Genomic DNA, 135,551 nt, shown 5'->3' with positions numbered 1-135,551 from the left:
CTCATCTTCAGGAGAATGAGAAGTCAATAGTTGTCTGTCAGCAAAGGAAATAAATTGCTCACAAGGGAGGAGGGAAAGCTGCAGGACTGCTGGGCCCCAGAGAGCAGCAGTGCCTGTGACAGACTGTGAGATACCCTCTGAATTCACAAACCCCACAGCTCGGAGCTGCCACTCACCACCTCTGTCATTGCCATGCAGGTCACAGCCCAGGAGTGCTCCAGGGAGGCACACAGACATGGAGGGAGGCTGGGGACACACAATGCCAACCTGGGGGGGCTGCAGAGCAGCCTGGGGCTGGTCTGGGGTGCACCAAGCAACGGCAATGGAGAGCTCCTTGCATTTCCAATGGCAATGGAGAGCTCCTTGCATTTCCAGCACAGCACAGAGTTCACCATCGGCTGCAGAGGAGCCTGCAGGAGCAGCTATACCTGCCCTGCCAGAGCCCAACCACTGCCAGTTTCAGAAAGGAGTGAACTGTAGAACTGGTTTTAGAAGTGGAAAACAGTTTTGAAAGCTCTTTATGTTGCATTAAATCCCAGAGCTCTGTGCAAAGAGCTGGCTTCAGAAATGGTGATGAAAAACTGCTGAAGGAAAACTCGCAGGACCCTCAGCCCACAACAGTCCCAGAGCAGGGAGGAGGAGGAGGCCTGGGGGACTGGGCTGGCAGGCACATGGAGCCTGTCTGCTGAAGTGAAAAGCCACAAGAAAAGAGGAGGAAAGCATTTCCCCTGGCACAGGCTGGCAGGCTGCTGGCATCACTCAGAGGCAATGCCTTGTCACCTGCCACCCCCTCAGCAGAGCAAGCTCCAGCTGACCTAAAGCAAACTGTGCTTACAGGCTTCCATCAGGGAAAACATCCATCCTTCCCTCCACCAGCACCATGACATGCAGAGGGAACACAGACTGCAGAGCTCGAGGGCTTCTGGGGGAGGACATGACACACCATGGCCAGCTCTGGCACTGGGAAAAGCCTGACTGCTCTGCCCAAGCTGCTCCAAAAGTTTGGAGAAGGGAGCAAATTTGGGCAGGAGAGTGTAGGCAGTGATTGGACTCAATTTTGAGGCTGTCCTTAGGCCAATAAAAGCCAGTGCTGAGCAGGGAACAGGGGCTGTGAGCACCTGCTGCTCTCTGTCCCTCCACTCCCTGAGCACAGCCAAGACCTGAGGACAAGCAAGTTTGTCCTCTGATGGGGGCCAGGGGAACAAACAGGCTCTTGTTCTCCCTGACAGTGACCTTTCTGCCAGGTGAAGCTATTTGTGTGTGCCGGTGATGTCCAGCCTCACCCACACCCTGCCAGCAGAGAGGAAAGTGCAGGCTGTGATTTACGAAATTCCGGTGTCAGGAGACACCCTCAGGCCACGGCTTTTGGAAAGTAAATGTCATCCCAGCACTTCAGGTCTGTACTGGGAAACCTGATCTGCCAAAAGCCTCCTTAGGTGTTTGCCCATGGGCGTAACTGGGGCAGGACTGACTGTAAGGGCACAGCTTCGACCTGCAGAAGGCACAGGTGTACATCAGGGAGATGGGAGGTCTGGGAGGGTTCAGGTTCTCATCCCTGCTCAGGGTGGGAACAGAAACGTGCAAGAACACAAAGGAGGTAGGAGTCCAGCTTTCCCAACAGCTACATTTAGGCAGCAAACTTGAAAAGTGACACAGAACCCGCATCCCACCTCCAGGCCTCAAGAAAAACAACACATTCCTTCTTCCACGCAGTGCCAAAGGACTGACTCAGCCTCCAAGGTCACCGTAAGCACTTCCTAATGGATGCTTTGCTGCCTTAAAACCTCGGTCTTCATTCCCGAGGCCTATAAAAACTAAGGAGGCGAAGCAAATGGTGAGTGCTATGGCTCCCCGGGGAGCCCGTGCAGTGAGCATTATCACCTCCTCATCAAAATGTAAAACCCAGCTCTCCTCCTCATTAGTCTCCCACTCTTAAAATAATGATTGTAAAACGGCCACAGCTGGCCTCAAAGCAGGATGGAGGGGGGAGGGCACACTGTGGTCTGCATTTCCTATTTGGAATAGATGCTCCTTGGGAGGTCAAAATGAGCAGGGAAAGGTGGGTGTCAGCCCTTTTTCCAGGGTGCTGGCTTGGGCCCTAGTCCCAGAATGCCTGGGAATGATGAGCTGAAAGATTTGCCACAGGGCAGTTAAATCTGGAGACGGCTCAGTGGGCTTGATGAGCCAAGCACGTTGGCCTCAGTGCCCATCTCCTCTGAGGGCTGTTGGCTTATACACGCTGCTGCTTCCTTTGGGATTTCACCCAAACTGCTGCCTCTTCCTGAAACCCCCCTGGACCACAGGCTCATGCTCACTGAGCAGCACAGATTCAGGCCCTGGTTTGTGAACTTGGGCCAAATACACATTCCCATGTGGAAGCAGGAGGGCAGATCAGCCCTGTGTGCCTGTCAGCCCCTCAGAGCCCACATGGACTGTGCTGTCTGTGCAGATTCACTTCCTGAGAAGGGACTCAGCTCTGATAATAAACAAAATGTATTTGTTTCTTGAAGCCTAATGAATATTCAGTGAACCATGCTGTTTTCAAAGAGAAACAATTATAGCCCAGAAAGAGCTGAGCAGGAGAGGCAGCTTTTGAGCAAAACCCTTTCACATTTATTTTAAAATTCTGCAAATTCATGTCGTGACTGCCCTGCTACCAGCTGTTCCTTCAAAACTGGTCACTGGCTTGAGCCTTTTACAAGGATTTATTTTAATGACATGATTATCTGTATGAAAAGGGGTGATCCTTTCTCACATCTCAGTTTACTCACAAGTGCAGGTCACAGGTCCTTGTTTGAATTTCACAGAGCAGGCTGGAATGTGACACTGCGTAGCCAGGGTCAGCTGCAGGCTGATGAAAACAAGGAACTGTCAGATGCACTTGAAGAACTTACTGGCCATTTAAATCAGTACAACCACTTCTCTTGGTAAGCAAAGGGAAGGATATCCATAGCTGTCTGGATAAAAACTGGACAAAACTGCACCCCATGTTTTAAGCAGCCATCTCTTCCCTCGCATTCGCCAGGCCTGGAAACAAGGAAATCTTCTCCAGACAAGATCCAATCCTCCCCAGTACAAGAGGATTGTGTCTGGGGCTGCATTCCTTCAGCCCCAGACACAACAGATTCACTGGAGCACGTTAAACACCATTTTTCATTCCACAGTCCAGTGCCACATTCCAAAACACAAGTGTGGTGTGGGTTCTTGCATCTCCTTTCCAAGCATTTTGCCAATATTTGGAAAGAATGAATTAATCTTCTCTTATTTCAGGTCTTTCTAGCCTTTGACAGTATTCTTGCCATTCTCCAGCAGCTACTGGGGCTGTGTTTTGTAGGTACTACCAGCTTTTGCAGCTCCTAAATTCAGCTGAGTTCATAGGAAGCAACTGCTCTGCACATCCATCTCAGGCTGGGCTGTGTCAGAGGACGTGATCACAGTCAGAGGACAGACCTGCAGCACTCTGAGGGTGGGACAAGCCTCAGGGCAAGTTAAAATACACAATCTCACAGTATGCAAGTTCACACACAGCTTCTACCCCTTTGAACCTGCACACACTATGACAGATAACTTGGCACCAAAGCAAAAATATATATGTATTTTATTATTTCATAAATAAATTTTAATATACATATATATCTTCCTGGTTCTACCATATCTCTCCACCTGACCACACTTCTTATTTCTTCATGGAGAACATGTGCTGCTTCCATCCAGGGCAGCAGGGATCCCTCAGTGAGAAGCAGCAGCACGGGACAGGGTGGTCCGGCAGAGTGGAACTCCCCGCAGGGTCTGTGAGCTGGCAGAGGTTACCTGAAAGAAACAGCACAGGCCTTCAGGCACTGGGGAGGATCCATTCTAATTTTAGGCTCTTCTGGCAGCAGCTGCCCTAGAGAACAGCACTGTGCAAGGAAATGAGCACTGCAGGTAGGTCACCTTCACCATCACATAGTCCCCGGGCTGGGCTCTGCCTGGAGCCCCGGGCTCAGCAGCATCCTCCAGCTCGGCGTCGGGGAAGATCACCTTGATGTTGCCATCGTTCCTCCCACACAGCTCCAAGGCAGAGCGTTTGCTGGGCTGGAAAGAGGACAGGGAACATTACCTGCATGGCAATTGCTCTGATTCACTGCTGGGCTTTATTGCCTCAGGAATTAATTGAGCACTATTGATGGTATTAAACCCACATTAACCAAGCCCTGGAACACAGCACTGTGTCCAGAGCTGCTGAGTGACACTCACACACCAAAGCACAAATTCTGTGCTTGGCCAGAGATGCATCCCTAACTGATCCCATTCCCTGTGCTCAGCTCAGTGCTCTGGCAAAGTCAGGCTGTCTGCTTAAGTGTGAAGAAATGGTCTTGGGAGTCCTGGGATTACAAGGGGAAAGTGAGAAGGGAAGGCAGAAGTAGTGACTGCTGTGCACAGCCTCAGATCCAGCAAGAAAGGAGGAAGACAATTCCATTCGAGGCCCACTCACCCCTTCCACCAGCACCAGCTGGGCCTGTCCCACCAGTGCTGCGTTGGCCCTCGCAGCCTCCTCCCGGAAGGTGGCAATGAGCTGCTCCAGCCGCCGCTTCTTCACATCTGCGGGGACATCGTCCTGCAGCCGGTGATGTGCCCGTGTCTTCTGCACACACAGAGCCAGAGCAGCCCCTCAGCACCCAGCCTGAGCCCAGAGCCTTGTCTGACCCACTGCTCCTACAGCAACAGCTTCCCACATTCCAACAGCATTTCAGTTTGTATCACAAAGGAACTATTCAAGTGCCAGCCATGCCCTCATGCTCCTCACATCTTTCTCTTCCACCTTTTAGGCAGAAGGTCTGATGCAGGGCACTGAGTATCAGTGGCTGTGAAACAGTTTTGCAGTTCCTGTGTGGGATGTGCCTGTGCCTGTCCATCCATAGACAGGCAACAGATTCTACTACTTCTAATCTATATACTGAATGGTGTTCCAAATCCCTTTGCTTCCTTAAGTTTCCCAACCTTTTGTCCTCTTCCCCAACAGTATCATACATTCTGGAGAGCATTCTAATGGAGACTTACCAACTACCCACTCTTCTCATGGAAACACCTTCTCAAAAATTCACCACTTCCCTCCAGAGTTGACTGACAGACCCTCATAGCTGGGCTCCAGCCCAACTCCATTAGCACATTCCTCATCAGCAAATAATGGATTCACAGCCTCTGCTGACACAGTTACTTCCCTGCAATGACCCTGGAGCATCTGCAGAGCCGGGTCACCAAGCAGTTACCAATCCTGACACTCCTACAGAGAAGGTGGAAGCCTCCCAGGCACAACAACAGCCCTTGCAGAACCACATACCCTATAAGTGCTACCTGGGACAAATGACATCTACCAGTATACCAAATCTTTGGGTATGATTTTCATCAGCTTTTTAAAAAATGTGTTATTATGAGAAAGAGTACTGAGGAGTTTAGGGGACACAGCCAGAGATAACAGCCTTCTCCACGAGGGCCTGTGCTCACCTGTCTCATGCTGTAGGCAAACAGGAAGCCAACGTTGTAGCGGACTTCCCGCAGCAAGGACACCGTCTGCAGGTGATCCTCCTCTGTCTCTCCACAGAACCCAGCAATGAAATCACTGCTCAGGCTCACTCCTGTAACAGAGACACAGCTGTACACTTCCCTCATGGAAGACAGGAATGCTGCACTCAGGAAAGGACAGTGAGATACAGTCATGCTGAATTCAGACCAAGCCAAAGGAACACACACCTGGAATAGAATCACGCACGTGGTGCACGAGCTCTAAATATGCTTCTCTTGTGTATCTGCAATGAACAGCACATGGATTTGCTAACTGGAAACCCACAACATCAGTGAGGAGAAACCAGCAGGCAAATCAAAGGGCAGGACACAGGGCTCCTCATGGGTGACCCACCCTCGCCGCATGGCCTCCAGGACTCGTGTGCTCCCACTCTGGGCTGGGAGGTGCAGCTGCTTGCAGATGTTGTGTCGCTCCTGGATGAGCTGCAGGACCTGCGGTAAGTGATCAGGAGATGTCTCAGACAGCTTAACTGTACCTGGGTGCCAAAGGAAAAGTCTTCCCTGGTTAAAAGCCAGCAAACTGCAAACCTGCCAGCTTTAGCCCCAACATCCAACTCCCAGGAGCTGCTGTTCCCAGTTTGGGAATCCACATTGTCTTTGTTTGGGAAGGCAGCACAGCCCATACCTCACATTTCAGAGCTGCCTTGCTGCCTCCAAGCAGAGGCCAAGGTGTTTATTTTACACTTGCCTCATCAGGAAAATCCTTGGGGTGTGGAGAGGTGAAACGGATCCTCATTTCTGGATCAATCCTAGAGACCTGGTCCAGCAGGTGTGAGAAGCGCAAACCTCCCGCTTTGGCTTTGTAGACTGTGCTAAAGCCACGGCTGAGGCCTGGGGCAGCCACTGACTGAAACTGCACCTCAGACAGGTCTCGAAAGCTGTTGACATTCTGACCCAAGAGGGTCACTTCTTTCACTCCCTACAAAATAGAGAGGAAGAAATATAATCTGGGCAGGATGGCTGAGCTGCAAGGTCAGCCATAGTTTTTACTGCAAGGAGTTTACAACAGAAGCCCTCCCATCCCTGTCAGGGCGTATTACAAGGGGAATCCAAAAGCCACTGGTGGAACCCCACCACAACCTCATCTCTGCAGATAAAGGCAGTGACACTGGTTACAAGTAGCACTGAAAACATTGTTACCAGGAACTACCCTTCCTCCCATGGCTTGGGACAGGCGGGAGGAGGCTCTGCCTCACCTGATCCGAGAGCATCCTCACTTCCTGCAGGATGGAGGCGATGGGGCGGCTCCTTTCCCGGCCTCGGGTGAAGGGCACGATGCAGTAACTGCACATGTTGTCACAGCCCCGCATGATGGACCTGCCCAGAGGTAAAGCATGGGTCACCTCCCTCCTGCAGAACCATCCACGCTGCATCCTGCCCAGGATGAGCCCAGAACTGCTCCCTGCAGCCAGCTCCACACACACACCATCCACACTGGATTCAGCTTGCCCTGAGCTAACACCTCCTGATTTTTTATGCACATTTTTAAGAAAGCTGGAAAGAGCTACTGAAGCACAGACAGCCACTGCAGCCTGGCAGTGATCAAAGATCCTTCTACATCCCACTCCTGCAGAGTGACACTGTCCTTCCATACGCTATGGCCACACTGAGAAGAGTCTGATTTCATGTCTGACAATGCTACCACCAAAACTAAACAATCAGAAGGTATAATATGTTTCTCTCAGCAGAGAACAAGAAATAGCAGAACCTGGGGCAGGGGACCACAGAAGGAAGGGGATGAGAAAAGCATGGACTTCAGGAAGGGACAGTGGCACAGAAATCACTCAATGCAGCATCAGGCTGAAAGTCAGCATTCCCAAAGCAGAGGGAGAGAAGTCCACAACAGCCAGAGTTCAGGGCATGCTCTCCAGGGCTCAGTCACACAGCAAAGCAACAGCAAAAACACACACACACACACACACACACACACACACAGACACACACACACACTCTGGGAGAGACAGTGCAGCCAGGCACTGCATCTCCTGGGCAGCTGTTGTCACTGACACATCTACTCTGCACAGATTTCCAAATCAGAGCCACGGAAACAAGCACTGGGAAAAGGTACTCACACAAATGCTGTTGTGCCACCTGCACTAGTCTGGACAGGCAGAATGTCAGCATAGGTCTCATCTAGGGACAGCAGGACGTTGGCAGCTTGCTGGCCAGACTCTGCCACTGCCAGCAGCCGGGGAAGATCACGGTAGGCATCAGGGCCTGCCACGACATCGACTAGCTTCTCCCTGTGCAGAATCTCCTCCTTAAGCCTCTCAGCCATGCATCCTGCCACCAAAGGAGAAGGCTCCTTGTGAGGCAGTGCCTGCCCTCTGTTACTCCCCTGCAGCCCCTTCCAGCTGCTTTCACCCCAGGCCAAGGTGGCTGCTGCCAGCGGGACTCAGGCCATGCAGCCCGGCCGTACCCAGGATCCCGACGCGGAGCGGAGCTCGAGCCTGGGGCCGCCGGGCCTTCAGCGCCTTGAGGTGCTGCAGACGGTTCCAGATGGCCTGCTCTGCCTTCTCCCTGGGGAGCCAGCACAACGGGCTACTGCAGCTGCTGCTCCTGCACTGAGCCCCAGCCTGAGCGCCCCAAGTGCTCTGTGAGGAGAATTCAGCTAAAGCAGGGAACCTAATGGCACCTGAGAGTGCGTTTGTGGTGTGCGGATTACGTCTTGTCTCTGTCTATCTGCTATCACTTTGCTTGCCTCAGAGCATCTCCCCTGCAGAAATACTTTAGGGACTAAGCTCTTGGGGAGAAAAAGTGCCTTGGCCACACTGCAAAGTACCCTGCAATAAGCATTTGGTGTCTTCTGCATTCAGAAAAAACAAGGAAAAGTTCTCTTTATATCAAGTTGCCCCTAAACATATTTCTTACACTTTTTAAGTACAGACACTGTACTAGAGAGTTACTTCAAGAGAAGATAGACTATTTTAAAATAAAATCATTAATTGTGCAGGTCTCTCACTGCCCATGGCATATACACAGAGATTACACTACCAAAGAACTTCTCACCACCCAGAGAAGCAATTCACAGCACAATTAATGTTGTAAATCATAGCACCAGCCAGCCCTACCCTCAACTAAATAGCCAGTATCACACCTGCACACTCCTTTCCTCATGCAACATCTTTATTGCCTTGGTTTTCAAATGGTAATTCCTTAAAAAGTGTCCCAAACCAGCGAGAAACATCTCCTTACCTCACGGAACAGGTGACAAGAAGAACCACATCTGCCTAAATCGAAAGCAACAAAAAGAGAAGAATCTATAAAAATCAAACAATAAGTTCTCATGCCCTGCCCAGGTAACCTGAAGAGGTAGACTATAAAACTCACTAAACTCAGGAAAAAAGACCTACCTGAGTACACAGTAGGTTTCAGCAAAAAGAGTTGCAAGAAAGAAACAGAAGACAAGCAGAGTCTTCACTAAATGGTAAAAGTAAACTCAAAGATGAGACAGGAGGATCCCGCTGTGTCCAATCCCTCTCCAACTGAGACAGAGCCCAGTAGTTTAAAGAAAAAAGACAACCCACAGCTTTCTAGCACACTTGTTAAGCAGTTTCCTTCATTTCACAGAACTCAGACTGCAAAACTCGTAACATCCCACAGGGTTGCAATCCAGGGAAAAGCTGGGACTTGCAGGCACAGCCAGGGCATGAGTGCTGTGCTCCAGGAGAGCTGCCAAGGTGCTGCCTTACCTCACCCAGCTCCTTTGTCCTGGCATAGCCATTCTTCTGCAGGATGGCCCAGACGATCTCGGTGTCACTGACATTCATCTGGCAGCCGTAGGTCTCCAGGTACACTGCAACAAAGGCCATGTGACACAGGAGCCTGCTCAGCTCCCATCCACAACCTGTCCTAGCCCCTGCTCTGCGGGAACAAGCCCTCAACCCCACCACTGGAGCCAGGCAAGCAGCACAAAAGCTGCCTGCACCTGCAGCCCACAAGGGATAAACCGAAGGGCAGGCTCTGGGAAAACTGTGTGCTCTGCAACATGGCAGGGCTGGGCTGTGACTGCAGAGCAGCAGCAGCTGTGTCCTTACTGAGATACAACACTCAGGGCACTGAACACCATCCTCAACGGGGCACCACAGCCCCACAAGGGCTGCCACAGCCCCACTGACAGCCAGCACACAATGCGGGCAGGTGCCAGAGCAAGCTGCTCTCTGCTCAACTCCGTGGTGGAAAAACACGACTTTGTAGCCAAGAACTAAACTCCTTCTAGAGTCAAAACCCCCTCAGAGCCCCAAAAGCAACCAAACAACCCATTTTCCCACTCTGCTCTGACTGGGAAGCACCATTGTCTGCGCCGGCATTACGGCTGCCCGCAGCAAGGCCAGAGCAGGGGGGTTCGGCTGACTCCAACAGCTCCGACCCCGAAGACCCACAGACCTTTCGGGGTGCCGGGGGTAGAGCCCGGCTCAGGCGCCAGCTCTGGCGACGGCCCCGGCTGTCCCGCGGCAGCTGCCCTCAGGAAGTGCCGCAGGTCGGGCCCCGCGGGCAGCGCAAAGCCGCGCCACGCCGGCCACGGTCCCGGTCCGCAGCGCGCCCTGCGGGCGGCCCCAGTACGAGCAGCGGCCCCGGGCGGGCGGAGCAGCCCCGCCGCCCGCAGCGCTCGGGCCCCGGGCAGCATGGCCGCGGCCGGGGGGGAGCTTTGGGGGACGGACCGACCGGCCAGGGACGGAGCCGCCCCGCCGTGCGCCGACAATGCGGCTCCGCCGCCGCCTCCGCCCCTCGGCGCAGCGTTCCGCCCCGCCGCCATTCCGGGCCCGCCCCGCTGCTGGGCGGCGCCGCCGCGGGAATCCCAAAATCACAGAATCAATTAGGTTGGAAAAGAACTCCGAGGTCATCGAGTTCAGCCTGTGACCCAGAAACACCATTTCAGCCAAAACAGGGCACTGAGCGCAATGTCCAGTCTTCCCTTAAACACCTCCAGAGACGGTGACTCTACCACCTCCCTGGGCTGCCCATTCCAAGGCCTGACAACCCTTAATGTGAAGGAATTTTTCCTAATATCCAAAGTAAAAGTCCCCTGGTGCAGCTTAATGTGAAGGAATTTTTCCTAATATCCAAAGTAAAAGTCCCCTGGTGCAGCTTAAGACCACGTCCTCTCAACCTGTCCCTTTTTCCCTGGGAGCAGAGCCTGACCCCCACATGGCTGCTCCCTCCTGTCAGGGGATTGTGAGGGTGAAAAGGTCCCCTCTGAGCCTCCCTTCTTCCAGGCTGAATCCCTCCAGCTCCCTCAGCCTCTCTGATGCTGCAGCCCCTTCACCAGCTCCATTGCCCTTCTCTAGACATGCTCTGAACCTCCATGTGCATTTTGAAGTGAGAGACCCATAACTGGAGAAAGGACTTGAGGTGTGGGCCTCACAAACGCCAGGGGGACAATCCCTTCCCTGGTCTGGCTGCCCTACTGGTTACAGGCCATGTTGATAGAGGCCAGGATGTCCTTGACATTCCTGGCCACCTGGTGCTTATGTTCAGCTGCTGTTGACAGCAACCCCAGGGCCATTTCCACTGTGCTTTTTTCAACCACTCTACCCCAAGGCTGAAGTGAAGGCACAGGAGAGCAGGACACAGGTGATCCATGGTGCCTCGCTATGGCCATGGAAACAGACCAACGAAGTGGCCCTGATCCAGCTCCAGCTCCTACCTGGCCCAGTGCAGCCCCAAGCACAGACAGTGACACCAAGAGCAGAGCCGAAGCAACACCTTTATTGCTGCTCAGAGGGAGGAGGGGAGCAGGTGGCCCAGGGCAGGGGACCCCCAGCTCATGGTAGCACTGGGTGAGGCCCCAGCAGGAGGATGGAGGGTCTGGGCCAAGGCAGCAGTGCAGGACAGTGGCAGGACTGGTGGTCTTCAGCTCAGGCAGGGAAGGGCAAAGTGGTGAATGGAGCAGATTTAGTGCTGAAGGGCTCTCATCACCCTGTCTTCATCCCCGGGGCTGGAAGCGAACGTCTGCTCCAAGCAGCAGGAAATTCTGGGAGAAAGAGAGAAAGCGCTGGGCTGCTATGGGCCCTGGCAGCTGCCCTGCCCAGAGCCCACCACATCCCTGAAGGCAGAATGGATTGGGACCTGTGCTCTGGTTTGCTGCTGGGCCATTGGGATCTCAGTGAAGAGCACCCTCCCATTTGTCACTTTCCAGCACAGCTGAGGAAACTGGATTTGGAGGCTGTGCTGGTAAGCAGGGCTTTGTGGGCAGCAGGATGGGCCCCAGCTGGGGCCAGCTGCTCCCTCTCACTCACCTGGTGGAACCTCACAAGGATCTTGGAGAGCTGAATCCTGTCCAGAAGTGGCAGAGGGAAGCCCTCATCTAAGCGGGCTGGAAAAGACAACACATGTGTCTGCACTGGCATGGGAATGGGAGTCAAGGGAGCACGGAGCACTCAGAGAAGGTGGCCACCTCCTTCCCCCAGCCCTTTCCTCTCCTCCACTGCTCCTGGGGCAGGCAGAGGAAACTCCTGCCAAGCTCCACAGAAGGGCTGCCTGTTGTGCCATGACAGCCCCCTTGGCCACTCCTGCCACCAGCCCCACTCTGGTCTGAGCTGCTGGTGAGGCAGGAGATGCAGGGATTCGGGGAGAGGGTCTGGAAAGCATTAGGATCTGCACAGGGCTCATATTTTCCATTGCGTTTGCTGCTGGGAGCCTGTCAGAGCAGCAAGAGGCTCCCTCCGCTTCACAGCCGCCTCCTGCGCGCACTTTGCCCTGCATCAGCCTTGGCAATGAGGATTTAATTAGTGAGCTGGGACCCCTTGGATGGAGCAACCTGAGTCAGGGGTGCTCCAGCAACACCATTCCCTCTGTAGGTTCTCACCATTAAGATGTGGCAGGAGAACATTGGAAGTCAGGATGTTCATTATGGACTGCAGAAATTGCACCTGGCGAGTGGGGAGAGAGGGAGGAAAAGCTTTAGTCTGCAGGACAGGAGACATGCGGGCACTGCAGGATAATTCTAAAAAGAGACAAGAAGCTGGGCTGTGCACAACACTTTGCAGAGACCAGCAGCTTTGTCTGTTCACACTGGCAGTGTAGGAAATGTTTGGGGTGAGAGCAGCAATGGATCAGGCTCCGCATCCTTTCCCAGCCTTGCAGGCTGAGGCAGGAGGTGGCTGCAGGGTCAGTGTGGGGTCCCATGTTGGGAGGCAGCGAGGAATGAGTCCCTGTCCTGGCCCCCAGCAGGCTGCCAGCTCCATGCTGGGGGCTCTGGTTGTGGTCAAGGATAGCTTACCTGGAAAGTGCCAACAGCTGAATCCTTCAGAGAGAGCCTGATCCTGCACAGGGACAGAAGTGGTGCTGTGGAGGATGTGCCAAGGGAGGGAGCCATTCCACCCATCCATGGCCATGCAGATCCCACTCCCTCCAGCTCCAGCTCATTCCTTCCCTCCACAGCAAGCCCACGTCCCAGGGACCTTCCCATCCCCTCTCTGTCCCTGGGCACCCAAAACAGAAAGACCTCCAGCCACCCCCTGCCCAGTCAGTGGCTGCTCCCCTCTGTACCTGCCCACATCCAGGCTCCCAACTATGCGGCCGGATCTCACGTTGATGACAGCGGACACGTTCCCTGTCTGGGGAGAGAGCACAGAGCTCTGGCAGTGCTCACCCCACCTCAGCCCAAAGCAGACACCCAGGGGAACAGCCCTGACCAGCTGAAACACACCACTGCCCATCCAGGGGTGTGTCTGCATCCAGCATTAAACCTGGCATTTGTCAGCTCAGGAATTGTTCAGTTGGGGACACCCTCACTGTGCCTGGACAGCACCTGGGAGCGCCCCTGGCAGGATCTGGGCAACAGGACAGGGCACAGCTCAAACTCCCTTCTGCCCCATCACCGCAGGCCGTGTCTGAACTCACCAGGCTGAGGAGGAAGAGAGGAGCCAGGCTGGAGTTGGGAAGGATGGCATAAGCCTGGGCATCCACAATGGGCTGGAATGAGATTCCTCCTGGTCCAATAGTCAGGAATGGAGCAGTGGGAGTGGACAGCCTGAACTTCATTGGCATGTTTGGATACTTCTCCTCCAGCTGTGTGGGAGTAGGGAGAGGATGGGAATGATGGCACAAACCCCCAGTCCTGAGGGAGAACACCTGGCACAGAGCAAAGCCTGTGTGTGCAGGAGCTCTGGGCAGGCAGGGCCAGACTGCTCACCTGGGGAATGAAGGCTGAGAAGACAGAGGTGTCCAAACTGAATCTCGCTTCCTTTGGGATCTGCAGGGAGATGATTGTCACACTGAGGCAATGTGGCACAGAGGAGCCCATGGCGAGCCCATTGCATCCCCAAATGCTGCCATGTGTGACAGCCCGGCGTCATCCCACAGCCCCCAGCTCTCTCACTGGGGCTTCTCCAGGATTGCTGGCTGCTCCTGGAGCTCCTCAGCAAATGGAACCTCTTTCCCTGCCCTGTCCCACTCATGCCACTCACCTTGGCCTTTGTGATTTCAAAGACCAGTGCCCCAGCCTCGTGGTAGGCAATGCCGGCTGTGTTGAAGAAGTAGCTGGAGGCTCCAAAGTAAACCATGCGCTCGTGATCCGAGGGGAAGGCCAGCGGCAGCGGTGAGAAGGGGATGGGGGAGCGGTGGGCCAGGGAGTAGAATTCACCCTGGGAAGAGGGAGAGACGTGGAGAAGGGCTGCAAATAGCAGTGGGTCTCACCTGCTGACTCACGCTGGCAAACAGCATTTGCAGCAGGTTCCAAAACCTTGGCTCCCACCTGCCTTTGGCAATGGCATTGGCCAAATCAAGTCTTCCCAGGGCTGCTTCTCACCTTCAGGTCTGCATCCAGAGACTGGGCAGTTGCTCTTGGGGGTGCCACCAAGGAGTAATTGATCCCAATCTTGTCATCTATCCTGACTGTGACTGCAAACCCATGGAAGAGAGATGAGTATGAATGACACGGTTGGCAGCAGATGGCCTGCAATGGCATCTGGGCAGTGCTGTGATTGGGCTTCCTGGTGCACCAGCTCACTACCCACTGCTCCTCTGCTTGCTTTTGCTAGGAAGCAAAAACCTCCACTTTTCTCCTGTCTTTTTCACAGCCATTTCCTGGACCTGAGAAGTGGCCATCACCCCCAGTTAAGGTAACCTACGCTCCCACCAGCCCATGGGCACAGATTCTGCAGGTATTCCCACAGCCAGACAGGACACACAGTGATTTCTCTCTGCTGAGAAGGTGCTCCCCATCTCCCAGCTTGGGTGCCAGAACACCCGGAGATGGAGAGTGGACATAAAGTAAAACTTTCCTCATGGCTGGGAAAAACCAGGAAGAGCTGCTTCTAAGCCCACTTAAAGCCCCCCAGTACCTGGCATCGTCTGGACCTGCTTCTGGAGCTTGTTTTTTACAGACTTGGCCACATTGTCACACACCTGTGGGACAGAAAGGCCACAGAGCTCAGCAGGGGCAGCTGGGTCACAGCTCCATGACAAAGCTTGCTTAAGTAAATGAGCACACAGTGATGATTGCCTCCATTCATCAGGCAGCACATTAAGTGTCCAAGACACAAGCAGGATTTATACCTACAAGCATCTGCCTGCAGCAATTTCCCTCAGCACAGTTCAGCTCTGGGGAGACCCTTGGAAGGGAAATCTCATGTGGCCCATGCAGGAATGAACCGTGCTGAGCAGCCAGGGAATGGCTGAGGAAGAGCAACAGAGAGGATTAACCTACCCACAGGGGTGTGCTCTGGCTATATTTGGATCCCTATACTTGATCCTTTGAGCACATTACCTACAAGTGAGGACTAAAGACAATCAGGAATCCCAGGGCTCTGCCTTTCACTGCTAACATACCGTGGTCCCTAAATGCTTCTGCAACAGGGATGTAGCAGTCTTCTTGAATGTGTTGTAAAGCCACCTACAGAGAAACACAGAGAGAAGCCCAGCCTAGCTCAGATCCTTTCTGCAGAAGTATGTGCCCAGGAAAGGGAGACGATATAGAACATCATTCTCAAGCAAGACCCGGGAACATCATTCCTACACTAAACTGGCATCTGGCTTTGCCCCAGGGTTTACATTTGAAAACAGACTCACTTGTAAACCCCACTCACCACTTTAAATGTCCAGCCACAGCAGGAGAAATTCAGGCCAGATTTAAGACCAGGCAACATCAGATTTGCCAACAAGATACTCACACGAGGTCCCCATTCTAATGGCAAAGCATCATTCCCATGGCATTCCCATATGGGCTAACACAGAGCATTTCCAGACCTTCCAGTGAAGTCACATACCCAAGCTTGCCAGAAAAGCGCAACCCGACTTTGGAGGCGCGGGCACTGCAGTCTGAGGTGCTGATGGTGGGCCTCCCAGTGGTGTCACTGCCCAGCCTCAGGATGAATTTGATTGAGATATTTTCCACCTTCAGGTCAAAAGATCCGGGCCCACGGCTGCAGGGAGAAGGGGGAATAAGAAAGAGATATTTGTCAATGCCAAGACCTGGTGAAGAGACCTAAAATCTGTTGAGGATGCATCAATCTGGATCAGTCTCCCCCTTGTATGGTGCATCCAGAGGAGATTTGGAAAGTGTTTAAATTCAAGGGGAGCAAATTTTACTGGCACATAAACTAGGAGAGGTAACTTTTACACAGAGAGGAGTGAGAGTAATTAGGGGTGGTGGAAGAGAGACCTGAGGGTCCATGTATACCTCCCCTTTCATGTGCCTTGTTCCTGCCTCCCACCCTGTTTTATCCGGGGGATCAAAGTGACAGCTGCCCAAAACAGAAGGGAGAGGAGAAAAAACCTGTCAAATTCAAGAGTGGGAGACACAGAGTAGGTGCCTGAATAGGGAGAGGAAGAGCTGGCCACTCACATAAAGAGAAACTTCACCCAGCAGTCCCCATTCAGCTCAACAGAGGCGTTGGAGATGGAGACCTGCAGGCCCACATTGGGGACCGGGGTAATCCGTGAGTGAGGCAAGCGGAAAGTGGGAATGTGCAGCCTAAAATATAGAAATAAAATGAAAAATCATGTTACAGTGGTTCCACACTCCCAAGCACAAGGCAAAGGAGGGATGGAGGGAGGGAGACAATCAGGGAGGGAAGAAGGGTGAGCAGGATGGAGTCACTGCACTGGCAGCATTTCCAGCTGCAGTTCTGCTGCTGCAAAGCTATGCCTGGCAGGGTCACACAGTGTAGAGTGGCACCTTTGGGAATGGGGCCCTTGCAGCCACCCAAGGCGGCTCCAAACACTGCGCTGCAGGAGAAGAGAGGCACCCGGGCAGCAGGGAGCTGGCAATTCCACAGGGACTGGGCTCCTGCTTCACATGCCTTGTCCCACAGGCAAGGCCATCTCCACTACCCAGGCTGTGATTGCACACAGTCCACCCATGCCCACACTGCTGTGACCCTCATTCCAATTTTCGCCTTGGGCAAGGAGAAAAACAGGAACATGCACCAAGGACACGGCCAACATCTCAGGGAGCTGTGGAGGGGACAGGATGCTCCGCAGTGCTCAGGGGGCTCTCCATCATCGCCACTCCTCCTGCCCCTCGCCGTGGTCAGGAGGGCAGTGGGTGGCTCCAGGCCACTGGCGAGGCTCACAGGGCTTACCTGGAGAGTGAATAGTGCAACTCCCCCGATTTACCCGAGATGTTTGGCAGCTTCAGCTGGGCCAGCTCCTTCTCCAGGATCGCAATCCCCTGCTCTTGGGCTACAGGGACACAGGGACAGCGTCACTCCACCATTCCACCACTCCATCATTGCAGCCACAGGAGCTGCAGCACACACTGGGCATGCAGCAGAAGGATCAAAGGAAAGATCCAGGTGATGCTGCCTCCCAGGCTGGCTTTAAAGCAAACCTCTGTGCACACAGCCCTGAGAGCACACAGGCAATGCTGCCTGGAGCCCTGCTTGCAGCCCCAGGGGAAGGTGGTGGCTGCAGAAAGGAGAGAAGTGTCCCAGCCTCACTCTCCAGGCAGTGCACTGGGGGAGATCTGCATGAGGTCTGAGGCCCTGGGATGCTGTGTGTTTCTCACACAGTGTATTTCAATCCATAACTGTGCTCTGCTGGAGCCAGGGCTCTGCCTGCCTCGATAAAACCAGCACGGGGCCCATCCATCTCTGTCACTGCCCCTCCCTAAACTCCCCAGCTCCTCTCTCCTCTGCAGCTCCCTCCTCCAGGGCTCACGGCTCAGCTGCCTGGATGTGCTGTGGGAGCAGCACCCTCCTGCTGTGCCAGCCTCCCACACTGCCTGGCTGCAGCTCCCTGAGACCCCACAGGGCTGGGCCCCTCTGCAGGGGCTCCATCAAGCTGTGGTGTAGGGGGCAGGCAGGTGCAGCAGGGGAAGCCCTGGCCGATGGTGCATTTGGCACCCCTGGCCAAGGATTTCCCCACCCTGTCCCTGTGCTCCTCACATGGGCACCCATGGCCAAGGATCTCCCATTCTGCCCCAGGACCCTGCACTTCTCACAGGGTACTTGGCTCCACACCTCTGCCACCAGCACATCTGTCAGGAGAGAAATCAGAAGCAAACCCACCGTAGTCCAAGCCTGCCTGGGTGATCCTCACCACAAAGCCGGGGTTGGTGGCTGTGCTGAGTGCCAGGCACAAGGCCAGTGCCCCACAAGCCACAGCCACGCTCTGCATTCCCATCCTGGCTGCCCACATGCCACGTTGTGCAGGGCTCTCCCTGCCCACACCACCTTTATATCCCAGCCAAAACAGGAACCTTGGGCAAAGGTGGTGTTAGGAACCATGGGGGCCTCTCTGGGACTTCCTGCTTGGCCACCACCCTGCTCCACTGTGCTGCTGGCACCGTGGCTGCATGGCCCAGCACAGAGGCACACCTGGTGGCTCCCACCCAAAGCAGGGAAGGAGCAGTGGAAACTGGGAGGCAACAGCCTAGTTTCCAGCTCTCTGTCACTGCCAGCCTGGGAATTCCCCGGGCAGCTTGTACCAGTGCCAGAGGCAGGACTGCTGCTGCTCTCCAGCCTCACACTGGCAGGTGTATGTCGGCTGGGAACCAGATGGAAAACCCGTGGACACAGGAAGAAAAATGAGACCACCCTGCCTCAGTTTGGAGAGAACTTGGAAAGAGAAGTCATCAGCCCAAAATAAGGCCTCTCTTAGCCATATCCAGGAGAAGTTCATTGTTACCCATAGGATTGGTCAATGGTCAGGATCAGTGACAACTGAGGTTGTCCCTAGACCTACAGGAACTTCAGCACAGAGAGGTCATGGGAGGCATCAGGGCCTGCCACAACATCAAGCAGCTTCTCCTGTGCAGAATCTCCCCCTTAAGCCACTGTGCTTTTTCCAATCACTCTGTCCCAAGGCTGGAGTGAAGGCACAGGAGAGCAGGACACAGGTGTTCCATGGTGCCTTGGAATGACCATGGAAACAGCCAAACCAGGTGGTCCCAATCCAGCTCCCATCTGTCCCTGTGTGGCCCGAGGTGCAGACAGTGACACCAAGAGCACAGCCCCAGCACCGACGCCTTTATTGCTGCTCAGAGGGAGGAGGGGAGCAGGTGGCCCAGGGCAGGGGACCCCCAGCTCATGGTAGCACCGGGTGAGGCCCCAGCAGGAGGATGGAGGGTCTGGGCCAAGGCAGCAGTGCAGGACAGTGGCAGGACTGGTGGTCTTCAGCTCAGGCAGGGAAGGGCAAAGTGGTGAATGGAGCAGATTTAGTGCTGAAGGGCTCTCATCACCCTGTCTTCATCCCCGGGGCTGGAAGCGAACGTCTGCTCCAAGCAGCAGGAAATTCTGGGAGAAAGAGAGAAAGCGCTGGGCTGCTATGGGCCCTGGCAGCTGCCCTGCCCAGCACCCACCACATCCCTGAAGGCAGAATGGATTGGGATCTATGGCTCTGGTAACCCCTGTGCCAGTTTTTCCCCCCGGCAGGCTCTGGAGGCATTTCACAGCCACACCTCACTGCAGATTTTCAGCATCCTCATTGTGACCTTGCTTTGGGGTTTCCCCAAGGCACGCCACAACAGGGGCTCTCTCTGCTCCTCTGGACCTGGTACAGCTGCTTACAGCAGAGGAGGCAGGGGCTGCATCCTACCAGGCATCACAGCATCCATCCAGGCACTGCCAGTCAGGGAGAGCAGGGATTTGGGGCTGACACTGCTATAAAAAGCAGCATTGGAAACTCAGACCCCAGGCTTAAGAACTGGAGAATGATGTGGTGCCATCCCAGACACCCAAAATGCAGCCAAGAAAAGCAGAGAACTGGTTTGTGCTGAAAGCTCCCATCGATCACCTCATGGCACAGCTGAGGGAACGAGATTTGGAGGCTGTGCTGGTAAGCAGGGCTTTGTGGGCAGCAGGATGGGCCCCAGCTGGGGCCAGCTGCTCCCTCTCACTCACCTGGTGGAACCTCACAAGGATATTGGAGAGCTGAATCCTGTCCGGCAGTGGCAGACGGAAACCCTCATCTAAGCGGGCTGGAAAAGACAACACATGTGTCTGCACTGGCATGGGAATGGGAGTCAAGGGAGCACGGAGCACTCAGAGAAGGTGGCCACCTCCTTCCCCCAGCCCTTTCCTCTCCTCCACTGCTCCTGGGGCAGGCAGAGGAAACTCCTGCCAAGCTCCACAGAAGGGCTGCCTGTTGTGCCATGACAGCCCCCTTGGCCACTCCTGCCACCAGCCCCACTCTGGTCTGAGCTGCTGGCGAGGCAGGAGATGCAGGGATTCGGGGAGAGGGTCTGGAAAGCATTAGGATCTGCACAGGGCTCATATTTTCCATTGCGTTTGCTGCTGGGAGCCTGTCAGAGCAGCAAGAGGCTCCCTCCGCTTCACTGCCGCCTCCTGCGCGCACTTTGCCCTGCATCAGCCTTGGCAATGAGGATTTAATTAGTGAGCTGGGACCCCTTGGATGGAGCAACCTGAGTCGGGGGTGCTCCAGCAACACCATTCCCTCTGTAGGTTCTCACCATTAAGATGTGGCAGGAGAACATTGGAAGTCAGGATGTTCATTATGGACTGCAGAAATTGCACCTGGCGAGTGGGGAGAGAGGGAGGAAAAGCTTTAGTCTGCAGGACAGGAGACATGCGGGCACTGCAGGATAATTCTAAAAAGAGACAAGATGCTGGGCTGTGCACAACACTTTGCAGAGACCAGCAGCTTTGTCTGTTCACACTGGCAGTGTAGGAAATGTTTGGGGTGAGAGCAGCAATGGATCAGGCTCTGCATCCTTTCCCAGCCTTGCAGGCTGAGGCAGGAGGTGGCTGCACGGTCAGTGTGGGGTCCCATGTTGGGAGGCAGCGAGGAATGAGTCCCTGTCCTGGCCCCCAGCAGGCTGCCAGCTCCATGCTGGGGGCTCTGGTTGTGGTCAAGGATAGCTTACCTGGAAAGTGCCAACAGCTGAATCCTTCAGAGAGAGCCTGATCCTGCACAGGGACAGAAGTGGTGCTGTGGAGGATGTGCCAAGGGAGGGAGCAATCCCACCCATCCATGGCCATGCAGATCCCACTCCCTCCAGCTCCAGCTCATTCCTTCCCTCCACAGCAAGCCCACGTCCCAGGGACCTTCCCATCCCCTCTCTGTCCCTGGGCACCCAAAACAGAAAGACCTCCAGCCACCCCCTGCCCAGTCAGTGGCTGCTCCCCTCTGTACCTGCCCACATCCAGGCTCCCAACTATGCGGCCGGATCTCACGTTGATGACAGCGGACACGTTCCCTGTCTGGGGAGAGAGCACAGAGCTCTGGCAGTGCTCACCCCACCTCAGTCCAAAGCAGACACCCAGGGGAACAGCCCTGACCAGCTGAAACACACCACTGCCCATCCAGGGGTGTGTCTGCATCCAGCATTAAACCTGGCATTTGTCAGCTCAGGAATTGTTCAGTTGGGGACACCCTCACTGTGCCTGGACAGCACCTGGGAGCGCCCCTGGCAGGATCTGGGCAACAGGACAGGGCACAGCTCAAACTCCCTTCTGCCCCATCACCACAGGCCATTTCTGAACTTACCAGGCTGAGGAGGAAGAGAGGAGCCAGTTTGGAGTTGGGAAGGATGGCATAAGCCTGGATATCCACAATGGGCTGGAATGAGATTCCTCCTGGTCCAATAGTCAGGAATGGAGCAGTGGGAGTGGACAGCCTGAACTTCATTGGCATGTTTGGATACTTCTCCTCCAGCTGTGTGGGAGTAGGGAGAGGATGGGAATGATGGCACAAACCCCCAGTCCTCAGGGGAGAACACCTGGCACAGAGCAAAGCCTGTGTGTGCAGGAGCTCTGGGCAGGCAGGGCCAGACTGCTCACCTGGGGAATGAAGGCTGAGAAGATAGAGGTGTCCAAACTGAATCTCGCTTCCTTTGGGATCTGCAGGGAGACGATTGTCACACTGGGGCAATGTGGCACAGAGGAGCCCATGGTGAGCCCATTGCATCCCCAAATGCTGCCATGTGTGACAGCCCGGCGTCATCCCACAGCCTCCAGCTCTCTCTCTGTGGCTTCTCCAGGACTGCTGGCTGTTCCTGGAGCTCCTCAGCAAATGGAACCTCTTTCCCTGCCCTGTCCCACTCATGCCACTCACCATGGCCTCTGTGATTTCAAAGACCAGTGCCCCAGCCTCGTGGTAGGCAATGCCGGCTGTGTTGAAGAAGTAGCTGGAGGCTCCAAAGTAAACCATGCGCTCGTGATCCGAGGGGAAGGCCAGCGGCAGCGGTGAGAAGGGGATGGGGGAGCGGTGGGCCAGGGAGTAGAATTCACCCTGGGAGGAGGGAGAGACGTGGAGAAGGGCTGCAAATAGCAGTGGGTCTCACCTGCTGACTCACGCTGGCAAACAGCATTTGCAGCAGGTTCCAAAACCTTGGCTCCCACCTGCCTTTGGCAATGGCATTGGCCAAATCAAGTGTTCCCAGGGGCTGCTTCTCACCTTCAGGTCCAGGTCCAAGGACTTGGGTGTAGCTCTTGGGGGTGCCACCAAGGAATAATCAATACCAAAGTTGTTATCTATCTTGGCTGTGACTGCAAACACAAGGGAGATGAGTAAGGAGATGGTCAGGAAAGCTGGCAGCAGATGGCCTCCGCTGGCATCTGGACCGTGCCGTGATTGGGCTTCCTGGTGCATCAACTCACTACCAACTGCTCCTCTGCTTGCTTTTGCTAGGAAGCAAAAATCCCCACTTTTCTCCTGACTTTTTCACAGCCATCTCCTGGACCTGAGAAGTGGCCAGGGTCCCCCCGCTAAAGTAGCCAAAGTCCCTGACATTCCGTGGGCACAGATTCTGAAGGAATTCCCACAGCCTGACAGGACACACAGTGATTTCTCTCTGCTGAGAAGGTGCTCCCCAGCTCCCAGCTTGGGTGCCAGAACACCAGGACATGGGGAAGGGACACAAAGTAAAACTTTCCTCACGGCTGGGAAAAACCAGGAAGAGCAGCTCCTAAACCCACTTAAAGCCCCCCAATACCTGGCAGCGTCTGGATGTACTTCTGTAGCTCATTGTGCACAGACTTGGCCACATTGTCACACACCTGTGGGACAGAAAGGCCACAGAGCTCAGCAGGGGCAGCTGGGTCACAGCTCCATGACAAAGTTTGCTTAAGTAAATGAGCACACAGTGATGATTGCTTCCATTCATCAGGCAGCACATTAAGTGTCCAAGACACAAGCAGGATTTATACCTACAAGCATCTGCCTGCAGCAATTTCCCTCAGCACAGTTCAGCTCTGGGGAGACCCTTGGAAGGGAAATCTCATGTGGCCCATGCAGGAATGAACCGTGCTGAGCAGCTCCCCGGGGGGGGGGGGCAAGGGCGTGGCCAAGAAAGAGCAACAGAAAGGATTAACCCACCTACAGGGGTGTGCTCTTGCTCTCCTTACATCCCTACTTCTGAGCCTTCTGGACGTTACCAACAAGAGGGGGCTTAAACACAACCAGTAAACACAGGACCCTGCCTTCCACTGCGCACATACCTTGCTCTCTAAATTCTTTCGCAACTTCCTTTCAATAACGCGGTGGAAGAGGTTGTAAAGCCACCTACAGAGAAACACAGAGAGAAGCCCTGCCTAGCTCAGTTCCATACTGCAGAACTATGTGCCCAGGAAAGGTTGATGATAGAGAACATCATTCTCAAGCAAGCCCCTGGGAACATCATTCCCACACCCATTTGGCATCTGGCTTTGCCCCAGAGTTTACATTTGAAAACAGACTCACTGGTAAACCCCACCCACCCCCTTAAATGTGCAGCAACAGCAGGAGAAATTCAGGCCAGATTTAAGAGCAGGCAACATCAGAATTGCCAGCAGGCTACACGCTTAACAAGGCCACATTCTAGTGACAGGTGGGCTAATACACAGCATTTCCAGACCTTCCAGTGAAGTCACATACCCAAGCTTGCCAGAAAAGCGCACCCGGACATTGGAAATGCGGGCACTGCAGTCTGAGGTGCTGATGGTGGGCCTCCCAGTGGTGTCACTGCCCAGCCTCAGGATGATTTTCAAGTTGACATTTTCTACCTTCAGGTTGAAAGATCCATGTCCCTTGCTGCAGGGAGAAAGGGGAATAAGAAAGAGATATTTGTCAATTCCAAGGCCTGGTGAAGAGACATCTCATTTGGTTCAGGATACAGCAGTCTGGATCAGTCTCCCCCTTGTATGGTGCATCCAGAGTAGATTGGGAAAGTGTTTAGATTCAGGGGAAGCAAATTTCACTGGCACATAAATTAGGAGAGGTAACTTTTACACAGAGGGGAGTGAGAGCAAGTAGGGGTGGTGGAAGAGAGACCTGAGGGTGCATGTATACCTCCCCTTTCATGTGCCTTTTACGTGCCTCCCACCCTGTTTTATCCATCATATCTGGGAGAGCAAAGTGACAGCTGCCCAAAACAGAAGGGAGAGGGAGAGGGAGAGGGAGAGGGAGAGGGAGAGGGAGAGGGAGAGGAGAAAAAACCTGTCCAGTTCAAGAGCGGGAGACACAGAGTAGGTGCCTGAATAGGGAGAGGAAGAGCTGGCCACTCACATAAAGAGAAACTTCACCCGCCAGTCCCCATTCAGCTCAGCAAAGGCGTTGGAGATGGAGACCTGCAGGCCCACATTGGGGACCGGGGTAATCCGTGAGTGTGGCAAGCGGAAAGTGGGAATGTGCAGCCTAAAATATACAAATAAAATGAAAAATCATGTTACAGTGGTTCCACACTCCCAAGCACAAGGCAAAGGAGGGATGGAGGGAGGGAAACAATCAGGGAGGGAAGAAGGGTGAGCAGGATGGAGTCACTGCACTGGCAGCATTTCCAGCTGCAGTTCTGCTGCTGCAAAGCTATGCCTGGCAGGGTCACACAGTGTAGAGTGGCACCTTTGGGAATGGGGCCCTTGCAGCCACCCAAGGCAGCTCCAAACACTGCGCTGCAGGAGAAGAGAGGCACCCGGGCAGCAGGGAGCTGGCATTTCCACAGGGACTGGGCTCCTGCTTCACATGCCTTGTCCCACAGGCAAGGCCATCTCCACTACCCAGGCTGTGATTGCACACAGTCCACCCATGCCCACACTGCTGTGACCCTCATTCCAATTTTCGCCTTGGGCAAGGAGAAAAACAGGAACATGCACCAAGGACACGGCCAACATCTCAGGGAGCTGTGGAGGGGACAGGATGCTCCTCAGTGCTCAGGGGGCTCTCCATCATCCCCACTCCTCCTGCCCCTCGCCGTGGTCAGGAGGGCAGTGGGTGGCTCCAGGCCACTGGCGAGGCTCACAGGGCTTACCTGGAGAATGAATAATGCACCTTCCCCGATTTACCCGAGAAGTCTTGCAGCTTCAGCTGGGCCAGCTCCTTCTGCAGGATCGCAATCCCCTGCTCTTGGGCTACAGGGACACAGGGATAGCGTCACTCCACCATTCCACCACTCCATCATTCCAGCCACAGGAGCTGCAGCACACACTGGGCATGCAGCAGAAGGATCAGAGGAGAGATCCAGGTGATGCTGCCTCCCAGGCTGGCTTTAAAGCAAACCTCTGTGCACACAGCCCTGAGAGCACACAGGCAATGCTGCCTGGAGCCCTGCTTGCAGCCCCAGGGGAAGGTGGTGGCTGCAGAAAGGAGAGAGGTGTCCCAGCCTCACTCTCCAGGCAGTGCACTGGGGGAGATCTGCATGAGGTCTGAGGCCCTGGGATGCTGTGTGTTTCTCACACAGTGTATTTCAGTGCATAACTGTGCTCTGCTGGAGCCAGGGCCCTGCCTGCCTCGATAAAACCAGCACGGGGCCCATCCATCTCTGTCACTGCCCCTCCCTAAACTCCCCAGCTCCTCTCTCCTCTGCAGCTCCCTCCTCCAGGGCTCACGGCTCAGCTGCCTGGATGTGCTGTGGGAGCAGCACCCTCCTGCTGTGCCAGCCTCCCACACTGCCTGGCTGCAGCTCCCTGAGACCCCACAGGGCTGGGCCCCTCTGCAGGGGCTCCATCAAGCTCTGCTGTAGGGGGCAGGCAGGTGCAGCAGGGGAAGGCCTGGCTGATGGTGCATTTGGCACCCCTGGCCAAGGATTTCCCCACCCTGTCCCTGTGCTCCTCACATGGGCACCCATGGCCAAGGATCTCCCATTCTGCCCCAGGACCCTGCACTTCTCACAGGGTACTTGGCTCCACACCTCTGCCACCAGCACATCTGTCAGGAGAGAAATCAGAAGCAGAACCCACCGTAGTCCAAGCCTGCCTGGGTGATCCTCACCACGAAGCCGGGGTTGGTGGCTGTGCTGAGTGCCAGGCACAAGGCCAGTGCCCCACAAGCCACAGCCACGCTCTGCATTCCCATCCTGGCTTCCTGCAAGCCTGCACTATGCTGGGCTCTCCCAGCTCACACCACCTTTATATCCCTGCCAAAACAGGAACCTTGGGCAAAGGTGGTGTCAGGAGCCACGGGGGGCGTCCCCAGGATTTCCTGCTTGGCCACCACCCTGCTCCACTGTGCTGCTGGCATCGTGGGCACATGGCCCAGCACAGAGGCACACCTGGTACCTCTCACTGAAGGCAGGGAAGGAGCAGTGGAAACTGGGAGGCAACAGCCTAGTTTCCAACTCTCTGTCACTGCCAGCAATCCCTGCCTGTGGCAGCAGTGGATGTTCAGTGGGGCAGAGCTGGGTTTGGCACTGGCAGCTGAGCCTGACAGAGCCACATGTCTGCAGCCTGCCCCCAGAAAAAGCTGGGAACAGCCTGGGCTGCCCAGGAGCAGGGTCCCAGCCCTGCTGCTCTCCATCTCTGTCCCTGTCCCATGGCTCTCCTGGCTACTCTGTGAGCTGCTTCTGTCACACCATGGACCTGCCAAGGGCACCAGAGCAGCCATGGGCCACCAGAGCAGCCATGGGGCACAGCAGTGGCTAAGAAGGCAGATCACAGCTTCTCACCTCATGTGAGCAGATCACAGGGACCCCCACACCCAGCAGGGCTGGCAAAGGGGCATTTGCCTGGGCTGGGCAGCTGCACCAAGGCAACTACCTCAGTGCAGTGCCCTGCAACTCCAGATCCTATCATGGGTTCCTGCACAGAGCAGCCACACAGGAAGAGACATCCATCACCCCAGGATCAAGCTCCAAAGACATCACTTCTGAGGCCTGATATGTCCCAGCTCTTGTCATGATGGCTGGAGACAGGGGCAGGAGCTGGGTGCAGCCAGGCAGGTGTGAGGGAGGAACACCCCTGTGCCCGCCCAGGCAGGAGAGCTCGGCTGGCTGGTCTCTCCTTGCAAGATAAAGGTGATGGAGGAAGAAATATTTCAGTCAATTTCATTTCCTGTGCCTGGTGTCCAGGCAAAGGAAACCCATGGCTGCTGATGCAGGCAGATCTCATGCTGGATCCAGGGAAGTCCTGGCTGCCAGAGGCAACATCCTTGAGCCTGTGAGCAGAGCTCCTTGTGCCCAGAGCTCCTTTTGCCCAGAAAGAAACATGCAAGAACAGAGGAGAAAGGCAAAAGCCAAATCCTCACTCACAGCCTCCCTGGCATCATGACCCTCCCTGTCACCCATCATCAGCTCTTATCTGGGTCTGGCTCAGTTCAGAGCAGGAGATCCCAAACCTGCCATGGTGACAAGCCCATTTTGTCACTGAAGGGCTGTGACAAAACAACATTCAAGATGTTCAGGAGGAGCATGGAGGAAGCAGAACTCTTCCATAAGGAGAAATGAAATTTTATAAGGAATAGCATAGAGAGGAAGCAAAACCAGGAAGTCTTCCCCCAGGCTTTGAGCAAATTTTGAAGCTGAACTGAAAAACAAGCCTTCAAAGAGCCGAACTCTGACCAAACACTGCTGTGTTTGGCAAGGAGCAGCCAAAACCACATCTAAAGCTCAACATATGTGCCGGTCCTGGTAGTGCTTCCTGCAAGTGGTGACAGAGGGAATGGAACATGAGATCCTGCCCTGCTGGCCCCAACCCTTTGGACAGGTAAAGGCTTCTCCTGCTGAGCTGCTCTGCCTGTCCTGGGAGTGTGGGGTCTGCTCCACTGGGGAAAGGCTGGCTCCCCCAGGCTGCTGGAGAAGGAATGGGAATGGTCACATGGGAACCAGGAGCCCAGGAGGAGTCCTGTGCTGCTGCTGTCCTTTGCCCAGGACTGCAGGTCAACACCCCCTCTCCACTGTCCATAGGCTCCCCCCCTGCTCCCCAGGTCAGAAGTCCCTCTGGCCCCACACGCTCCTCAGCACGTGTGGGCAGTTCCCCATCCTGTCCCAGCTCTTTCCACATCTTTCTTGTGGTGCTGTGGCTCAAGACCCCCTGCAGCCACGTGCTGGGGCTAACCAAGTACTACAAACCAGCCAGGGGTTTGCTCTTTGGGCTCTGAGCAGTGCAGGCACATTTGCCATCTGCAAGAAAATCTGAATACATCTTTGTTCTGTGGTGCCATAACCTGCTCGTTTGCCATCTGCAAGGAAATCCAGACACATCTGTGTTCCCTGGTGCCATTACCAGTGGGGAATTCCCCGGGCAGCTTGTACCAGTGCCAGAAGCAGGACTGCTGCTGTTCTCCAGCCTTCCACTGGCAGGTGTATGTCGGCTGGGGAACCATAATGAAAAACCTGTGGGCACAGGAAAAAAAGTGAGAGCAGCGTGCCTGGGTTTGGAGAGAACATGGAAAGAGAAGTCATTAGCCCAAAATAAAACCTCCCTTACCCGTTTCCAGACAGTACAAGTTCATTGTCACCCACAGGACTGGGCAGTGGTCAGAACCAGTGGCAACTGAAGTTGTCCCTGGACCTACAGGAACTTCAGCACAGAGAGGTCACGCTAAGCATCAGGGCCTGCCATGACATCAACCAGCTTTTCCCTGTGCAGAATCTCCCCCTTAAGCTTCTTGGCCATGCATCCTGCCACCAAAGGATCCAGCTGCTTTCACCCCAGGCCAAGGTGGCTGCTGCCTGCGGGACTCAGGCCATGCAGCCCGGCCGTACCCAGGATCCCGATGCGGAGCGGAGCTCGAGCCTGGGGCCGCCGGGCCTTCAGCGCCTTGAGGTGCTGCAGACGGTTCCAGATGGCCTGCTCTGCCTTCTCCCTGGGGAGCCAGCACAACGGGCTACTGCAGCTGCTGCTCCTGCACTGAGCCCCAGCCTGAGCGCCCCAAGTGCTCTGTAAGGAGAATTCAGCTAAAGCAGGGAACCTAATGGCACCCGAGAGTGCGTTTGTGGTGTGCGGATTATGTCTTGTCTCTGTCTTAACTGCTATCACTTTGCTTGACCGAGATCATCTCCCTTGCAGAAACACTTTAGGGACTAATCTCTTGGGGAGAAAAAGTGCCTTGGCCACAGCACACAGGGGAGCGTCGGGAACGAAGCGGCCGGCGAGGGACGGGGAGACGCCGCCGCCGCCTCCGCCCCTCGGCGCCGCGTTCTGCCCCGCCGCCATTCGGGGCCGCCCCGCTGCTGGGCGGTGCCGCCGCGGGAATCACAAAACCACAGAATCAATTAGGTTGGAAAAGAACTCCGAGGTCATCGAGTTCAGCCTGTGACCCAGAAACAACATTTCAGCCAAAACAGGGCACTGAAATCCTGGCCATGTCCAGCCTTCCCTTAAACACCTTCAGGGACGGTGACTCCACCACCTTCCTGGGCTGCCCATTCTAAGGTCTAACGACCCTTAATGTGATGGAATTTTTCCTAATATCCAACGTAAAAGGCCCCTGGTGCAGCTTAAGACCATCTCCTCTTATCCTGCCCCTTGTTCCCTGGGAGCAGACCCTGACACCCACATGGGTGCTCCCTCCTGTCAGGGAGTTGTGAGGCCTCACCCTGAACCTCCCTTCTTCCAGGCTGAGGCCCCTCAGCCTCTTTGGTGCTCCACCATCTCCCCTGATTCCATTGCCCTTCTCTGGACATGATCCAGCACCTCCATGTCCTTCTTGAAGTGTGGGACCCAGAACTGGACACAACACAAAACCTTCCGTGGTCCTGTTTCCCCACTATGGCTGGTACAGGCCAGGATGCCCCTGGCCTTGTTGGCCACCTGGTGCTCATGTTCAGCTGCTGTTGACAGCACCCCAAGGGCCTTTTCCACTGTGCTTTTTTCAACCACTGCCCCAAGGCTGAAGTGAAGGCACAAGACAGCAGGACACAGGTGTTTCATGGTGCCTTGGAATGACCATGGAAACAGCCAAACCAGGTGGTCCCAATCCAGCTCCCATCTGTCCCTGTGTGGCCCGAGGTGCAGACAGTGACACCAAGAGCACAGCCCCAGCACCGACGCCTTTATTGCTGCTCAGAGGGAGGAGGGGAGCAGGTGGCCCAGGGCAGGGGACCCCCAGCTAATGGGTAGCACCGGGTGAGGCCCCAGCAGGAGGATGGAGGGTCTGGGCCAAGGCAGCAATGCAGGACAGTGGCAGGACTGGGGGTCTTCAGCTCAGGCAGGGAAGGGCAAAGTGGTGAATGGAGCAGATTTAGTGCTGAAGGGCTCTCATCACCCTGTCTTCATCCCCGGGGCTGGAAGCGAACGTCTGCTCCAAGCAGCAGGAAATTCTGGGAGAAAGAGAGAAAGCGCTGGGCTGCTATGGGCCCTGGCAGCTGCCCTGCCCAGCGCCCACCACATCCCTCAAGGCAGAACGGATTGGGACCTGTGCTCTGGTTTGCTGCTGGGCCATTGGGATCTCAGTGAAGAGCACCCTCCCATTTGTCACTTTCCAGCACAGCTGAGGAAACTGGATTTGGAGGCTGTGCTGGTAAGCAGGGCTTTGTGGGCAGCAGGATGGGCCCCAGCTGGGGCCAGCTGCTCCCTCTCACTCACCTGGTGGAACCTCACAAGGATATTGGAGAGCTGAATCCTGTCCAGAAGTGGCAGAGGGAAGCCCTCATCTAAGCGGGCTGGAAAAGACAACACATGTGTCTGCACTGGCATGGGAATGGGAGTCAAGGGAGCACGGAGCACTCAGAGAAGGTGGCCACCTCCTTCCCCCAGCCCTTTCCTCTCCTCCACTGCTCCTGGGGCAGGCAGAGGAAACTCCTGCCAAGCTCCACAGAAGGGCTGCCTGTTGTGCCATGACAGCCCCCTTGGCCACTCCTGCCACCAGCCCCACTCTGGTCTAAGCTGCTGGCGAGGCAGGAGATGCAGGGATTCGGGGAGAGGGTCTGGAAAGCATTAGGATCTGCACAGGGCTCATATTTTCCATTGCGTTTGCTGCTGGGAGCCTGTCAGAGCAGCAAGAGGCTCCCTCCGCTTCACTGCCGCCTCCTGCGCGCACTTTGCCCTGCATCAGCCTTGGCAATGAGGATTTAATTAGTGAGCTGGGACCCCTTGGATGGAGTAACCTGAGTGGAGGGTGCTCCAGCAACCTCGTTCCCCCCATTGAGTTCTCACCATTGAGACGTGGGAGCAGGGTACTGGAAGTCAGGATGTTCATTAAGGACTGCATCATTCGTACCTGGGGAGTGGGGAGAGAGGGAGAAAAAGCTTTAGTCTGCAGGACAGGAGACATGCGGGCACTGCAGGATAATTCTAAAAAGAGACAAGAAGCTGGGCTGTGCACAACACTTTGCAGAGACCAGCAGCTTTGTCTGTTCACACTGGCAGTGTAGGAAATGTTTGGGGTGAGAGCAGCAATGGATCAGGCTCTGCATCCTTTCCCAGCCTTGCAGGCTGAGGCAGGAGGTGGCTGCACGGTCAGTGTGGGGTCCCATGTTGGGAGGCAGCGAGGAATGAGTCCCTGTCCTGGCCCCCGGCAGGCTGCCAGCTCCATGCTGGGGGCTCTGCTTGTGGTCAAGGATAGCTTACCTGGAAAGTGCCAACAGCTGAATCCTTCAGAGAGAGCCTGATCCTGCACAGGGACAGAAGTGGTGCTGTGGAGGATGTGCCAAGGGAGGGAGCCATTCCACCCATCCATGGCCATGCAGATCCCACTCCCTCCAGCTCCAGCTCATTCCTTCCCTCCACAGCAAGCCCACGTCCCAGGGACCTTCCCATCCCCTCTCTGTCCCTGGGCACCCAAAACAGAAAGACCTCCAGCCACCCCCTGCCCAGTCAGTGGCTGCTCCCCTCTGTACCTGCCCACATCCAGGCTCCCAACTATGCGGCCGGATCTCACGTTGATGACAGCGGACACGTTCCCTGTCTGGGGAGAGAGCACAGAGCTCTGGCAGTGCTCACCCCACCTCAGCCCAAAGCAGACACCCAGGGGAACAGCCCTGACCAGCTGAAACACACCACTGCCCATCCAGGGGTGTGTCTGCATCCAGCATTAAACCTGGCATTTGTCAGCTCAGGAATTGTTCAGTTGGGGACACCCTCACTGTGCCTGGACAGCACCTGGGAGTGCCCCTGGCAGGATCTGGGCAACAGGACAGGGCACAGCTCAAACTCCCTTCTGCCCCATCACCACAGGCTGTGTCTGAACTCACCAGGCTGAGGAGGAAGAGAGGAGCCAGGCTGGAGTTGGGAAGGATGGCATAAGCCTGGGCATCCACAATGGGCTGGAATGAGATTCCTCCTGGTCCAATAGTCAGGAATGGAGCAGTGGGAGCGGACAGCCTGAACTTCATTGGCATATTGGGGTACATCTCCTCCAGCTGTGTGGGGGTAAGGAGAGGATGGGAATGATGGCACAAACCCCCAGTCCTGAGGGAGAACACCTGGCACAGAGCGAAGCCTGTGTGTGCAGGAGCTCTGGGCAGGCAGGGCCAGACTGCTCACCTGGGGAATGAAGGCTGAGAAGACAGAGGTCTCCAACTTGAATTCTACATCCTTTGGGATCTGCAAGGAGACGATTGTCACACTGGGGCAATGTGGCACAGAGCAGCCCATTGCATCCCCACATCCTGCCACGTCTGACAGCCTCATCCCACAGCCCCCAGCTCTCTCACTGGGGCTTCTCCAGGACTGCTGGCTGTTCCTGGAGCTCCTCAGCAAATGGAACCTCTTTCCCTGCCCTGTCCCACTCATGCCACTCACCATGGCCTCTGTGATTTCAAAGACCAGTGCCCCAGCCTTGTGGTAGGCAATGCCGGCTGTGTTGAAGAAGTAGCTGGAGGCTCCAAAGTAAACCATGCGCTCGTGATCCGAGGGGAAGGCCAGCGGCAGCGGTGAGAAGGGGATGGGGGAGCGGTGGGCCAGGGAGTAGAATTCACCCTGGGAGGAGGGAGAGACGTGGAGAAGGGCTGCAAATAGCAGTGGGTCTCACCTGCTGACTCACCCTGGCAAACAGCATTTGCAGCAGGTTCCAAAACCTTGGCTCCCACCTGCCTTTGGCAATGGCATTGGCCAAATCAAGTGTTCCCAGGGCTGCTTCTCACCTTCAGGTCTGCATCCAGAGACTGGGCAGTTGCTCTTGGGGGTGCCACCAAGGAATAAGCTATCCCAAACTTGTTATCTATCTTGGCTGTGACTGCAAACACAAGGAAGAGAGATGAGTAAGGAGATGGTCAGGAAAGCTGGCAGCAGATGGCCTCCGCTGGCATCTGGACCGTGCCATGATTGCGCTTCCTGGTGCATCAACTCACTACCAACTGCCCCCTCTGCTTGCTTCTCTTTAGAAGAGGAAAAAACATTTTCTTCCTCAATGTTTCTCAGCAATACAAACCATCTCCTGGACCTGAGAAGTGGCTAGGGTCCCCCAGGTAAAGCAGCCCAATCCCCCCAAGTCCATGGGCACAGATTCTGAAGGAATTCCCACAGCCTGACAGGACACACAGTGATTTCTCTCTGCTGAGAAGGTGCTCCCCAGCTCCCAGCTTGGGTGCCAGAACACCAGGCATGGGGAGGGGACACAAAGTAAAACTTTCCTCACGGCTGGGAAAAGCCAGGAAGAGCAGCTCCTAAACCCACTTAAAGCCCCCCAGTACCTGGCAGCGTCCGGATGTACATCTGTAGGTCATTGTGCACAGACTTGGCCACATTGTCACACACCTGTGGGACAGAAAGGCCACAGAGCTCAGCAGGGGCAGCTGGGTCACAGCCACACTCCCAGCTCCATGACAAAGTATGCTTAAGTAAATGAGCACACAGTGATGATTGCCTCCATTCATCAGGCAGCACATTAAGTGTCCAAGACTCAAGCAGGATTTATACCTACAAGCATCTGCCTGCAGCAATTTCCCTCAGCACAGTTCAGCTCTGGGGAGACCCTTGGAAGGGAAATCTCCTGTGGCCCATGCAGGAATGAACCGTGCTGAGCAGCCAGGGCGTGGCCGAGAAAGAACAACATAAAGGATTATCCCACCCACAGGGGCAGGAGCACCGACTGCCCTGAAGCTGAGCTTTGCTCAGTTCCTACAGTTCTGTGTGCCAGGACAGGAGAGTGCATCCCTCTGCCTCTGTCATGCACAAGTGAAGCCCTGGCATTTGTGGGGATTTTATTGCTGGCTCATCACTACCCTGGGAAATTTATTGCAGGGCACTGTCCTGCAGATGGCTGAGGAAATCCACACAAGCTCTTTTCAATGTTTTCACTGTAACATCACAGCAACCACGGGCAGGATCTGTCTGTCATCTGTCTGACTGGGCATGCAGCCCACAGAGCTGATGGTCAGATGCAGCGCTGCGGAGGGGCAGCGACCACACTGACAGAGATGAGGAGGAGGAGGCGACACAGCTTTGGGCATGGCCTTAGTGACAGCAGGTTGCAGCTCTTCCCTGTCCCCAGTGATATTTTTCTGTCTGTGCTGGAAATGCTCCATTGCTGCCTGTGAGGATGTCGCTGCAGGCAGAAGAATGCAGTCCCAGTGACTGGGATTTCCCCATGACCCTCATTTCCCTGTGACCTGGATTTCCCTGTGACAGGGATCTCCCTGTGAATGGACTCCCAGAACTGGGAATACTAGAACTGCCCAAGCATTGCAGCAACAGCAGGAGGCAGACACAGGCTGCCTGGCCTGGGTCGAGGCCCAGCTGTGCCCAGGGTGCAGCTCAGTCCCTGCTCCTGCCCTCTCCTGCCCATTGCCCCTCACACCATGACTCCACAAAGACAATGAAGAATGTGTGTGGGGCAGAGGGAGTTTGGAGGAGGAGCAGAGGGCAGTGGGGTCCCTTTGCAGTCCCAGAGCTGTCCTCCTTCCAGGTTACAAAACAGCAGAAAAGGCCTCTGAGCCCTGGTGTTGTTCCTGCTGCCAGACCATCTGCTGCCACACACCCCAGGGGACTTGGGAACGGTGTTGCATGGAATTGGGAATAGAGCCTGGGCAGGATGGGATCTGATGCAGGAATGGGATTTGCCTGTTCTCCAAATGCCTCCTTCCCAAGCAAGGTTCACATCCAGAGAGGCTGTAACTCATGCCAGTTATCCTTGTAGTAATTATTGCTAACAGCTTGTTTCCGTGTCTTGTTGCAGGTCTCCTGCACGTCAGTGTCTGTAGTAGGCAGCGGTACCAGAACTCCCTGACCCCCTCAGTAAAACAAAACACCAAATGTCTCAAATCCAGGAATGAGAGTTTCCCCTCAAGTGCTCCCCAAAGCCCTCCAGAATATGGCTGGTTAAAGGACAGCTCTGATCAGGTTACAATGAATTTGGCTGAGACATAAGATCAAATTAACTGACCACATGGAAAGAAAAGTCTTTGTTAATTAGGAACCAATTATGCTGGGCTTTGGCAAAGTCTCCAGGTTTCAAATTCAGCCTGAGTCACTCTATCCTATGGAGCCTGCGACGCCCATTCCTTTGGTTTTACTGAATTGGCAACACAGTCATGTGCTCTGGCTATAGTTACATCCCTACCTCTGATCCTTCCAGCACATTACCCACAAGTGAGGGTTAAAGACCACCAGAAAACCCAGGGCCCTGCCCTCCACTGCTCACATACCTTGCTCTCTAAATTCTTTCGCAACCTGGACTCAATAACGCGGTGGAACAGGTTGTAAAGCCACCTGCAGAGAAACACAGAGAGAAGCCCTGCCTAGCTCAGTTCCATACTGCAGAACTATATGCCCAGGAAAGGGAGACCCTAGAGATGCAAGCCCCTGGGAACATCATTCCCACACCCATCTGGCATGTGGCTTTGCCCCAGGGTTTACATTTGAAAACAGACTCACTGGTAAACCCAACCCACCCCCTTAAATGTGCAGCCACAGCAGAAGAAATTTAGGCCAGATTTAAGACCAGGCAACCTCAAATTTGCCAACAACATACTCCTCACACGAGGCCCACATTCCAATGGCAGAACCACATTCCCATAGCAGGTGGGCTAACACACAGTGTTTCCAGACCTTCCAGTAAAATCACATACGCAAGCTTGCCAGAAAAGAGCACCCGGACTTTGGAGATGTGGGCACTGCAGTCTGAGGTGCTGATGGTGGGCCTCCCAGTGGTGTCACTGCCCAGCCTCAGGAGAATTTTGATGTAGATATTTTCCACCTTCAGGTCAAAAGATCCATGGTCCCGGCTGCTGGTAGAGGGGGATGAGAAAGGGAAGTTTGTCAAAGCCAAGGCCTGGTGAAGAGACCTCAAATCTGCTTGAGGATGAATCAGTCTGGATCAGTCTCCCCCTTGTATGGTGCATCCAGAGGAGATTGGGAAAGTGTTTAGATTCAGGGGAAGCAAATTTCAATGGCACATAAACTAGGAGAGGTAACCTTTAAATAGAGGGGAGAGAGAGCAAGTAGGGGTGGTGGAAGAGAGACCTGAGGGTCCACGTATAGCTCTACCTTCACGTGCCTTTTACCTGCCTCCCACCCTGTTTTATCCATCATATCTGGGAGAGCAAAGTTACAGCTGCCCAAAACAGAAGGGAGAGGGGGAGGAGAAAAAACTTGTCCAGATCCAGAGTGGGAGACACAGAGTGGGTGCCTGAATAGGGAGAGGAAGAGCTGGCCACTCACATAAAGAGAAACTTCACCCGCCAGTCCCCGTCCAGCTCAGCAAAGGCGTTGGAGATGGAGACCTGCAGGCCCACGTTGGAGATCGGGGTAATCCGTGAGTACGGCAACTGGAAATCACGAAGGCGCAGCCTAAAAATATACAAATAAAAAGGAAAGTCATGTTACAGTGGTTCCACAGTCCCAAGCACAAGTCTAGGGAGGGAGGGAGAAAATCAGGGAGGGAAAGAGGGCAAGCAGGATGGACAGGGCCAACATGTCAGGGATCTGTGGAGGGGACAGGATGGTCCTCACTGTTCCAGGGGCCCCACCCTCCCCACTCCTCCTGTCCCTCGCCTGGGTCAGGGGGCAGTGGGTGGCTCCAGACCACTGGCAGGGCTCACCTGGAGAGCTCATAGTGTACCTTCCCCACACGCAAGACACGAGAGTCCCCTGAGATATCTGGCAGCTTCAGCTGGGCCAGCTCCTTCTCCAGGATCGCAATCCCCTGCTCTTGGGCTGCAGGGACACAGGGACAGCGTCACTCCACCACTGCCACAGGAGCTGCAGCACACACTGGGCATGCAGCAGGAGGATCAGAGGAGAGATCCAGGTGATGCTGCCTCCCAGGCTGGCTTTAAAGCAAACCTCTGTGCACACAGCCCTAAGAGCACACAGGCAATGCTGCCTGGAGCCCTGCTTGCAGCCCCAGGGGAAGGTGGTGGCTGCAGAAATGAAAGAGGTGTCCCAGCCTCACTTTCCAGGCTGCCAACCAGGCGAGGTGTGTGGGAGGTCGGAGGCACTGGGCTGCTCCATGCCCATTGCCAGCAGGTGAAGATGGATGGAGGTTATGTCCTAGGGAGCAGCACAGCATCAGTGGGTGCTGCACCCCAGCCACCGTCTGAGAGGGGGAGTCACGTTCTCTCTCACACGGCTGGCAGAGCTGCCTGGTAAATGAGCTGTTTCTCACACAGTGTATTTCAATCCATAACTGTGCTCTGCTGGAGCCAGGGCTCTGCCTGCCTCAATAAAACCAGCACAGGGCCCATCCATCTCTGTCACTGCCCCTCCCTAAACTCCCCAGCTCCTCTCTCCTCTGCAACTCCCCCCTCCAGGGCTCACGGCTCAGCTGCCTGGATGTGCTGTGGGAGCAGCACCCTCCTGCTGTGCCAGCCTCCCACACTGCCTGGCTGCAGCTCCCTGAGACCCCACAGGGCTGGGCCCCTCTGCAGGGGCTCCATCAAGCTCTGCTGTAGGGGGCAGGCAGGTGCAGCAGGGGAAGCCCTGGCTGATGGTGCATTTGGCACCCCTGGCCAAGGATTTCCTCACCCAGTCCCTGTGCTCCTCACATGGGCACCCATGGCCAAGGATCTCCCATTCTGCCCCAGGACCCTGCACTTCTCACAGGGTACCTGGCTCCACAGCTCTGCCACCAGCACATCTGTCAGGAGAGAAATCAGAAGCAAACCCACCGTAGTCCAAGCCTGCCTGGGTGATCCTCACCACAAAGCCGGGGTTGGTGGCTGTGCTGAGTGCCAGGCACAAGGCCAGTGCCCCACAAGCCACAGCCACGCTCTGCATTCCCATCCTGGCTTCCTGCAAGCCTGCACTATGCTGGGCTCTCCCAGCTCACACCACCTTTATATCCCTGCCAAAAAGGGAACTGCTTGTCACGGTGGTGTGCGGAGCCACGGGGGGCGTCCCCAGGATTTCCTGCTTGGCCACCACCCTGCTCTGCTGTGCTGCTGGCACCATGGGCACATGGCCCAGCACAGAGGCACACCTGGTACCTCTCACTGAAGGCAGGGAAGGAGCAGTGGAAACTGGGAGGCAACAGCCCAGTTTCCAACTCTCTGTCACTGCCAGCAATCCCTGCCTGTGGCAGCAGTGGATGTTCAGTGGGGCAGAGCTGGTTTTGGCACTGGCAACTGAGCCTGACAGAGCCACATGTCTGCAGCCTGCTCCCAGAAAAAGCTGGGAACAGCCTGGGCTGCCCAGGAGCAGGGTCCCAGCCCTGCTGCTCTCCATCTCTGTCCCTGTCCCATGGCTCTCCTGGCTACTCTGTGAGCTGCTTCTGTCACACCATGGACCTGCCAAGGGCACCAGAGCAGCCATGGGCCACCAGAGCAGCCATGGGGCACAGCATTGGCTAAGAAGGCAGATCACAGCTTCTCACCTCATGTGAGCAGATCACAGGGACCCCCACACCCAGCAGGGCTGGCAAAGGGGCACCTGCCTGGGCTGGACAGCTGCACCACTACTTCAGTGAAGTGCCCTGCGGTAGTCACTTCCAGACCCTGTCACAGGGCTCCTGCACAGAGCAGCCATAGAGATGAGGAAACATCCATCACCCCAGGATCAAACTCCAAAGACATCACTTCTAAGGCCTGATATGTCCCAGCTCTTGTCATGATGGCTAGAGACAAGGGCAGGAGCTGGGTGCAGCCAGGCAGGTGTGAGGGAGGAACACCCCTGTGCTCCCCCAGCCAGGAGAGCTGGGCTGGCTGGTCTCTCTTTGCAGGACAAAAGTGAGGGAAGAAGAAATGATTCAGTTACTTTCATTTCCTGTTGGGGTCCAGGCACAGGAAACCCATGGCTGCTGATGCAGGCAGATCTCAAGCTGGATCCAGGGAAGTCCTGGCTGCCAGAGGCAACATCCTTGAGCCAATTAAGGATGTTGTGAAACGCAGCTGTTGCTCAAGCGCAGCAATCCCTTGGGGCTGCAGCCTCAGGAGACCCCAAGGGATGAGGCCATGTAGTTCCTGCTACAGGAACTCGGCACGTGAAGATTGAGGATAGAGAGACCAAAGCATTCTGTTCCCCTTTGCCTTTCGTCCCACAAGTTTTCAGCAGGGTCACTTGCAGGCTGCCTGTCAGACAACCAGTAAATTCCCACCAGGCTTGTATGAGTGGCTACAGCTTTTAAAAGGGGCACAGCAGTCACTGCCAGTTCTGGGACCTGGGAAACAGTGACATGGCAAGGATGGTGCCTGCAGAGAGGGACAAACCACCCAAGGAAGAGCTGTGTCCCACAGGCACCCACCATCACCACCCACAGTGACTCTCCATCAGTGCCAGCTCAATCCATCGCGGGGAGCCAGGAGCCTGTGAGCAGAGCTCCTTGTGCCCAGAGCTCCTTTTGCCCAGAAAGAAACATGCAAGAACAAAGGAGAAAGGCAAAAGCCAAATCCTCACTCACAGCCTCCTTGGCATTGTGACCCTCCCTGTCACCCATCATCAGCTCTTATCTGGGTCTAGTTCAGTTCAGAGCAGGAGATCCCAAACCTGCCATGGTGACAAGCCCATCTCACTGAAGGGCTGTGACAAAACAACATTCAAGATGTTCAGGAAGAGCATGGAGGAAGCAGAACTCTTCCATAAGGAGAAATGAAATTTTATAAGGAATAGCATAGAGAGGAAGCAAAACCAGGAAGTCTTCCCCCAGGCCTTGAGCAAATTTTGAAGCTGAACTGAAAAACAAGCCTTCAAAGAGCTGAACTCTGACCAAACACTGCTGTGTTTGGCAAGGAGCAGCCAAAACCACATCTAAAGCTCAACATATGTGCCGGTCCCGGTAGTGCTTCCTGCAAGTGGTGACAGAGGGAATGGAACATGAGATCCTGCCCTGCTGGCCCCAACCCTTTGGACAGGTAAAGGCTTCTCCTGCTGAGCTGCTCTGCCTGTCCTGGGAGTGTGGGGTCTGCTCCACTGGGGAAAGGCTGGCTCCCCCAGGCTGCTGGAGAAGGAATGGGAATGGTCACATGGGAACCAGGAGCCCAGGAGGAGTCCTGTGCTGCTGCTGTCCTTTGCCCAGGACTGCAGGTCAACACCCCCTCTCCACTGTCCATAGGCTTCCCCCCTGCTCCCCAGGTCAGAAGTCCCTCTGGCCCCACACGCTCCTCAGCACGTGTGGGCAGTTCCCCATCCTGTCCCAGCTCTTTCCACATCTCTCTCGTGTGTCATGGCTCAAGACCCCCTGCAGCCACGTGCTGGGGCTACCCAGGGCTGACAGGAGCTGGGTTGTGGCTGTGGCAAGGACACCAGCCATTTTTGCCATCTGCAAGGAAATCCAGACACATCTGTGTTCCCCGGTGCCATTACCAGCCCGGGAATTCCCCGGGCAGCTTGTACCAGTGCCAGAGGCAGAACTGCTGCTGCTCTCCAGCCTCACACTGGCAGGTGTATGTGGGCTGGGGAAGCACCAGGGAAAACCCACGGTCTCAGCAAGAAAAGTGAGAGCAGCCTGCCTGGGTTTGAAGAGAACTTGGAAAGAGAAGTCATTAGCCCAAAATAAAACTTCCCTTACCCATTTCCAGCCAGGACAAGTTCATTGTCACCCACAGAACTGGGCTGTGGTCAGGACCTGTGGCAACTGTGGTTGTCCCTAGACCAACAGGGACTTCACCAGAGCTAGGAGAAACCCTGTCATCGAGGTGTGGGGAGCTGTGGCTCCTGCCCACTGCACCGCATGTGGTGCCAAAGCTGGTGCTGTCCACTGTCACCTGCACATCTCTGACAGCCTCTGACCCAGCAGCAACTAAAAATACAGCTGAGGAACATGTGGGGGCTCCTCCATGGTTGTTTTCCCAGCTGCAGGCTCAGCATGACCCAGCCTCATCTGTTCTTGGAGCTCGAAGAGCTCTGGGCCACCGTGAGGTCACTGCTGACGCCAGCCCTGACCACTTGATCCAACACAGACAGGAGGGACACCCAGAGACCCCAGAGCTCACAGACTCAGAGCCCCATGGGGCACAGCCAGCAGCAGATGTGGGGATGGCCCCTGGATGTGGGCAGGAGCCACCAGGGTCCCACCAGCAGCCAACCCCAGAGACCAGCCCTGATGCTGGGCTCAGCATTCTCACCCTCCCTCCACCCCAGCATCCAGTGGCAGCCCAGGGGACCCTTGGGACCAGCACTGCACTCAGTGTGTCTCCCCCTGCCAAGGGCTGCATTCCCCCAGACAGGCGGGCTCCTCTCGCAGCACGCCAGCTTGTGACAGTCTGGGAGCCTCATGGGAGACAAAAGGGGACACAGAGAGCCAAAGGGGTTGATTTTGCAGAAAAGTAAAAATAAAAATGCAAGAATGGTGACCTCGAGCAGAGCCTAGGGGGATCTGAATGGTGGCTCTGTGCCGGCAGAGGGGCAGGGCAAGAGGCCATATGCAGCCTGTCCCAGCAGCTGCTGAGGACAAACAGGACATGGAGAATGGGAGCAGCAGAGGAGGGTGAGCTCATGGGGTGAGGGGCCCCGGGGGCACCCGGATGGCCCCCAGAAGCTCTGCCTTTTGCTGGACTTGCTCCCCAGCACCCTGACTCTCAGCCTTGCTGTCTGAGGCTGGCCAGAGGGCATGGGGAACTGCTCTGGGGGATGTGGGGATGCAAAGCTAGACCTGCTGGTTACCTCTGCAGGTTGTCCTGACTGAGCACAGGTGGCAAGAGACACCTCAAGGTGCAGGTGGGGAGCTGCTGCTCTGGGTGCAGGGTGTGGGGTCCCTCTGGGCTCAGCTCCGCATCTCTCTCTTCCTGCTTACCAGTACCACAGAGGGATCCATCCGTTGTGCTGGTCCAGGACACAGTCACACTGTCTTCCTCCCTGCCCTCAACGCCCTCTCCTGGCCCTGTTATCCATTAAGAGATGCAAGAGCCACAGCTCTTGGGTCCATTTCAGAGGTGACCATGCAATTCAAAAAGGTCACAGCCTTGAGTTCACCTTCCCCTGCACTCAGAGGAACTATGAAAAACCTGAAGCTGGTAAGTGAACTAGCGCAATTACAGGAGCAATTGGCTGCTGATGGGGATGTATAGCTGCCCAGCTGGTCCCAGCTGGCACTGGGGATGCTGGCTTGGAGCCAAGGGCCAGTCCTGCGGTGGGCTCAGCTGGGCACCCCAGCCTGGTACCCATGGCCAAGCCTCTGCCCACCCCCAGGACCAGCACTCGTGATCCACACGGGCAGCGGGAGGCTCTCAGCAGCTCCCAAGGAAATGGGAAGCGAACGCGAAGGCCTCACTGGCGCCGTCCTCCCTCCCACACGCCAGCAGCCCAGCTGCACCTCCTCCCGTCTCGGCTTGTTTTCACAGCGTGTCCTTTGGCCGCTCGCTGATCCCTGGACAAATGTTCACTAGCGAGACAGCCCCGGCAGGCTGCAGCCCACGCTGAGGCCGTCCCACCCGCCCCGGTGCTTTCCCAGCCCCAGTCCCGGCCTTGAGCCCATTCCCACGAATGCAACAGTGGAAATGATTGCAGCCTGAGCAAGGCACAAAGAGGCTGAGAGTGCTGGGTGTTGTGCAGGGCTGGCAGAGCTGGTGATGCTGTGCCCACAGTGCATGGGGCTGGGAGAGCTGTGCCCAGCATGCCTGGGGTTGGGAGAGGTGTCTGTGCCCAGGACTGGCAGGGCTGTGTGGAGCAGCATTTTGCCTTAGGAAAGAACAAATCTGTGGCTTTGGCTCTTATGCTGGTTGTTTTTGTACAGTTCTGGTTGCCGAATCCCATGATCCTGCCCCTCAGTAGGTCCTTCCCATCCTTGGAACAGTTCAAAGTCCCAAGAGCAGCACTCACTGTCCTGATGCTGCGCTTTTGGGGCAACTCAGGAATGGGAACTGGGAGCCACAGGATCCATCCAGGACACAGACCACTGCCGAGGAATCACACTGACCCCGGATGGATTGGAAAAGAGGGACACCCCCGTACAAAACTCCTGTATGCGCACATCTGCACACATGTACAAACACATGTATGCACACATGCACACCTACACACACATGCCCATACAGCTCTGCGTGTTCCCGGTGTGTTCCAGGACCCTTCGCCTGCAGCTGCTCCGGGGGGACGGCGGGGGCTGGGGGAGGACCCCCGGTACAGTCTCCTCCTGCACCCGCTCGGGGTCTCTTTCTCCCTCCACTCCGATCCCATCCCATCCTGCCGGGGGCCGCCCCCCGCCCGCGGGGACACACAGGGGACTGTCCCCGAGGGCCGGGTCTCGGGAGCGTGCGGGGGGCTCCCGCCGGCGGGCACAGGAAAGCGGCCCGCCGCCCCCCCGGCTCCGTCCGGGCCACCCCCGCCAGCCCCCTCCCTCCCCTCCCCCGCCCCGCCCCGCTCCCGCTTTCTTCGCCTTTTCTTTTCTTTCTTTTCCTTCTTTTTTTTTTTTTTTTTTTTTTTTTTGTTTCTTCTTTTTTTCCCCCAGAAGAGGCGCGGCGGGCGGAGGGGACCGGGGGGGCCGGGGCTGCCCGCCCCCGCCCGCGGCTCCGGAGGCGGCGGCGCCGGGAAGAGCCGCCGGCGGAACGGGGACCGGCCGGGAGCCCCGGGCCGGGGAGAGCCGGCGAGGAGGAGGAGGAGGGACGGGACGGTCTGTGCCGCGGCCCCCGGCCCCTCTGCCACTTCCTGGGAAACATGGTAATCCCTGGGGTAAAAATCCCTGTCCCTGCCGCTGCCCCTCCCCGTGGCTGCCGATCCCGCGGGCACCGGGTGGGTACGGGGTGGGCAGCGGGAACGACAGCGCAGAGAGGCCGGGAGCGAAGGGGGAAGGAGGTGCAAAAGCAGAGGTGGGTGTGGAGGTGGGTGTCAGGGCAGAGGTGGGTGGGAAGGCAGAGACAGATGTGAAGGTGGAGGCTGGGTGTGCAAGTTTGGGAATCAGGTGTGGAGGAGGCCGTGGCCGCTTGGGCAGGTGTGTGCGGGGCTGCATCCTGCGATGCTTAAACTTCCCTGCAAAGTTAGCGAGGGGGACGGCGTGCCGCGGCCGGGAGCTGCCGTGCGAGCCGTGCCAGCGCCGGGGACGCTCGCAGAGCGATTGGGGCGCTGCTCACCGCAGCCGGCACGTGCCGTTGCCCCGGGCTCTGCGCTGAGCGCGGGCCCCGCTCTGGGCCGGGCTGAGCGCTTGCATCGTGCCCTGCCAAAGCTGGTGACAGACAGAGGAATTGGTATTCAGGACTGGTCCCAGGCTCAAACCTCTCCTTCCTGAGCAGCGGGGAGAAAGGAGCTGGAGCTGAGTCACCCTGTGGCTTCGGGCATGGGTTAAACAACTTTACCACACCAAAACCCCAAAGCCCAGCCCGTCTTGTTGATGTAAACCAGTTTAAAAATATGGGTATTTGGGGAGAAATATCAATCTCTATTTAACAGCGCTTTGGCTTATTAAAATGGAAATAGCTTTGCAAATGTAAATCTCCTTATGCTCCCTAATGCCTTTGTTCCAGCTCCCTCCCAGCGGGTGGAGGGGCTGCTTTTGGATTCCTATGGGCTCCTGGCTGGCCCGGATGCAGCTTCGCTGAAAAACTTGGAGCTGCTGCACCATGGTTACCCCAAAGAGCCTCCCCCAGTGATGAAGTGCTTTGTCACACTCCATGAAAACATTTTTAGTTGGTCATTCCAGGCCAAAATATTCCCCAGCACAACTCAGGCTGTGTCTGGTGCCTCTATCAGTCCCTGGTTCTCTACTGACACTGGCTCACACAGTCCCTGCCACTGGATGAAGTCCTGGGTGATAAGACAACAGGAAACAGCCTCAAGTGGTGCCAGGGGAGGGTTAGACTGGATACTAGAGAAAAATTTCTTCACTGAATAAGTTGCCAAGCACTGGCACGGGCTGCCCAGGCAATGGTGGAGTCACCACCCGTGGGAGGATTTAAAAGACTGTTGGAGGCAAGGCAGGCAGTTCTGGCTCATCTCTCATGGCAGCATTCAGAGCTGGATAGATCCTCCTGTGCTGTTGTGGCTCCTCGCCTCAGTGTTGGGACGGGGAGGAAATCCAGCTGGGTAGTGCTGGGCATGGAGGTGGTGGGCACCCGGATAAGTTCAGCACTGGGGACCAGGTGGCTGCACCAGGGCCCCACTGGAGCAATATGGAATGGGGTGCTGGGCTTTGCCCTTCATCAGGGATTTTCCAGAGTAAGGTCTCCAGTCCATTCTAGGAACTGTACACAATAAGACAAAGCTTGAGGAGAAAGGTCCAGGGGCAGAAAGCCTGGACAGGAAACACAGTGGCAGATCAGGGCCCTGAGAAGGGACTGGCTTGCCTCATCTTCTGCCCAGCTCTCTGGCTTCTCCTGTCAGGTGTAGGGGCAGGAGATTCCTGTGTCAAGACACGGAAAAAAAGTCATTAAGAATTAACCAGAGCATGACTGCAAAGTGCTTTAGCTAAAGCACATTAAAACTAATTAAGCTGAATTAACCATGGCCCTTTTGTCTCTGTATGGGCTCCTGGACCAGGGATTAGCTGCCTGAAAGTAATGCTCACCTTGAGCTAATCCCACCAGACTTCCTGGGTGCTCTTACAGGAGGGAGCACAACCCGGCTGCTTGGAGGATGCTCCTCTTCCCCACTCACCAATGGGGTCCCCTTGATAGGTGTGCCAGACTCATCTCTGAGCTGCCAGGAGCGCAGCCCGGGCATCACAGGAGCTGTGGGGTGGGTTCTCTCCATGTACCAGCCATGCCACACAGCCTCCAGCTCCTGCAGCACTGAGAGAATGAACTGGGAACGGCTGGTCCACAGGTGGCACAGCCCCAGTGTCCTCACCCTGCTCTGGGGCAGTGCGGGGGGATGCAACACAGCAGAACGCTTCCCAGAAAATACAGGAATAATTCAGAGTTTGGCGAATTCAGCAATGAGTCTGGACCAAAACACCCTATCCATCTTCAGATGTTTGTCCTTCCTCCCATCTGCTGCATTCCTGCAGCGAGCTGCGGAGCCCGGCACAGCCCCACGATCTGTCTGGTCTGACTCCTCTTAACCCCTCGGCTGCTGCGGCTCCTCCGCCTCCTCATGGCTGGCGGCCGAGCAAGGCGGCTGCTGCCTCGGGGCTTATCCCAGGCTCCTTAACCACAGCCCGGCTCTGGGAACCGGACCCGCCCCGCCTGCGCTGTGCTTGCTGTGCTCCATCCCGGCTCCTCCCGTTTCCAGCCCAGGAGGGTTTGGAGCCCCTGAGCTCAGCAGCATTGCCAGTGTGGGCATCCCAGGGTCCCGACAGTGGCACAGCGCAGCGTGGGATGGTGGGCAGCGACAGCGGGTCAGGCGGAACGGTGTCCCTGCTGCGGGGCCACTCTCCCACCAGCGACACTTGCCTCTCTCCCGCAGGATGCCGGGTCACTGGATGCGGCGGTGCAAAGTGCTCTCCAGGCCCTCTACCCGCCCTTCGAAGCCACGGCTCCCACCGTCCTGGGCCAGGTGTTTCGGCTGCTGGAGACCAGCTACCAGGGGGATGGGCTCTGCTGCCTGCTCCAGTTCCTCATCCCCGCCAAGCGGCTCTTCGAGCGCCTGCGGCAGGCGGCCTGTGTAAGCCCCCGTGCCCCACCACGGTGCCCCCATGAGCGGCTCCCAAACTCCCAAACGGGGGTTTGCCCTAAGGGGTCCTGCCTGCATGGGCACGCTGCCCTATGGGCTCCCTCCCTGCACGTCCATTCCTTGTCCCATCCGCTGCCTGCAGAGGGGACCATGGCACACCCGGCTCCCTGGGATTTGTCCAGCATATGTGGTTCCTGCAATAAGGGCAGAGGGACTCTGGGGTCATCTTGTCTTGATCCTAGAGAGGCTTAAGCAGGGGTTTTCCCTCTGTAAGCACATGGGTAGACTCTGCAGTGTGGGAATAGCCATGGCTCAGGGTGGGCTTGCAGGGCTGTGCTGCAGGGCCTTGGCTCAGTGACGTGCATTGGGTCACCAGGCTCTTTCATCCTCGTCACGGGAGGCACGGGGCTGGGCAGCAAGAGCGTGTGGGGGTGGCTGGGAGGCACAGAGCTGGCAGGGCTCCCTCATGCACTGTGTTCTTCCTCCTTCCCAGGCTCCCTACTTTAACCGCATCTTTCTCCATGAAGGCTGGCCCTTGTGTCTGCACGAGAAGGTGGTTGTGCACCTCGCACCGCTCAACCCCCTCCTGCTGCGCCCCGGGGACTTCTACCTGCAAGCAGAGCCCTGTGAGGAGCACACAGCGCGTGTCACCATCAAGCACCTCTCCCTGGACCTGCGCTCCGTGGAGGAGACACCTGTCCCCGAGGCCACCCACGCTCTGCTCTTCACCAACGCATGGCTGGAGGAGGTGAACAGCAGCTGGGCCGGAGCTCCCCTGCACACCTGCCTGGTGGCCACGGAGAACGGCGTCACCCCACTGCCATGGAGCCGGATTGCCACGCCTGAGTTCACTGACAAGCCCAGGGCTGGAGCTGACAGTGTGCCCGCTGGTGCCTGGCATGAACCTGCTCCTGAGACTGCACCTGGCACACTTGTGCTCCATGGCACAGTGAATGTCCCCACGCCCTACAGCAACATTGTGGGCACCATCCCAGGCTGCAAGGCCACCTCTCGGAAGTCAAGCCAGGGACGATATCCAGGACTGATCAAGGTGGAGCAGGCAGGTCTGCGGAAGAAGCCAGCCACGCTGGCTGTGCCCAGCCTCAGTGAAATCATCAGCCAGAACCTGGAGGGGGAGTATGTGGACCTGCTGGAGCAATCCCAGGAGGACTTGGATGTCCTGACCAGATCCCTGTTGCCCACCTGTCTTCCAGGGAGCATAAGTGCTGGGGCCGACGAGATGCTCCCCTGGGCAAATGGGGGATCAGGAGCAGATTCTTGGCCCTGTGGGGGAGCACTGAGCTCAGAGGAGAGTCCCTGCAGCCCGTGCCTGGGGAGTAAGATAAGCCAAGAGCCAGAGTCACATGGCCCAAAGTCCCGCCAACGTGACTCCTACATGGCCGCGCTGCAGAACCCGGTGAGCTTTGGCTCCGGGCTGATGGCAGCCATCCTGGAGGAGCCCGACAGCCCTGGCTCCGAGCTGCCCCCTGCCACCCCCCGTGAGACCCCCACACAGCACAGGAAGGGGGCTGGCAGCCCCATGCTCCTCACCCGCCAGTCCCGCCGAGCGGCTCCTGCGGTGCCGGGCCAAGGGGGGTTGGTGCAGAGGGGCAGCCCCCGGCTCCCCCCAGGTTCCAGCCACAAGTTCTCCTTCCTGAAGGGCACGCGGCTCGGGGCAGCCCCCGAGGATGAAAGAGTCAGCAGCCAGCACGAGGGGGCCTGGAAGAAGATGTCGGCCATCTACTCACCCAGGATGGGCAGAGCCAGGGCAGCAGGGAAAGGTACCATCCTGTGGGGCTGCGGCACCTGACCAGGCTCTGCTGGGGCTCTGCTATTTCTCTGCTTCGCTGAGTGTCACCAGCTCCCCTCTCCTCTATCCCTGTGCACAGGTACGAATGCAGCCACTGCTGCTCCTGTGGAGGAACGGTCTCTGGAAAGTTCCAGCTGCAAGAATGGTCCCTCTGTGCCCAGCACTGGCACTGCTGTTCGGGAGCCTCCAGCCTGGCAGGACCTGCACGCTGGGCTGCTGCGCTCAGGCATCATCTGCCTGCCAGGTACTGCTGGCACCATGAGCCTGGGGAATGGGCGGGAGAGGCCTCTGGATGGAAACACAGGCTGCTGGAGAGAGTGTTTTGCAGGAAGGTTTCAGGGCTTTGCTGGAGGCCAGAAATACTCCAAGCGGAAAATTTTTTTTCAGCTGGGCAAAAACATTAAAAACATAAATGCAGGCAGCCTGTGCAGAGCAGCTGCCCTGGTCCCAGCCGCCCCAAGCCCTCCCACACCATTCCTCTCCAGTGAAGCTGTTCAGCTTTAGCTGCCAAACACTAAACGTTTGGCTCCTTCTTTTTCCCAAGAACCAAAAAGCATTAACAAAACCCATCTTCTCAGGAAAAACGTCCCCACCAGCTCTGGAATTCCAGACATTCATGCCAAGAGCACCCCTGGGCTGGCTCTCCTCCTCCCAAAGGGCCAGAGGGGCTGCACCATGGCAGGCTGAGCTGAGGCAGCACTGATGGTTACCCCAGCCCATTCTGGGGTGCTCAGGTCTGGCAGCTGGCTGCCAGAGGAGTCACTCACCGTTTCTCCACAGGGAGCTCAGACAGGCTGGGCAGGGCCCTCCTCCTGGTGACCACCAGTGGCAGCGCCTGGAGGGCTGCGTGGTGCTCAGCTGCCGAGCTGGCAAGGCTCATCCTCTGCCTCTGCTCCCTCCCCAGGTAAGAGCCAGCACAACCTGCCAGGGACCCCCAGCTGCTGCCTGGCTCAGGGCTCCCAGGCTAAGTTGGGATGGATTCCCAGCATCCCACACACTCTGGTTTGGGCACATCCCTGAGGTGCCTGGACCATGCCCCTGCCAGAGGCACATGCTCTGAGACCTTGGCAGGGACATCCCTGCAGGGATGAGGCCACTGCCTGTTCCTGTAGGTTCCTGCCTGCCTGGGGGTGCAGAATGTGGGAGGGGGCTTTGAGAGGGCCCAGGGAAGGACCCCCACTCCTGCTGTGTTTCCCCTCGCTAGGCAAGAAGTGAAGAATGGTGAGAAGCGAGAAGCAAAGGATGCTGGGCTGACGGTTGTGGTGGATGCCCGGAAGCAGCCGCCCGCTCCCGTCCTATTCTCAGCCCTCCGTTCTGTCCAGGTATGCCAGGCTCTGTGTGCCTGTGCCATAGACATGCCAGGGGTGTCCCTGTCTGGGAGGGAGTGCTGCCTCCTTTTGGGGGTCCCTCAGAGCCTCCCCTGTGCCCACTCTCCATGTGATCCCTGAAGGTCCTTTCTGAGCCCTGCCATCACTCAGCTGGCATCACCAAGAGCCCTTCAGTATCCTGATATGTGAGTTCACCAGGAAATGGGCTCTGCAGTGACAATCCACTGTCATGGCAGAGTCCTTGTGCCAATGCCCAGGTAGTGCCACAGGAGTGCCCTGTGCTGTCCAGGGGCTATGGGGTCCCCCCTGCCACAGCCTTTGTATGCCCAGTAAAACCCACATTGGCCCTGATGTTCGTCATATGGAGAAGTGTCACTGGTGTCAGAGAAGGGGTTCACTCATGAGGCTCTTCCCATGGTCCTTTGCCAGGGAGGCAAGGTGGCTGGGACAAGGTCATGGCCTGAGGGAGATGTTTCCATCTCCCACACCAGTGAGAGTGGGAGCCTTTTCCTTTGCAATGAGCTCACCAGCCTCAGCTGACCCAGGAAAGTCCCACACTACGTGGGTGACCTGAGGGCTTTGTGTGGGGTTTGCCCTGGTGATTCTCCCCTGCCTCCCACAGAGTGTGTCTCCAGGCTGCATTCACAGCATGCTGCTCCTGGCCGAGAAGGAGCTGGTCTCCCACCGTGAGAAGCTGTCTGGGGTGCAGGTGAGCCTGTCCCTGTCCCCTGAGCTGGTGCAATAGGGGGTTATTCTCTGCTCCAGGCAGCCTTACAAGCCCTGTGCCCTGCAGGTGGAGACCCTGACATCGCTGAAGGCTCTGGGCCGCCACGTTGACAGCTCCCAGCTGCCCCCAGAGCTGGACGGTGCCTTCCCCTACTGCCACGGCGAGTGGGTTCAATTCTTCCAGGTGTCTGTTACCACGCCATGAGCCATTGCCTCACCTCCCCTGTGTCCCTCTGTCCCCACTGCGTCTTATGTGTCCCACACACATCCCTGGAAAAGCAACAGGGAGGGCTGGGAGAGGGGAATGAACAGGAGAGCTCTGAGCACAGGAGGGTCAAGCTCTTTCCTATGTGCTCCTGCCTGCAGCTGCCCATCCACCTCCTCACTCCCTTCCTCATCAGTTTTAACCCACTGCCTCACAGTATTTCCTGCTCTGTCCTGGTGCTTCTCCTCCTCTTCCTCCTCCTCCTCATGGGCAGGCTGCCCCCACTGACCCACGGTGTGTGTCCCCCACAGAAGCTGCAGCCCTTCACAGCCAGCCTCAGGCGGGCATCGGAGCTGCTGCAGCACTGCATCCAGGAGCTGCAGAACACCAATGCACTGGCTGGGACACAGGTAATGGGTGGCAGCACCACAGGTTGGGGACATTCCCAATGTGCCCATCTGCAGTGCAGCCACAGCAACATTTCCCTCCAGTTCCCCAAAACTTGGCATAACCATTCCCAGACTGGCTGCTCCTGGCCACGGGGCTGTTCCCTGTCCCCTCTGCTCCTGCCTGGGGATCAGCCCCTGTTCTGGCTGAGGCCCCAGGTGAGACTCCTCTGACCCTCCCTTCCTCCACAGGATGCAGCTGCAGGCATCAGGAGGCACCAGGAGCTGATGCAGAAGGTGCTGAGTGACGCTCAGCTGGTGCGGGTGCAGCGCGAGGGGGGGTTCCTGCTGGCCCGGCTGCGCAGGGAGGCCGCCCGCCTCTGCGCCTCCGACCACATCAGGTAGGACAGGGCAGTTCTGCTGGTCAGGGGGGGACAATGCCAGGGACCCCTGCTCCTGCTGGCTGACAGAGCCACCTCCCCATGGACAGCCCTGTCCCCGTGAGCCCAAGCTATTGCCATGATCAATTCTGCTCTAGAAGCATGGACCACATGTCTGGGACAGCCCATTGCAGGAGTCCCCTCATCCTCACTGGTGCCAGATCCCTGAGAGGGTCTCCTGTCCCAGGCAAGGCCAGATCTGTCGCGCTCTGCAATGCCGGCAGCAGTGCCTTGGGCTGGGCTCGGGAAAAGCCACTAGAGGGGGCCAAGTCCCGGCCATGCCGCGCCCAGCCAGCTGTGCTGTGCTGTGCTCCTCTGGCCATGCCGTGATCGTCCGGTGATGTGCACTTGTCTGGCCGTGCCATACTCATCCAGTGATGTCACAATCTGGCCGTGCATGGCTCCTCTGGCCATGCTGCAGTCATCCAGTAATGTCACCCCCACCTGGACGCGCCATACTCCTCCAGTGATGCCGTCATCTGGCCATGCTTTACTCCTCCAGCCATGCTGTAACTGGGCCATTCCATACTCACCCGGTGATGTCGCTGTCGGCCGGGAATGCTGCACCCATCTGGTGATACCGCACTGCTCCAGTCACACCATGCTGCTCCAGAGTCATGCATTGAGGCAGCACTGATCCACTGCTCCTTCCTGCTCCCTTCTCTCCCTGTACTGATAGACGGGGCTTTCCCATCCCATGGTCCCTGCTATCCATTTGCTCCATGGCTTGGGAAGATATCCAGGTGCCTGCAAGGCTGGGGTCAAGAGCTGGGCAAGAGACCTGCTCCCCTCCACTTTGTGCTCACCTGGCAGCACCTGGCCCTGATGGCCTCTCTCCTCCCAACCCCCAGGACTGGTATGGAGTTGGCTGAGGGGCTGTATAGTCAGCTGGAGGAAGAACTTCACAACCTCGTGTCCCAGTCCAACAGCTGCCTGGAGCGCCTGCAGTTCCTCCGCAAGGTCCGGGAGCTCGAGACTCAGTTTGGCAAGGTGAGCTGGGTGTCCCTGGGGTGCCACAAGTTGAAGTTTGCCCTCTGTCTTGTTCCATGATTGAGTGCTTTGCTCACGTTTCCTTTATTTTTGATGATGATAGAAGCCTGGAGAATGGCAGGATTGCCTGAGCTTTGATTTTCATTATAGGCATCTGTGTGTGACTGAGCATGGGCTGGGGTGCTGGGCTGCGGCAGGAAGGGGAGGTGCTGTGGACACGCTGCTGCTGCCCTGGCTGGCCCCTCCTGATCCCTGTTCTGCTCTCTCACAGCTGGGGTCCTGGCTGGATGGGGAGGCAGCAGCTCGGCTGCAGGAGATGGGCACCGAGGATTGGAGTCCTGACAGCTGCCAGGGCTCCACCGAGCACTTCAAGGAGTTCCTCACCCAGGCCACAGTATGTCTGGAAGGGCTTTACTGTAACAGACATCCTCTGGGTTTGGAAAGAGGCTTCTGGGCAGAACTGAGTGTCCCCCATCTGTTGAGTCACACTGCAGTTGCACACTCAGCAGTTGGGGACTGTTGAGTCCCCAGCATTGTGGGGACTCTGGGCAGTCCTGCTCCTGTGAGGGGGTGGCTGCACTGTTCCTTGATGTGTGCTGGGCTGGGACTGATGTCCTTGCTGCACTCCATCCTTTTTCCTACAAAGCCTGGGCATCCATCAGACAACAAATAACATTGTGATGAAGATCTTCTGGTTCCCCTGGATGTGTAGGCCCTTTAGTCACATGCACTGCAGGGAGGGTGAGGCATGGTGACCCCACTTAGGACAGGGAGTGCATTGGGTCCATTTTAAACCAGGCCAGGGCAGAGCAGAGATTTGGAGAATCCCATTGCTTTGTTAGTTCTCACTTGCCCAGAAGTGTTTCCCATCCAGCTGTAATGGTGATGGATGGGCTAATGGCGATGCCAAATGCCACCTGCAGTGCATCACCCTGCACATACCCTGCACATGTATCCCAGGTCAGCACCATTCCCAAGTGTGGAGCTGATCCCTCCTCCTGTCTCTGCAGGCTCGGTACCAGCATGGCCTCACCCTGTGCCAGGAGGCAGCTAAGGTCCGAGGCAGGACATTCCCTGAGGCAGATGCCTTCCAAGTGTCTGCAGCCCTTTTCCAGTCAAAGCTGATGAGCTTCTCCCAGCAGCTGGAGCGGCGGCAGGCAGAACGGGAGATGCTGCAGGAGCTCGTCCGGTTCTCCAACAAGGTGGGTGCAGGGGATCTCCCCCCGCAGGACATGGTGCTGCTGGTGGCCACGAAAGCAGCCACTGTCACCTCTTTTGCAGGTGGCAGGGCTGAAGCTGGACTGCCGGCAGTGCTCGGCCCGGGCGCAGCGTGGGGAGGGCCAGGCACTGCGGTGCCTGCAGAGATCCTTCCAGAAGCTCTCGGTGGAGTTCGCCCTGGAGAAGCTGAAGGAGATGAAGGCTCAGGTGCGCAGGATGCAGAGCAGCCAAGGGTTGGCAGCCTGGACAGAGGCACAGCACAAGTACCAGGAGACCCGGCAGATCCTGGAGGAGATGCTGGCAGAACTGCAGGAGGCCTGGGGAGCACAAGCTGATGGGCAGGGAGACTCTTCCAGCCCCCCCAGCCCAGGGTCTGCAGCTCCTCACATGGAAGTCCCGGTGTGCAGAGCAGCCCCCAGCCCCGAGCCAGCAGTGCTGGGGGGCAGGGGGCTGGCAGAGCAGCCAGAGACCAGCACTGAGGGGCCAGGACAGCCCCAGGGACCGGGACAGTCCCAGCCCAGCACCACTCCTGGCTCCACGCTGGGTGTGGAGCAGAGCTCTCTGCAGCCTCACTGCCAGCTGGAGCCTCAGGATGCCTGCACCTCTCACCACCACATCTCTGCTGACACCCCCCATCCCAAGCCCAAGAGCAAAGCCAGCCTGGGAGTGACAGGACACCTCACCCAGGAGCGCAGCCAGCCCCGTCGGAGGCGTCCCGTCACCCTGCCTCCCTGGACACGCTTCCCAGGAGCTGACCCACCATGTCCTACTGCTGTGTCCCATGGGACTGCCTCAGATCCCAGCACAGCTGGTGCACCAGCGGGGCCACAGGCAGAAGCTGCCCAGTACTTCCAGATTTCCAGCCAGAGCAGTTTCTCCTCTGAAGACTCAGATTCACAGAACTCCATGGAAGAAGTCCCAGCAGCAAACATGGCTTTGCCCAGGGACCTCCAGAGTCCCAGACCACCCTGCCCATCCGAAAAGGCCCACCAGATCATTTACCTGGAGAACCACCACACTGAAAGTTCAACTAAAGCAAATGCCAAGTAACCAGTCCCTCCAGTTTCTGTCCAGCTGCATAAGTCTAGATCACAGACTGGATGAGACTTCCCATGCTCAGAGGTGGGATGCTGGAACTTCTTACCCCACCCTCAGTCCAAGAATCTTTGGTTCCCTGTTCTTAGTGTTCTACCTGCCATGGATCAGCAGTAATTCCATCATCAGCTCACAGGGTTCATTCACAATCTACCAGATGTGTAGCAATCCTCCCATAAAGTGCCTTTATCCCTACCTTGTCTCAGTCAGTGGGGAGGGTTCCCACATTAGAAACTGTGCCTGGAGTATCCTAGCGGAGTGCAGACCTGTGAGATGTTCCTGTCACTCACTATGCTCCCTGCTCCACTGGAAGATTTTACCATCCCTATGCTGCTGCTGCAGCCCTGTCTGAGCCCCAGCAGTGGGCCCTGGGTTTGTATGTGCTCATTAACACAGGACTAACTCCATTAGCATTAATAAACCTGAAGAGAAGCACCTGGATGGTCCTCATGGAGGAGAATGAGAAGTTGTGTCTCAATGAGAGCCAGCTGCTGGGGTTCCAGGTTCCAACTGTTCCCACCACCCCAGCACAGTGCCCGCAGGCACCTGGTGCCACCAAGAATGCCCCCTGTGCCCCCTACATGGGCTGTGCCCGCAGCCTGGCTCTCCTACTTGCTGCCAGCACCTTGGCCCTGCTAAAAGGACCCTTTTGTAAGGGTTAAGTGCCTCAGTCTCCTGTTCTCCCTCCAGTACATGAGCACAGTGGTGTCATCCTGCCCAGCCTCCCCACTCTGTTTTGGGAACGTGCTGTCCTGAAGCCTTTGGGACCCATTTGGTCTGGGTGCGACCCTGCTAATCCCAGCCCAAGGCAGCCCGAGGTCCCCAGAGACGCTGTCCCCGCAGGCACATCCCTGCTCAGCCTGTTGGGGCAGCCGGGAGGGGGTGATGGCAGGCGGGACCCCGACTGGCGGGGCCAGGCCCTGGCCGGCCGCCCCCCTGGGCAGCCACAGCATGAGCTAATCAAGAGACATCAGAGGAGAAGCGATCTCTGCCTTGGAGGCCGTTCCAGAAAAACACCCTCCTCCTCCTCCTCCTCCTCCTCCTCCCAGCCCAGCACGGTCACGGCTCGCACCCTGCGGGATGCTGCGCCTCAGCAAAGGGCACTCGCCCATCCCAGTCTGGCCGAGCATCACTCATACCCCCCTCAGCCTTGTTTTTGCCAGATCCCAGAGCCAAGCCCCGCTGAGCTCCTCACGGCCCCAGCTGCCCCCCGCGGGCGCCACGCTCCTCCTGTCTGGGCCATTACTGAAGCATTAACGGCACCGACCCCGGCCCTGCCCTGTCTCAGGACCTCTGCCTGTCACCACTCCTGGTCCTACACAGTTGTCTGCTCTTTACTTCTCCCTACAGTTTTTTTAGACTCCATCTTCCCCAACTCAACACGGATTTCCCTACTGATGATTCTGTCCCGGCTCCACTGAAATCCTGGTCGCTGACTCCATCCCATTCCTTTTGGTTTGAAAGTCATCCTGGAGAACCTGGACAGGTCTGCACAGCCTGTCCTGTGGAGCCTCAAGTTTGTTCCATTCTCCAATAATGGCACGTCCTGAGTGGCACCAAGGTCCCTGAGCCAGGACATTTCTACCTCTCCATGATATGTCCCTGCTCCCCATCCCCATGCCCTACAGCTGGGTGTGCCCATGTGGCCAGTGCGAGCCGTGCCCATCTGGATGGGACCCAGCTCACTGCCAGAGCCAAAAACCTTTTCTCCCTCCAGCATCATTCCAAGCCAAGCCTGACAGTTCCCTTGCTCAATTTTCCACCCTGTTGAGAGCTGATCTGCTCTATCCCCCCCATTACAGCTTTTAGGTTGGAGAAATAGCACTTTCCAGTGAAAAGGAGAGTCATTTTTCAAACCAGATGGAATTATGATTCTTCTGAATAAAGCAAACAATGACTTTCCTGTTGTTTTCTTTTTCCCTAAGTAAAATAAAAAAAAGGATATTTTGCAAATCCTGAGTTTAACTGATAACAAAAAGGGGAATTTCCGGCCTGTGACTGGAGGGTGAATCGTTTCCCTGGAAGGGTTCTGTGCACTCCAGAGCTGTCAGCCCCCACAGCTGGATGGGCATACCCAGATCCCTCCTTCCCTCCTACCAAAACGTGTTTTGCAACATTCTGGCAAAAATTTTCTTATCTTTGCTGATCCTTCAGCACATGATTTATGACTCCCCAGTTTGACCAATTAAGCCATAACCTTTCCAGAAAGGCAAGTACAGGAGTTAATCAATGTCTCCTTTCCCTCGTGAAATGGCAAAATCATTTGTCAGGGGCTGGCAGGGATCCAGCAGTGTGGGCTGGTCAGGGTCTGGCAGGGCCAGGTGCAGAGCACCCTCCAACCTTGGAGGGAAACTCCCACAAAATCCCAGGAAATACTTTTTTCCAAAGGAATAAGGGTCAAAAAGGTTGGGTGCAGCAGATGACAAAACCAGCTCAGAGGAGTGGAGGGCCCATGATCAGGTCACAGATGCCAGCCCCAGGGAATGACCTTCTCTTGCCATGGCAGTTCCTAGGTCAGCCACTCCCCCTGTGCTTCCTGAGCCCCAGCAGGGCACACACTGTGTGGGTTGGCACAGAGCAGGGAGCTCAGACCACAGACGGCCACAGCACTCATCTTCCTCCTCCTTCTCCTCCTCATCAGCAGATTCCCATCAAGCTCTGCCCTACAAACCGCAGGGGCTGCAGGGTCAATGGGTTCAATTGTGATAAGACAGAGCAAAGAGGAAAAACAGAAGAGGAAGAGCAAGAGGCACTGGGGTTCCCGCACTCCCAGCCACTGCCACAGTTGTGCCCTGTCCCAGGCAAGGAGGAAGTGTGACAAGGCAGACATGCAGTGACAACAGCATGTGGGAAAATTCAGAGCCACCCACATGGGCCCCTCTGCAGTTCTGGTGCCAGCAGAGCCACCACAGGCCCATTCCTGTCCTGGCAGCCCCTGAATGGGGTTCAGCCACAAACAGCCCCAAGAGTTCAGAAGCACAAGTTGGGGGCTTGGTCCATGCCACAGTGGAAACTGTCTTGCCTGGATTTGTCCTCCTGGGTGACAGCCAGGGCAGTGGGTCTGGTTTCAGCAGGTAAACACAGAGGCAGCTCTGGGTGCAAGAGGCAGCTGAGCTGTGGGACAAGGACACCGGCTCAGTCCTGCCTTTGGGACATGGCTGCAAGCAGAGGTATCCAAGAGAAGCTTCATTATCTCTGAGTGCTTGCTGTGGCAGAGCAAAAAGAGGTTTTGCCTGTCACTGAGCTGGGGTTGCTGGTGCTTTTGGGAGCTGCAGGATAGCCATAAGAAATGGAAAACCAGAGAAACCAGTGATACCAGAGGAAAACAGGAAGGGTGAGGGGTAATGCCAAAGGGTAGAGCTCCAAGGGCTGGACGTAACTCAATCTGATCTGAGCTGGCCAGGGAAAGGCCAACCCAGCTGCATTCCAAAATCCCAGCTGCGCTGCATCCCCGAGGGATGGATGGAAAATGCCTTTGGCAGTGCTTGCTCAGGGCCCTGCAGACACCCGCCCTGGGAAGATGATGACAGCACACAGGTGACCTGCATGGGGGACACACACGGCTCATGGGTTTTCCCCGGGGGAACCACCCAGCTTCAGGCATTAAATCCGGATGTGTGAGCTCACAGAGGAGCACAAACACTCCATGCACCATCTGGGGAGCACAGACCCTTCTTGTTTCCCCCTGCAGACCCGTTGGAGCCTGCAAGCTATGAAGGTGGTGAGGGATTACCGGGGAGCGGTGCCCTGGGGGAACAGAGGCCCTGGGGAGGGAGGGCTGGGGGGGTTCCAACAAACTGCCGGGAAATGACAGCCAGAGGCTGGAATTCAGTTTGCACCAGGTACGGCCAGATCACTTTGCAAAACATTGTGTTTGGCTCATGACTGTCCTGGCAGTGGAGGTGGGCCCATCCTGCAGCACTGCAGCCCACCCTGGAGTGCTGGGGGACCCTGCCACAGTGGGACTGGCCTTGTGGCCATCCTGGGGCCACCAGCCGGGAAAGGTTTGGCACAGATGGAGAATCCACCTCCCCTGTATGCATTGCTGCTGTCCAACACAGGACCCACCTCCCAAGGGCTTGCTTGGGACCTTGCCAGGGAAGCCCCCAGCTTTCCTACCCCACCGTGCTTGCAGACCCAATAAACCCGGAGAATTTCGAGAGGGTTTTTTTTCTCTCATTTCTTTTAAATAAAAATACAGACTCCGCCTAAAAGCAAAGACATTACATAATTAATTCCTCCTGAGCCCCCCCCCGGGAGCTCAGAGAGGCTGGTTATCAGCTGCTGGCCGGTCCCTTCAGGCCATGCTGGTTCAGGCTCCGCATTTTTCGGGAACAGCCTCTGGCTCAGCCCGTGCCGTGAGCCGGGAGCCAGAGCCCCGGGCTGGTCCGGCAGCCCCGCACATCCCTCCCGCTGCCCCGGGAGCACCGGAGCTCCACGGGCCGTATCTGCCCTGCGGCTGCCACACCGGAGCGCACCGCGCCTGCCGGGGGGGCAGGTGGAAAAACAATCTGCTGTTCCTTAAAAAGCCACTTCTCCTCCCAAAGGAAAGGCTGCAGTGCTTGGGCTGGCACAGCTGCCCACAGCTGGGAACAAGCCCCCCTTTATGCCGGCTCTAACCCCACTGCCTCGGGAGCCCCGCGCTGCCCTGAGCCCGTCCTGCTCAGCCCTGGCCCAGTGCCAGAGCTGCCTGTGGCAACCAGAGCCCCAAAGCCAGCGTGATGCCACCACCAACCCCATCCTCCCTCGCCCCAGCCCGGATGCCCTTATGGACCCTTGGCTGCGGCTGCTGCCGAGCCCCTCGGCTCTGCCCACCGCGCATGGAGCAGCTACAGGACTTTCATCCCGGCTTTGGGAAGTAATTTCCCATGCTCACATCAGGGGTGTGGGAGGGGTGGTTGCTGCATCTTGCATGCCAGGATGCCCACACAGCCCCCAGAGCTCCCCGCTGGCCCTGCCATTGTGGACATAAAACATTTTGTCCTGAAGTCCCATCCCTGCAGGGTCCCTCACAGACCCTCACCCCGGGGCGATGCCGGGCACCCCGCACAGGTGCGGGGGGCTGCAGGAGCAGCGGCTGGGCTGAGGCTGAGTTTGGGGAATACCCGGGGCGGGAAGCAGCGAGGAGATGGGCAGAGCTCCTGAAGTCGGTTGACGACTTAACAGGGCGACTCAGAGCAGACACTGCCCCTTTTCAGGGTTGTTTATCTGCCTGCACAAGGGACTGAGTCAGGATGTGCGGGCACTGGAGGGGCTGCAGCCGCCCCGGCACACACCCAGCAGAGCAAACAGCGGCTCTGTGTGTGCAGGACACACGGCAGGGACCGGCGCTGCAGGGACCGGCGCGCTTTGAAGCAGCTCCAGGAGAGGGGCGGGGGCGAGGAGAGTCGCAATCCTGCACTGAACACCTTGAGCAAATGAGGAGTTATTCTGGGCTTCAGCAGTGCAAACACCCTCTTAATGCAACCCTGTCTTAGTAAGAAGAGTAAAAATAACAGTCCAGCAGTGTGGCTGGACTACCATGGGCGGCATTTTCCAGTGCCTGGGCAGAGAGATGCCTCCGCAGTACAAGGTGGTGAGTGAAGTGGGCACTAAAGCTGCAAACAAGGGAGGTTTCCTCTTGGTGAGGTGCTGGGACCAAGCCCAGAGCTCCCTGGATAGCCCTGAGGGACAACCCTGACTGGACAGAGCCAGAGGGACAGCCCTGGGACAGGGCTCCAGGGGACAGCCCCGGGACACGGCCCCAGGGGACAGCCCTGGGACACGGCTCCAGGGGACAGCCCCGGGACATGGCCCCAGGGGACAGCCAGGCATTTGTGTCCTGCCACTTCTGCCCGAGGTGCCAGAGCAGGGACAGGTACTGTGAGTGGCTCCCACTCTGTGCTCGGCAGGAAACCAGAGAGAAGATAATCCCAGCCCTGCCCAGCAGCAGACACCCCAGCTTGCCCAGTCCCACACATCCCACACACCCCACACCCCTCACAGCAACAACCTGCTCGTGCTTCCAAGCAGAGTGAGACATGGCTGCTTCCAATTCCTGCCCTGCCGGCGGTGCTCTGCTGGCTGTTAGTCACACATTAACTCAAGTGTGCACCTCCGCTGCAGAGTGCATCCAGAGTTCACTCTGGGGCAGGAGGAGGAGCGGGCTTGTGCCGGCAGAGCAGAACCCAGCAGCACCAGCCCTGGCAGAATGGGCACTCACCAGCACCAGGGGCAGAGGTTCCTGTGCCCAGGAAGCAGCCTTGGGAGCAAGGCCAGCTCGGGGCAGGTGACACCAGCTGTGAGCTCCCATGGCCACCAGCCCTCCCCAGGCATCACAGTGGCCTGGCAGTGGACAGCAATTCCTGTGGCCCTGATGCTCAGAGAGTGGGGCAGCCCATGGGACCCTTGCCCCCACTGACCCCTCCCTGCATCCATGGCAACTCAGCCCAGTGCTGCCCACGAGGACCAAGGGGTCTGGGAAGAGGGAGAGGGTTTCATTTTCAGTGTCTCTTCTCGAATCTGAACAAGGAGAGCAGGACCCAGCCATGAGAGTGGCGCACTGACAGGGCAGCACTGTTCCTGTATGGACCTTCCTGGGGTGAGGAGGCCCTGCTGGCACAGGCTGTGCACTTGGTAAAGGCTCCCACCATGACCTGCACACCCCCAGCCCATACAGATCCATGGTGGAGTAGTACATGAATTGTTTCCATTAAAACCAGCTGTCCCAAGCTTTCTATCAGCAAGGATTTGCTGCTTCTGCTCCAATATCCCTCCCCACCTCCCTTAAAGAAGGTGATGGAGGATGGGGCTCCTCAGCCATGGCTGCATTGGGGACAGTGCTTCTGTAAAAGCAGCCATGTGCCCCAGAGCAGGACATACCAGCACACGGGGCTCCTCCTGGACTCTGCCCTTGCCCTGCTTGGACCTTACCAACTCTGTCAGTGCCAAAAATCCCCTTGTAGGGCTGGAGACCCTCCCAGTGCCATGTCCTGAGGTGCCTGAGCAGAGCACTGCCCACAGCTGGGGCCCCCTGACCAGGACCACCCCAAGTGCGGGGGGGCAGAGCTCCCAAACCCCAAGAGCCCATGGAGGTGTGGAGTCTCAGCCCCCTGTCCCTCACGGGTGGTCTCTGGTGTGTTGGGTGACCCTTAGGACACACGGGGAGGGCTGGGACATGCCCAGGTGGCACCACTGGCAAGACCCTGAGGCAGGGACCCCCAGGCAGGAGAGGGATGGCCAGTGCATGGGGCAAGGGACTTCCAGGGAATGTGGTGGTCACTGCTGTGTGCACTCTTCCACGTCCCAGAGCCACCAGGGCTGATTTCAACACATCTGCTGTGCAGCAGCAAAGTTTTCAGCACATTTTCCCTTCAGACCCCATCTGTCAGGGATGCAGCTTCGGGAAGGGGATGCAATTCCCGGCAAACGCATCCCACCAGGACTGGCCAGGATGGGGACGCTGCCAGAGGAGGGAAAGAACTTTATAAGGAGAAAACGGTCCCGAGTCCTGGCGCTTCGCTGAAAGCCGCGCAGCCCCTCTCCGCCCCCTTGTTCTCCCTCCTCCCGATCGGCAGCGGGGCCATTTCCAACCCGAGGGCTGTGGGGTCCCGGGAGACTCCGCTGCTGCCAACCCGGGGGGCCCGGGACCTGCTGCTTTGCTTTTTTTTTTTTTTTTTTTTTTTTTCTTTTGGGTGGTTGCTCTCAATAGGTGGGACCTAAAGCCGCCCGTTTCCTGGAAACTTTGTTTTTCCTTTCTTCCCTCCGGCGGCCCGGCCGCGGGGAGAGGCGGGGGGTGCGCGGGGGGCGGGCGGGATAAATGGGGCGGGCGGTGGGGCCGGACAGCGGCTGGTGAGGGGCAGCTCCCCCGGCACCCGGACCGCGGCCAGGACCGACACCGACACCGACACCGACACCGACACCGGCACCGGCACCGGCACCGACAGCGCTGCCCGCGGCACCGGGACAGGCACCGGGACAGGCACCGGCAGCGCCCACCCGCACCGCCCGGCACCATGGCCGAAGGTAGGAGCGCGAACCCCGCAGGTGCCGGGGCTCGGTCCCGTCCCGGGAAGTCCCGAGCGGCCGCATCCCCGCCCCAGCCCGCGCTCGGTGTCCCCGCAACGCTCCGGGCTCGCAGGGGCTGCAGCCGGTCCCTGACCAGCCAAGGCAAGGCGGTGGGGAGCGGACAGACTGCAGCGATCACAGCCCAGCAGGGTCCGCGCACTCTGTGCCCTTTCTCCTCCGGCCCGGGCGTCGTTGGGAGCCGTCGGATGAAGTTTGGTGCTATTTAAAGCTTTCCCGGTAGAGCAGGGGGGACAGCTGGGCAGGGAGCGTGTGCCTGACAGGCTGAGGGGATTTCAGGGGGCTCAGGCAGGAACAGAGCTTCTGGGCTTTGGGAATGCTGCACGCTTGGCTCTTCAGGGCAGAGACACCCCCCAGCTCCCACACAGCTGCCCCCGAAGTCCCAGGAATGGGTCTGTGTGATTCCCGCGGGCACGCAGCCCTCTGGGTGAGACGGCATCACTCTGCTCTGCCACAGTGCCTCCGGCTGCCCTGGCTCCCAGCTCTGCTGTAGCAATACCAACGCAGGTCCCTCGGGTCGGACACTCACTCAGACACACAGCTGAGCAGCTACAGAATCACAGAATTAACTGGGTTGGAAAAGACCCTTAAGAGCCTCAAGTCCAGCCTATGACCTAACACCACCTTATCAACCAGACCCTGGCACTAAGTGCCACATCCAGTCTTTTTTTAAATACCTCCAGGGACAGAGGCTCCACCATGTCCCAGGGCAGCACATTCTAAAGCCCAATCACTCTGTGAAAATTTTTTTCCTAATGTCCAGCCTAAATTTCCCTTGGCACAGCTTAGCACTGTGTCCTCTTGTCCTGAACACACTGGGCAGTTCCTGCTCCTGAGTGCCCAGGGTGCTGCTACCACTTGCAGCACCACAGCTGCCTTCCCACCCATCTCTTGGCACCCATTGGTTTGATTGGAGGCACCTGGGCTTTGAGAAATCTACTTCTTTTGCTAAATCTGCTGAGGATGAAAACTCCAGGATGACTGGGACAAGGAGGAGCCCTGATCCTGTTCTCTGAACACACTTTTTGTTTATTTTATTGTCAGCAAGCTTAACCATGTCAACCAAGCTCCATGTGAGATTCCACTTGTAGAGCCCATGTTCCATAGCACAGGGCTGTGCTGCTCACAGAGGGGGAGGCAGGGAGGGAAGGGGCTTGTGTGGGCTCTGTCCCCACTTCACAGTTCCCATGGCCTGGCTGTGGGGACCTTGCCCTTAGTTAGGGACCGTTCAAGCAGCTCCCACATTGTGCTGGGGACAGTGACAAGCCCACTGCCCTCCCCTGGGCCCATACTGCAGAGTCCCCTTGCCCAGAGAGCCAGGAGCAGTGTTTTAGCTCTGGGGATAGTGAGCTCAGGGGCTGCTGTTTCCATTTGGCACTGTCCAGGGAGGGCTGGGTGACTTCCAGAGCTGGTACTGGGAAGGGCATGGCCGAGGGGAGCCATGGCATGGGGCACTGAGCCTCAGCTTGCCCACTGATCTGCCCAGTCCCTCACTTGCTCTGTGCTCTCTGCACAGAGTGCTTTTGCTTATTCTGGTGATGAATACATCACTGCAGAGCAGTCAGGGGTCAGTGGCCTCAGGGGATGATGGATATCTCATTGCTCCAGCACAGTGCCCAGGGTGGCAGGGACGTGGCTGCTGGTGGCTGGCACACAGCCCTGCCTGGGCTGCCAGCAGAGCAGAGCAGCCTGAATATGGCTGGGGCATCAGACACCCTCTGTCACCATATCTACACTTGCTTTCACCGATTTGTCAGCACAGTAAAGCTGCTGGAGGCCTGGCTGAGGCACAGGAACATCCTGGGCATTCCTGGGCTCACTCAGCAGCACATGCTTGGGCTGGGGGCACACAGACAGCAGCCCCAGTGAAGGCCCCCTGAGAGCAGAGCTGAGTGCTGGGCTTTGCCTGGTGCTGGGTGCTGTGAGACACAGGCCAGGCACAGCTCTGGCAGCACAGTGATACCACAGAGGCAGCTCCACGGCACAACACAGCATAGAGCTGGATCAGGAGGGCAAAAACTCGCTGTGAGCTTGGCTGCCAAAGCTGTGCCCCTGTCACAGCACACAAGGGGAACCCAGCCCTCAGAGCACCGCTGGAAGGATGCTGAGAGTCTGGCACGGCCACAGCGCCCTCCCGGAGAGATGCTGTGCCCGGAACACCTGGGAGCACAGGGCACTGCGGCTGGGGGAGGCTCTGACCCTCTCCAAGGTCCCAACGCGGGGCTCGGGATGGGCGCAGCCACCCTCCTTGCCAAGCCCGGTGCCGTGAGACGTGTCCCAGCTCAGAGCTGTACCTGCCCCTGCCTTCGCAGACCTGGTGCTGGAGACGTGGGACCTGCACTGCGACCGCAATGGGCGGGAGCACCGCACGGCGGACATGGGCTGCAAGCAGCTGGTGCTGCGGCGGGGACAGCCCTTCAGCATCACCCTGCGCTTCTCGGGCCGCGCCTACGACGAGAGCGTGGACAAACTCTCCTTCAACGTCGAGACCGGTGAGTGCCGCCACGTCTGTGTCGCCAGGGAGGGCTGGGTGGGTGTCACCACCTCTGCCCCTGCCCCCAAAGCTCAGCTGTGCTCCCACGGGGGCCGTGCCACGGCACCTGCCCCGTGTCACACAGTCCCTGCTCCTCACCTGGTGCTGTGCACAGCTTTTATATCATAACAAGAAAAAAAGGTAGAAATTCATCTCCTTAGTGAGAGAGGAAGTGATAAATAAAGCAAAAAAAACCACCAGCATCATCACCTCCTCCCCATCCTCCTCCTCCCAGGGCTGAGCCAGACTAAGAGCATGACAGGGCTGCCAGCTCACCAGCAAGTACCTTGGCTGAGGCCAGGATCCTGCCCAACCCTCCTGCTCCTCTCAGAAACATCAGCACAGTGAACCTTTTCAGCCAGAGGTACCACAGCATTTCTGCTGATGGGATTTACACCCAGCCCTGCTGTCTTCTCAGACATCCCAGAGCGGGGTTTGCTCAGGAAACACAAACACTGGAGAAAGGAAATGTTCCCACGGAGCCCCCCCAGGGCAGCCCCCCGGGCCGGGGCTGGGCTGGGCTGGGCTCTCACAGCCAGGGCTGGGTGCAGCCACCGGGCAGGGGCTCAGCCCCGCCAGCTCAGAGCAAAGGGAGAGGAAACTATTCCTCAGGCAGGAGCTATTTTGGGGCTGAAGCTCCATGCTGAGTCAACCCGGCCAGAATTCAAAGTAAAACTGCACCCAAGTTTCCTCGCAGAGTAAAACTCTCCTATTTCCATCCCAAAAGCTCTGGTGACAAAACAAAACCCAGCACGTCCCAGCGTCACCCTACACCTCGGTGCCCCAGCAGCCCCATGGCCATGCTACAGCCGGGCAGACCCGGGCTGGTTTTGCAGGGGGAGAAGCCACAGGCACAGCCCAGAGGAGCCTCCCAGGCCAGGCACAGGCTGGCAGAGGCTCCTCTGGGCTGGATCCCAGCCCCTGAGCTGCAGAAAGAGGCCAAAGGTGCTGTGGTGCTCACAGAGGCACGTAGCAGTGCCATCCCAGCAGCCCCAGCACATTACAAACTGGGGCCAGACCTGTCAAGGCAAGGACTGCCAGAGCTGCCCCTGCATTTGGGACAGCAAAGCCACCGAGGTCATGTCCTGCCTCTCACAAGAAAGAGGGAAGGAAGAGTCGAGTGAAAACAGAGCTGTATTTTTGCAGTAGCTGTGCTGGCAGAGCCCCGTTGGGGTGCTGGAGTCCAGGGGGATGTTGTGGGCTGTGGAGGCAGCAGCGGCAGGAGGAGGAGGAGGAGGAGGAGGAGGCAGGCTCCTGTGTCTGCCCAGCTCACGGCAGCGCTGGCTCTTGCCCAAAGGACGGCGTGAACTCAGCCCAGCCTCCCCGAGAGGAGAAACTGTGTCACTAGCATGAGTTCACGAGTATTTTTGGTGACCGGCCTGTGGGCGAGGGCTGGCAGGGGCCCAGCCGGGGCTGTGCTCCGGCGGGGAGGGGGGACAGCAGTGGCACCGCTGCCTCGGCTGCCGGCCAGGCTGCGCAGGGCCGGGCTGGGCGGCACCGCTCGGAGCGCGGCTCTGGAGCCGGCTCGGTGCAGGTGGCTTGGCCGTGGCTGCAGCTCGGAGGGGCCGGCAGGGATCACCCTGTCCCAGGCTCGGCGCTTTGGCCACTGAGGTCATCCCTAAGGCCGGGATGTTTGCAGCAACGCCTGAGGCTGCACACACCGACCGGGGCAGCCGGGGACGGGGGCCGGGGCTCATGGCCGGGCTCTGCCAGCCCCCGTGCGTGGCTGCAGGGACTCAGCAGCGCTGCTGGGAGCGGACAGGAGCGGGTGCGTCTGAGAACAGAGAGCTGGCCCCGGGGTGAGCACCCCTGTGCTCTGCCGGCCCCCCCAGGGCGAGTCTGTCCCTTCCCAAACAGTGAGAGACACGCCCGAGCTCCCCGCAGCTGGGCTACCCTGTGCCCTATGTAAATATGTATTATATTTAATGTATATAATATATTTAATAATTTAATAATAATATATATAATAATAAATAAACTACATGGGAATATTCCAGACTGGGACAGCCAAGATCCAGGCAGCTGCCACAGGGCAGGGGGCTTGGAGCAGGTGCCCTTGGTGCAGCCTCCATAGCACGGGGCTGTTGTGTTGTGAGGTCTCCAGGATGAAGTGAGAGGTGAGAATCTGACTTTAGGCTCTCAGAAGGCTGATATTATATTATATTATATTATATTATATTATATTATATTATATTATATTATATTATATTATATTATATTATATTATATTATATTATATTATATTATATTATATTATATTATATTATATTATATTATATCTCATATCATATCAAAAGAAGTTATATACTAAAACTATACTAAAGAAAGAGAAAGGATATAGACAAAAGGCTGGAAAAGAATTAATAATAAAAACCCACGATTGACTAGAGTCCTGACACAGCTGGACTGGGGTTGGTCATTAACTAAAAACAATTCACATGGAATCAATCAAAGATGCACCTGTAGGTAAGCAACCTCCAGACTACATTCTAAGCAATCAGATAATTATTGCTTACATTTCTTTTCTGAGGGGTCTCAGGAGAAAATTCCTGGTGAAGGAATTTTTCAGAAAACATCACGGTGACACGGGGCTCCAGGGGCTCTGGAGCACTGGGAGAGCTGACCTACTCTTTCTCAACAGGGCCCTGCCCCAGTGAGACATCAGGAACCCAGTCCCACTTTGCCATGACTGACTGCCCCGAGGAGTCGTGCTGGAGTGCCGTGGTGCAGCAGCAGGACGGGGAGTCCCTGTCCGTGTCCCTCTGCTCCCCACCCGACGCCCGCATCGGCCGCTACAGCCTGACCCTGGAGACCTGCACCGACTACCAGGGCTCCAGCTACCAGATCGGGGACTTCATCCTGCTCTTCAACCCCTGGCACCCAGGTGAGGCTTTCACCTCTCTCAGCCCAGGGATTCCAAGGCTCAGGAAAGCACAAGATGCTCCCCAGGCACCCCTCACAGGTCTCATCCCAGCGCAGATCCCAGGTGTCCCAAGCCCTGGTCTGAAGGCAGGTTTAAGCAGAAAGCCTCATTTTGCTTCTATCTCCACACAATCCCTGCAGTGGGTCAGGACCAGGAGCATCATCCCCACCCTGCAACACCCAGAGCCCCTTTGCCACCACCCCAAACACCCAATGGCCTGTCCAGGCTGCCCCCACCACGGTGGGAGCTCACCACTGTGCTGCTGGTGTGAAGCCCAGGGCAGTCCCTGGCAGGGGACAAGGGAAAAGCCTCTAAATGTCCCTAATTGCCCCCAGTTGTCCCTAATTACCCCCACCAGGGCCATTCTCACCCATCCTCACCCGGGCACCCAGCTGTGGACTCAGTGACATGGATATCACTGTCCTGGTGAAATTTGGGCAGCCAGACCCAGAGGAGAGGTTCAAGTCAGTGCTGTAAGGTTCGAGAGCCCTGGGATTTTCCCTCTCCATGTCCTTTCCCTGCCTCTGGACTGGCTGATTTCCTGGATCTGAAGTGTCCCACGCTGGATCTGCAGAGATAAGGGGCCATAGGAAGCTGTGCTCAGCACAGGGCTGTGCTGAACATGAAGGGTTTCCTTCTGCAAACATTTCCAGTAAATGTTGATTTCCACAGCAGTAGCTGCTGTGAGTGAAATGGCTTTGGCTGTGCTGAACCAGCACACCCACTCCCACTGCTCACTGCACCCCTAGGGAGGTCTCCCCTGTTGAGAAGAGATCCATCTCCATTAAATAAAAGGGAGGAAAGACAGGGACATGAGAAAGAATACAAAGCAAACCGCAAACCCGCTGAAATTTTCCCATCACTTTAAATGAACCTGGGCTGAAATTCCCCAGCAGCTGTTTAAGGCATGAGCAGTTCCAGCCCCTGGTGCCTCATTTCCCACTGGATCCATCCACAGGGAGGGGGTCAGGCAGCTGGTTGTGCAGGGCAGAGCCCTGTCCCCATCTCTTGCTGTCCCCACAGAGGACACGGTTTTCATGCGTGACGAGAACGAGCGCCGTGAGTACGTCCTGTCCCAGGACGGGCTCATCTTCCAGGGCACCTCTGATTACATCTACTCCATCCCCTGGAACTTCGGCCAGGTGAGCAGGCAAGGCCCCCTGAGACCCTTGGGACCTCTGGCCATGCAGCTCTGGTGCTGCAGGACACAGGGACTGGTGCCACGTGTGCACCCTCCCCAGCCTGCACCCCAAATGCTGTCAGCACCTCGGGGTCCAGCCACGGGTCAAAGAACCCAGAGTCTCATTTCCAAGAGGGAATGTGCTGACTTCAAAGCATGGCAAGGCAAGGGCAGTGTTTCCCCCTGGCTCCTGGGGGCCCCATGGCCATGTGTCCCTAATCTGGGTGGCCCTGCTGTGCTGGGAGCTGGTGCCTGATAATGAATTCCTGGGCACTGTGCCAGGGGTGTCGATAAGGCAGTGCTCACACCCTGAGCTGCACCCCCGGGGCACAGGGCTTGCTCAGCCACCGTCCCTGAGCAAAGGGCTAGGGGCCCACAGCAGTGGGGGTGCCCATGGCCTCCACAGGATCCACACCTCAATTCAAGGAAGGGCTGTGACAGCCCTGATGGGAAATAGATTTTCCAGGAGGTCAGGTCCCTGCCCTGACCCCTGTGCAGTCACAGGAAACCAGATCCAGCCCCAGAACGTAGGCAGGAGATCACCCACAGGCTTCACAGGCTGAGTGGGGACAGTGGGGACATCACTCAGGGGATGCTGGCCGGGGAGGGGACCCTGAGGAGGTGTGACCCCTGTACCCAGCAGCTCTGCTGGCAGGGGCATCACACTGAGCCAGAGAGGGAGGACAGAGGTGGCAGAGCCCCTGTGGGGACCTCGCACAACCTTTTCTCCCTGCTCCCCACCAGTTTGAGGATGAAGTCTTGGCCATCTGCCTCAAGATGCTGGACATAAACCCCAAACACCTGAGGGACCAGAACCGGGACTGCTCCCGCCGCAATGACCCCGTGTACATTGGCAGGGTGGTGAGCGCCATGGTGAGTCTGGGGTGCACCCTGTCCTCAGCACCCCTCATTCCCTGGGCTGCAAACACCCCCCAGCTACAGCTGTGGCAGACAGCATTTGCCACCCCCCCACCCCGTTTCACACCGTTTTCCTTCTCTGGGGTGTTTCCTCTCTCTTTTACATCCTTTCCCTGTTACTGCTCCTGTATGTGTAAGGGCTTTTTTAGAGGAAACAAAAAGCAGGGATGGGCACAGATCATTTCAGGGATAATCACTCCCAAATTCCCAGGCAGGAGGATGTGTTTCTAAAATTCATCCCTAATTAGCACCCTGTCCACCTGCATCCCAGTGAGCTCTTGCATGGATACAGGGTATTAATGTGGGTGCCAGTGCATGTGAATGGGGAAAAGGGTTTTTCCCTCCCTCCCTCCCTCCCTCCCCAGGCTGTTCCTGCCCCTCCATCGTCCCCCTTTTCTCCTGCCACAGGTGAACTGCAATGACGAGGACCGAGGGGTGCTCTTTGGGCGGTGGGACAACCGCTACGAGGATGGGATGAGCCCCATGGCCTGGATTGGGAGCGTGGACATCCTCAAGAGGTGGAAGAATTTTGGGTGCCAGCCAGTCAAGTATGGCCAGTGCTGGGTCTTTGCTGCTGTGGCTTGCACTGGTGAGAGCAGATTCCTCTGGTGTCTCCTTCTCCACAGGACAGGGTCACCCATCTCCCCCCATCTCCCATCCCTGCCACTGTCCCCCATCCACTCCTGGTGCTGCATCCTGAGGGAAGAGCTGCAATCAGCCTGCAATGATTCCTTTGCAATTAGCTCTCTATTACTCTAGTTTGTCAGGAAATAGAGGGAAAAAATTATACAAAAGGGCTCTGGTTTTTCAATCAGCACTGCCTCCCAGGCCAGGCAGCGAGGGAGGAACTAAGGCAGGCCAGGGTGAGGGAAATGGCTTTAAGGCCAAGTTTGCAATAAAGTCACGAATCCACTAAGATCAAAATAATGTCACGGCCACCAGGGCAATCAGACTGGGGGAAAACAAGAGAAAAATTCCAAACTTGCTGCCGCTGGGAAACACTCACATATGCTCGTGCAACTTTGCCCCAAGAAAAACGCTGCCTGTGAGAGCACTGATGTGTCACAGACAGACAAGATCCTTTTTAGAGGAGAGAAATAGCAAAAAACTAAAGTGGATTTTCAGTGACTCGCAGAGGTTTATAGCCTTCCTTTGAAGCACTGTAACTGCCTCCCTGCTCCCTGGGGAGCTCCCTGTGCAGTGAAAGACAGCTGGGAGATGAAATCCGGGGTTCAGCACGGCTGCCCACACTCTACCTCCAGAGCTCTCACAGACGCTTTTTGTGCCTTTTTTGCTGCAATGTCAAACCTGTCAGGCAGTCAGAGCAGGTGCCACCCAGCCAGCTTGCCTGTGCACTGTGGCTGTGGGAGCTGGCTTCACCTGGGGATCAGTCCCCAGGCAGCCCTTTCACAGGCAAAGGGAAGGGCAGGAGTTGTTCAAACCTGGGGCTCCACGGCACATGAGCTGTGCAAACCTGGGGCTCTGTGGGATGGGAGTGGAGCAAACCTGGCCCTGTCTCAGCCTGCCCTGCTCCCCACAGTCATGAGGTGCCTGGGGATCCCCACCCGAGTGGTGACCAACTTCAACTCAGCCCACGACACCAACGCCAACCTGACCATCGACCGCTACATCAACGAGCGGGGGGAGCAGGAGAGGCAATCCTGGGACAAGATCTGGTGAGCAGCACAGCAGGACCTCAGCCTGCCCACCCTGGGCTACTTCTGCCCCTTCCCCAGGGCCTGGCAGGTGCTGGGGGAGGCTGAGACTCCTACACACTGGTTTTCCTCGCAGGAACTTCCACTGCTGGGTGGAGTCGTGGATGACCCGTCCAGACCTGGGAGCTGGCTATGACGGGTGGCAGGTGCTGGACCCAACCCCTCAGGAGAAGAGTGAAGGTACAACGTGCTCCACACAGAAGCTCCATCCTCCTCACACCCCGGCACAGCTGGGTCACCCCACCACAGCCACCCCTTGTGGCTGAGCCCTGGAGTGGTGACAGTGGCTCTGCTCCGTGCAGGAGTTTACTGCTGCGGGCCAGCCCCTGTCAAGGCCATCAAAGAGGGTGACATGCTGCTCAAGTACGACATCCCCTTCATCTTCGCCGAGGTGAACGCTGACGTGGTGTACTGGGTGGTGCAGGGTGATGGGATGCAGAAGCAGAGCATCCGCTCCTCAGACGTGGGCAAGTTCATCAGCACCAAGAGCATCGGCAGGGACAGCCGGGAGGACATCACCCACAACTACAAATACCCAGAGGGTACGGGGGATTTCAGGGGCAGACTCCAGGGAGGGATGTTGCTGCTGGGAAACAACAGGAGCAGGAGGGCTGCAGAGCAGCCCAGGCCAGGCCCTCCCCGTACTCCAGGGAATCACAGGGATTTTGTGCACTGCAGGGTCTGAGGAGGAGCGGGCAGTGTTTGAGAAGGCAGAGCATCAGAAGAAGTCCATCGGGGAGGAGGATGAGGGGCTGCACCTCAGGATCAAGGTGTCAGAGGGTGCAAACAAGGGCAGCGACTTCGATGTCTTTGCTGTGGTCAACAACAACACGGACGAGGAGCGTGTCTGCAGGGTGACACTGTGTGCCCGTGCCAGCAGCCACAACGGCACCCTGGGGCCCCAGTGCGGCCTCACCGACCCGGTGGAGATTGACATTGAGCCCAGGGCAGGTAAGGGACCCACTGATGGTGAAGGAGATGCTTCACCAGGGCTGGGGTCAGCTCAGCCTGTGTTCAGCTGCTCAGTAGGCAATGCCACTTTGGGGCATCCTCCTTAGCTAACTACCACTGTGGGTGTTTAATCTTTGTGAGAGGATTTTTAATCTCTGTGTGAGGAAATTGCTCAGGCAAAGGCTGGAAATGCACTTGGAGCTGGACAAGCCACTGCTGCTGCAGCTGTTATGCCAAGGGAGCAGGCTGGGCACACCCCGCTGCCATCCTTAGGCACTCTGTGGCACTTGTCTGCATCCCTCCTGCTTTCCCTCAGACTTTGGGCTAGGCTGGGCTCTCTGGTGGGACCTTCCCACACGAGTGAGAGAGGAACTCGCCCAGCTCAGCCCTGAGTGCGTGGTCCCAGGCTGGAGGAAGTGAGCAGCACTGGGTTTCCTGGCCAGCAGCTGAAGCTCTCGGTGTCTCCATGGGTGGGCGTTGGGCTGCAGAGCTGTCCTGGCATGGCCCCCGACCCTCCCTCGCCCTCGTCACACACGTGAACATCACCATCTGGTCCTTAAACACAAGTTGGGGCTTACGTGAGCTTGCAGAGACCCTTCAGGGCTTGGAAAGGCCACACATCTGCTGTCCTGGAACAGGCAAATGTTTACCCTGCGCCGAGCCCTGCTCCTCACCAGCTCTCTTGCAATCGCAGCGCTCGGCACTCTGCCAGGTGTTGAGCTGCTTTACAGGAATGAGGAATGTGCTGGCCCTTGCCACCATGGAGGGGAGAGGGATGTGCCTCTGCTCATGCTGGCAGAAGCACCAGCTGGTACTGGAGCCTTTTGCGGGGCTGGATGGGGGAGTGGGGAGATGTGCTGTGGCCTTTGGGGCACTTAACATTCCTGTGAAAAAGTTAACCCAACGCCATTTCTTCTGAAACATTAATTACGAGCTCCTAAAACTTCTACCCTCAGCTCCTGCTTCAGAATACAGACTCTAAGACTTCCCAGGCTGCATTCTTTAGGGCACCCCAGCACTTTGTGCATTATAGGAAGCCAGGCTTGTTCCCTTCCCCACAGTCTCAGCTGATGCTATGGCACTTCAAATCTTGCCTCATGAATGTCAGGCTCCATTTCTCATGGTCATAGCCACTCTGGGCTCCTTGTTCCAGGCAGTTCTGCAGCTGGTTGCTTTCAGCCTCCTTCCCTGTCCTTCCCCTGGACAGCCCCATCCCTGAAGGACTTTCAGATGAACAAGGCTGAGGGCTGAGTGAGGGCAGCTGCCCGGGACCAGGCTGCCTCCCAGTGCCCCATTGGCTGCCAAGGGCTGGCACTCTGGACCCCTGGTGCAGGCATCACCCAAACCATGCCAGCAGCAGCTGGGTGCCAGCACAGGACTGTGGGTTCTGGGCTGGAAATGCCGTGGGTGCTGACCCCTGTCTGCTGCCCTTCCAGAGAAGAGGGTGCCCCTGCGCATCCTGTACGAAGAGTACAGGGACAAACTGACCCAGGACAACCTCATCAAGGTGGTGGCTCTCCTGAATGATCACCAGACTGGCGACATCCTCGTGGCCGTCAGGGACATTTATGTTGAGAATCCACCAATCAAGATCAGGGTAAGGGTCCAATGTCCCATCCCAGGCAGGTTTGAGGGGAATGAGTTGCTGTGATCTCTGGGGGCTACCCCAGCGCTTGGGCAGCAGGTCCTGCTTCACTGAGCACGGCTGCATCCCCTGGGATCTGCTTCCCTAAGGTCCTGCCTCAGCCCTGGGGCAAGGGGAGCACCATGGCCCTCATGATCGGTGGTGCTTGGGGTCCAACCTCTCCTACTTGCAGATTTTAGGAGAGCCGATGCAGAATCGGAAGCTGGTGGCCGAGATCAGCCTGGTGAACCCTCTCGCCGTGCCCCTGAACGGCTGCGTGTTCGTGGTGGAGGGCACCGGCCTCACCGAGGGGCAGCTGGTCAAGGAGCTGTAAGAGCTTTTCCCCCTTCACCTGGCTGGGATGTTGGGAGTGGTGTGGGGTGGATTTCTGTGTGTGGAGCCCCCAGGGAGGGCAGCCATGGGGCGCAGCAGGAGCCAGGGCTCTGCTGGTCCCCACGGACTCAGAGTATCCCGACCCTACACCTTGCTGGGGAAGGGGTTCGGCCTCCCTAGAGAGGTCATTGCTTGCCAAAGTCCCAGCACTGTCCTGTGGACCCTGGGAGGGTGACAAGGGGTTCTGAGGGTGACAGGCCACAGTAACTCCCTGCCCTCCCACAGTGAGGAGCCGGTGGAGCCGCAGGCAGAGGCCAAACTCCGAATGGATCTGATGCCGCGGCTGTCGGGGCTGCAGAAGCTGATGGTGGACTTTGAGAGCGACCAACTGACAGGGGTCAAGGGCTACCGCAACGTCATCATCGCCCCCCAGCCCCTGTGAGCTGCTGCCCTGGCCCCCAGCTGCAGGAACCCTGCCTCGCTGGCCCCCACCTGCTTCAGCCCAACATGTCCCAGGAGGGCGACTGCCAGAGCCCAGCCTGACCCCGACGCGTGGCACCGACGCCACTCACACTCCTCCCCAGGAGCACAGGCAGGATAAAGGCCTGGGGAGGTCTGGGGGCTGCTGTGGCAGTCGCTCACTTCACTGCTGTTCTCTCAGCCTGTGGGGTGGGAACATCCCTGTGCTGTCTGTGCCCCAGCACTGGGCACACCCGGACCCCCTGTGCCAGCCCCTCCTCTGTGCAGTGCTGGCAGCCCCAGAGCCAATTCCATAGAGGCAGTAGCAGAACGACCCCTCCAGGCCCTGCCATCATCATCCTCTGACTGCAGCTCCATAGAGAGAGATTTTATACTGTGAGCACAAAGCTGTTTATGCACCATATACCTATAAAACAAATTTATAAATACTTACTGCAAAATAACCTGCTTGGGTACAGCCGGGCATTGGCTTTGATAACCATCCTGCCACTGCAGACATTGCAGGGAGGGATGGGACATTACCTTGATATAAATCAACTATGCAAACACTGAATAAAAACTTTATTTTTCACTTTAAAAGCCAGACCTGGCTCTTCTTGCCCTTCCTCTCCCCACAGCAGGACCCAGCAACTCCTTGCCCACCATCCATGTGGGTAGGGGGGTGAGTTCTCCCAGCCCAGCACTTGGGGTGGTGGGAGGGTCATTGCCATGGCTGGCACTGCAGCCACAATGGCCTCATATTGGCCACCCCCTCTGCCCCAAATCAGCCTGGTCTGGTGTTCTCAGGCTGCTCTACACAGCGCCCAAGACCCCTTCCCAGGTAATTTCCCCTCTCTCAGCAATGGTTCCATACTGTGCTCAGAGAACTGGAGAGAGAACACTACAAGTAATCAAACCAACAGCTCTTGCACACTGTGCAGAGCTCTGGGCAGGGCTGTCCACCCAGGCTGGGGCAGGTGAAGGGCAGCTGGATCGTGCACAGGGGTTTGGGAGGAGAGTGGGGATTTGTCTCACACCTGGAACCGGGGTCAAGGCCCTGCTGAAGATAAACACTTTCCATGCCAGAATGGCCCACCCACATACTCCCCACAAACAGGATGGGAGCCTCCCTGCTCCTATAAACAAACGCCATGGAAACTATTAGAGAGCTGGTGGTGTCTGACTGAGGGTCCCACAGTCACCACAGCCCCAGCAGAGGGGAGGGACAGTGTGTGGGACAGGAGACTGGTCCCAGTCACCCTGACATTGTGGGCTCTCCCAGCCCAGCTGTGACTCAGGCTGGTTGGACAGCTGGGAGTGTTTCCCATTAAGGATTGCCCATTCTCCAGCTTTCCTTTCTGTTTATCTTTAGGATGAGATAAAATCTCCATGTGCAGTGCTCCGCACACAGCTGCTGCTTCCCCAAGCCAGGGGAAGTGGGGTTCATGGCCAGAACGCCCCAAACCCTGGCTCTGTTCCCCCATGGGAGGCCAAGGACCCATCTCAGCTCCAGCCCCTGCTCCCAGCACAGAACTTGAGTGGACACAGCAGAGCTCAGTCCCCAGTGCAGCAGCAGATTGTCAACAAAAAAGCCTTTCAAGAATGCCCCCCAGGAGAACCACACAACCCATCTCCCCTTACCCTGTGGAACTTTAATCACCACACCTCCCTGTCCTGCTTTGCTCCAACACAACCCAAAAAGGCAGCTGGAAGCTGGGACCCCCGTGGGGTAGAGGGGGGACAGAGGTGGGGCCTGGCACAGGGAGGGATAAGGATTTGCACAAGCAGCTTTCCCAAGGGACAGAGCGCCCACTCCGTGGCATTGGGGACAGGGCAAGAGCTCCAGGAGGGAGAGGGATGGGGGTTCTCACCCCCTGCATTCAAGGCAGGGGGCAGGGGCCATGCCAACCCCAGCTCTGCAGCACCAACCCCCCAGACACCACCAGTGCCAAGAGCACATGGAGCCCCAAAGAATCCTGAAGGAGTTAACAGCACGAACGAGCGCTGCCTTCCCTGTCAGGAACATTCCTCAGCCCAGCAATGATGCACGGCCCCTCTTTAGAGCATTTGTTACTGGGCCCTGCTGAGCCAGGCCTCCAGCTGCTCAGAGCCTGGGTTAAAAATAACCAGCAGCTCTGCTGCTTCAGAGCTGGGTCCTGATAAAATAAACATTAGAACAGCTCTTGCTGAAGGTCACTCCCATCCATCTGAGCCTCGGCAGAGCAAGGCTGCTCCGAGAAGGGAAGGCTGTTCTGAGAAGGGAGCAGACTCCAAACGCTGCAGGTATGGTTTAGCGGCAGGGGTTGGCTCTCAGGCCTGGGTTTTCTTCCATCATCCACAAAGCTGAGGTTGACTTCCCTGCATCCAATACAGATCACCAACATGGTACCAACACTGCATCCATCTCCCTGTGCCTAAATCCAGATCACCAACATGGTACCACACTGCCTCCATCTCCCTGTGCCCATCCTGCATCACCAGCACAGTTCTGGGCTGCATCCATCAGACTCTTGGCACTCTGACCATGCAAGCAATAAATTCTAAATCAAATATTTCCAGTATCCATTGTGTGGGAGGGTTTGTAATTCAGTGCTAGTCCAAGTGCTAAAGCCAGGCAGGAGCATTCTTGGAGAGGTTCTGGATGTATCTCGGCTCGCTGGAGATGCTGACTTGCCAAGAATTGATTGTAAACTCATTTTAGACTTGATGACCTTTAACTTACCTTCATTGATGGATCGAAACTAGAACAAACTCCCATAAATCAGAGCTTTCACAAGAACAAATCTGTGGGATTTCCAAATGGTACTGCCTCTCCAAAGGTGTCCCTCTTCTTCCACAAACATTTTTACTCTCTGGTGCAACAAGATAACTGAGACACCATCAAACAGCAAGAGAGACAAAAAACCCCAGTGCAGGAGGTCCCTCATGGGAAACCATCCCCTCTTCCACAGCCACAGAAGTACAGGAGACACTATGGAGAGATGACTCTTCCAGCATGGCCAACTCCAACAGCCTCTCTGTGCCTGCCTGATCCCTGATGCAGCTTCCCCTGTCCATGCCCTGTGAAGCCCCTGTCCTGCTCCTCATGGTGGGCTGTGCTGGCACACAAACCACTAAGGACTGGTCAGCTGGGCACTGGAAGCAGAGGGATGTGCTGAGTGTCAGCCCCTTGTCCCTTCCCAGAACAAGATAAGCCTTGTCTTTTCCCAGAAACACAAAGCAAGACTTGTCTTTTCCCAGAAAGACAAAATGAGATTTGTCTTCCCAGAAAGAAGTGACAAGACCCTAAATCTGTGAATGATTTACTACTATCAGTTGTCACACAGATTTGCTCCGTCAGCAGCAGTGCAATTCTTGGCCACCATGCCCCAGCCAAGCTGCAAACCATCACATCCTTGTGCCAAGGGAAAACACTGGGACATGGATTTGCAACCCCTGTCCAGAATCCAACCTTGATGGGCTCCAGAACACTCGTCCCTCAGGCTGCTCTGCATCCAGGGGACATTTCTGTACTCAAAGTGTTCGTTTTCCTTAAACATCCCCTCCCACCCTGGTCCTGGGGTTTCCTGGGTTTTGCCTCAAAACCTGCACATGACCAGCATGACCACGATTCCTTCTGCTCCAGCACACATGAACGCCTGTGAGGCCCTTGGCCTTTATTTTAAACTTCTTCCTAAATGTCATTACACGAAGCCATTACTGAAAATAAAAATAAAGAACGTGTTTTCTATCTACTGTTGCCTTCCAGCAAGTGAGAGGCAAAGGATGCCTGTGGCACATCCCTAAAGCCAGTGACATCACTGCCAAATGTGTGTCCCAGCTCACTCCAACCGACTGGCGCCAAGTCTGCTGTGAAATTTCATCCAAGTGTTTTACCAGGTCATTTTTTTTCAGAGCATTAGGGACAGCTTATACTTTTTCTAACTAATCCTAGAGATAAATATACATAAAGTTTGGAACTGAACAGGGAACATATCAAAACTTGGTCCAAAAAACCAAAGCCCACAGCAGCCTGCCCTGGGTCAAAACTCTGGCAGCACAACTTCCCACCCTCCCCCCACAGAATGCCTCCACCACTTGAAGGCTCTGCCCTTGGACATCACCATTACAACCTGGGATCCCACAGTTAACCTGTCTGTTAGTCAGGAGTGAGTTCCTCACCTTGTACAGGTGCATAAGCCCCCACTCCTTGGTTACACAGTAGGGAATGCACACCAGTGCACTGAGGTTCTGAACTGCACAGGCAGCTGCCTAACAGTAAAGTATTTTTGGAGGCATTTGTTCCAGCTCTTAAAAAAACAACAAAAACCTGATTTGCAAAGGCAAGGAAGGACAGCCAGTACCTTGTCACATTTCTTTCTTTGAAAACCCCACCTTAGTTTCTGCAACACCACACAAAGATGATTTTCACCAGGAGGACCCACACCAGCTCCCTCCTGCTCCCACAACACCGCCCAGCCTCTGCAAGGCTTTGTGAAAGCAGTGCTAAATATAGTCCCTTTAAGGGAAGATTTGTAAATCAGTATAAAACATAATCCGCTTTGCAGATCCTCTCCAGGGCATATGAAACAATCACTGTTTGCCCACAGAGGCTGTTGCAGACTGGTTAATTGAAGAACCCCTAAACCTCCCCAAAATCTCCAGAATTAACTCCCAAGGCAACGTGAAGACCCCAAAGCTGAGAGGCTTCGATCACATTGACCCTCTGGAACAGCAGCTCCTGGTGCTCATGCAGGGAGGCACCTTCCTCCCATTCCAGGTTTGCCTTTTATTTGTATTTTTCCCAGAGTAACACCTAAAATGTCCTACAGAAATCCCCCATTTCCACTCTGCACGGAAAACTGACACAAGGATCTCCCCAAGTCACTGCCTGGGCTTTAGAAAGGTAAAAAACCCACAAGGTGCTGGAGCATTGAGGAAAGGACACTACTGTTCAATGACACCCTCTTTATTCAAAAATAGATATCTATGAGACATTTCAGAATATACTGCTGTCAAATGGCAGCCTATATGTCTAAATTAATTCCTAAGTCAATTAATATACAGATTTAAGCTTTTGTTAAAAAAGACACACTGTGGGTAAATCTGTTTAACCTTCAGAAAATGTCACCCAGTTCACCAGATGCCCTTTGCCCAAAAAGTAAAACAAATAAAATTAAAAACTACAAGACTTCATTTAAATTAAGCAAAATAAAACACACGCATATATTCAGAAAAAAAATCAAAACATTTCAATTAAAAAATAAAAAAACCAGACAGACAACTCTCTCACAGATCTGCCCAAAACACAAACGTGAGATGCCAACACATTTGTCTACATCAGTTTTTGACAGTTTTTGTCCTATAATGGATACACATTCAATCAATGCTCAAAATAACTTGGTTTAACAGCCTCGGGGTAACTCTGTGAGCTGAATCAGGATGGAAAAGTCTTTTGGTTTGGGTTCTTGAAGTTTGGTGTTGGGGTTTTTTTTTGTTTGTTTTTCATTTTTGGCAAAAGCAGAGAGAATGTACAGTGTTTAATCTAAAGTATGGACCATAAAAGGCTGCACAGTCAAAGCGACTCAGGGAACACAGAGTTCTGCCACTGGAAAAATTCCTGTAAACTAAAGAGAAAAAAACATCTGTAGGCTGGGCAGTGAGGGTGCAAGGAGCATTAAAAAAGGACAAAAGGAAGTGTCAGTAGGAAAAGGACGTGAGCTTCTGAACAACTGAATGATCAAAAGATGCTGTGGTGGTGTTTGCTGTAACTGAATGCTGACCGGGCTACTGAACAGCCTGAAAAATAAATTAATGCGGAGCAGAACGAGCTTTGCATTTCTGCATTTTCTTCTCCTGGCTTTGACACCAGCTCAAAATCACAGGGAGGCACAGAGAGAGCATCTCAGCTCACTTCATCCTCTGTCTTACAAAACCTGTGTTACCAGATCAAGTGTCTCCAGAAACAGAACCTGCTTTATAGTGAGAGGTGCTAAATTTAAACAGAATTGTATCCAGATTGGAATGGTTCAGTGATCAGAGTCCAGCTTGTCACACCTAACACACAAACTGAAATGTAACTACACCCCTGGCAGCTAAAACACTAGCCAGCAACATAATGGAATTAAGAGCTTTTTAAATTTACCTTTTTTGTTTTTTACACTTTTCCTGATTATAAAAATCAACTTACAATCTGTGACACAAAATTAAGTACATCCTTCTAATATCTACATGCATGGACAGGGTACATGTGCATACAGGATATATGCATATATATGGGTCTATTTTCTATATAAATAAATATTTATACCACATTTAACATCTGTGCATCAGACAACTTCACTAAAGCTATGGAGAGAGTTTATATCATTGGATTTTCAATGTAACCACCCTGAGAGCAGACCTAGCAGTGCCTGTCACAGGGACACCAGCAGCTGCCACACACCATTCCAGCCTCTCAGGTCATTAAATCAAAGCTTCCATTACCATCTGATTTCATATAATGAAGAGGAAAAATGTGGTATAAATCTAAGGTAGCTAGAACAAAATTTACTTCCACTCCCACTTAGGTAACATCCAGTTCTGCTTTGCTCAGCACAGTGTAACTTATGAGTCTACCTCTAATTTCACAAAGAAAAGCTGCTTATTTTTATTGCCTGTGACTTCAATTTACATCCATGCCAAATGAGAACTACCTTCACATCAGGCCACAGCATTATGAGGAACTGCAGGTTTAGGAACAAATCTTTCCCTGTACCATTGCTGAGCAGATGCTTCCCCTGACATGGCACAGGACTGGCATGCACACACATCCCTATGAGGCCCATGAGCCATTCCACTGCTCCCAGAGATGGGGCTCAGAAACCCAACCAAAACAGATGAGACTTATTCAGAAATAATACAATATTTGTACAGAGGGAAGATGCTGCACAGTCAACCTTCCTCTGGAAGCTTCCCAGGTATGTGTGTACATGATTCGTGATCTTTGTGGGGGTAACAAGTGCTAAGGGCAAACAGTAACTAAAGAGTACAGGAAAAGATGAGAGAAGTTTGCCTAAACAGACCACCCCCACTCCCTTTAGAGCTCACAAAACTCACTCCTCTTCCTCCCCTCCTGTGAGCCAGTGCACACAGAGAGGGTGAGTATGAGCAGCCAAGAGGTTCAAAGCAGGGTCTGCGAGGTCCTTCCTACTGCAGATCTTGGAAGACTGGACTTCCAGCCAACACCAGTCTTCTTTCTTCTGCTGGTAATGATGAAAACTGGGGCACATGGTTTGTTCTAGTCTGTTGAAAACAGGTCCCCAGCAGATGGCAGAGGTGCCAGACCTCCTGTGACATTGGGCAGCAGTGACAGGTCTGGAAGGCTCTGGATGTGAGATTTCAGCTCCTTGCGCACTTGGGTTACCCGAGCGAGCTTCTGTTTATATTCCTGAGGGAAAGAGACAAGGGAACAAAGATTAAGCACAGGTTAATTAACAGTGCTGTTAGTTAAGCCAGGAGTCTCTTCCAGGTGAGGACTCAAGGAAAGCAGCCAGGCCCTGCTGCTCTGAGCAACTGCTGGCATGACTGCGGACCCTGCCATCTGCCCCAAATTCACAGCCTGCCCACAGGCTCTGGCATCCCTAAACTAATAACCCTGCCCTGCCTTACTAACTGTGCATGTAAAATGTCCCCAAACCAGCACACACTAGGGCCTGATAGAGCATTTGAGAGAAGTGTCAGTGCAGAGTTGCTTTATCCTTGTGTTCTTCCCCAAATACTGACTCCCATCTGCTGCCAGAATGTTCCTGATACCCCTCCACTGCCAGAAGCCACAGGCTGAGGCACACCACAGGTATGCTGCCAAAATGCTCATTGCTTTCAAATGTGATCAATTCTCAACACTTAATTAATCCAATTTCCCCCTTTCAAGCTATTAAATCAAACCCAAGTTTTGGTTGTCAAACAGGGCCTCCTTTATGAGCTCACATTACAACCCTGGCATGGCAGGGACACCATGGAAACTCGTGTAGGACCACGGAATGTAAACCAGGGAAAGGCACATCCACACCAGATACAGACATTAACATCTTCAGGATTTTATTACACAGGAAAAAAGAGCAAGCTAAAAATCTCCAAAGAGGAAACTTGAAAGTGGTTTTTCCACAAATGAGGTCTGGATTCAGTAGTAAAAGTGCAGTAAGGAATCCCTATCCATGCACAGAAATTCCCCCAGATCTCGGAGACACCAGTGACTTGTGTTCCTAATGAGGAGAGAGAGGAGTTTGGACCCTGAAAATGGAAGAAAAAAAGAACTGTACCTTGGTCTATTCTGGTGAGAAGCCACTTATGAGCAGCCCAGCACACATCCAAATTATCCAATACAGAAGATTTTAATTAAAGAGTGTTTATGCAATTTTCAAAGTTTTGTGATTCTTTATATTCATGTAACAGTCAGAGAAGACAGCAACTGAAGGACTAAAACTCCAATAGCAGATAATTTTTTTTTAATGTGCCAGTCCTTACTCAACTACATGTGGCCTACTTTTCATGGCACCTCCAGAATGCAGGAAACAATGAGCTTAAGAAAAAAAAAATACACAGAACAGACTGCCACACAGCCAGCTAGAATATCAATTCACTTTTCATTTCTTAATTACTTGGCAAAGAGAACAGAAGTTTATATCTCTGAAGATCAAATGAAACTAGGCACATGTTTAATCAAAACATCTTTCTGAAGAGTTTACAACTTTAATCCAGACTTTCTAACCTTCTCAGTGATGGAAATTCTCTTCACCTTCTCCAAACATCAAAGCACAGCAGTTCCTGTGGGGTTACAAGCAAGGAGTTTACACTCTCTGTGTTTCATTATTTTGAATTAGAACAGTGAGAGCAGCCGTCAATCGCAACAACTCCCGATACCCCTGCAATGGCTGTGTAAGTGCATCCCATAAATTTCCTGCCAGCACCAAACAGAAATGCCTTTTAACAGCCTATTTCAAACTTAAATCCTTTATGAGGCTCAGTGAGTTAATATAACCAAACACTTCTGTGAACATACACAGGATAGACAGTGAAATAAGTCCAAACAAAGCCCTCCCAGCTCCATGAACTGCAGGGTGCTGCTCTCATGCCTAGAGAACAGCAACAAAAAAAACCACCTCAAGGTGCACACATTAATTTTGTGAGGATTTGTCTTGCTTTAATGAAAGAGAATCAGGAAAAAAGAATGTACCCAGAGCCCTAATCACACTCTTTTGGGAATTCTTAAAGAGTGAAACAAGTCGAGAAACTCATGAGATGAAGACAGAGAATAAAAACAAACCCCTCAGATTCCTTGGCATTAATAGAGAGCAGCAGCAGATAAAGAGGGATGCCATGGAGGCACAGCATTCCAACACTTGGGATTCTCCTCCAAAAGCATGTGGGAGCCAACGCTGGGGATAGGGAGAGAGTGCCCAGAGTGCCCAGCTCAGGGCTGGCACACCCCCAGCGCTGGAGATGGAGACAGCAGCACCCCAGCTCCTGCACACACAGCAGAGACTGCAGGAACATCCACTGAGCTCCAAATGCTGGCACAGAGAAGGTGGAAGAGGCTGGACTTGGAGATCCACAGAAAACCATTTTAAAAATATTTTAAAATCCATAATTCACACCATTGTCAGGGAGTGATGGATATCAAGCCAGGAAAGAATAAGCAGCACTTCCTCCTCAAGAATGCCAAACTGTCAAGAGCGAGTATCAGCAGGTGTTGCTTTCTTCTGTAGTAATTCCCACTAAAGATAGGAACAAAAAAAAAAGAAGGGCAAGGCAGTTGGCAAGTCCTCCAGGTCTGATAAATGGGCAGTGAAGATGAAAAGAAGTTGCAAATTCCAGGCATATGCCAAGAAAATACCTCAAATATGGCTTGAATTGCCAAGATCCACACAAAACAATTATGGATTTATGGATCCAATTATAGATCCAGAAAAAACAATTATGTAAAACCAGGTACAACCTCCAAAGAAAGACTAATGTCCTGCCATTTTCAGGGCAAAACTGACCAGGATCCATCACTTCTCATGGACAGTCAGGGCTGGAATGTGATGGCTTTTGAGCTGAAGATGATTTGCATGACCATTAGAGTTACATTAGATGCAAAGAACATTCCTCTCCCAAGAGAGCCACTTAGGGGAGGGAGAATCTTGCCAATGACTTCCTTGCCTGACAGCCCAGTTCTTATAAAACACACTGACAAATTAAGAACCACCAAGATGTGTCCAAACCACACTGCTGCTAGCAAACACACAGACTTAGGAGCAATTCTTCTGCATATTAACAACACCAACCTGCTTCCAAATTCACAGTTAACAGCTTCAAGTGTTTAGGAAAATATTGCTCTTAGCATGTCCTTATTTTCAGGGATACTCTACATTGAGGGCTACATGGAACACTGAGTTTTCAGAAACATCCTCCCAGTTTGAACAGAGACTTTTGTATGCACATGATGACAAAAAATAAACATCAAGTCACCTTGAGAACCACATTCCTTTCAATTCTAAGTAATTCCACCTTACTTATTAGTAAATGTAAGTATTATCTAGTCTACACCAAAGATCTAAATCCTACTTGCTAAAAACCAAAGTGAAAAAATAAGACAGAAAAAATTCTCATAAGGAAGAGGCAGCAACAGCCCCCAAACCAAAACTGGCTCAGAAAAACATCAATAAATTCAGGAATGGAAACTAAGGGAATAATCCAGAAACCAAGATTTCCTAGAATAGATGAATACTTACTGGGTAGATTGGATACACATCACAGAGCATGGCAGGAAACTGTCTGCTCTATGCTTAACCCTCTCCATCCCTCTGGGCCTGAGATGCTGTGCTGATTCCTGGCAGAGCTGTCAAGGAGTGGAGAGACCATGAGCCAGAGCTGGGACAGGGAATGCTGGCTGCTCCCCTCAAGAATACACAGCAGCAGAGACACTGAACCCCCTTCCAGCTTGAGGGCTTTGCTTTTTCCACAAGTTCTGGACATATTCTGCAACACAGGACTCTGGAAGCAGGTTTTATAGGCAACCATGTTTTTCACATAGCCCATGCCTGGAAACTTCACCTTGCAGATTTTTCTACAAGGTCCTCCCACTCCATGAAACTGAACAACACAAAGTCCAGTTAAGAAGCTGCTGCTTTCCGAGGCCTTCGTTTGTACTCTGTGCTGAGCTGATTGTCTCATTGCTCAGTAGGTTTATATTAAGATTAATAGTATTTGGATGCTATTTGCTTTTTTTAGACAAAATAATGAGACCTCTGCTGTAAGCAGGAGTTTCAGGATGATAGAGGAAAAAACTGGCTCTGTGCCACACGGATGCTTTTGCTAATCAACATTTCCTTTCAGTGCATGGCGTTCTACATCCTCAGTGGCCAAAAGAATTAGATACTCAGTCCTTGAAACAAATGCAAAATCAGAATTAGCCACTGCTGAATGAAGCTGACACAGTGTTTCATTCCAAAGCAGCCGTGCTTGAACATTATAGAACTGGCTGTAATCAACATGACAGGAAATTCATCCTGAGCACTGCTGCGTGGCCTGGTTCACCTTGTCACGTTCCACAGCAGAGATTTCAGCTTATTTTGGCTCAGAGTGTGTACTGGACACGTCCTCTCCTGCGCAGGGTCGAGCAGGAACATGCTGTAAGTCATCACAGCAATTGCATCTGCTGAAAAAACATCTAGCTAAGCATTAATGAGAATTTGGAAAGTGAATAAGAAGAGCAGCCGGTCAGGCGCAGTTTTGATATGATGCAGCTTGAGCCAGCTGTAGGAAAGCAGAAGACCACAAACAAGCCAGGGGAAAAAGGCATCAGAGGTTCAGCAGGAATTTGGAGACTATGTAGTGAAGTGAGAAGTCTGACAGCCATGTGATTGTATGTCCAAGTAAAACATCTCTTTAAAAACATTAAATATACCACAGTACTGCAGCAGGCTGATTAGGTATTCCTTACCTTCTGCTCCTTGCCACTTAAACTATGCACAGTACTTTTAAAACATATTCACTAGAAAAAGAACAGAAAGGAAAACTTCTGCCATTCCACAAGCTCATTGGAGCAGAACCCTCCTCAAAAAGTGAAACCAAATGCCAGGGTGAAACCAGGTTTCCTCATTCTGCAGCAGCACTAAACCAGAAAATCTGAGGTTTTATCTGAAAGATGCAGTCCAGGAATCAGAGCTTGAATGATGTATTTCCTTACAGAGTCTTCAGTTCATTTTCAACCTTAAATTTGTTCAGTCTTGCTCTTTTAAATTTGACAAGGCTTCTTTCTTCTGTGGCATCATTCATCACACTTCAGCAGAGATGGTGTTTCTGCTCGTGGCAGAATTACGTGCTCTCAAACCAGAACTCGTTTCCTTGCTCTCCTCTTTGTTTAGGACAACAGAAGAGGCAGCAGTAGATGAGCAGCATTTCTCCAGCTACTGGGAATGCCTCAACCTCTGCAATGCTCAAAAGCTCTCAGAAAAAGCCCAGGCTGCTGCCACTGTATGATGGACAAAGTCATCATTGCATTTGCCAAATACCCTTCCAGAAATAAACATTGAGGGGGGTACAATTGATGTTCACCATAAAAATCTACATCCAGGGCACAAGCCAACAGCTACATTCACCTCTCCAAGCATCTTAATGCTTTTCTAGCTAAGCAAGAGAGTGGTCAACACTCATTCACTTCACTAAAATGCATAAAGACATGGTATGTTAATATTGTATTATTTTTATTATATGTAATACTTTTATTGTTTACTACTATTCTATTTGCAGCACAACTGTAATTATAAATATCTACAAGCACCTACAAAATGAAGGAACTGTACCTTTCCATTGTGCAAAGAAACACAGCTGTTGCCTCGAGCCATACATGGCCCAACAAACCCACATTCCCTGCAGTTGTGAGCTCACATCCCTACAGAGCAGCCTGAGCTCTTGCCCCACAGCCAGAGGCACCAGTGGCTCACAGCTGGCAGGACTGGTGCAGTCACTGGTGCACAGCCCAGCATTTCTTGCCCCATTAGTCACCAGTTTGGTCCTACAGACCCAGGTCTGGCACTGTCTGGGTGCTCCAAGCTCAGGATCTCCCTGCCAGGGTGGCAGAGCTGACCCCACTCTGCTGCCGATTCCCACAGCCGCTCCTGCTACTTCACACGTGTCAAATAATGACAATTTTGTTTCCTGGCAGGAGCCCTAAAATTTCATCTCCTATTTCACTGTCTAAACCACTGAAATGAATATACCACAGAACCCAAGAATTCCTGTCTGAAGGAAGCAGCAGCCACAAAGCCATGCCAACAGTGACACACTACAGAGACCCAGGCAGTGGAAGCAGCACAGCAATAAACTGCCTATTAACCCACTGAACTAAATTGTATTGCAAGAAAATGTATAGTGCTGGGCAGTCCAGAAAACCTCAAGTGAGAATGCACTTCATCCCTCAGAGATGCATTATCAAAGAGGGTTTGCAAATTTGTGTGGGCACGGCATTAACACCTTATTAAAGGTGCCTTGAAGCCATGAATATTAAAACTCACAAACACCTAAAAAACCCCAGAGCTCTCAGCAGGACTCTAAGTGACAATTTTTCAGCTGCAGCCAAGAATCAGAATATTTCCCCTAAGCTGGATCTTAAATACAGTATGTTCTTTAGATTTATAGCTGCAGACATGTAAGCACACACTTCTTTGAGTACATACACTGCTCCACCCACGCTGCCTGTGTTACACTGTTCCTCACGTCACCTTCCACCAACACAGATACAGAAGGTATGTGGAAGAATTGCCCTCACTGACTGTGCAGTCAGAATTTTTGGTTTGATGTGCAATCTTCTATTTTTTCTGCCTCTTCTCCCCATCAGATCAAAAAAAACCCTCCCTCCACTCACTCTAGGTTTCCTACTGACAGTAGTTATTTCAGGTTCCCATGAAGCTTCTACACAATTTGCCATTTCCTTGGTTCTTCCAGTCTCCTCTGTTTACCTGACTTGACTTTACACCTGCCTGGTACACCAATAGGGGATGTTCTCTCCCCACTGCATTTCCATTTTACACAAACTAATTCCCTGGATTTTTTCTCCTTGCCTGCCATGCATTCCAGAAGAGTGCTCTGACTTCAAAAGACAATTCTCCTTGAAGTTCTGCAGGCTCAGGTGCTTGAGGACAAAAAACCTCCCCAGCTGATTGTGCTCAGTAATTGTAATGGTGCAGCAATGGCCAAAAATAACACAAATCAGGAAACTTCCATTGGAAGTTCAATACTACTGTGAGATACAAGGACACATCTCATTCTTATAGAAACAACAGCTCCTGCTTCTACACCCATCTGAAAGTGGATTTTATTTCCTGTCATCTGCTATTGTGAATGTCCAGGCCACCTCTGATCTATCCCTGGCAAGGAAGATCAAACTGCAGCTGCAGTATCGAGCCCACAACTGCTGAGCAAGATGAAGCACTATTTTAAAAGAAATTCAGTGTTCAGCTGTTGAATGACAGTATCCCCCACACCTTTCAGGAAGTTAACATGAGGAATACTTACCTTTGAAGATATATGCCTTGTTATAGGCTCTTTAGTATAAATTTGGGGCCAACTGATTTTAGTGACTGATAGAATTAAAAAAAAATCTACCTTCTTAAGTGCTCTTAGACTACAGTCAAAATATCACAATACCACTCCCAGGATAAAGGAATCCTAATTATTACACTTTGATTTTTTCCATTGCTACCCTAAAACCAGAGTTTGTCCATATGTTATGATCTTCAGGCTCTGTTACAGCTTTCTCCCTTCAAATCACCAGTGCTGCTTTGCCTCTCACTGTTTCAATCCCTACTCATGCCAGCTGTGTCCATGCTGATGTGTAATTCCTTCCCAAAGCCTCAGCATGCTCCTCAGCAGTGTCCCTCAGTTAAACAGCCTTACTGCAACTGATGACAAGAGCTGTGTCACAGGGGTTTGACATGCAGAGTATTCTGAGTATTAGCCCACAAGACACAAACATACTGAGTTTATGTATGTTTTGACAATTTGCTGTTTCATGAGGGACAGCATTAACAGGATTAGTAAACAACTGCAGCTCTTTAGACCATAAAAGCTGCTTTGCAAAAAGACACAGATTAGCTGCTTTCATTGCTATCTCAGTGAAAGACTTTGCGAGTAAATAAAATACAAAAACATCCAGAGTAATTTCCAAATTAGGTATTTCCATCTCTTAAAATATAGCCCTGATTTTTATTTGTCAGAAGCCCCTCTACCCAACCAACAGCCTTGGCTGGATGAGGATGGTGAAGTAAACAATCCATCTTCCATCCAAACACACCCTCTCATCTAAGTCAGGAAACTTAGAGGAAACTTCCTTAGCACAAGAGGAAAAACTCAAAATACCAAAGATTCTGGAAAAGATACTTCAAGAGAGCAAAGGCTACAATTAGTAGATATTTAAAATTAGATTGTTTTAAGTTATTTTCTCATTTCAGACCTTGCCTGAGTAAATGTTTTGGTTTTTAATACATTTTTAATTGTTACAAGTTTCAGATCCTTCTAGTAAAATGCTTATTAGCACTACAAAGAAAAATACAGGCTTATCAATACTGTGAGAACATCAAAGACTCAAATAAAACTGATAAGCAGATCTGGCCTGCCTTATCTGTAACCAGCATCTTCCACTGTTTATTAACCCTCTACAAGGGCAGAACAATGGAATGCTGTAATCAGGCAAGATCCCTCACTGAGGTTTGAGAGCTGACACGAATATCAATCGTGCCTCATGTTCACTGCTGGAGTGGCATTTCCTGCAACTCTGTTTACACTGCTACAGCACTGAGGCCCTCTTGTCTGGCAGAATGACAAAGATGCCAACCTAAACTGATACTTAATAAGATCCTAATATTTAAATAGGATCATTCTTTATTTTCTAATGTAGTGAAGAATGGCGTTTACACCTAATAGTGTGCAAGCAGCCTGTCCCATTGCCATCAGCAGGATTACAAGCATTAACAAAGCAACTCAACCAGCAAAACACTTAATTTTCAGGGTTACATTTCTGCCTCTGCCAGAGTTACAATTTTCAAGTAACATTCTTTAGCAAAAGGATATTTTCCAAACAAAAAACCTCCACGACTGTCACAACATTTCAGCTAATGCATTAGAAATTTTAATTTCATGTTGTCATTATGGATTTCTCAGTTTCAAAGTCTCAAGCTGACTCAAAATTATTAATTGTTCTGGGCCTTTTAAAGTATTATTGTGCAGCATTTTGCTACCTATAGCAGTATGTATCATTTAGGTATTTTTTTTACATACACATAGGTGTCCTTAAAGCAAGAAAAAACCTCAAAACCTGACCCAAGACTTCCACAGAAAATAAATCAGTTGCCAAACAACATTTGGTTTCATGGCATCATCTGTATCCACGTCTAAAAGTGTTTTTCTGACTCAGTCATAAGACTGATGCTATGCTTGAAGAAATTCAGTCACAAGGCATTGAGAAACTCCAATATAAACACAGGCAGAGAAAACACTCAAAATGAATTTTATCTGGGAACAATGTTGCCGAGCTGTCAGAGGAGGAGGTTTGCCATGAGAGTAAACAGAGACTGCAATTGCTGCAGCTCAGTCTCCTTCCAGGAGATTTTGTCCTCCACATCCCCTCCCATCCCACCCCGCAGCAGCTGCTCATCACCAGCACGGCGGTGCAGAGAAGCCCTTAATGTGCCGCCAAGGGGCAGTTTAGCAGATGGCAGAGTGACATACAACCACAGCCATTAATTAAACTCCTCGCTAGTCCCACAACGTGCTGCTGAAAGAACTTCCACGGAGAAGGCACATTTCGGATAAACAGTTGTAAACAGCTGGCTGCACAGCCTGAGCAAGGGGGCTCAGCTCAGCCCCAGGCTGTTTTAGGGTCCTGCCCTCCCTGTTCAAAGGAGCTGTACAGGAAACACAAGTCATTGTCTTTCACTACCAGCCCCATTTACACTGCACCACAGAAGCTGTGGGTAAGTGGCTGTTAAAGGATGTAAAGCAGAAGATCTGGTTTAAACTGCTTCCCCTGAACAAGCAGGGGTTCAAGAAGCAGATGAAGGATACCTAATCATCAGGAAAATAACAAAAAACCCAAGCAGTATAAAAAAAACCTCAGCTAATTATGGCAAAGGGAGGTTAATTTTTTGAAAAGGGTTAATTTTTTTAAATTTTGTCATAACAAAATAAGCTACGTGTTAGGCAAGTCTATTTTTCTTTAAGAAGTAGAGAACTCTGGGCTTTCCAGGTGCATTGAGACATCTAGACTAAACATCAGGACTCTGCAGATCTGACACCGCTTTCTTATCCATTTTTCTCCAAGTGTAAAGACAACTAGAACCTAGAGAACCTGGAACCAAATGTAAAGGCAGGACCTGGAATCAAATGCAAAGGCAGGACCTGGAACTACGTAAAGGTAACACCCGGAATCATCTCCCCTCTGGAGAAACCCATAGATTAGGAGTCCAGGGCGAGCGTTTGGTGAGCCAATTGTTCTGCCAGCTCCAGTAACAGGCACTCACCTCCAGTTTCTTCTCCTTCTCCGTGAGCACATCCTTCTGGTTCTGGGTGTACTCGATGAGCATCCGTGCCAGCTGGCGCCGGTCCTCCAGCTCGGCCGCCAGCCGCCCGTTGTACTCGGCCAGCAGCAGGCACGCCTCGTCCACCGTCTTTGAGAGCCGCTCCGCAGCCTCTTTGTCTGCGTGCAAAAGTGTTGGGTGATTTAGAGGACAAAGTTTAAAACTTCCAATTGTTGACAGAAGGGCTGCGATTCACGAGCCGCAGGCACAATAACATCTTGTTCGTAAATATACTTCTGGCTTGACAGGAAAATAAGGGCTGTTATCACAGGGGTAACAGGAAATAGGATGTACACCCTTTGTGGGTTGTATTTTAGACACTGACATAACTGACTGCATTTAATCCTTGCAGAGATGTCAGTGAAAGCAGGGAGATAAATCTATGAATAGTAAGCCTCTGTGAACAGGTTAATTAAAATGTTAGAAGTACCTTCAGGTAAACAAATCGGGTGGTTTCTACATTTAAACACTGTGTGCACTTGGTAATTCCTCTTCTATAGGAGCAATTTCAAATGTATTGACACAAATCTAAGAATTGAACACAGTCCAGTTGGACACTGTAAGAATATATTATGAAGGGCCAAATAAGTGATAATTCATAATGAGTTCTAAATTAAAACTACCTCCAGGAACAAGAGTCAAATCAGTTCAACCTCTAAATGCTTCTATTAAAATTACTTTTCAAATGCAATTGTAGAAGTTAATTTAAACAAAGACTGACAGATTAACGGGGGTAGAAATTTGCCTTTTCTATAGCAATCAAGGACTATGTGTGTACTCAGCAGTCTGGTAGAACTTGAAAATATATCAATCAAGGACTATGTGTGTGCTCAGCACAGTCTGATAAAACTTCAAGATATTTTAACAGCTGAGGTGTTTAAGAGCAAACACATCCACTTGAGAACTCTGGCTCGATTTCCTTTATATTCTTGTAAAATGCTGATGATTGTCTCAAAGTACAAAAGCCTCAGTCCAAGCCAAAAAAAGGAAGCAACTATGTAAGTTTTATCTTCAGTGTTAGTCACAGGATTGCTATCTGTTAATTACCCCAGAACTACAAAGCAAGGACACAAAAGCAGGAATTCACTCCACCATACATTGTGATTATTAAAAAAAAAAAACCCCACGCTTTGATTTCTAAGTTATTCTTTGGACCCATGTTCATTCATCTTCCAGTCTCATACCTGTAATTTTCTCCAGTAATGAAACATCTTGAACTTCCTGAGGCAGGGAAGCAATTTTTTGCCGCACTGTTGCATCTCCTGATGCTGCATTTTCCAGGTCTTGTAGGGCTTTGATCAAATCCTCAGTCTACAAGTGAACCAACAGTAAAACCAGGTAACCTTAACCACATCCACTTCCCAGGGATGTGGTCACTGCAGAGGAGCTCACCCACCTCTGAAAGGCACCATTTGAGGAATATTTTCTTCAAGTAATTTTTAAACCTAACACAAGGAGTATTCATTGAGTTTACACTTATCCCAGTGTTTGGCTCCTCCTGCATAATTACAGCAGGGCCATCCTTTTCAAGGCTCTGCAGTGGGAAACTTCTCAGTCCAATTAAGAAAAGTGATCATTTAAGACATAGCTGAGAAGGACATGACCACACCAGTCAGAGAACCACCAGCCCTGTGTGCTGCCCCAAGCTGGGACTGAACCTTCCACCCAAGCATCCCTGACAGTCTCTCTGACTCTCTGGAGTGTACAGGCACCTTTTTGTTCTGTTCTAAAGCTGCATTCTGACAGAGCAAAAACACCCAACACCAAATTTCCATCAGCCCAAACAAAACTATACTAAATTTCCATCATGACAAGGTTTAGAATTCTGTAACTTGCTGCTGACTATAAACTCCAATGATGACAAAAGCTTCTCCCATAAATCAAACTTTGTAATCTCCTGATTTTGCAAAGCCATGGCTGTCCTCACCCAGCTTCCTGCAAGCACACAGCTTTCTGCAACTCAAATGGGCCTCTTGATGTGCCCTCAGCTCATCTCTCAGCTGGCTTTAGTGCACTGAGGAAAAACGTGTCAGTTTGAATTAATTCACTCAAAATGCAGCCAAACTTTAAAAGGACGTGGATGAGGAGAGCTCTAGGAGGACCATCCCTGACACATTGTATTTCCTCCTTGCTCAAAAAAAATTTAAACAGGGAAACTCCCTGAACAGGAAGAACAAAGTGTTGCTTTTTTGTTTAAAAAATTCTGAAGTAGGGGAGGTTTTTGAAACAGAACACTAGGACTATAAACACAAGCACTGATTTTTAAACTACAGTTCAATAGTTTGTAAGCTATTGAAAACACTAACAGATTTTAAATAAATATTTTCTTAATCTGAAAAACAAAGAGGTCCATTACCTAATATTTACTACTTCCTTGCAAACTGCAAATGATTTCCAGCAGTGACAATGTTTATAATCAAGAGAAACCATAAACTGCAAGGCATCTGGAGGTAAAACAACAACAAAATTTTCACTTATTTCCTTGACAACTGTTATTTATTTTTATTTTTCAATGTTTACAGTTTACCAGATGGATGGTGTAATTTTTTATCCCCTTCAAATAGGCTCTGGGTTAACATATGTTCATTCTGTAGCCTCAAATGGCTGCAATGATTTTCTATTTCATTCCAAATATTTCCACACCAGTAACATGGAGCCTCTAAAGTCTTCAGTGCTGGTTTTCCTACCAGTTCCATACAAATATAACAAATGTTATGCTGTATAATAACTTACAGAAAGATATGGCCTATGAAAGAAGACTGTGTATTAACTGTTCACAGCTTTAGGTTTTAGAAGCTACACATTGATTTTGAGAAGAATTTAAAATATGGCCTGTTCTTCTAGCAGTCCTTTGGGATTCTTTCCTGGCAGCACTACTCAGACCTTGTGTTAGACTACTGGGAATTGCTCAGAAGTGACACACTATTGCAGTAGGGAAAAGGAATCTGTTGCATTTCACATGGACTTCTCAACCCCAAACTGCATCTCACCACTAAACCCATTTCACTTGTTGTCAGCTCCACCTTGTGGCTGTGACACAGGGGAGGTGGCTGTGACACAGGGGAGGTGGCCCTATGGCTTCCAGAGCTCCTCCCAGGCTCAACCCATCCCACATACCAGCAGTGGCCCAGCACTGGGGTCTGGGGGTGAGTAGCTCCCAGGGTAATCATCATCTTCCTCCTCTTGTATTTGCTGGAAAGTTCGCTTTAAAGATTTCTTCTCCTCTGCAACTGAAGACATAGAAACAACTCATTTGGATGCCAGATCTGCCCACATTAACTATCTCTACTTCAAAGAATTACACCAGATGGATGCTCTGATGATTAAGCCCTCTAGGGGATGACCACAGCTGGACTTTAATGTTGGAATCATATTCCAAACACTCAAATGCAAAACAGTAATAAAAGATTGATTTCTTCCTCCCGTGTATCTCTGTACATGCCAGCCTGAGGAAACACGAGCACTGTGCTCTTCATGTGTTTGTGCCTCTCACAATGAAAGTAGGAAAGACAAATAAATGTGCTATTTGTCAATAAATTACAGACTTCAACCCTCAGATGCTCTGGCTAACACTGAGTGTACAGGTGAGGATTTCTACCAGTAGAAATGAAGCACTGAGGTGTACACAAGGTACTGAAGGTACACAAGGACAGAAGAATTTCAAGTTATCTTTCTGCATTAATTATATGCTCCCTGTGGTCCCACAATCAACACAGCAATTGCTCATTATTCAACCTTCCACTCTTTCATCAAAATGAGGGCTTCAGGACAGTTCTGTGAAACTACAACTCCAAGATGTGACAGCAGCAACACCAAAGCATGAACTAATCTCCAAGCAGGTAACCTGCAACACTTCAGAAACAGGGATGTCATAAAGCAAGACAGCATTAGTTAAATGAACCTCAGCATGGCAAACATTAGCTTGAAAGGGAAGAGACAGTTTATTTAAATGAGTCAGAAGTCTTAATGAAGCTTTTGATCCAGTCACAGAACCTTCAAAAGAAGGTAGACCATTTTTCAGCCTTGCCACCAAAGATAATAAGATATGGGGTAATTTGTAAGAAATCTTTGGACAGTCTTAAGAACATCCATTCAATGGAATCCAGTCTTGCCAAAATAATCTGTATATACTTTGATACACAGGAAGAACCAAGATCACTCCACTTAAAACAAAACCAGACTGTCCCATTCTAATGGGGAACCAAACAGAAAGGTCTGTCCTTAAATGCAGAGTTCTGCCTGCCTTGTCAGGTAGGACATATGAATAAACTTCATTCTAATGGAGAGAAATGAGAGGAGCTGTTACATCCTGCTCATTGGGGAAAGAGCTGAACAACCTTCCCAAGGCAGACACAAACACATCTGTCAGAGGACAGACTCACTCAATGGAAGGCAAAGCAGCACTCAGAAGTTACCCCAAACCAAAGGAATTGTTAATGTTTGATAGAACAAAGGTACCTAGGCTAGGAAAAGGACAGCCAATTATTGCATGTATCCAACTGATGTATGAGTGCTTGACAATCTGACTGACAAGCCAGTGATGCACCAGACCAACAAGGAAAACAGCTGCTGCCCACTGAGGTCTGTGAGAAACACGAGTTGGGTTGAACAGGAGATGAGCAGATGAGAAAGTGGGCAAAGAGAGCATTTAAAATTACCCAGCCCAACACAAGAGGTCATCAGTATTTATCACTTGTGTGTACTTATCATAAAATAATTAACCAACAGAGGATAAACCTGAGCCAACAACAGAAGAATGCATGACCACAGCGATCACACAAGTGAAATTAAATTGAGAGCTGGGATTCAAATTGCTGAAGAGTTATTCCTGCTGTGTTGCCAACTGGTCTATCACAAGACACAGCATTACACTTGCTCACCACTCTGACACAGAGGATTCAGAATTCATTGAATATTCCATCTGAACAAGGCCACACGAGTCTGACTGCAAGCACTCTGAAATCGGTGATGCTGAGCACCTGCAAACCTAGGCAAAAGTCACTGGAGAATTCTAGAAACTCTTTCTCAATTTCATCAAAATAGAAAAAAAACCCTTTGCTTATTTGCAAACCCAGGAGCATATGGAGCAAAAAGATCTCTGAAAGAGAACCGAAGCACAGCACAGATACACCCTGCCTGGGTAACTTAACAAAACCTGCCAGCCAGGGGTAATTTAACCATCACAGTCTACACTAGCAGAAAAACGTGTCAAATCCAGCCAGAGAAGGGGAAGACAAGCACTGAGAACATGCAGAACTGATCAGAATGTAATACATAACCAAAACAATCAAGATATCCTTGTAGAATACAGACTGCTTCTTCCATGAAAATCAAGAGCCCACCTCAACATGGACATAAAGAAGCCAGAGAAACCCCAATGAAGTCAGCTCTCCTCCTCTGCTGTGCTCTTCACAGAACTTGAACTCCTCCCAAAAATCCTCCAAAGGCAAAGCACTCTCCATTTCTCCAAAACAACAGACAAGTGCTCTCCTCACAGCTGTGAAGTGACACTTCAGGCTGCTGTTACCTTGCTGTTGCAGAGTCCACAGACACCAGCAAAAACATCTCTGCATCAACTTTTATGCTGCAAACCATCTCAGCTGGCTTGAGGAAGGTTACAGTGTCCAAGGCCTTGCTGACAACTGTGAGCTTTTCCTGTCAGCTGGACACCTGAGGCATCTTCCCAGCTCAGGTGCTCACTTTCCTGTTCTCAGTTCTTGATGCCTGTTCAGAGGTAAACAGGCTCCTAATGAGCCAGCACCCCCTGCAACCACTCCAAACCCTTCTCTCTTTGAGGCAGATTATTTATGGTTGCTGGAGCTCTCATTACAATATATATTTGTTGGCAGCCTCTCCTAGGGTACGCCCAACTGGAGCTGAGCTGCTCCAAAACCATACCCAGCCCTGTGTCCAGGTGCCTTCATTTCAGCTGCCTTCAGAAGCCTCCCTGCCTGCTCTCCTCTGTTCTTCTCCATATTTTAAAACAAGTCTGACTTTCTGCACCAGAATTTGCAACATAAACACAATGAAAGCAGTTGGGGAGCATCTCAGTTCTGTGTTAAGAGTGACACACTCCTACATCACAGCACATTCAAGGACCTTCTTCAACTGCTTGTTACAAAGACAACAAAAAGAAAACACATCAGCTATATCGGTTGTATTGCCTGAAGGGTTTCACATCAAACCTTTAAGACCTACTTTTTCCAATCTTTGAGAGAAATGGGGGGCTTTTCTCTTCCCTATTGCTTGTGAAAAGAAACATTCTAATAAAAATGAGATTAATGAGAAAGCAAATACAAGCTTAATGAATACATTTAGAGATAAAACAATGTATCAATATTCAAAAGCTCATTTCCATGCATATGCATATCTCCTTAAGGAACCCAAAAGACTAAAATCTGGTAGTCAGCTGCACCACTGAGCAGTCAAACCAGGGAATACAGTGCTTAGAAAGGGCTGGTTGTCTTACCCCTCTGTCTCTCTGAAGGGAAATCAGCTCTGCTCCACAGCAGGAGCTCAGCATGTGCAGACAACTGAATTGCTGTGCATTACCCAAGGCCTTGCTACTGACAAAACAAGAAACAAACTGTACCACTGAAACACTGACTGATGAGCATTAAGAATGTATTTCCTCACTGATACAGGACTCCACTGCACTTTGGCAAGTCACACAACTCTAAGTGATGCTCTCAAGACAAGCAGAGTTATCCTTCTCAGAGAGAAGCACCCATCAGCCCAGGAATTTAAGACACTGCAGTATGAAAAATAACAGAGAACTACCTGCACTGACCTGTTGCCATACCTCAGGCTGAAGAAAAGAATAGTTGTTCTCACAGCACCAGGTGTTATCAACAGCACCAGATGCCCTTAAGGACCTCCAACATTTTAACAGCACAGCTTGTACCAATCTACAGACACTAACATTGCCTATTTCTCAGCTGTGTCTACCTTGGGAGTCCACAAACCCAGCAAGCCAGAAAGGCTTTGGAGGAGCACTGGACTATGATTTTCCACATTTACAACGATTGTTCTATCTGTAAACTAGGACACCTTAATCTACATCTTGCCTATGTTCACCTGTTTGAAAATGGAATACAGTAACCACAAAAAAGCCTTCTGCAACTCAACAGAAACTCAAACACCAATTTATGTCAGAAATCCATAAAGCCCCCAAGTGAATCTAGCTCTTACCATCAAGAAGCTAATTTGCACACATGCCAGTCAAAGCAAGGAAAAAAACCCACAGGATAATTCTGCTGAATCCTTCAAATTTCTTTTTGACCATGAATTGACAGGGCAGTAATATTCACACTCATGCAAAAGCCTGAACCTTCCTTTAAATAAAAGATACTACATTAATATCTCTAATTACCCAGGCAAATCTAAGTTTCTTGCCAAGTGAAGCTGTGCACACAGCAGCTCTTCCAGGGTTTGTATTACTCCACTCTGCTTCCCACAGACAAAGATCTGTTACTCTTAGGAAGTTTAATTCTGTACAAATGTTTTTAAGTTGAGAAGACAACCGTAGCAGAAGTGGTGGATACCATCAGCCAAAGGGAAAGGACAGTGAGGGACAGCTGGTTGCCAAATGACCAGGAACTAACACATGGTATCAATTATCAATGCCTTTAGATTCAAAGTTAAACACTTGTGAAACACCTACCCAGGCATACTAAATTGAAGTTTCAAAACCTCAGTTAATCAGGTCAGGGTTAACAGGAGTGTAAATTCTGGCTTTTGATAACACACAGGTGCCTCATTCACTGCACCCAGACAAGAGGAACCCCAACATGAGCCAGTTAATGCAGAGACTGTTCACCTTCACCCCCCAGAGCAGACTCCTTCTGTCTCCATAGAGATGGGATAACCCCTTTAGTCAGGGCAGTTGGCTCACAATATCTGGGGGAAAAACTGCAAAACTCATCTTTCAAAGGGGATACTTCAATCAGGGGCAGGTGGAAGGGCACTGGTGTGAGCTGCTAAAGCATCCATCCAGCAGTTCTGCATAAAGCACGTGTGACAAAGCACAAAGCTATAGCCAGAGATGTCTTCACATGCAGTTCTCATCTATGCTCATATCTTATAAATTCTACATTAAATACCAACTCAATCAGGCCTTGTTTTCACCACCTAAGAATGGCATAAGAGCTTTTTACTAATGACCAAGCCAACTCTCTCACATCATCAGAACTCTGTGGGCAATAGAAAAAATATGACTAGAGCAGCAATGTCATTCCAGCTCATTTGAAGAGACTGACACTTCATAGAATCATAGAATGGCTTAAGGGAAGGGACCTTAAAGGCCACCTCATTCCAACGCCCCTGCCATGGGCAGGAACACCTGCCATAAGCTTGCTCAGGGCCCCATCCAACCTGGACTTGAACACTTCCAGGAATGGAGCATCCACCTCCTTCAGCTGTAAGGTGGACAAATATTCCTTTAACCAGAACACTCTTGATTTTTAATGACCCTCACCTTCCATAGTTGAGGCATCCCACTGCTCCCCTCTATCCACTGGAGCACTACCAGTGAAACACCTCCAAGTGCTACAGAAGAGGCAAGATCTGCCAAAGCAGTAAATCAAAGCACAGTAAACACAAGCTTATGCTCAGTTTCTCACAGGTTTCATGCAGTAATAAGGTTATACCTGTGATGTCCTAATGATATTAAATTATGCAAAGTTAGAGTTTTCTCCAAATGACATCAGCTGGTGTAAGAAAATAAGAGACCAGACAAGCTTCTGGGGCATATATTCCAGACTTCAATTATTCAAAACTCCTTTCTGCATCATAGTAAAATAGAGTAACTATGGAAAACAAAACAATTAATATGAGAATGGAAGCACTAACAGTATTGAATAAGACACTCTAATAACCCAGCTGAGCAGTCTCAGAGATGCAGAGTGGGACACTTGACTTGAGATGGACACACCAGTTCCCTGCATCACTGACTTGCTTTCACTCCAAAAGGCAGCCCTGGAGCACTGGACCTGCACAAGCAGCACCAGACATCACACCCAGTTAAGCTCACTGCCAGCCCCAAGACAGCACACCTGCAAACCAGAACTGAGGGTTTAATGAAAATCACACTTCTCAACACAGTCCTGAAGAATCTCCCCAACCAGCTCTGGCAACAGCTCAACTCCTCACAGTAATTGCAGTGAAACATGCACCAATTTAAGAACAAAACACACATGAGAAGCAATATGCATTTACCTTTTGTTTGGGGGCTGTTGGAGTCTTCCATAGACAGTTTGAGCTGCTGGATGAACTCACTGCCATACACACTCCTCTCCTGCCAGATGTTCAGCAATCGTTCCAAGGGCTTCTTGCAGCCCTCGTCTGCCTCTCTGTTCAAAGATTGGGAAATCATTACACTTCAGCTGATCAACACTCCTTATGTTTTCAGAGAGCATCTTCCAAACTGGCAGCTGCACCCATTGCAATATGTGAACATTTGGAGAGAATCTTGCTCATGTTGTCTGAAACAAACTGTGCAAAACATACTTGTGGCCAATTTTCCCCTTTATTTGACCTAAAGATTGCCTGGAAATCTCCCACTATTCCCACCTCAAAGTAGGGGCAGGAAAGCTGTGAAAGAAGAAATTTGCTATCATTCAGAATTTGCAATAAGAGTTTATAAAAAACCCTGAGGCTGACAAGTTTACAACTCTGAGTATTAACTTTAAACAGCTGTTTCAGCCAATAACACCCCAATTAAAAGCAGGTTGATTGGATCATTAGGCACTTAAATGCACTCAGAGCATGCTCTGACAATCAGACAGCCCTCCAGAACAGACAAATACCCAGAGCATTAATGTTGTTTAGCTGAGGTAACAGGATTTATTAAGCCATTTAGACACAATCTTAAATAAACAGCAGTGCATTTTTGGTAAGGTGGTGCCTGCATCACTTCTCCCCTTTTAACTATGAAATTCTTCCTTCCTCCAGCAAGGATATTACTGATCAGGTAACACACAAAGAAACTGCTCAAACCAGGAGGCTGGTGAGAGCCCAGTGACCCAAAACATCAGCTCTTTTAAAGTCTTTTGACAATGGGGCAGAGCCATTCATTATGTGGCTTTAACAAACACACCCAACTGCTCAATTCCACTGCTCATAAACAGATCTGCCAGATCTTTAGGTAACAATTGAAATAAAGTCCTTAGGAGCTTCACAAACATGTAAAGCTGAGAAGGACTGGTTCGCACACACATTTACCCGTTTACACTAAACAGTCCCCAACCACAAAGCAGTCAGGATCCAATCTCTACTACAGAGAAGATACAAGCATACCCTAGACTTAAAAAAAACAACAAAATCCAATTGAATTAAGCTTTGAATTACAAGAATGCAAATCCCTAGAGAGGAAAGCTGAAGAAATACAGCAACATACCTGGCAACGTGAGAAAATGCATCCACGAGAACAGATTCAAATTCCCTGGTAAATTCAGGGCCTTTCCTCTTACTGTTCTGGATGACATCGTTTGCTAAATATAGGAAAGTAAGTTTCCTACTTGATTTTGCTGAGAAAGGAAAAAAAAAAGAAAAAAGGGAAAAAAAAAAAAGGAGAGTTTGTATTTATTTCTTGTTTCTTACACCTGGAATCATTAACAGGGCTTTCAAAGTTGTTGATAGTTGTTTAGCTTTGCAGTCTAAAAGCAAAGTTCAAAACGTTTCCATTTTACCAAAGGAAATCAGGGGCTTTCAAGTAGTTCTCAATATCCTCACTTCTGCTCTTTTCTAATTAATTCATAAAACAAACATGAGTTTAATGCTTTTTGTGCACAGTGACACCTCAACTCTGAAAAACCAATAAATTTTAAACATAATTTTAAAAAGCTGTTCTAACCCGTCAGCAAATTAATAAACCAATTAGTTTATTTTTTATTAATTAACTTCAGGAAAAATACTCGAATAAAACAGTGTAACTCAGAATGAGTAAAACTGTAGGAGAAAGCTATTATGGAGACTCAAAAAATTTCCAAACAATGTTCCTAACATCAAATTTCTTCAATACACCTTAAATTTTCCTATTTTGACACCACCAGTTTCTGTATCAATATAGCCAGAATTAGTCGGTTTCACTGTTCCCCCAACAAAAACAACACATCGAAGGCAGAAAACAAAGGTGCTCATTTCCACAACAGGGCAAAGGCAGATCTTCAAAAACTCATGAATAAACTACAAATGGCAAAAAGCAGCAATCACATAGTAGACAGCCCAGCTGCTCCAAGGGGCTCGCAGTGCTGGTGTCCGCAGGGGAATGGTGACACTGGCTGCACCTGGGGACAGGGCATCCAATCCCAGAATGGTCCGGGTTGGAAGGGACCTTAAAGATCATCTCGTTCCTACCCCCTGCCACCGGCAGGAACACCTTCCACTAGGCACTGGCAGTCTCCCTTGACTTCAGGATGAAGCCATCTGGGAAATCACCTTTTGTTAATCTGCAAGGAAAACGCGCACAACATGTTTCTGGCTGATAGCACCAAAGAGTTTTATAGACTTCTACAACTACTTTTTCTTTGCTTATCTCCTCTCACTAATTATGTAACGGGCGAGCTGTATGAATTCAAACCCAAAATTTAAAAACGGAGCCAAACAGCCACAGCACTTCCAAGTCTGCCTCAGCACAGTCAGGGGAACGTAATTCGTGCATCTCTTGTTTTACACCCGCCCAGAGCTGAGCATCCCCTCCCTCTCAACCCACGCTTGGCTGTGCCTCCGTCCTCTGCCTTCCCAAAACCGCCGCCGGTATCAGCGGATACTCCCCTCACACGTGGCGTTCCCCCCAAAGTTTAGTAAACAACAACACAGCAGCCAAACAGCGCCCAGGCTCCCACGAACTCCTGGGACACCAACTTCTCCCGAGGCCGGCCCGCGGAGCTCCGCCAGGAGGAACCGGCCGCGCTCACCGGCAGCTCCGTTACCTCAGGGCAGGGGCTGCCAGAGCGGCCCCCGCCGGACAAACCCCCCGCGCACCTTTGCGGAGCTCCCGGTGCCACACGGCGACGATGGGCCCCGCGTGCTTGCGGTGGTGGATGAGCCACAGCGAGAGCGTTTGCACGCTCTGCTGCGAGTTGCTTAGCTCCGACAGCTTCTTCTCCAGCGCCGACTCCGAGAAGGAGGACATGGGGCCGGGGCTGCTCCGCCCGCGGGGGGGGCGCGGCGCGGCCTCACCGACAACAACCCGCCGGGGCCGCCGCCACAAGATGGCCGCCCGCGCCCTGACCCCGCCGCGGGGCGAGGGGCGGCATCGTACGGAGCGCCGGAGGGAGCCGGGCCGCACGGCGGGCGGGCTCTGCGCAAGCGCAACCATCCTCAGCGCCTGCGCACTGTGAGCACTCGCGATTTTTCTCACAACGCCTGCCCAACCCCGCGGGAGCTTTGTGGCGCTGATAGCTCCGTTAGTTCAGTGTCACGTGTCTAGCGCATGCGCCTTACGGGCACCCGACACTTTTCTCACAGTGCCTGTCCCGCTTCGCGGGAGCTTTGTGGTGCTGGTACCGCGCCGTCACTTCCGGCACCTTCAGGGCTGCCCGGCCTGGCCCCAGCACGGCCCCGGCCCCGGGTGGGACCCCCCCGGCACCGGGCAGGGCCCGCGGCCCCCGGTCCCCCGGCATGGCCGTGTTCGACACCCCGCAGGCGGCGTTCGGGGCCCTGCGCCCCGTCTGCGTGCAGCTGACGCGGGCGCAGACGGTGGAGAACGTGCGGCTGCTGCAGGCGCACCTGGCCGAGGTGAGCGGCGCGGCCCTGCAGGAGCTGCAGGAGTACGTGCTGTTCCCGCTGCGCTTCGCCCTGCGGTTGCCGGGGCCCAAGCAGGAGCGGCTGGTGCAGAGCCTGGTGCAGTGTATCTCCTCTGTGCTTGCCGCGACGTGCGTGAAGAAGCAGGAGCTGCTGCAGGAGCTCTTCTCTGAGCTCTGTACCTGCCTCGCTCCCCCTCCCAGCTCGGGCAAAGCCGCCCCGCTGTCCGAGGAGCTGAAGCTGGCTGTGATCCAGGCACTCCACACCCTGATGCATTCGGCTTATGGGGATGTTATCTTGTCTCTGTACCAACCTTCCACCCTTCCGCTCTTAGGATTTGCTGTGTCTTTGCTTCTGACCCTTGCAGAGCAAGAAAAAGCAAAGCAAATCAAGATCTCTGCTTTGGAGTGCTTGCAAGTCCTGGTTCTGCAGTGTGACTGCCAGGAGCACCGACATCTGGATGAAGATGAGGCACAGCAATGTGGGGATTTGTTTGCTTCTTTTCTGCCTGGGATTTCTATTACTCTGTCTCGAGTTATTGCTGGAGACATCAAACAAGGTCACAAAACCACCGTTTCTGCCATTAGACTCTTTTATCTGATTGTTGGCTTGGTCATGGCTGACAAACAGCTAGCCAGAATCCCAAAGAGTAAGGAAAAACTGCTAGTGGAACACAGCAGAATATCAGAACTAATGATTCACAGAGGACCTGACTGGACTAAAAGTACTGCTGAAAAACTCTCTCTTCTCTTGCATAAGGTGGTTGAATCTTCTTCAGTTCACCCACACTGGAAGGTGAGACTGGAGCTGGTGGAGCTGGTGCACCACTTACTGAGGAACTGCAGTCAGTCACTGGTGGACTCATTCAGTCACCTCTTAAAGGCCTTGGTTGGGCTGGTTAATGATGAAAACAGTGAAGTCCAGAGCAGGTGTAACAAAGTTCTGCAAGGGATTGCAGAGCAGAGGATTGTGGCACAGAGCAGGGCTCTTGCTGATGTTCTCTCTGAGAACCTCCATTCCCTTGCCACAGCCCTTCCCCGCCTGATGAACTCTCAGGATGACATGGGCAAGGTTTCCACACTGAGCTTATTGCTGGGCTACCTGAAGCTGCTGGGCCCCAAGATTAACATTGTCCTCAACTCCGTGTCCCACCTGCAGCGCCTGTCCAAGGCACTGGTGCAGGTTCTGGAGCTGGATGTGACAGATGTGAAGATAGTGGAGGCCCGGCGCTCTGGGCCACCGGGCCCCTTGCAGCAGGGTATGCAGAAGGGCAGGTGCCAGAAGAAATATTTCCGTTTCTTCACGGAGGAGAAGGTTTTCCAGCTCCTTCAGCAAGTGTGTCGTGTTCTTGGCTACTATGGGAACCTCTACCTGCTTGTGGATCACTTCATGGGGCTGTACAGTGAGTCTGGCCTGTACCGAAAGCAGGCAGCCATGATCCTCAATGAGCTGCTCACAGGAGCTGCCGGGGTGGGAGTGGATTTCCTGCAGGAGAGGGAAGTTCCACTGAGTATGGATGATCTCAAAAGGTCCATAACGTCCATTCTGGATGAGTACATGGACCAGGCAAACTGGTATTTGGTCACTAGCATTGACACAGAGGAAAGCAGCCCTGAGCAGTCAGTGCAGCACCTGGGACTCGCTGTCCATGCAGGAAGGACATCCAGCAGCGTTCTCCATCTGTCCCCAGAGCCCCCAGTCACAACCCGCACCATGAACAGCAACATCTGGCAGATCTGCATCCAGCTGGAGGGCGTTGGCTGCTTTGCTGCTGTCCTCGGGAAGGAGTTCCGGCTGCTGCTGCTGTCAGCTCTCTACCCTGTGCTGGAGAAGGCTGGTGACAGGACTCTGCTCATCAGTGAGACAGCACTGGGGACCCTGGCAGACATATGTGAGGCCTGTGGTTACGACTCAGTGCGGTGTTTGATCAATGAGAACTCTGACTATCTGGTGAACGGGATTTCCCTGAACCTGCGCCAGCTGGCCTGTCAGCCACGTGCATCCCAGGTCCTGGACACGATGCTGAGGCATTCAGATGCCAGCTTGCTGCCACTGATAGAAGATGTTATCCAAGATGTTCTGTCTGCACTAGATCAGACTTACAATAGCCAGGCTTCCACCTTCCTCAGGGTCCTCCACTCAGTCATGACTGCTCTAGGTACATAAATGATATTTACTTTGTGTAATTCAGCCTTGCTGTCACTAAGGGTACTAAAGGTCTTGGACCTTTCCACTTGCTATGGGAGGTTCCAGGTAGCCAAGGCGTTGCAGTGTGATGGCAACTGTGCTTTGCTTGCTGGGGCAGCACTCAAGCAAAGATCACCAGTAGCTTTCCTTCTCCAGTTTGCCTGGCCTGCAGCCTTTCCCAGGAACATGGCCTTTAGTGGCTGAGAAAGGATGGGTTCACTGCTCCCATGAACATTCTGTAGGACCACATGGCATGTATTTATTTTTATTTTTACCATGTATTCCTTTTTAACTTTCCTGTACTATAAAGGAGGTGCCTGGGATGTGACAGCAGGTGCCTGAGTCAGGTGCAGTCCCATGAGGTGTGAGAACCATCTCATCTCTCATGGAATCCATGGCACCTTGCTGACTTGCAGGAGGGGATCGTGGTTGCCCAGTGACATGTCAGTTCCTTTTTTGCAGTGCAGTGGTTTGGAATGCCCAGTGCTCAGGAGCACCAGCAAAGGCAGACTGACAAGGGGCAGAGCAGGGCTCGGTCCCAGGGACAGCAGGAGGTGGCATTGACAAGTCAAGAAGTGGAACAATTCTTTCTTGACTACATCAGCCAGAAGAAGATTGCAGAGGGGGATCTTCCTGACCTGGAGGAGGAAGAGGAGGCAGGTCAGTGCTGTGTGTGGCTGGAGAGGAGTATGGTCAGCTTGCAGAGAGACTGTGACCTCTGAGGTGTCCTTTTGTCACATGGGGGCCTTGGGACCAGGCTGACAGTGTCAGATCTTCTTTGGGCTGTCCTTGCTTCATGTAAAGTGCTGTTGGGTGTTCTCCCTTTGTTCTCTTTGAGTGGGGGAGCCAAATGTTTACAGATCAAGACTTCTCTAGCTCTGAGACACAAGCACACTCTTTTTTTTCTTCCCTTGTAACAGTTCATTTTGGTTCAGGACCTGAAGTTTCCTTTTTCCAGGATCCTATGTGGTTTCCTCGTGTTCCCTTGGGAATCTCTGTACTGTTTTCTCCTGGCTAATGATGCCACTGCTCCCTTCTCACTTGGCCATGGCAGGCACTGCAGACATTCATGTAGGAAACTTTTTAGTCTTCACTGGACTGTGCTGCAATCCTGACCTTTAAATACTTCATCTTTAAATACCCAGGCTTTTCATTTTTAATAAAAATCAATGGGAAATAAGTCCATGGTGAGAAGAGACTGCAAATGTCAGACCAGCTGCATTGTCCCGTAAAGAAAGCGAATGTTCCCTGGCCCCACACTCGCAACTGCACCTGACACTAACTCACAGAACTCATAGGCTTAACTATATTTAAGCACATTAAAAAATGCCAAAGGCCTTACTCAGGAATTTGCAGTCGTTGTGGGTGGGTGATCTATGATCTCCCAGAGCTCCCAAGTCTTTTTCATGGCTTCAGTAATGGTTTTGTCTTCCAGGTGAGGTTCCCCTCGCTAAGCCAGAGCCCAGCTCTGACACAGAAGGAGAGGCTCCAATGCCAAGCCACGCTCAGCTGGCCAAGGATGTGATGGAGAGGTGCATCCACTTGCTGTCTGACGGGAGCCTCCGAGTGCGGCTGAAGGTCGGTAATCGCCGGCTCTGAGGGGACAGATGGTGCCCACGAAGGGGCTGGTAGCTCGTCAGCGTGTGTGCCATGCACGTTGGGCTCCCTGCCATCCCCAGGTTTGTGCTGCCATATGCTCCAGCAGGACAGATCCTCCAAACCTGGCAAGAGAAAGGGAGATAGTTTTTTGGGAGTGCTCTGGATTAGGGATGGCAGCCAGGCGGAACAGAATCTTAAGGGTGGCTTTGTATTGGACACTTTCCCTTGATGCTCATGACAGTTAAGTCTTGTGCTTTGTCCTTTGGAGGAGGGAACAGAAGCATCTTTCTCCCATCTGTGCCTCCCATCCCCCTTCCTCAGGCTGCAGTGCACAGGCTGATGAATGTTTTTGAAGTAGCTGGGGTGATGATAAGCAGGGCTAAAAGCCTGGCTTTTTTCTAATTATGAAAACCCTTTGAAGGTGGCCTCCTTTTAAAGTGCAAAGTGAGACAGAAAAATGAGGCATAACCTAGATTCTCATCCCAGCAGCCCCAGCTCTGCCAGGTGATCCTGCTGCCACAGCCGCAGTGGGGTCCGAGTGGGATCGGGGCAGGAATCCTGCCCTGCTCCCAGCCCAACTCTGTGCCAAGCACAGGTTGTGTCACTGCAGTGCTTGTCCCTTTCCAAGCAGGCCTGATTTCTAGCACTGTTCACTTGTCCCCGTTCCTGCTGCGGTAAAACCGCACCCTTTGCTGTTCAACCCCTCCTCCCAGCTTGCTGCTGTGATGCTGGGATCCACCTGAATGCCTGGCACTGCAGCACTCAGAGTCTGTTCCCTCCCCTCCTGCCCAGGTCCTGGACGTGCTGGAGCTCTGTGTAACCATGCTGCATCCTCATGGAAACCATCTGCTTCCCATGGCTCACCGTGTCTGGCCAGCTCTCGTCACCCGGCTGATTAACGACGACCCTCTGGCAGTGCTCAGAGCCTTCAAGGTATGGCAGTGACTGCCAGCAGCATTTCCAGCTGGGGCTTGGGCTCAGGAAGTGGCTCAGGCAGTGCTGCAGCTCAGGAGAGAGCACCAAGCTCCTGTGGTGATGTTTAAATGTGGTTTGGAGCATAGGGTCACCGTGCTCTGCTGTGGGTGGGTTTGTGCCACTCTCACTGCAGCTTGTCCACAGATAAAGCCTTGATGCTGTTCCTGGGGGAAACAGAAATGTTGGTGGTTATTGCAGGGATGAGAAAAACAGCTCTACAGCCTCAGCAGATGTTAGGGGCACCATACAGTGCAGCTTGGCCTTGCTGGAGACCCAGTCCCAGCATCCTCTTTGGAAGTCTCAGATTGAAGATAGAGGAACATTTCATGATTGAGGCATTGGCAAGATAGGAGAGAGGTAGAATAAACACTTGGCCCTATAATGATATTATTAAAGAGCTCCTGACCTTGTCAGCTGGCTCCTTTCTCCTCCTGACTCACAGGCTGGCCAGTAAAGCAAGTTTCCAGAGGTTGCCAGCCCCAGCATTGCAGAGGAATTTGTCTGCTGGGCAGAGTGAGATTCATTTTAGAATCCTTCAGTGTGAATAAAGAAAGTTTTGATTCCTGAAATTCCAGAAGCCATGCACTACAGTCTCAGAATAGCCATACCTGCCATGTGCCTGCCCTAAAAGGAGGTAGAGATTGCTGTACAAAAACTAAATTAACTCCTGAAAAGTTCAAGTCATCATTACAATTTGCACCCAGCTTGGGTTTTGCTGTATGAATTCCCCCCAAAGTGTCTTTCTGCCTTAATTCCAGGACCAGAAGTGTAATATAAGTGTAAAGCAAACACAACATAACCAGCATCTCATAACCACACAGAGAGCATGAGCTCAGTGAAGCTCCAGAAGAGAGATCAGTGTTCTGGACACATGGATCCCCCTTTGTTTTTAATGCATTTAGGGCCATTCTCTGCCCACTTTGAGTTTGATCCTGAGCAGACACCAGTAGTGCTGGGTGCCCTTCTCTGTGGCCACTTGGCCTTTCTGCTTGCTGACGTGTTTGGAAGGATGGGTTGTCTGCACTACAGAAGAGATTTAAGGATATAATCATATTTAATGGCATTTTCCATCAGAGAATCCTCCACTAATTCTGAGTAAGAATGCAGAGCTGCTCTTACCTTTGCTGTGCTAATGAGAGAAGGGCAGCCCAGGAGGCCAGCCAGGTGACACTGCAGAGCTCAATCAGCCTCTCAAACATTCACCTTCTGCTCATTATGGGGAAACTGGGGCAGGTGTGGTCACAGTGCTCTTCCCTGCAAAAACAATTCTCCAGGAGAGTGAATGTCTGAATCCCCCAGGCTGGTGTGGATCATTGAGCTCCTCCCAGGCCTGTGTGTGCACCATCCCCTGTAACTGATGTCTCTCTTAGGTGCTGTGTACCCTGGGTCAAACGTGTGGGGACTTCCTGAGGCAGAGGTTCTCCAAAGATGTCCTGCCCAAGCTGACCAGCTCCCTCCTCAGCCAGGCCCCAGTGAGTGCCAGAGCTGGGCCTGTGTACAGCCACACCCTGGCCTTCAAGCTGCAGCTGGCTGTGCTGCAGGGCCTGGGCTCTCTCTGTGAGAAGCTGGACATGGGTGAGTACCAGAGGAAGCACGAGCTGTATGGATCTCTGCTAGACTATGTCTCCTCTCAGTTTGCTACTTCTCCTCCTGCTGCCCAGAATTGATTTCCTGATCTTCTCTAGCCTGAATCTGTTCTCTTTGGGAGCTCTGTAAAGAGGTGCTGGGCAGTTTTCTCCCCAGGAGACAAATGGGAGAGAAGGTTCCCACCACATGCAAAATGTGACTGCTCATCCCATTTGTGGATGAGGAGAGGGTACAGAACGGAGACCCTGCATTGCTGTTGGGCCACACTTTGTTCTTACTGGACAAACTGGAACCCAGATAAGGCTTCTGGCTAGCTTCACTGGTTCTATTGTGGGCTTATCTCTGGGGGACCCTTTAAATCCAGCACATCACAGTCTTCTGTTGAATGAAACTCTGAAATTCTCCCCAAGTGAAATTTCTGGAACTGGCTTTGATGAGGGAGAAGGTTTGCTGGCTAGTTGCTCTTTTCCTCTCAGTGCCCTTGATTGCTTTCCTGGCTTTGCAGCAAGATGCTTAAAAGGCAAGGTCAGAAGAGCTCTGGGTCAGACAGCTCAAAGGCTCTGAAGCCTCTGTTGCCAATTTGGAGCTGATTCCATTAGGCAGCAGCTGCTGAGGAGGTCACCTCCTACCCTTCTTTCCTGTTCCATTTCTGCAGGCGAGAGTGACCTGAATAAAGTGGCAGATGCCTGCCTGATTTACCTCAGTGCCAAGCAACCTGTGAAACTGCAAGAAGCTGCCCAGAGGTAATGTCTCTTAAATGCAGGTGTGTTGGGTGTACAAACAGTGGGGGACAGAGGGAGCATGGTGATCCCAGTCCTTTTGCACCTTTCCTGTTCCACCTTCCAGCACGGTCCCATTACAGGTGACCTTGCAGTGCATTTGGGGGTAGAGGGGAAGATGTGCTTCTTGCTTTTTCCTAACCAAATACTTGAGGCTTTTGGCCCACTGGTGGCATCAAAGTGCAGAGGTAAGACAGCTATGGAAGAGGATGTGCCAGGTATTCCCTTGTATTTTATCACTTAATACCTTCTGCAGGCTGGGGGATCTACTTCTGTTATCCTTCCATTTTCCCTGGGCTCCAACCCAGGCTCTGCCAGGTGGACCAGAGTTTGTTTGGGAAGCTGTCAGTCTTGGCACCAGTGTTGCTCTTGAGGGGGCTGGGAGAGTCTAAAAGAGCAAAGACAGTGTAGGTGAACACACTCCAGCTCTAGGAAGTGTTGACAGACATACTTTGCTGCTTGGTGTACAAAATCCAGCTCAGCATGTTCTGCTGTCAGGATAAGAAATCACTGTTGTCATATGTTGTCACCTGGAACCAAAGCTGGGAATTTCAGGAGACAAAACGAGTCCAGGTACAGAACACGGGACATAAATCAGCAAGCCCCTCTGCTGAAGGATGGGGGTGAAAACCAGCCAGCCCCCTTCCTGTGTGGCCAGCCCTGCCCTCCCCCGAGGGGAGGGGAAAGCAGCAGGCTCTGCGGTTTCGGATTTCCAGGGCAGGCTGCTGGAAAGGGAAGCAAAGGGAAGTGCAGCCCATCCGTTCCCTTTGACAAAGCCCAGGCTCCCGGGGGTGCAGGGTGTGAAGGGCTTTGTGTGGCTGGGCAGCAGTTCAGAGGCTCAGCTCTCCCGAGCTGGAGCATTCCTTTGTTTGTATCTCTGCACGGACGGGGAGCAGGTTTATTTTTACCTTGGAGGCTTTCACAGCAGCACAGCAGGCTCCAGCAGCATTTGTTCTGCAGAGGGGCTCTATGCTGTGGGAGTGCATCCCCTTAATGCAATAATGCCTCAGTCTGTGCAAGCAATGCTGGATGAAAAGCAGAACACCAGGGTTTATCTAGATATTTGGAATCTGAAGCTTTTAAATCATTAACCAAGCAGCTTGAGAAGCTGTGCAATTTCCCCCCAACAGCAGGGGTGGGGGAATATGAAATGAGCCCTGTTGGAAGCTGTATGCTGAAGTGAGCTCACTTGTTAGAGCAAAAGGGCAGCAAAGTTCAGGGCAAGTAACATTTTTCTCTTGTGTGTTACTTTTATTAGATTTTAAGGGGAAAATGCCATATGTTTTGCTCCTCCCCCCATGCTTTTGATGCATCATACATCACATATGTGAACCAAGCTGCTCATAGATGCCCTTGCTGTCTCCTGTTTAACTCCATTGACCAGACACATGTATGCACTGAGGCATGCATCATGCCTGGCCTGACACTACAGACATGGCAGCATTTGGAGGTTTCTTTTGGGTTTAATTTTTTCAGTTTAGCCCTGTGTGATCCCTGGTCTTGAAGCCTGAATGTACCAGAGTTCATTGTATCACACTCACTTTAACTGTATTTCCCTGATATGAGGTTTCAGCCTGGAAAAGTCAAAATTAGTTTGGACCATAATAATCAGCTCCTCTATCAGGATAAGAATCACTTCTCAGCCATCCTTCCATTTCTGTTCTCCAGCTGCTGAACCACCACATTCCTCCAAGTTCTGGCTCTTCTTGCTCTCAATGTGCCTGAAAGTAATCCTGCAAACTGACACAGGCTGTCACACATAAGGGCCTTTCCATCTAAGCAAGGGCAGTGTTATCAGCCTGATACATGAGAAATTCTGCATTTTAAATGCTTCTAAAAACAGATAGACCAGAACTAATCTTAGCCCCAGCCTGAGCGCCAGCGTACGTCACATAACTCAGCTTTATCACTGCAGAAATCATAGGAGGTAAAAGGATGTTTGGAATCAGCTTGCCATGGTGATTTATACTAACTGGCCTTTGCTCAGCTCTTAGGGTTCTTATTCAACTGATGGGTTGTGACCTGTCAAGAGCAAGGTCAGGACTTGCAAAGTCAGCTGTAGCTCCAAAAATCATACACTGACTGTGTGAGGATTCTGTAGGCATGCAGAGGGCTGAGCAGGAAGTTTTGGCCAAGGTGCTTAAGCCACACAAAAAAAAAAAAAAGGAAAAGGGAGTTTGGCTATCATCCAGGGATGTTATCATGCCCCAAGGAGTCTGATTAATCCCATTTATGGGACCCTGTAGCTTTATTAGATGAAGCAGTGGGAGTAAGTGATTTTTGTAACTGCAGTTTCATGCAATACTCAACAGGCAAAAATAGATGCTGGGAAAAAAAGAACTCCATCACATCTGAGGAAGAGAAAATGGGACAATAACAATAGGTTTTACTAGAAGATGACTGCTGAGAGTATTCCAGGAGAGTATTATCCAAAGCTTTTTAAAAAACCAAACAACAAAAAAAACCCCAAATGCAAAATCGCCAAAGGGACCAAACCTACTGAAGAAGAGTTTGGGAATGGCAAGGAGCACTAGAAATGTCTTTGCCATCATTGAAGAAGATGAGCCTGTGCAAGGGTGGGGAAGTGCCCAGAAAGACTTGAGCAAGGGGGGGCGTGTGGGGCCCCACCTCTGGGAACAAGGCCAGGGGAGATGGTGGAAACTGAAAGTCACTGTATGTAAATCTGAGCTTCTCATCAATTTATGAAGTTGCATCATCCCTGACAAGCTTTTCACTTCAGAGAATAAAACCTTGAAGGAAAAGAGATTAGGAAATTGTCACTGGCCCTTGTCAAAACTGACAAGTAGTTTTCTGTTCTTTCAGTTTCAAGTGACTGTTTTGAAATTTACACTTAATTCCTATTAAATGTTTGCAGCCCATGACCTTTCAGTCAGCAGTCTGGATAGGAATGACTTTTTTTTTTCCCCTAAGATGCTGAAATAATTTCCTCAGTTCTTACCAAGGCCTGTGGTGGGCTGTATCCAGTTAAACAGCCAGCAGGGATGGAAAGCCAGGAAGCCCTGTCCTTCTGCCAGTCTGCTCACTGTGCCATGGCTTTGCTTGGAGTTTGGGCAAAGACAAGGCAATAGAATAGCCAAATTGCTCTATGCTAGTAGAAGAAATTTAGCACACTTGGGACAAATATGAGCTATTTGGGGAGCTTTTTTCGTACCAAAGTTGATTATGCAGCTTACCTCTTCTGGTTTGCTTGTGGGGTTTGTTGGGTATTCATTGTCAGCTGTCACTCCCAGGCTGGATCGAAGCATGCCAGAACAGCCACCTGCTCAAGGCAAAATTCAATAAAGTGGTATTTAAGAAAAAAAAAAAAAAAAGAAAAAGGCAACAACAGAAAACAAACTTGGATTAACCCCAGGATTCTTTGCTATGGAAACAGGTTGCTTGGAAACTACCCCAGAGTTAGTTTGAAAATGTAAAAGTCAAGTTGTTCTTTAGGCTGCAGAGCACTCCAGGCTATCAGGGATAATAACAGCCCCAAACCATTATGGGCACCAGAGGCAGTGAGTGCTCCAGGGTCTGGATAATCTCTGAGGGTCGCTCTCCCTGGAGCAGCTGATTGGGAAGAGGTTGGAGAGCAGACTGTCTGTGGCTGTGAGTGTAAGAGCTACAGCTGTGTGTGTGCTGGGGATCAGCAGCCTGCTGCACAATATCCCCTCTTCCCATGTTCACTTCACAGCAACTCATTGCCCTTGCCTGCTCCCATCCCAGCCATAAGGAGCAAGGATTATCTCTGCAGCTGCCCATTGAAAACTGGGTGGAAGCACTGGGAGTTGGTGTTTGCTGGCACACAGAGCTGAGAGCTCCTGCTGTCACAGCCAGGCTGAGGGCACGGGCAGGGCAGTGTCTGAAGAGCTGGAGCCAGGATGGCAGCAGGGAGAGCTCCATACCCTGCCCCTGCCAGCCCCTGCTTGGGCTGGCACTGAGTGGGCCAGTCCTCCCCTTCCAGTCAGCAGAGGTGCAGGAACAAAGCCAGGGGAGTGGGGAGTCCTGTGAGCTCACCTGCATCTGGCCAATCCACAGAAAAAGGTCGTGTTGCTGAGGCAGCTGTTGCCAAGCCCGGCTATCACTGTGGAGCACATTCCCACTGGTTCCTCTGGAGCAGGCAGATAGGCACTGCCAGCACCTTTGGGAGGGGACACTGCCAACAGCTTCAGTGCTGACATCTCCCCTCTTGCTGTTCAGAGACCTGCACTGAGGGACAGGTGAGGTGTTCATGGCAGAGAGGCAAAAGCAACAGCTTTGGCTGTGCATGAGTAACGAGTCACATCCACAGGGTTATTGTGAAAAGGAGAGGGAGCTCTCTCCTACCTTCATCTCATTTCTGTGCTCTTTCACTTTACCCACAGCACTGCACTCCCTTTTCAGAGAGCTTCTCAAAGGGATTTCTCCCTGCTTTACATTGGAAGCAACCTCACTTTAGGGATGAAAGCTCTTCCAAGAGAAATTTGGACAGCAATCAGATCTGGATTTTGTGTGGCTTTTTTAGCAAGTGATCTTTGCTTTTAGAGAGAGAGTTCAGTCCTGTTCTTCTTGGGGGAGCAGAGACAGACTTACTTGATTTCTCTTCCCATTACCTGAGCTGGCAGCTGTTCTCCTCACAGCTCCATGATTTCACTGAAAAACAGAGACCTGAAGATGCATGGCTGGGCTTTACTGGGGTCTTGGAAAACTGTACCATAGGTATGGTGAATGATGAGTGCCTTTGGTACTCACAGAGCACTCAGCACCATTCAGGAAGAGGCCTTGCAAATTCCAGTCTAATTTTGTTCATGGCACAGCCAGAGAGTTTAATACCAGTTAAGCCTTGTACACCTTCTGTGCATTAAACCCTGACACAGACCTAGCTAAGCCCAAAGGTCGCTGCAGGGAGAACTGGCAGGAGGGGGTGGGTAAGTGTAGGTCACACAAATCAGCATTTGCTCTTTCACTCCTTGAGCTTCCTGCTCTTCAGCAGCAGCTGTGTCCCAGCAGCTCACAGCTGGAGCCCTGTGTGAAGGGCATGCTGGAAAGGCAAATCCCATCTTACTGAGGTATGGAAATGCAAAGTGAAAACCATCAACACAGCAGTAAATCTGCAGAGGAAGTTGCGATTCCTCTTTTCCTTCATTGTGTTGTTAATGAAGATTGTGTTTGGTTTTCATTTAAAATCCTGCTTTGTGAAAGGTGACAAAAATTTGGAGGCAGCTCATAAGGACTTGGGATGGTGGGAGATCTCACTCAAGCAAAAAGCCCTCAAATACAACATTTTGCTTCCCTTGGGGGAGCCTGGGCAGGTATCCCCAAATACTCTTGGGTTTGCCACCTCTGGAAAGGCAGAGAAGCCCAGATGGGTTAACTCCTTCACTCCTGAAAACCAGAGAGGGTGGTGAATAACACAGGCAGCTTCTCCCAAGATCTCTGCAGGAGCTGTTGTCCAAAAGATCCCAGATATGCACAGCACATGCAGTCACCCACAGTCACCTCCCCAGCACGTGGGACAGGCAGGTTTATGCTTGTGCCAGCAGCAGCTCCCACAGTGCCAGCACCAAGCCTGGGTCAGTCCTGCACCAGCTGCTTGTTTGATATCCATAAGTGACTGTGTGGTATCATAAATATTTTTCTCCCACGTGCCAGTAGCTGTGAGACACAGAGCTGCTTTCTTGGGCACAGGGGCCACTGCACTGCCCTCTGTAAAAAGCAGAATTTGTGCAGCTGCCAGAGGTTGCCAACAGCATCAAAGCTTTCCTTAGCTCTTAATAACCCTGTTGGGTGCCAACCACAAGGCTTTGTCCTTATTCTTCTTTCCTCTCTTCCTACTGTTCTCCATAGTGTTTTCCTGCACTTGATGCACGTGGACCCTGACAGCACCTGGCTGCTCCTGAGTGAGGAGTGCTGCCCTCCCTGCCAGCCTCCCCACGCCAGCCTGCAGCCCCTGAGGCTCGGCGGGATGGGGCGGCCGCGCAACGAGCTCACGGACAACGTGCTGCTCCTGCTCCAGAGGCTGCAGCAGCAGGAGGGCACAGCTCCCAGCACCTGCACACAGGAGGCAGCTCCTTCCTGACAGACCTGCACAGCAGCTGCCATGCGAAAGAGGAACCACCAGGATGGAGCTCACCTGGGAGAACACCATCGCTGGGGACCCAAATGGTTCAGGGGCAAAGGACGGGCTGCCCACTCTGGGGCACTGGCTGAGACACTGTCCCTGTGGCAGAGGGTTTATTTTTTGAAGGGTTGTTTGAGGATGAGGTGGGTACATGCTGGGGTACACCCCAGCTCCTCCTGACTTGTGCCTGGCCAGCACCATATGTAGAGAAAACGGCACATCTATTCCAAATTCTTCAGTATGAAGAGTGAGTTATCATCCAGAAATTACTTCCTAACCCTTCATCCTTGGGAGTGCCCCTTTAGCATCCCCCACACCTCTCTGATCTCTTCACAGCTGTGATGATCCCTCCCCCATTCTCAGCTGGACAGTGACTGACAACTCAAAGCAAAAGCTTTTTCTGGCCTTTACCCTTCCCAGGAAGAGAATCTTGTTTGGGGTGCACTATAAACCTGTTCTCTTTAAAAGCAGTTAATCTCAGAAGTTAAAGTGCATTTCCAATAAATTCCTCACCTGTGTTACTATCAAGAACAGTGTGTCCTCTCAGAGGCATCAGGGCTGCTCCTCACAGCTGCAGTTTGCTGAGACCAGATGGAGGTGGCCAAACATGCTCTGTTCTCTTTCTCACTCTCTGTGAGGTTCTGTAGAGAATCAGCCAGCCCTGATTTACACTTGGTCGGGATTTACAACTTCTCCCATGCCCAGATCACGGTTCTCAGGCCATTTCTAACCCTCACCCCAAGGAGAAGTGGATGAAGCACCTGCCTGTGCCCCAGTACCGCCTCTGTGTCTGTCCATGGTCAGACAGTGCCAGTGGTGACAGGGCCTGTGAGCACTGTGGCACCCCAGCAGTGCCATGGTTTGCCAGGGTAGGGACAGCATGGTCCAGTGAGCAGAGGATGCCTTGTCTTTGGGGTCAGCTCACTCCCCCTGCTGAGGGGCCTCTCCCCTGATCTCCAGCTCGCAATCCCCAGGCTCTTGCTGCAGAGATTGTCCACAGGCACAGCTTTGCTCAGCTTCTCCTGGATCCCTGAGCTCCACCCGAGCAGCTCCTGGCACAGGCTGCCTCCTGACACTGGGGGAACATCTATGCAAGTGAAGCAAAAGGGCAGATCCTGACTAAATTTGGAAGCAAGCTCAGAAATACAAAAACCAAAGCAATAAATAGATTGTGACATGGAGCAGGCTTTGTGCATCACTGTTGGGATCCTGGGTTAACATCCAAAACAAGTCTCTGTTGATGGGCCCAAGGGCACTGTTTCTGCTGCCACATCCCTCAGCTGAAGTTACCTCCCCTTGTGTCCCTGGTTTTATTCAGGCTTTCCTCCTCTTTGCTTCTCCAGGGAAAACACAAGTCAGTGGCTTTTTATCCAGTAGGACAGGGCTGCAGGTCAGCTTTACTCTTTTTTTAATATCTGTTCAGTGCTTAACGCTGGTTGGGTTCTATACAAAGGAGCCTTCAGAGCTGCTCTGACAGGGCAGGCAGGGAGGTGAAATACTGTCTTTGGTTTCCAAGTGCCCTTGGGGCTGGTGCAGCTTCCTGGGTTGTTGTAGCACTTGACAAAACTCATCCATTAGGTGCAGATGCTGCATCCAGTCTCGCTCTGCTGTGCTGTGGTGGGGACTCCAAGGATCCATCCTGTCCGTGCCAAGCCTTGCCATCCTGCAGGCCAGGCATGGGATTCAAGGGCAGCATTGTCCCATCAGTGCCCAAGCACATCACCCAGGCAGGGCTCTGGCACAGCTGGCTGCACTGAGACACCCTCAGCCAGAGCCTGTGATTCACAGTGCTGTCCAGAGACTTTCCCCAGAGCCCCAGGCAGCAGGTGGGTGCTGGTGGCAGGAGAGGCTGTCCTGCCTGTCGGTCAGCTCCTCTCAGCTTCGTTATCGCCCTTGCTTTATTGGAGGCTGAGTAAATTGCTTTTGTCTGAGGCAGGATAATGGCTGGGAGAGGGACTGCCTGGAAATGGCATTTTCATGAGGCTGGTTCCTCCCCAGCAGTGACTTGCATTTTAAGCTCAGCCCCTTCACAAGCCCCGGGCTTTCCCCTCCACCAAGCAGCCCCCAACACTCTGGGGTGGGGACCCCCAGCTCCCCCCACTCCAGCCACCCTCTCTGGGATCAGAGAGCAAAGAAAGGAGTGTCCAGCCTCCTCCTCCATGCACAAACCCAGCCAGGACCCTGGGGGACTGCCACACTGTGCTGGGGGCACAGTCCCACACACAGCCCCTGGCACCAGGCACTGCAGAGCCAAACACACAGATCCAGCAGGGTCCACTCCTCAACTCCTGCTCCCAAGATTTCCTATAAACTCGGCAAAATTAATCTCTTCTAATAAAACCTGTTATTGTTAAAGCTCACCTCCAGGTTTTACAAATCACTGTGCTGCACAGCAATTTGTTTATTCCCTGTTTGAGGTGATTTGCAGCCTCCTTCCCAACCTAGCATGTCCCTGGGTCTTCCTTTTCCTCTTCTGTGTCCTGTGTTTTGCTGCACTGGTGACCAATGCATCCCAATCTCTCTTCTTCCCCTAGCAATCCCATTCCCTGACAGAGAATTTGAGCATAGCCCCAGCCCCACAGCTCTACCAGGGATTGCTAGGGCACAGCCACACTATTGGAAAAAACTTGCTGCAATGATTTACAGCTGCTGCCCCGCAGCTCCTGAATGTTTTTCTCCTGTACCCTTTGCTCCCCAGGACCACAGTTCTCCAGGTGGCAGAGGTGACCAGAGACACCAGCCACCCCTGCCTGCTCCTGCCCCCAGCACAGGCTGACACCTCTGCTGGCAGAAAGAGCCACCAGCTCTTTCTCTTCTCATCAGCACAGCAAGGGGTGAGCATGACGGAGGTCCAGGAAGTAACAAGCTTCAAAGGAGCTGCAGCACTCCAGGCAGCTGGGCCAGGCTGGGCATTGCCAGGGCTGGGAGTTGCTCTCCCACTGCAGAGGCAGAGCCAGGCCCAGGGGCAGCCAGCACCCTGCTCTGGGGACCCCACCTCCCACCAGGCTGGAAATCTGGGCTGGGGGCCCAGGTGGGTGTCAGAATTTCACCTGGCAGCCCACCCAGCCACCCCACAGCACCCAGCGCTCCATGGCCACAGCATGGAGCATCCCCAGCTCACCTGGGACCTCGCTGTATCCTGCACCCCTCGGGGCAGCAGCTCCCAGGTGCAGCTTTTTAAAGCTCTGAGCCCTCAGCTGCAGGGGATGATGTTGATGCCCACCCTCATCCTCATGCCCATCCCCAGCAGCCCCAGCAGTCCCAGCTCTGCCCCTCTTTACCCGAGGCAGTGCCAAAGCCCCGTCCCCTTGCTGTGCCACAGACAGAGAGCACTGACATCAGAGGCTTCCTTTAAAGAGCTTTATTAGCTGCAGCAGGTCTGATGGTGGCAGGCTGGGGGGCAGCAGGGGAGCAGCACCCGGGGGGGAGGCTCGGGCCCCCCTCTCCCTCCCCACAGCCCCGGTCCCAGCGGCCTCGGTCACCCCTGGGGGCAGCAGGGACGGGCTCTGCTGTTTGCACTGCGGCACAAGAGCCCTTGGGCCAGACCCTGCCCGGGGCAGCGTGGTGCTGTGGCCTGGTGGGGAGGGATGCTGGGCCGAGAGGGGGCCGAGAGCCACGGCAGCACGGGCAGCGGGATGGGGCCGGGCCGGACAGGGCTGGCGGGTGAGCGCCCCATCCTGTGTGAGATGCGAGGGGAGGAGGAGCGATGGGTGCAAGGGGCCTGCGCCCATGGCACAGGAGGTGTCTGCCTTCCCGGGCACACACGGAGCACGGGCAGCTGCCTGGCTGAGCGATGCCCGAGGTGCCAGGAGGGTGCCAGCAATGTGCCGTGCCGTCCTTCCTCTGCTGAGCTCAGGCCTTGACGTGCTGGGGGCTGCGGGGCAGGGTGGGGGGATACACACGGGCTGTAGGATGGAGGCTGGAACTTAGACACGCACTGTGGGGCTGGAACCGAGCAACTAAACGGGGCAACCTACAGGAACAGGCGGCTGGGTCTGCGAAGCACGGGGGAGGGCAGGGAGGGTCCCGTGGGCAGCAGGGTCCCACTGGGCACAGAGCTGGGGCACAGCACAGCCCGTGGCACCGCCCGCACAGGCCGGGGGATAGGGCCCCCACGCGTGGGCACATGCCCTGGCCCCGGGCACAGCCCCGGGATGCAGCCGTGGCACCGGCAGGTCCGGCTCCGCACCGCGCCGAGCCCTGGCACCGCCGGGCCCCGGGGGACAGGGAGGGGGCGAGGGGGGCTGGACAAGACGGGGTGCGGGGCCAGTCTCTGGCAGGGCGTGCGCGACCCTCGATGGCCCCGCTGAGTCCGGGGCGGAGGGGGGGGCTCCGGCGTCCCCCCGCAGCGCCCACCTACAGCACACAGGAGGTGTCTGCCGAGCGCTTCTTGAGCTCCCTCCCGGCTTTGTGCTGGTGCTGGTGGTGGTGTGCGTGCGCTGAGCCCGGCGCGGCGAGCTCTGCCAGCGGCGCCTCCCGCAGCTCGGTGTCCTGGGGGTGCCCCGGGCCCCCCGCCGCCTCCACCCGCAGGTACGCCTTCACCTTGTGGTGCCGTGCCTTGCCGTCGCTGGAGTCGATCACCCGGCACTCGTAGGTCCCCTCGTCCTCCAGCTTCACCCGCGACAGCCGCAGCTTGTGGGAGATGTTGCTGCCGACCACCTTCACCACCTGCCTTGGGGCAGACGGGCGGTCAGGGACCCCCGGACACCGGGGTCAGTGCCAGCCCACCCCCGACCGTGTGCCACCACACCACGCCACCAGCGCCAGCTGGCCGGGCCATGGTAAAGGCTGCCGAGGTTGGTGTGGGGGCACCCAGCCCCAGCCTGGGCCCGCGGGATGATGGAAGCCCTGGCTCGCACCCGGCCACGCAGGGCTCGGAGATCGATGCGGAACCACGCTGGCTAATTAGCTTTTCTACCAAATTGATTCGCTCTCAGTATTTATCACCCAATGAAATTTAAGACTTACTCACTAGCCAGAGCCACGGCTGCTCTGGGCTGGGTCAATAAATCAGATTTATAACCCACCCCGAGGCCCCTGGCTCTGTTCCCTATAATCACACTGGATGGCAAAGGCCGTTTTTCTACTCGCCACTGCATTTGTTAGCTGAGGATTTTATGGTGTTTGGAAACGGGGCTGGAGAGGGCCAAAACCCACCCCAAACAGCACAGGAGGCAGCGTGGGGACCAGGACCCCTCCGTGTCCCCTCAGCCCCTCACTGTGGGGGCATCCAGTGCTGGAACATGAAGACACCTGCCCACACCTGCACATACAAGCACGTACAAACAGACATGAGCACACACAGGCTGCTGCATCCAGCTGCCCTGCACACCATGGGCTGCTGAGAGGGAGCTGCTGCCACAGGTCACAGCCAGGGCCACCCCAAACAGCATCTCAGGGCTGCCCAGTGGCCATGTGCAGGGCCAGGAGGTGCCAGGCCCTGGCGCAAGTGTGCCCAGATGCTGAGACTGTCATGGGAAAGGAGCTTCAAAAATAAAAACTCGTTGGGAGAGCCAGGAGTCACTGAAATTAATGGCTGGGAAATTTAGAACTAATAAAATAAAACCCCAATTTGCTGGTGCCACCAGTGGCCATGGAGCCGCTGCCCAGCAGGTCACTGAGCCTCAGGAGGGAAGATTTTATGCTGGCACATAACTCCTGTGGCTCTGCCAGTGCAGGCAGGGCAGGGACAGCCCTCAGTGCCCATGGGAATGGGGCAGAGCCCCTGGCACGGCCAGGATGGGCAGATTTGCTGTGCCCAGCCCTAACTCAGCTCTGTGCTGTGCCATTGGATTCAAAGGGGGAAAAAATAAACCCAAACCCATTATGTTTCACTGCTCTTCATCCCTGCAAAGCGTTTCCAGCACCAGGTGTGTTTGGTGGATAACACACAGCCAAGGGGTGCCTGGCACGGTGGCTCCTCTTTGGGATTTACATCCCCCCTCACTCTTTGACCCTGCTGTTTGTTCCCAGTCCCTGCTGTTGTGGCTGTTCCTCACATTCCATCAGAACCACCCATGCTCATTTACCTCCTCCGTTCCATAAACACTTAATGATCAAGGACATTTGAAATAACAACAAACAAAAGAGGTTTGAAGCTCCAGCCTCTCCCTGCTGGCTGGATCTGGAGGAGGCAGCAGAGACCTCGAATGATTCAAAATAAATCCTGGTTACACTCGCACACCCATCAATTCCATCCCAGCGTGCAATTAACTGCCTAATTATGCTGAAACATGCACGGGTTGAGCTGAGAGGGAATGCTGGCCCCAGGATGGCTCCGTGCACCCTCTGTAGCCCCTCCTGCCCCTGGAGCAGCGCCTGGCTGGGATGCAGGGAGCAGCAGCCCCCGAGCTCAGCTGACAGGGTCTGGCAGAGCCCAGGCTCTGGCTGCTCCAGCTGCTTTGCTGCTTGTGGGGCAGGGAGCCACAGCACCCTGGGGAGGAACAGATCCTGGAAGAACCTGCTTAATTTTGGATATGGATTGTGGATGTCAATTAATCAAAGGGGACATGACCCCTGGAGGGGGGTTTATTACCATCAAGAGAACCATGCACTGTTCCTGCAGATGGGTGCTGAAAGGTGATGCTCTCCCTTGAGAAGGGTTCCCCAGGGATGAGAGGCTGATCCTGGGTGTGGGGGGCACCCATCTGAGAAGCCATGGATGCCTGACCAACCCTATCCCCCCTTGCTCACTCAGTGAAGGAAAATGGGAGTGCCAGGAGAGGCTGCGAGGTGACAGTGGGAAGGTTTCCAGCACTGCTCTGTGTCTGTGGCACCCCCAAATGCAGAGCTCCCCAAGGCAGGGACAGCCAGGGGGGCACTCACCTGGCAGCAGAAGGCCAAGAGGGTTTTATTTTACTGATTAGTGGCTCCTCATTCTGCTCACATGAGCCTAAATGGCTTTGGGATGCTAATCCACTGAGTCAATTGGATTATTTTATCCCTGGCATTAATGTGTCACTCAGATGCTGGACGAGGCTCAGGGTCCAGGCTGTGCCTCTCGGTGCCAGGGAGAGCAGGGCAGCCACCCCTCACCCCGGTCACCTCCAGGCAGACCCAGGTCTCCCAGCCTGGATTTTCCACTGGGACCAGCAGGATGTCCTGCTGAGCCCTCAACAAGAACCATCACCCAAACTCACGCTGATTTTTGTCGCCTCTTTCCCGGGCTCCTCTGGTGGTGATGATTTCAGCTGTGGAAAAAGCAGGGGAGGGGGAGACCAGAGAGGGAAGAGAAATGGTCAGCTCAGCCCACCAGACCCCTTCCCACTCCCAGGATGGCTGCCCCAAGGAGGAAGGAAGAGGGAGAAGGGGGAAGAGAGGAGAGACTGCCCAGTCTCAGCAAACTCAGGCACCCAGGCAGATGAAGCCAAACTGGGCACCCAGGATGGGGGCACCAGCAGCAGCAGCACAGCAGCCAGAGAGCAGGGGGTGCTCACCCACAGGTCCCACTGCACCTCAGCTGCAGGTGCTCCCCACGATCCAGGAGTGGGGATGGAGCCCTGATCACTGTGGCATCACTGCTGTGGAACTCTGTCCCCATCACTGCCAGCCCCTGCCCCATTGCCACCTCCCCTCCAGCAGCCCCTGGCTGTGCATTCCCAGTGCCTCCAACACCCTTGACCCTGCCCACCCTCGACCCCTGGCAGCTGTCCCCATCCTGGCAGCACTGCCCTGAGGCTTCTCAATTTATGGCAGCACCAGCAGCAGCCCTGCCAAAGACACTACAATAAAGGCTCATTAAAATCCCCAAAGCTGTTTCCCATTCTTTGGCCCTTATCTCTGTGTGAACAGAGAGGGAAATAAAGAGAGGCTGTTTGCTGGACCAGTACACAGGGAAACAGGGGACAAGGGAGGGATGGAGGGTGCAGGGCCAGGAGGGATGAGCTGGTGATGAGATAGGCAAAGGCACAAACACAAGCACAAAAACAAAGCCTCAGCCTGGGATGGGTCCTGGCAATGGGAAAGCCTGGGAAGGACGGCCAGGACAGCCCAGCCCCACTGTCCCTGGAGCATCCTCAGTGCAGCTGGACGCTGAGCAGCCCAAGCAGCCCATTAACTGCACCACAAGGCTGTTCTCTGTCAGAGCAGAGGGTGAAACCCTGCTCTGCAGCTCTGGTCAGCACCGAGGGTGCTGCTGTGGGCTGGGGTCCCACCAAAACCCAACAGGGGCTGCAAACAAAGCCCTTCCCCACGGGAAATGCAGGCAAGGGCTCTGCCTGAAGGGCTTTGCCTGGGGGGCTCTGCCTTTCCGTGCTGCCGTGGAGGAGGAGGACGAGGGGCATTACCTGACTGGAAGCCCACGTCTGTTTGTCCGTCCAGTCCTTGTGGTTGCGGACGTACCACCACTGGATCTCCAGGGAGTAGGAGGGGGAGCCGCTGCCGCGGAAGGAGCACGCCATCTCCACATCCTCCCCCGCCTGCGCCGTCATGTCGTGCGGGGTCTCGGTGAAGAGAGCTGCTGGAGACAGAGCCAGGGCTGTGGGGCCCGGGGGGCAGAGCACTGTCCTGGGGAAGGACAACGCCTCCAGCCACACGGGCAGAGCCGCCAGGAGCGCCTGGATCCTTGCCTGGCCCAACAGAGCCAGCCCTGCAGCAGAGCAGACAGGTCCCAGCCATCCCCGGCTTCTTTCCCACCCCTGTGTCCCCTCACCATCCCCAGCAGAGGTGCCTGGCCCCCACCCCAGGCACTTTGCAAAGTGGGGGGAAAGGGAGGGAGCAGGAGCCTGTGGCCCCATGCTCCCACAGCATCCCTCGGACCCCTGCCCCAGAACGAGTGCAGGACCTGCCACACCTCTGAGGTGAAGGAAATAAATAGAGCATGATCGCATCTCGCTCAGATCAGGACATAACTGCAAAACAAATCCTCACTTAATGCGGCCCCAAACAGGCTCCCACACGCCATATGGTTTGTTTTCCTTGCTCAAAACAAATATTGTTCAGAGATGTAATTAGAATTCTTTTCATCTCCTCTGGAGAGATTGTTGTTCCTCCGTACAGGCGGCCCCGGTGCGCAGGGCACCGGCAAGCGCTGCTGCCACCATCGGTGCAGTGGCTTCTCCGTGTCACGGCACGGGGACAGCCCTGCCAGCCCCCTGCACAGCCCGGGCACTGCCGAGGCTGCCCTGTGCCTCCTATTCTCACTCACCACCTCGGCTCACAGCCACAGTGCAGGTCCCACCGGAGCCAGGGGAGCCCTCTGGGACACACAGCCTGTCGGGAGCAACACTCCCTGCAGCCCTGATCCCTCTGAAAACCAATTATTACCAGCCCAGACAAAAAGTTAATACCTCTAATATCTCCCTGTCCCTCTGGACGCATGGAAATCCCATCCACTTATCGCTTTCCTTTAATCCATCTCAGCAGGGAACAGAGGAAAATACCCAGCGCTGGGGTTTACCGAGGCAGGGTGTCCTGGTGGGGTTCCAGTGCTGTTCCCACATCCTGTTCATCCAGAACCTGGCACAACAGAACGTGGGTTCTGTGCTGGGGAGTGGAGGGAGCCCCAAGGGAACAGCTCAGGTGACCGAGGGTTGTGGGAGGAGCAGGGGGGTCAAAAGGTTCCTCTGTGCTCCAAGTGGTGCTGAGGCTGTTGTGTCCAGTCATTTCCCAGCATTCACCCACCCATTCCCTGGCTGCAGCCAGGATCAGCTCTTGCCCCACAGGATTCCTGCGGGCAGGAGCAATGGCCAAAGCCAGTGGGTCCCAGCAGAGCCTGCACCACAGCTCCAGCAGTGCAGGGATGGGGTGATGGCCTGAGGGCTCCAGCCGGGTCCAAATTGCTGTGAACACAATTAAAATCTGCTCCCACAGATGGGAATTTGGCAGATAAGCTGAGGAAATGCTGGATTGAATCAAGCACCTTCTTTCTTTCTGACTTTAATTGGGAAGCGTATGTACTAATTAACCCCAGAGCTCAGCCACCTCCAAGCACATCCAGAGGAGCATAAATCCTGCAGATGGATACCCAGGGTCATCACCTTTGCTGGGGACACATCTTTCAGATACGTCCTCCAGCAGCACCATGTGCCCTCCCTGATGGATGCCGTGGATGTGGATCCCACCTGGACAGAGGTGACTCACTGCCCCCCAGCCCTGCCCCTCACAGATACACCAGTGGGACCAGGGTCCCCCCAGGCAGCCCCCAGGATGGGCATGGACCCTGCACTGGGTCAGCCAGGCTGCCTGGACACTGCTCCTGTGCACACTGCACAAGTCACCAACTCTGGCCACTGCCCTGTCCCCACAGTCCCTGCCCACCCCAGCCCTGTCCCTCTCCCCCCACTGGCACTGGAGCCACGTCCCCACAGTGGGAGGGAGGGAGGGTGGGGGCCACTGCTCCGTGTGCTTTATGGGCTGCTACCTGTCATAAACTGAGAACACCAGGATCAATAAATCTTCCAGGAAATAAAAATCAGGGGAAATAAAATGAACTCAATGGGGAAACACAGATAAACAGAATTGAAAATGCCTGCTGGGACAGCTTGGTGCTCTCATAAACCAGAGACAGACCTCTGTGGGCACCATCCCTCACCTTGGTCACGCTCTGCACAGGGAGGGGGCTCCAGCAGCGGGGATGGGGCTGTGCTGGGGCAAGAGCAGGTCGTGCATTGCCCCAAGGACCTGGAAATGACCTCAGGCCCCTGCTCCATCCCCCTGCCTCGTCCGTAGGCCCCACGCAGCACAGAAAGCCCTGGCAGGACCGTGCCTGCTGCCTGCCATTCCTCAGCTGTGCCAGCTTCCACGGCCCCCACAAAGCACCAAGGACGACACTGGAGCAGCGTCACGGGCACCAACTCAGGCTAATTGTTGTGTAAAGATGTACCAAAGGACAATGAAATATGCATTGGACACTTCAAACGCCGGTTAATCACCCGGTCAGCGCGGGTTCCTGCTCCGGGAGGGATTTTTCCCCTAAGCCGGGAGTCGGAAGCCTCTTTCTCTACCCCAGCTCACTGAGCTGCAGCCGGGCTGGTGGGGTGACAAGTGTCAAGCAGGCGTCGGGGCTGGGGCTGGCTCCGTCCCACGCTGGGCAGGGGCAGGGGCTGGGGGAGCTGAAACCTCCCCCTGCTCTCTGGAGTGACCATGCAGACCCTGCCCTGCGTCCCTGGTGCGGGGCCGGCTCTGACCCGCTGGGTTTGGGCTGCACCGCGGCAGCAAAAGCAAATGAGTCCAACAGAATCCACCACCATGGCACCGTCCCCAGGCACCCACAGCCCCTCCGACACTGTCCCCTCCCCAGACATCCATGACCTGCCCAGCGCCCTCCCCTTCCCGGAGCCCGCGGCTCCTGTGGCCGCTGGACAGCGCCGGCCCCGGCCTCAGGGGCACCGTGTCCTGCCGGCAGCAAAGGCACCCGAGCACATCCCGGCACACGGACAGGGACACCCAGACACAGATGGACCCTTCTGGCCGCCACAGGACCCCCCAGCCCTTGGCACAGCCTGCCTGGGAAAGAGCCATCCCGGGGGATCGGGGTGGACCCAGAAGAGAGCTGGGCACTGCCCCAGTGCCCGGTGACCCACACTGTCCCCAGCGCGGGGACACTGGCTCTGCCAGAGGCTGCTGCACAGGCCGGGCTGCAGCCTCGCTGCCCTCCCCTTCCCACCGCCAGGAGCAGCTGTGCATCCTCTCCTCCTGACAAGGCTGCGAGCAGGGATGCTGACCCCGGGGCGCTGCGAACACATCGCGGTGCGAAGCGCTGCACAAACACGGCGTGACGGCCGCGTCACTGCTGGCAGAGGGCAGGCGGCTCCGGCCCCGGCATGAGCGGGCAGAGCACTGTGGCGCTGAGCACTGCTCTCCTCCTGCCACCTCCCTTCCCTCGGGATGCTCAGGCTGGAGCATCGCGGCCGTGGCTGGGGCCGGGAGGCTCCCACCACACGCTGGGGATGGCAGCGCCATTGCTCTGCCCCTCTTTGCTGTCATATGAGCAGCAGAAGGAGCTCAAATTTGCAGCATGTGAATTAAAAACAAAAAAACCTAACTCGGTGAATGTGATCAGGACAGCACTCATCTGACCAGAAAGCTGGAATTAACCTTGAAAACTGCAGATATTTCTAAAAGCACTGGGCTGCCCCAGCTCCTGCCCCCAGCGCTTCCCACTCCCCTAATGTTTAACTCCCTCAGCAAGAGCGAGGTCAGTGGTGAATGTCTCCAGTCTGGCCCCAGGCACACAGAGCTTTGCCCATGCAAGGAGACTTGCTGCTCCCATCTGGTTCCTGGGGACTCACAGTTCTCAGAAAATTCCCTCCCAAGGGGCTCAAGGAAGAGCTGTTATTTGATAGTGTAAATAGCAAAGCCCTAAAACGGCCTTTTTCTGACAGCTCCCCGTGGGGCTCCAGGAGTGTGTGCAGCCAGCCTGCAGCCACCCCTGGCTCTGGTGCTGCTCTCTGCCAGGGGATGGTTCCCAGCAGCCAGGGGAGGATTCTCAGCTGGAATCATTAGGAATGGGATGGGGCAGACAGGATCAGCCCCCCTGGTCTCACACCCAGCACCCAAAACACGAACCACCAGAGTGGCAGCTGCTGCCGAGAGCTGCCCACAGCACACACAGGGGCTGGTACCATCCCCAGAGCTGGCAGTGCCCAGTGCTCATGGACACAGCACCCTCCTGCCCTGCTCTGCCCACCCCAGCACTGCTGAGCTCATCCCAACCCAGCTTCACACGGAGCACACGACACAAGTCAGGAATGCACCCATCACAGCCGAGCCCAGCCAACATCCCCGGTGCTCAGTCGGGCACCCAGAGCTGCAGGGAGGGGACAGCCAGGCAGGAAACGGCCCTGCAGGAGGGGAAACAGCCATGGAACAGAGCAGCTCAGAGAGAGCCTGAGCTGTCAAGGACAGGGCCAGGAAGGGCTGTCTGTCCCGAGGTGCACAATTCCCACTCACACCATGAACCAAAATCCCGGAGGAGCCGCGAAGGGGAGAGGGCCCTGCAGGTGCCCTCCTGGGCGTGTATCTGGCCCCTGGAGCAGCCCCTGATGAAGGAGGCAGCAGTGCAGAGCCTCCAGATCTCTGGGCCACTCCAAGACCTCACTCCAGCCCTGCCCACAGTCCCCAGACCTTGTGCAGCCGTGCTGGCTCTCGGTTGATTCCTGCCTCGCTCACAGGGAACGTTATGATTAAAATTAGCTGTCACTGTCCTAACGTAATAATTCCCAGTGTCTGGCCCGTCGTCTGTCAGCCGCTTCAAGGGAAGAGAAAGCCCAGACGTTTGATGAGGAGAGGTGTCAGATGTAATTGCGTTGAATGACTGCACGAACAGCAGCAGGAAAAACACATCGCGTGGAGAATTCCCACCAGGAAGTGTGCAAAAATCCGGCAGAATGCAAAGTGTTTATGAAAGTAATTGATAGAATAATCACTGGGGTGTGCGGAACGGAGCAGGGCAGCGCCCTGGGGAGCCGGGGCACCGCTCCCTCCAGCCTCCAGCCGCGGCTCTGCTGAGGCGAGGCGATGTCGCCTGCACACGATGCCGGGAAGGAGCCGGGCTGCTCCTCCTCACGGCGCGGCTCCCCTGCCCCGCTCCAGAGCCAGCAGGCTGGGAAAGCGGCTGGAGCTTCCCAGCCAGCGCATGAGAAAGCCGATGGCAGCAACACAGCGTGCACAGGCTGCAATGGGGGGCATGAATAATTGAAGGCGCCAGCCTGAGGAGAGGAGAGAAGGGGGAGAGGCAACACTGTGGGTAGGGAAGGGATGGTGGGAAGAATCCTGCGGCTCAGATGCTCTCATGGGGCAGTTGGAGCCCATCCTGGCTCCATCCTGGCCAAAGGCAGAGCCTTTGCTGTGGCGGCAGGTAAAGGACTTTCTTTGATTGTGACTTTTCCCTCCCCAGAGCGTGGCTGCCCTGCGAGCAGAACCCCGCTGCCCACTGTGGGGTGGCGGGATGGGGGAGCCGCCCGCGCTCCAGGGATGCTCATGGCCGCTCGCCGATGCCTGCAGAGCTCTCGCTGCTCCGGTCAATTCCCTCGCTGCATCCGGCGTGGACAAGTTAAAAGGAAGAGCGAACACCTCCCGGGGCTGTGGCAGAGCCGTGGAGGCTCCTCCAGGCCTCCAGCACCGGGCAGAGATGGCGGCGAGCTCCGGGCGCTGCCTGCTATGGGCAGAGCCCGGCAGGACCTGCCCGTGCCCGGCAGCCACGGCCGAACCCATCCCGCCGGCCACAGCCCCTCTCCCGCTCCACGTCTCCAACCTGCTGGACTCTCGTGGTGTGGAGGGAAAGCTGCACCAGCCAGTAATGAAATGATCAGTCTCCGATCTGCTAAACAGCGATTTATACAGGTTTTCAGCACACACAGCTTTTATCAAATTGGTATTCACCTACTGAACACAAATGGCTTATTATACATGACCCACTTATTCACTGCTTTTCAGTATCGTTAATAAAGGTTTCTGTTGTGATTAAGTGAGTTGCTGCAGAACTGCTCGAGTAGCAAGCTGTAATGTGGCTCCAAAGTACACTCGCCCTCCCAGAATATTTCATCTCCTTGGCTCCCTGCTCCCTCGCAGCGACCATTTCACTATTTATTTGCCTATTGCTGAATTTCTGTGGGGAGCAGCGGTGGCTAATGGAGGCTCTTCACCCACCTTTCCATCTGGCATGCCAGCCTGGCAGGTCTGGAAACTCTCCTGCTGTGAGCCCCCAATGCAGAGGCTGATCATCCCTTCCCTGGGCAGGCAGGTGCGGGACACCACAAACTGCGGGACACCTCACACCTGCCACCCTGGCATGGCCCGAGGCATCGTGTGCCCGGAGGCTCCTCGGGGCAGAGAATCGGTCCCTCCACACACGGGAGGGCCCGGAGCCGGGCGGGGAAAAGAGCTGGGACCCGGGCACCCAGCGTGTCCCCGTGGTCACTGCTCGGGCTAAGATTGAGCGTGCCCGTGTCACTTTACAGAGAGCGAGGAGGGTCTCAGCAGCCTCCTCCGAGGGGGCTTGGTCCTCTGTCACCTTCTCGGTACCCGCGAGGGAGCTGCCCCTACGCCAGCTGCCCCTCACCAGAGGGTGCAGGATGCAGGAAGAGGTTCCTCTTCCCAGCCCCGGCGGATCCCAGCGGGCTCGGCAGCATCGACCCGCCGAGCCACCGGCGCACGGGAGGGAGAGGAGGAGCGGGAGGCGGCGGGGAGCCCCGCTGCCGGGGCGTGGGGCACGGCACGGCGGGGCGGGCGGCGGCACCGGGAGGCGCACCGGGATGTTCACGGACGCGGGGTGCGGGTGGTGGCGGCGACACCGTGAGACACACGGAGACGGGGTGCGGACGGCGGCGGGCACCGGGAGGCGCACCGGGAGGTTCACGGACACGGGGTGCGGGTGGCTGCAGGCACCGGGACGCACCTTGCGGAGCCCCCGATCCGGCAGCCCAGCGGCGAAGGCAGAGGCCGCTCCCCGGGCTCCGGAGACGGGAGCGGCGGAACCCAACCCCAGCTCGCCCCGGCTGCCCCCCGCTCCTCGAGCCGCCGGCGCGACGCACCGCGACACGGAGCTGCCCTCGGCGGCGGAGCCCGACCGGGATCCCCGATCCCCCGCACCCGTCCCGCTGCCCGGGCAGGAGCCGCCCCGACCCGCCGCCAGCCCCGCGGGGCACCGAGCCCCGGGAGCTCCCGCCGCTCAGCCGCCCCCTTCCCGAGCCCCGGCCGCCGCCGCCGCCTCACCGCTGCCCGCCGCCGGGGCGTCCCACGGGGGGTGCCGGGAGGCGGCGCCGAGCTGCAGGTAGAGCCCCAGGTAGTGGAAAATCCCCAGGGCCAGGGCCAGGGCGCCCATCTTGCCGCGGGCGCGTCCGTCCCGGGGGCGGCGGCGCCGCCGGGCCGAGCCCTGTCCCCGGGGCTGCGCCGCGGTCCCGGCGCCGCCGCGCTGCGGAGCTCTTCCCTCGCGCGGAGGGCGCCGCGCGCCGAGGCGGTGCCGCGGCTCGCCCGGAGCCTCCCCCGCCCGGCGGAGGGATCCCGGCCCGCGCGCACCCCCCAAGTTTTTTTCCCACGGTTCATCCCCAAACTGCGCGGGGCGGGGCCGCACCCGCCGCGCCCACCCGGGACCCCCGGACCCGCCGGGACCCCCCCGTGCTGCCCCGCACCGCCGGGAACCCCTGGTACCGCCGGGATTCCTCGCACCGCCCCACCCGGACCCCTCCGCGCCCACTCGGGACCCCTCGGCACCCCTG

At 54.0% G+C, this 135,551-nt stretch overlaps 9 protein-coding genes across 13 annotated transcripts; 3 read left to right on the top strand and 6 right to left on the bottom strand.

Moving 5' to 3' along the window:
• Positions 1-3,568: 3,568 nt before the first annotated feature.
• CDK5RAP1 (CDK5RAP1 mitochondrial tRNA methylthiotransferase) lies at positions 3,569-10,276 on the bottom strand. Its single transcript, XM_054644317.2, has 13 exons — positions 9,949-10,276; positions 9,255-9,358; positions 8,758-8,792; positions 7,982-8,082; positions 7,635-7,845; positions 6,759-6,879; positions 6,251-6,481; positions 5,897-5,994; positions 5,731-5,786; positions 5,485-5,615; positions 4,475-4,624; positions 3,934-4,074; positions 3,569-3,810 (listed from the first exon to the last, which is right to left on the bottom strand). Exons 1-13 carry the CDS (start codon positions 10,187-10,189, stop codon positions 3,730-3,732), a joined length of 1,701 nt encoding a protein of 566 aa, XP_054500292.1. The 5' UTR covers positions 10,190-10,276; the 3' UTR covers positions 3,569-3,729.
• Positions 10,277-11,284: 1,008 nt separating this feature from the next.
• On the bottom strand, positions 11,285-18,132 carry LOC129127842 (bactericidal permeability-increasing protein-like). Its single transcript, XM_054644726.2, has 15 exons — positions 18,018-18,132; positions 17,091-17,190; positions 16,352-16,480; positions 15,774-15,929; positions 15,337-15,400; positions 14,850-14,913; positions 14,315-14,406; positions 13,974-14,150; positions 13,700-13,759; positions 13,408-13,575; positions 13,054-13,121; positions 12,785-12,827; positions 12,371-12,434; positions 11,802-11,878; positions 11,285-11,536 (listed from the first exon to the last, which is right to left on the bottom strand). Exons 1-15 carry the CDS (start codon positions 18,130-18,132, stop codon positions 11,489-11,491), a joined length of 1,425 nt encoding a protein of 474 aa, XP_054500701.2. The 3' UTR covers positions 11,285-11,488.
• Positions 18,133-19,062: 930 nt separating this feature from the next.
• LOC143695407 (bactericidal permeability-increasing protein-like) lies at positions 19,063-26,246 on the bottom strand. The gene is made up of 15 exons (XM_077187371.1): positions 26,121-26,246; positions 25,193-25,292; positions 24,454-24,582; positions 23,824-23,979; positions 23,409-23,472; positions 22,904-22,967; positions 22,366-22,457; positions 22,024-22,200; positions 21,750-21,809; positions 21,457-21,624; positions 21,103-21,170; positions 20,834-20,876; positions 20,420-20,483; positions 19,851-19,927; positions 19,063-19,244 (listed from the first exon to the last, which is right to left on the bottom strand). Exons 1-15 carry the CDS (start codon positions 26,233-26,235, stop codon positions 19,197-19,199), a joined length of 1,425 nt encoding a protein of 474 aa, XP_077043486.1. The 5' UTR covers positions 26,236-26,246; the 3' UTR covers positions 19,063-19,196.
• A 3,907-nt stretch (positions 26,247-30,153) lies between these two features.
• LOC129127696 (bactericidal permeability-increasing protein-like) lies at positions 30,154-38,273 on the bottom strand. 2 transcript variants are annotated; one of them, XM_054644535.2, is made up of 15 exons: positions 38,147-38,273; positions 37,079-37,193; positions 36,699-36,827; positions 36,107-36,265; positions 35,684-35,747; positions 33,731-33,794; positions 33,182-33,273; positions 32,841-33,017; positions 32,583-32,642; positions 32,291-32,458; positions 31,937-32,004; positions 31,668-31,710; positions 31,254-31,317; positions 30,684-30,760; positions 30,154-30,418 (listed from the first exon to the last, which is right to left on the bottom strand). In XM_054644535.2, exons 1-15 carry the CDS (start codon positions 38,259-38,261, stop codon positions 30,371-30,373), a joined length of 1,443 nt encoding a protein of 480 aa, XP_054500510.2. In that variant the 5' UTR covers positions 38,262-38,273; the 3' UTR covers positions 30,154-30,370. The 2 variants fall into 2 exon arrangements, with proteins under 2 accessions (XP_054500510.2, XP_054500511.2); XM_054644536.2 differs by having other exon boundaries at positions 36,107-36,262.
• Positions 38,274-43,933: 5,660 nt separating this feature from the next.
• On the top strand, positions 43,934-57,049 carry KIAA1755 (KIAA1755 ortholog). The gene is made up of 14 exons (XM_077187352.1): positions 43,934-44,063; positions 46,743-46,940; positions 47,443-48,730; positions 48,839-49,003; positions 49,540-49,663; positions 49,964-50,081; positions 50,710-50,796; positions 50,881-50,997; positions 51,330-51,428; positions 51,657-51,805; positions 52,696-52,834; positions 53,106-53,228; positions 53,845-54,036; positions 54,116-57,049. Exons 1-14 carry the CDS (start codon positions 44,061-44,063, stop codon positions 55,100-55,102), a joined length of 3,789 nt encoding a protein of 1,262 aa, XP_077043467.1. The 5' UTR covers positions 43,934-44,060; the 3' UTR covers positions 55,103-57,049.
• A 5,934-nt stretch (positions 57,050-62,983) lies between these two features.
• On the top strand, positions 62,984-76,451 carry TGM2 (transglutaminase 2). Its single transcript, XM_077187328.1, has 14 exons — positions 62,984-63,026; positions 63,063-63,151; positions 65,524-65,703; positions 68,386-68,628; positions 69,691-69,809; positions 70,592-70,720; positions 71,174-71,354; positions 72,306-72,441; positions 72,557-72,660; positions 72,783-73,022; positions 73,159-73,431; positions 74,868-75,028; positions 75,249-75,385; positions 75,674-76,451. Exons 2-14 carry the CDS (start codon positions 63,142-63,144, stop codon positions 75,828-75,830), a joined length of 2,070 nt encoding a protein of 689 aa, XP_077043443.1. The 5' UTR covers positions 62,984-63,026; positions 63,063-63,141; the 3' UTR covers positions 75,831-76,451.
• Positions 76,452-80,779: 4,328 nt separating this feature from the next.
• Positions 80,780-105,712, bottom strand: RPRD1B (regulation of nuclear pre-mRNA domain containing 1B). 3 transcript variants are annotated; one of them, XM_054644620.2, is made up of 8 exons: positions 105,406-105,712; positions 103,820-103,949; positions 102,640-102,773; positions 96,541-96,653; positions 94,608-94,734; positions 93,367-93,542; positions 84,576-84,631; positions 83,083-83,255 (listed from the first exon to the last, which is right to left on the bottom strand). In XM_054644620.2, exons 1-7 carry the CDS (start codon positions 105,554-105,556, stop codon positions 84,599-84,601), a joined length of 864 nt encoding a protein of 287 aa, XP_054500595.1. In that variant the 5' UTR covers positions 105,557-105,712; the 3' UTR covers positions 83,083-83,255; positions 84,576-84,598. The 3 variants fall into 3 exon arrangements, with proteins under 3 accessions (XP_054500594.1, XP_054500595.1, XP_054500596.1); XM_054644621.2 differs by lacking the exon at positions 83,083-83,255 and adding an exon at positions 83,889-84,097; XM_054644619.2 differs by lacking the exon at positions 84,576-84,631 and having other exon boundaries at positions 80,780-83,255; positions 105,406-105,708.
• A 133-nt stretch (positions 105,713-105,845) lies between these two features.
• TTI1 (TELO2 interacting protein 1) lies at positions 105,846-120,575 on the top strand. Its single transcript, XM_054644618.2, has 7 exons — positions 105,846-108,325; positions 108,817-109,014; positions 109,790-109,932; positions 110,746-110,886; positions 112,299-112,503; positions 113,171-113,258; positions 119,121-120,575. Exons 1-7 carry the CDS (start codon positions 106,045-106,047, stop codon positions 119,350-119,352), a joined length of 3,288 nt encoding a protein of 1,095 aa, XP_054500593.2. The 5' UTR covers positions 105,846-106,044; the 3' UTR covers positions 119,353-120,575.
• Positions 120,576-122,740: 2,165 nt separating this feature from the next.
• VSTM2L (V-set and transmembrane domain containing 2 like) lies at positions 122,741-135,316 on the bottom strand. Of its 2 annotated transcripts, none has more exons than XM_077187250.1 (4): positions 135,049-135,316; positions 127,680-127,852; positions 126,534-126,584; positions 122,741-124,062 (listed from the first exon to the last, which is right to left on the bottom strand). In XM_077187250.1, the coding sequence occupies exons 1-4, from the start codon at positions 135,155-135,157 to the stop codon at positions 123,751-123,753; spliced, it is 645 nt and encodes a 214-aa protein (XP_077043365.1). In that variant the 5' UTR covers positions 135,158-135,316; the 3' UTR covers positions 122,741-123,750. The 2 variants fall into 2 exon arrangements, with proteins under 2 accessions (XP_077043365.1, XP_054500488.1); XM_054644513.2 differs by having other exon boundaries at positions 127,680-127,849; positions 135,049-135,313.
• Between the last annotated feature and the right edge of the window lie 235 nt (positions 135,317-135,551).

The sequence above is a fragment of the Agelaius phoeniceus genome, chromosome 17 (assembly GCF_051311805.1).
Source record: "Agelaius phoeniceus isolate bAgePho1 chromosome 17, bAgePho1.hap1, whole genome shotgun sequence".
In the NCBI taxonomy this organism is placed as follows: Eukaryota; Metazoa; Chordata; class Aves; order Passeriformes; family Icteridae; genus Agelaius; species Agelaius phoeniceus.
The sequence above is the reverse complement of the archived record's forward strand: the minus strand, read 5'-3'. Positions and strand labels throughout refer to the sequence as shown.

Bases quoted from the DNA above. Each gene is read 5' to 3' on its own strand.
- TGM2 (XM_077187328.1), top strand. The intron at 65,704-68,385 runs GTGAGTGCCGCC...CTTTCTCAACAG, and splicing joins CTCCTTCAACGTCGAGACCG to GGCCCTGCCCCAGTGAGACA. The intron at 70,721-71,173 runs GTGAGTCTGGGG...CTCCTGCCACAG, and splicing joins GCAGGGTGGTGAGCGCCATG to GTGAACTGCAATGACGAGGA.
- LOC143695407 (XM_077187371.1), bottom strand. From the start codon at position 26,235: ATGGGAATGCAGAGCGTGGCTGTGGCTTGTGGGGCACTGGCCTTGTGC. The intron at 21,625-21,749 runs GTGAGCAGTCTG...ACTCCCACACAG, and splicing joins TCTCAGCCTTCATTCCCCAG to CTGGAGGAGAAGTATCCAAA. The intron at 20,877-21,102 runs GTACAGAGGGGA...GTCCCTGTGCAG, and splicing joins GGGAGCCTGGATGTGGGCAG to GATCAGGCTCTCTCTGAAGG.
- KIAA1755 (XM_077187352.1), top strand. The intron at 50,082-50,709 runs GTATGCCAGGCT...TGCCTCCCACAG, and splicing joins CAGCCCTCCGTTCTGTCCAG to AGTGTGTCTCCAGGCTGCAT. The intron at 50,998-51,329 runs GTGTCTGTTACC...TGTCCCCCACAG, and splicing joins AGTGGGTTCAATTCTTCCAG to AAGCTGCAGCCCTTCACAGC.
- LOC129127842 (XM_054644726.2), bottom strand. From the start codon at position 18,132: ATGGGAATGCAGAGCGTGGCTGTGGCTTGTGGGGCACTGGCCTTGTGC. The intron at 15,401-15,773 runs GTATGTGACTTC...GTTTCTCTGTAG, and splicing joins CGCTTTTCTGGCAAGCTTGG to GTGGCTTTACAACACATTCA. The intron at 14,407-14,849 runs GTACTGGGGGGC...ATGGGTTTGCAG, and splicing joins GCAGGTCCAGACGATGCCAG to TCACAGTCAGGATAGATGAC.
- LOC129127696 (XM_054644535.2), bottom strand. From the start codon at position 38,261: ATGGGAATGCAGAGCGTGGCTGTGGCTTGTGGGGCACTGGCCTTGTGC. The intron at 37,194-38,146 runs GTGGGTTTGCTT...GTGTCCCTGCAG, and splicing joins CCAGGCAGGCTTGGACTACG to CCCAAGAGCAGGGGATTGCG. The intron at 36,266-36,698 runs GTGAGTGGCCAG...CCCCTCTACCAG, and splicing joins CGGGTGAAGTTTCTCTTTAT to CAGCCGGGACCATGGATCTT.
- CDK5RAP1 (XM_054644317.2), bottom strand. From the start codon at position 10,189: ATGCTGCCCGGGGCCCGAGCGCTGCGGGCGGCGGGGCTGCTCCGCCCG. The intron at 6,880-7,634 runs GTGAGTACCTTT...ACCTCTGGGCAG, and splicing joins GGTGGCACAACAGCATTTGT to GTCCATCATGCGGGGCTGTG. The intron at 6,482-6,758 runs GTGAGGCAGAGC...TCTATTTTGTAG, and splicing joins TGAGGATGCTCTCGGATCAG to GGAGTGAAAGAAGTGACCCT.
- VSTM2L (XM_077187250.1), bottom strand. From the start codon at position 135,157: ATGGGCGCCCTGGCCCTGGCCCTGGGGATTTTCCACTACCTGGGGCTC. The intron at 127,853-135,048 runs GTGAGGCGGCGG...CTCTGTCTCCAG, and splicing joins CGCCCCGGCGGCGGGCAGCG to CAGCTCTCTTCACCGAGACC. The intron at 124,063-126,533 runs GTGAGTTTGGGT...GCCCCAAGGCAG, and splicing joins AAGAGGCGACAAAAATCAGC to GTGGTGAAGGTGGTCGGCAG.
- RPRD1B (XM_054644619.2), bottom strand. From the start codon at position 105,556: ATGTCCTCCTTCTCGGAGTCGGCGCTGGAGAAGAAGCTGTCGGAGCTA. The intron at 96,654-102,639 runs GTAAATGCATAT...CTATGTCTTCAG, and splicing joins CAACAGCCCCCAAACAAAAG to TTGCAGAGGAGAAGAAATCT. The intron at 94,735-96,540 runs GTATGTGGGATG...GTTCACTTGTAG, and splicing joins CCAGTGCTGGGCCACTGCTG to ACTGAGGATTTGATCAAAGC.
- TTI1 (XM_054644618.2), top strand. From the start codon at position 106,045: ATGGCCGTGTTCGACACCCCGCAGGCGGCGTTCGGGGCCCTGCGCCCC. The intron at 108,326-108,816 runs GTACATAAATGA...CCTTTTTTGCAG, and splicing joins CTCAGTCATGACTGCTCTAG to TGCAGTGGTTTGGAATGCCC. The intron at 109,933-110,745 runs GTCGGTAATCGC...CCTCCTGCCCAG, and splicing joins GCCTCCGAGTGCGGCTGAAG to GTCCTGGACGTGCTGGAGCT.